The 101,983-nt window shown below is 38.8% G+C and overlaps 13 protein-coding genes and 1 non-coding gene across 18 annotated transcripts; 8 read left to right on the forward strand and 6 right to left on the reverse strand.

The window, feature by feature from the left end:
* The first annotated feature begins 268 nt into the window (after positions 1–268).
* LOC126790505 (alanine--tRNA ligase) lies at positions 269–7,099 on the forward strand. Its single transcript, XM_050516757.1, has 23 exons — positions 269–557; positions 773–1,011; positions 1,110–1,250; positions 1,405–1,551; positions 1,686–1,838; positions 1,970–2,099; positions 2,225–2,321; positions 2,457–2,577; positions 2,771–2,830; positions 3,164–3,214; positions 3,294–3,389; positions 3,518–3,619; positions 3,858–3,980; positions 4,328–4,471; positions 4,552–4,623; positions 4,732–4,807; positions 4,893–5,035; positions 5,123–5,231; positions 5,312–5,499; positions 5,796–5,885; positions 5,996–6,175; positions 6,439–6,612; positions 6,812–7,099. Exons 1-23 carry the CDS (start codon positions 278–280, stop codon positions 6,881–6,883), a joined length of 2,988 nt encoding a protein of 995 aa, XP_050372714.1. The 5' UTR covers positions 269–277; the 3' UTR covers positions 6,884–7,099.
* Positions 7,100–7,678: 579 nt separating this feature from the next.
* LOC126790345 (MAP3K epsilon protein kinase 1-like) lies at positions 7,679–17,771 on the forward strand. The gene is made up of 24 exons (XM_050516546.1): positions 7,679–7,907; positions 8,268–8,402; positions 8,731–8,751; positions 9,425–9,498; positions 9,582–9,672; positions 9,756–9,839; positions 9,926–10,027; positions 10,336–10,467; positions 10,676–10,747; positions 11,364–11,467; positions 11,815–11,926; positions 12,034–12,423; positions 12,614–12,949; positions 13,046–13,090; positions 13,292–13,471; positions 13,591–13,674; positions 13,977–14,068; positions 14,166–14,249; positions 14,359–15,191; positions 15,578–15,966; positions 16,051–16,185; positions 16,321–16,727; positions 16,977–17,091; positions 17,459–17,771. The coding sequence occupies exons 1-24, from the start codon at positions 7,848–7,850 to the stop codon at positions 17,633–17,635; spliced, it is 4,254 nt and encodes a 1,417-aa protein (XP_050372503.1). The 5' UTR covers positions 7,679–7,847; the 3' UTR covers positions 17,636–17,771.
* Positions 17,772–18,068: 297 nt separating this feature from the next.
* Positions 18,069–21,254, reverse strand: LOC126792676 (eukaryotic initiation factor 4A-3). The gene is made up of 8 exons (XM_050519131.1): positions 20,870–21,254; positions 20,535–20,775; positions 20,357–20,437; positions 20,127–20,234; positions 19,919–20,038; positions 19,425–19,592; positions 18,874–18,960; positions 18,069–18,474 (listed from the first exon to the last, which is right to left on the reverse strand). The coding sequence occupies exons 1-8, from the start codon at positions 21,187–21,189 to the stop codon at positions 18,361–18,363; spliced, it is 1,239 nt and encodes a 412-aa protein (XP_050375088.1). The 5' UTR covers positions 21,190–21,254; the 3' UTR covers positions 18,069–18,360.
* Positions 21,255–21,842: 588 nt separating this feature from the next.
* Positions 21,843–24,568, reverse strand: LOC126792521 (probable metal-nicotianamine transporter YSL7). The gene is made up of 4 exons (XM_050518928.1): positions 24,208–24,568; positions 23,523–23,784; positions 23,265–23,399; positions 21,843–23,181 (listed from the first exon to the last, which is right to left on the reverse strand). Exons 1-4 carry the CDS (start codon positions 24,566–24,568, stop codon positions 21,843–21,845), a joined length of 2,097 nt encoding a protein of 698 aa, XP_050374885.1.
* A 14,136-nt stretch (positions 24,569–38,704) lies between these two features.
* LOC126790347 (4-hydroxybenzoate polyprenyltransferase, mitochondrial-like) lies at positions 38,705–43,106 on the reverse strand. 2 transcript variants are annotated; one of them, XM_050516547.1, is made up of 9 exons: positions 43,080–43,106; positions 41,497–41,887; positions 40,980–41,115; positions 40,517–40,638; positions 40,211–40,280; positions 39,963–40,112; positions 39,605–39,740; positions 39,361–39,457; positions 38,705–39,155 (listed from the first exon to the last, which is right to left on the reverse strand). In XM_050516547.1, exons 2-9 carry the CDS (start codon positions 41,856–41,858, stop codon positions 39,086–39,088), a joined length of 1,143 nt encoding a protein of 380 aa, XP_050372504.1. In that variant the 5' UTR covers positions 41,859–41,887; positions 43,080–43,106; the 3' UTR covers positions 38,705–39,085. The 2 variants fall into 2 exon arrangements, with proteins under 2 accessions (XP_050372504.1, XP_050372505.1); XM_050516548.1 differs by lacking the exon at positions 43,080–43,106 and adding an exon at positions 42,951–43,073 and having other exon boundaries at positions 41,497–41,900.
* A 743-nt stretch (positions 43,107–43,849) lies between these two features.
* On the forward strand, positions 43,850–46,485 carry LOC126792323 (glutamine synthetase nodule isozyme-like). The gene is made up of 13 exons (XM_050518775.1): positions 43,850–43,937; positions 44,015–44,054; positions 44,155–44,258; positions 44,366–44,414; positions 44,508–44,614; positions 44,804–44,891; positions 45,060–45,188; positions 45,328–45,402; positions 45,511–45,564; positions 45,646–45,683; positions 45,954–46,113; positions 46,234–46,294; positions 46,391–46,485. The coding sequence occupies exons 1-13, from the start codon at positions 43,867–43,869 to the stop codon at positions 46,477–46,479; spliced, it is 1,065 nt and encodes a 354-aa protein (XP_050374732.1). The 5' UTR covers positions 43,850–43,866; the 3' UTR covers positions 46,480–46,485.
* A 3,654-nt stretch (positions 46,486–50,139) lies between these two features.
* Positions 50,140–53,984, forward strand: LOC126789977 (nucleolin 1-like). 3 transcript variants are annotated; one of them, XM_050516088.1, is made up of 18 exons: positions 50,140–50,288; positions 50,400–50,451; positions 50,531–50,709; positions 50,935–51,039; positions 51,122–51,208; positions 51,289–51,393; positions 51,510–51,608; positions 51,749–51,793; positions 51,879–52,001; positions 52,093–52,197; positions 52,324–52,374; positions 52,487–52,572; positions 52,649–52,766; positions 52,845–52,942; positions 53,040–53,130; positions 53,205–53,296; positions 53,384–53,691; positions 53,800–53,984. In XM_050516088.1, the coding sequence occupies exons 1-18, from the start codon at positions 50,256–50,258 to the stop codon at positions 53,829–53,831; spliced, it is 1,809 nt and encodes a 602-aa protein (XP_050372045.1). In that variant the 5' UTR covers positions 50,140–50,255; the 3' UTR covers positions 53,832–53,984. The 3 variants fall into 3 exon arrangements, with proteins under 3 accessions (XP_050372045.1, XP_050372046.1, XP_050372047.1); XM_050516089.1 differs by having other exon boundaries at positions 51,752–51,793; XM_050516090.1 differs by lacking the exon at positions 51,749–51,793.
* A 923-nt stretch (positions 53,985–54,907) lies between these two features.
* On the forward strand, positions 54,908–72,027 carry LOC126792626 (uncharacterized). The gene is made up of 13 exons (XM_050519059.1): positions 54,908–55,320; positions 55,627–56,353; positions 56,476–62,465; positions 62,871–64,381; positions 64,660–64,923; positions 65,230–65,450; positions 65,531–65,802; positions 65,912–68,936; positions 69,018–69,150; positions 69,283–69,806; positions 69,910–70,821; positions 71,149–71,331; positions 71,553–72,027. Exons 1-13 carry the CDS (start codon positions 54,977–54,979, stop codon positions 71,748–71,750), a joined length of 14,304 nt encoding a protein of 4,767 aa, XP_050375016.1. The 5' UTR covers positions 54,908–54,976; the 3' UTR covers positions 71,751–72,027.
* A 190-nt stretch (positions 72,028–72,217) lies between these two features.
* TRNAA-AGC (transfer RNA alanine (anticodon AGC)) lies at positions 72,218–72,290 on the reverse strand. The gene has a single exon. It is a non-coding gene; the product is annotated as a tRNA-Ala (tRNA).
* A 119-nt stretch (positions 72,291–72,409) lies between these two features.
* On the forward strand, positions 72,410–75,641 carry LOC126790929 (photosystem II stability/assembly factor HCF136, chloroplastic). Its single transcript, XM_050517306.1, has 9 exons — positions 72,410–72,778; positions 72,845–73,080; positions 73,172–73,302; positions 73,400–73,532; positions 73,996–74,118; positions 74,276–74,350; positions 74,702–74,817; positions 75,070–75,151; positions 75,320–75,641. Exons 1-8 carry the CDS (start codon positions 72,463–72,465, stop codon positions 75,134–75,136), a joined length of 1,197 nt encoding a protein of 398 aa, XP_050373263.1. The 5' UTR covers positions 72,410–72,462; the 3' UTR covers positions 75,137–75,151; positions 75,320–75,641.
* A 266-nt stretch (positions 75,642–75,907) lies between these two features.
* LOC126791125 (ATP-dependent Clp protease proteolytic subunit 2, mitochondrial) lies at positions 75,908–78,117 on the forward strand. The gene is made up of 2 exons (XM_050517531.1): positions 75,908–76,250; positions 77,578–78,117. The coding sequence occupies exons 1-2, from the start codon at positions 75,962–75,964 to the stop codon at positions 78,000–78,002; spliced, it is 714 nt and encodes a 237-aa protein (XP_050373488.1). The 5' UTR covers positions 75,908–75,961; the 3' UTR covers positions 78,003–78,117.
* Positions 78,118–78,524: 407 nt separating this feature from the next.
* On the forward strand, positions 78,525–89,321 carry LOC126792965 (ENHANCER OF AG-4 protein 2). Of its 2 annotated transcripts, XM_050519495.1 has the most exons (15): positions 78,525–78,911; positions 79,368–79,444; positions 80,314–82,305; positions 82,393–82,909; positions 83,126–83,234; positions 83,348–83,460; positions 83,535–83,722; positions 84,323–84,980; positions 85,057–85,516; positions 85,698–85,793; positions 85,891–85,990; positions 86,206–86,409; positions 87,781–87,880; positions 88,861–88,946; positions 89,059–89,321. In XM_050519495.1, exons 1-11 carry the CDS (start codon positions 78,801–78,803, stop codon positions 85,959–85,961), a joined length of 4,392 nt encoding a protein of 1,463 aa, XP_050375452.1. In that variant the 5' UTR covers positions 78,525–78,800; the 3' UTR covers positions 85,962–85,990; positions 86,206–86,409; positions 87,781–87,880; positions 88,861–88,946; positions 89,059–89,321. The 2 variants fall into 2 exon arrangements, with proteins under 2 accessions (XP_050375452.1, XP_050375453.1); XM_050519496.1 differs by lacking the exons at positions 88,861–88,946; positions 89,059–89,321 and having other exon boundaries at positions 87,781–88,127.
* A 322-nt stretch (positions 89,322–89,643) lies between these two features.
* Positions 89,644–92,353, reverse strand: LOC126792966 (uncharacterized). Its single transcript, XM_050519497.1, has 3 exons — positions 91,726–92,353; positions 91,460–91,590; positions 89,644–90,749 (listed from the first exon to the last, which is right to left on the reverse strand). Exons 1-3 carry the CDS (start codon positions 91,930–91,932, stop codon positions 90,026–90,028), a joined length of 1,062 nt encoding a protein of 353 aa, XP_050375454.1. The 5' UTR covers positions 91,933–92,353; the 3' UTR covers positions 89,644–90,025.
* Positions 92,354–94,836: 2,483 nt separating this feature from the next.
* On the reverse strand, positions 94,837–96,274 carry LOC126791418 (uncharacterized). The gene is made up of 2 exons (XM_050517870.1): positions 95,748–96,274; positions 94,837–95,631 (listed from the first exon to the last, which is right to left on the reverse strand). Exons 1-2 carry the CDS (start codon positions 96,156–96,158, stop codon positions 94,987–94,989), a joined length of 1,056 nt encoding a protein of 351 aa, XP_050373827.1. The 5' UTR covers positions 96,159–96,274; the 3' UTR covers positions 94,837–94,986.
* Positions 96,275–101,983: the final 5,709 nt, after the last annotated feature.

Raw genomic sequence — 101,983 nt, forward strand, 5'->3', positions numbered from 1 at the left:
CATATTACATCCTGATTGTCTCGGATTCGTAATTATTATTTCTATTCTAAGAAAATAAACGTGGCGATAAATTTATTTGGTTATATGGTTCGGTTTTCTTGTTGGACATGTTTGAGCGGGGAGTTTCAGTGAAGGCCCGTTTGGGATTTGAAAAAGTGAAATCAGTGGCCCAAAAGCATCTTCCCAAGTCCATTTGGTGGTAGAAGAGCTGCGAATAATAAGATTCTTCCTGGTAAACAACGCATAAAATATCGTGAAAGAGAGCGAGTGAATGTGAATGAGTGGATTCCTTGTGAAAGGAGTGATAGCGTTCAACTCTCTCAGACGTTACCCTTTCCGCTTGGCGCCGTCACACCTCTCTCGCCGTCTCTCCCTCTCCGTTAACCACTTGACCTCCGAGATGCCCGGCGTCGAACCCCAGCAGCGAATTGAGTGGCCCGCCCGGCGCGTGCGCGACACCTTCTTCAGCTACTTCACGGATGACAAGAAACACGACTTCTGGAAGTCCAGCCCCGTCGTCCCTCACAACGATCCCACTCTTCTCTTCGCTAATGCTGGTCCGATTTTCCCTTTCCTTTTTTCTATTGCTCTGTTTCATTTCTTCAATTCCGCTACCAAATATATCTGTTTTTGTTTTTTTTGTTTTAGGGTTTTGTTTAGGGCATTTGTTAGGGATTTGAGTGATTTTTTTTGAAGTAGAGGAGTAAGAGTTGCATTTGTTTAGTGGAGAATTGAAGTTGATATATATGGCTCTGATGATGATGATGAACAGGCATGAACCAGTTCAAGCCTATTTTTCTGGGGACGGCGGACCCCAACACCGGGCTAAGCAAGCTGACTAGAGCTTGCAACACGCAGAAATGTATTAGGGCAGGTGGGAAGCATAATGATCTCGAAGATGTAGGGAAAGACACCTACCATCATACCTTTTTCGAGATGCTTGGGAACTGGTCCTTCGGGGACTATTTTAAGGCTGAAGCCATTGAATGGGCCTGGAAGCTTCTCACTCAAGTAAGAAGATGTGACTGATGAATTTAAAGCGTTTTGGGTTATTGGTGACTGTGGCGATGCTGATGGTTTACTGTGATTGTTGGTATATTGATGTGCAGGTTTATAAGCTGCCAGAAGATCGATTTTATGCCACTTATTTTGGTGGTGATGAGAAGCTGGGTCTTGCTCCTGATACTGAAGCTAGAGATATATGGCTCAAGTTTCTTCCGCCTGGACGTGTGCTGCCTTTTGGCTGCAAGGTATCTTTCTTCAGTCTCACTTGGCAAACATTATCACTACAACATTTTTCTGGTCATTTATTTTATATATGATGATTTCCTAATCGGTTTAGGGTTGAAATGGCTCATCTCAGCGGTTTTATTGATGCTTTTATGGTTCTTTTTTTTTCTCTAGGATAACTTTTGGGAAATGGGTGATACTGGCCCTTGCGGCCCTTGCAGTGAGATTCATTATGATAGACTTGGTAATCGGGACGCTGCATCATTAGTCAACTATGATGACCCTACCTGCCTCGAGATCTGGAACATTGTCTTTATTCAGGTATGTTCGATAATGTGTAACGAAATCTGCTATGCATGATTAATGTTGAATTGGCATTTGATTGCGAGTTAATATATCATATACTACTAGTATCTAGGCATTGATTGCTTTTTTTATTGGTTGCTTTCATACAGTTCAATAGGGAAAGTGATGGCTCACTCAAACCATTGCCTGCTAAGCATGTTGACACTGGGATGGGATTCGAAAGATTGACTTCTGTACTTCAGAACAAGATGAGCAATTATGACACTGACGTGTTCATGCCAATATTTGATGCTATTCAGCAGGTAAGTTGACAATTCTGTTGCGGATCTTTCAGAGCAATATTGTTGGCCTATGACTCCAATTCATTCTATATCCAAACTCTTATTGTTTTCCATATCCATCATTCAGATTGCTACTGCTATATATTTTGTAGGCTACGGGGGCTCGCCCATATTCTGGGAAAGTTGGAGCGGACGATGTAGACAAAGTTGACATGGCATACAGGGTTGTTGCAGATCATATAAGAACTCTTTCATTTGCCATTGCTGATGGGTCCCGTCCAGGTACATACACTATACATGGTCACTTTTGCTACCTTAATTCTCTGTTCAGGTTGAGGTCAGGTAATAGTGAGAGATGTTTGAATTTCCTTACGGAGTCATTACACCCCGAGTTGTATTTCTGTTAGGCAATGATGGTCGTGAATATGTTCTGAGACGTATTCTTCGTCGAGCTGTTCGATATGGAAGAGAAGTTCTAAAAGCACAAGAAGGATTTTTCAACGGGTAAGATTGATATGTCATAAATGTCTATTGAACTGTAAAATAATTGCTATTTGGATGTTCTAGTCTCTTATTTTGTCGTTGGGGTTGAAATTTTAACCAGTATTTGTATGATATTTGTGGATGTTTTAATTCCAGGCTTGTACCAGTGTTGGCAACACTGATGGGTGATGTATTTCCTGAGCTAAAACAACATGAAGCTGCCATTAGGGAGATAATCAAAGAGGAGGAGGAAGCATTTGGCAAGACTCTACTGAAGGTACGTATCTGAACTTTAATATTATGTAAGACCTTAAGGAAAGAAAATTCTTCTTATGTGATTTGAAGTACAGTTGATTGGATGAACAAAGCATCAGATTGTAAACAAAAAAAGTAAAAAGAATGAAAATGTTTTTTTTTCATTGTCCTTGTATGTACTGTGGACTTAAAGTTGATGGGATAAATGTTGACAGGGAATAGAGAAGTTCAAAAAGGCTGCTCAAGATGTTCAAGGCAAAAAGTTTAGTGGGCAGGTTAGTACACTTTTGGTTTGTGTTCTATTTGTCTCATGCTCTATGAAGTCGTTGCTGTGAAATTGGTGGAAAAAGCTTTTTATGTCACTATCATGAGGTTGTTGAAGTTTCTGAAGTTCTAGTCTTCTATAGTGTTTATATTGTTCATAGTTGGAGTGTCAAAAATTTCCGTCCTTGAATTTGGTGTTGCTGAAGACTTCTCTTGTTGCTTGAATTTTTGGCTCTTGACATCTGATATCAAATATATATACAGTAATTGTTGTTGAGTAGAATAGGGACGATGCTCATGTTTGATGATTTTGACACCTCACTTTGTTTCCATTCTGGCTACAGGAAGCTTTTGTCTTGTGGGACACATTTGGGTTCCCTTTAGATTTGACTCAGGTACTTGGAAATTCATTGCTGTTCTGTTGGATGTTATCTATGATGCAAGACCTTGTTTGCTTATAATTTCTCCCTACAGTTGATGGCAGAGGAAAACGGTTTAGAAGTTGATGTTGAGGGTTTTAATGTCGCCATGGACGAGGCTCGAGAAAGATCAAGGAATGCTCAAAATAAGGTACCAGGAGTTTAACTTGTTTTTCCCCTCTTCTGTGTACGTCCACAATTTTCTATTTACTATGCGGCGTCCTGCCATTTTGAGTGGATGAACTCATGTTAAGTCTTGTTTCGTAAACTCTTTCTCAGGAAGAAGGTGGTGCCATTGTTATGAATGCTGATGCTACTGCTTCATTGCACAAGATTGGAGTTGCTGCAACAGATGACAGCTTTAAATATATTTGGTTTCAGGTTGGTCCACATATGTGACATTGGACTTCACTTTTGAGTATTTAAGATTGTTATTCAGTGTTGTTTCCTTTATCTCCAAAAGTAAGCCTCTATTGACGTTCAAAGAACAAGAAATGGTCCTTTGAAAAGAAAAATGGTATCTAAAATCTTATGAAGTCCATGCATAGCTCAAATTGTTGAAGGAGACTTAATCATATTTCTGCTGATTAATGCTGTGGGCTTTATTTTGCCAATCAAGGACCATGAAAGCGTGATTAAGGCAATTTACACTGGTTCAGAGTTCATGGATAATGTTGCAGCTGGCAGTTTAGTTGGTGTTGTTTTGGAGTCTACAAGTTTCTATGCTGAGCAAGGTGGACAGGTACTGCAAACTTTTGGTATATTATCCTGATGTTTTTGAAATCTTTGAAGTCCTTTGCTGTTTAACAGAACGGAGAAATTCCCAGACTATAACCTGATTTCTGCTACATCTATCGGCTGAATCTCAACCTTTAGAATGGAAGATTATATGTGTACTTGAGATCCAAATAGTGTCCTATCTACTTTAGCAGTCACATATTTTGCTATTGAGCCTTTGGTTCTTTACATAGCTGGCGGATCTGAATTATTGTAGAATGCCTAAAAAATATCATGCACTTGTGACATGTTATTCTCTATGTTATGTCTTCTGTGGGTCTGGACTAACATGCAATATTTTTCTGCATATAGATTTTTGATACTGGATCACTAAAAGGAGACTCTGGCTCATTTGAGGTCCGCAACGTTCAAATTTATGGTGGTTTTGTTGTCCACATTGGTTCCTTTTCTGGAGAGCATGGAAAACTCTCAGTCGGTGACAAAGTGGTTTGTAAGGTAATTCTATGTGATCTGGTTATAGTTGGCGTAACTATGTCTATGCCTCTTCTGTTTATAATTTGTATGCTCTTGTACAGGTTGACTATAAAAGGCGTACACTCATTGCGCCTAACCATACCTGCACACACATGTTGAACTTTGCTCTGAGGGTATGATCAAACACTAATAGCCAGATAACTGAGATTCTGTATTTTCTATTTGCCACATGTATTCAAGTATTTTCTTTGTGTAATTCTATAACAGTTGTATGAATGCAGGAAGTTCTTGGCACTCATGTTGACCAGAAGGGTTCCATTGTTCTTCCTGAAAAGTTGAGATTTGATTTTTCTCATGGTAAAGTATTCAGTTAGTCTATATGATCAAGTTGATCAAGTTTGGGTCTTTTGAGTTCTTATAAAATGCTATTGGAATTGAATAGGTAAGCCAGTGGATCCTGAACAGTTGAGAAGAATTGAATCAATTGTGAATGAACAAATAAAAGCGGAATTGGATGTGTCTGTTAAGGAGGTACCATTGGTTGAAGCTGAACACATCAACGGTTTAAGGGCTGTATTTGGCGAGGTATGCGGATGGATGTTGCCAAACCTAGTTTATCATCTTCTAAATTTAAATAGTTTTGTGATGTATTGTTTACGCTTTTTAATGTAGGTCTATCCCGACCCAGTAAGAGTTGTGGCTGTTGGGGGAAAAGTTGAGGATCTTCTGGCTGACCCTGAAAACAACAAATGGAAGTCAATATCAACAGAATTTTGTGGAGGTTAATGTCCTATCCTACTGTTGAGCTGCTCTTGGACCACTACTTTGTTTTCTACTGACTTTCATTCTTGATATTTCTAGGGACCCATTTAACCAACACACGTGAAGCTGAGGCCTTTGCTCTTTTATCTGAAGAGGGAACTGCCAAGGGAATCCGAAGGATAACTGCCGTCACAACTAATGCTGCTTTTGATGCAATTAAATTGGCAGATTCACTTGAGCAGGAAGTAATAGAAGCTTCCAAGCTTGAAGAGAGCTTGCTCGAGAAGGTTTTGCTTTATTTTTTCTTTCCTTTATTTATTTATATATTTTTAGCATCAGTATATCTGTCCATTTTGACTTGGGTATAGTTTTAACCTTATTTTCATTCCTGGCTCTGTTGCATTGTCCCTTTGAATATATTAGCTAGTATTTTCGCAAAGCATTTTTACATATATTTATGTGTAACTGTTCTTTACCATAAGACGTTACTCTTTTAGCACACCAAAAAAAAAATATCGTCTCATTTATAGCATGTTACACATTATTTGTCTGAGTTGCTAGTTTTGGTTTCTCCAATTAACAGAAGATAGCTTCCTTTAAATCTCGCCTAGACGCAGCACAAATTCCAGCGGCTAAGAAATCTGATATCAGAAATAAGATTGTGCAGCTTCAGGTAATTTTATTTTCTTCTGTTTGGTTGCTCTTATGTTTTCTTACTGTTTCTTTGCTCTTGTTGTACCTTTTATGAGTTTATCCTTACCCATTCTTCTTCCCACCCAACAGAACAAAGTTAGAAAGGCACAGAAGAAGATTGCAGAGCAAAATTTAAAGAAAGCTGTCAAAGTTGCAAGGGAGATGGCGGAAGTTGCTGCATCAGATGGGAAGACTTTCTGTGTATCCCATGTTGATGTTGGCTTAGATACGGCTGCAGTTCGTGAAGCAGTTTGTAAAATTGTAGAGAAGGTAATTGGCCTTATTCTACCTCTTTTATTCTCTTTGGCTTTGGTTTCTGTAATTTGTTACTTTCATCAAGCATAACAAAAGTCCATCACCATGAATTTGATTAAGTTGTATGTTAATAGGAAGTTGTTACATTTGGTCATATTTCTAAAACATCTTATGTGGTTCACTTGTCTTTAACTTAAAGAACAGCAAAGTAAATTAAGAATTGAGTTTTTTTTTTAATCTGAGAAATGAAACTGAAATTATGGTGGTATTTTGGACAGGGAATACCTGCGATGGTTTTTAGCACAGATGAAACTACAAATAAGGCTGTGGTATGTGCTGGAGTACCAGGAGACAAAGGCAATCAATTGGATGTGGCAGAATGGTTGAATGAAGCTATGGATCCTCTGAAAGGAAAGGGTGGTAAAGGAAAGGGTGGCCTTGCTACTGGCCAGGTTAGTGTCTCTTGACTTGGATTGTTTATAGGGTGAACGTAGGCTATTGTAAAAACAATGTCTACAGAAACAAGAAACGTGTATCGTCATATCAGGCTCCTATACATCATTGAATAAAAGTCTTACAGTTTTCCATTGAATTTCATTCTCCTGAAACATATCTTTGTTTATCTTCTGATATTTGATTTGTCAATCTCAGGGAACAGATGCATCTCATCTAAACGAGGCTATAGGCCTGGCAACCACTTTCGCGCAGATGAAATTGAGTTGAAGGACACCACTCCTGCCAAGGAAATGCTTTAATGATAGAAACAAACTTATTGACCTACTCTGGTCTATTTTATAGGGAATTAAGTTGCACCGATTGAATTTCAAACACTTACCAAAGGATTAATGTATTCTGTTACATGAAGAAGGGTTTTGTTACCTCTACCGGAAAATGAAAAAGATTTCATTGAAATTGCCTGATAAACCATGTTGTCTAGTCTTGAATTTGTTCATCATATTAATCTTACCCCACCAGTTTGAGGATTTGAATGCTTCAATTCCCATGCTACGTTAACAACACTCGTTCAATTTTTTACCTATACGGTGCCCATGTTTCTTGACGACCAAATCCTATCAAGATCTTACTGCCCATCAATAAAAAGTTAACCCATGAATTCGTATGTTTTTGGAACATAGTTAACTTCTTTTCCTTCATATACTCTCATGATTTCATTCACCAGGCAAAGGAGTATGTTTCCTAGTCCAAAAGGGCAAAAGGTGAAACTCAATTACCAGAAAAGCAAGTGAGGAATTGATGCCTTTTTTACCACTCTAGGGTTGGTGACTAGGACCTAAGGTTGCATGATGGCACATGTATTGATATGACTGACTTGCCCCTCAAGATTCCCAAAAATTGAAAACAAATCTGGGCTGATTCGTCATTTAAACCACTGTGAATCTTAATGACAGTAGTAAATATCCAACTGGGCCTGAGTTGGAGTGTTGATAGAGTCGGTTAATTCCTCACTTTATATTTATTTTATTATTATAAAAAGGCTCGTTAATTATCTTCATCTTCTTCATCACGTTGTCAATGTCACTTTAATTCTTTAATTTGATTTCTTTTCCCTTACAATACTCGCCGGAGCTCAGAAAACTCCGATAAAAATCCTAATTCCCTCTCCGAGCTGCTTCAAATGGACCGCTTCTGTTAGGGTTTCTGAGAGCTAAACCCGATTGCCGCAGCCATGTCTCGGCAGGCTGCGTCGCCTCACTTCCACAAATCCAAGACTCTCGATAACAAATACGTAAGAACCACATAGCTCAATTTCGCAATTCCTTGTCTCTATCATCTCTAGCTTCTGTTTTGCTTTGGCTGACGAAGTGTGGATGAATTTGAATTTTTTGAACTCTAAAAATGGAGTGAGCAAGTGAATTGTGTTTATATGATTTAGAACCTAAATCTCTTAGGCATTAAGACCTCAATTGTTGCCCTGAGTCTGTAGATTTTGAGCTCTGATGGATGAGGCTGTGGATTTAACTGAGCTTTAGGGATGAATGTTGTAGAATTCTGTGTTACTTTGTTGATTTACTTACCAGCATTGGTGAGAACATTTCGGTGTTTCGGCAGCAACTAATTTGACTTGTATTTATTTATTGGTGTGTAGATGCTTGGAGATGAGATTGGAAAGGGAGCATACGGTCGAGTGTACAAGGGTCTGGATTTGGAGAATGGAGACTTTGTTGCAATTAAACAGGTTTCGTTGGAGAATATCGCCCAGGAGGATCTCAACGTTATAATGGTTGGAACTGCTTTCTCTTTAGATGATTATCTTACAGTTAACTAATTGACGCAAATTCTTAGTCCAAGTTGGTTGCTTAAGTCAGTTTTAGGCTTTTAGCTTGGTTTTTCAGAAAGTATAAACATAAGATATGGTGATTTGAAAGTTATGTCAACCAATCTTAGGAACCATACATGATAATCAAAATTTTTGAGTCCCAAATTTGCTTTCTGTCATCCATTCCAATCTCAATTCTGTATGTATTTTTTTAATGTACATTACTTTAGTTCTGCTCACATGGTGCTTGTTTGTTTTGACTGCTTCTTGGTGGCACAATGCATTATATCAGCAAGAGATTGATTTACTCAAGGTAATATTATCTTTCATAAGATACTATTCAAAATGTTAGTCTCACACCTGTTTACTGTAAATTCTGGCTACCATACATGTCCGCACCTGTTGCACTTGAAGATTAGGGATTTAAATGTGGACTCTTCCAACAATTGTTTTGATTTTAACTTCCTTTCTATATTACGTTCTAACCTTTCATGGTCTGTAAAAGTTCAATCATCATGAAACCTAATTTATGGTATATATAGTTCCCTTCCAGAGCGGAGGTCCGCTCTGAAATTAAAGAGCGGAGTTCCCTATTTGGCCAATTTTTCGGTCACATTTCCACATCTCTACCATATAGATTTTAGAACCTAATGTGTAGATCACTTATGCAAAGTTTCACCCAATTTGATGATCGTTTGAGCTTTAGTAATCGTTATTTACACAAACGTTTCATGTTGAACAGTTTCTGTGTTCATTGATTTAGTACAATTTCGATACCTTAACGATCACCAGATCGATTGAAAATTTGTACAGATGATCTTGTCGTACATACTTACTAAACGGTGGAGATGTGTAACTATATATATTTAATTACTTACTGTTGATAAGCAGCAATTTGCTACCTACTAATAACTCATGCTGATAACACATGATGGAATGAGAACACTTTTATTTCATACTAAATAAAGTTCACATTTATCTTGCAGAATTTAAATCACAAAAACATTGTGAAATATCTTGGATCATTAAAGACAAAGACACATCTTCACATAGTCCTGGAGTAAGTCTGCTCATAATTATCTCCAAATATATCATCTAAAAAATCTTTGGAGAAAATTTAGCTCTTTATTTTTGTCATGGTAGATACGTGGAGAATGGGTCACTTGCAAACATCATTAAGCCAAATAAGTTTGGTCCTTTTCCAGAATCACTAGTAGCTGTGTACATTGCTCAGGTTCGCTAGTGTCCTTGCAGTTTGTTGGTGTTCTTTGATCTGTTGCATTTTTGGTTAATAGTTGGATAGCTGTAATGACACAGGTTTTGGAAGGGTTGGTGTATTTACATGAACAGGGTGTTATCCATCGGGATATTAAGGGTGCAAATATTTTGACAACCAAAGAGGTAATCTGACATAATTAGATGTGCACGGTGTGTTGTTTTGTAATAACTAGGTATATAACTTCTACTGCATGATTTATCCTGTTCAGGGCCTTGTGAAACTTGCTGATTTTGGTGTTGCTACAAAATTGACTGAAGCGGATGTGAATACACATTCAGTTGTTGGCACGCCGTATTGGATGGCCCCAGAGGTATTTCTTTGCTGCAAGAAAATAATGGTTTGTCCATGGGACATAAGATCAAATTCAGTATTAATTATGTCAAGTCAAAAAGAAGTCTGTTTCTGTCATGCTATTTGGTTTTACAGCACTGATTTTGCCAATACATAAGCTGTACTGCAACAGTTGCACCATCATTGATAAAAATACACGTCTCTGGAAACGTTGATAAGCCTGATACAACCTAAAAGTAATCAGGGAAAAAGATAGTTCCACTGATCATAGTTTTGATGGAGTCCTAAACCAGAGCTTCATTTTGACGAAATTCATTGGTGTTGTAGGTGATTGAAATGTCGGGGGTTTGTGCTGCTTCAGATATTTGGAGTGTCGGCTGCACTGTTATCGAACTTCTTACATGTGTACCTCCTTACTATGATTTACAGCCAATGCCAGCTCTATTCCGTATTGTTCAGGTGTACATAACTGTCTTTCTGTAGATATCATTTTGTTGTGTAGTGATCTCAGAATTGTGTCAGTTTATACAGAGAAGTTCTTTTATTTTTTTGCATCCTGCATAGCTTTTGTTGAGATCAAGAAAAGCCTAAATTCAAGCTGAACCGAGTTTGGACCATGACACATTTAGTATCTTTTTTGCTTAACAACTCCCTTCAATTATTTCAGGATGAACATCCTCCCATTCCTGACAGTCTATCTCCTGACATTACTGATTTTCTCTGTCAATGCTTTAAAAAGGTGAGGCAGTGCTATCCTTACCTATTCCATTAGTCTTTTCTCTGTAAGCTTAGATTATTGTTTTAACTGTTTGTTTGTATTATCGCCATTATGCCAAGTTATACTCCTTTCCTTTCTGTCATTTTCTTCAACTATGAAAATGAAATAGGAGAGGTGATAAACAGTGGAGATCTTTCTGTACAAGGTGCTAATTTTAGGTTATTTGCATGCATCATAAATCTCTAAAACGTCCACGAATATATGGTCTCTTTTTATGGAATTTAGATTTAGAATTGCATGTAATGTTGCTGACATCTGTCTTCTTAGGCATTATCTTTTGCATTGTATCGTGAAAAATCTTAGATAGTTTAATATAGATATGTGTTCTTCTCCAATCTCTCATTAGATACAAGACCAGAATTAAACAAATTTATTACATGTGTATGTTATATTGACGACTAGGTTTGATTGTTCTTATTTGGTCCCATTAAATCCAATGGAACTTAGTCATATCGCCGTGAATCAATCCTTTTTTCTTTTCATTTTTTTATTTCCATTATTAATATTCCTCAAGTACCCTTTCTTAAATTCTGAACTGGGTTGTAATCATCCATAGCATATTTCTTTCATATTTCAGGATGCGAGGCACCGACCCGACGCAAAAACTCTGCTATCTCATCCTTGGATACAAAACTGCAGGCGAGCATTGCAATCATCTATTCGTCATAGTGGAACATTAAGGTAGATGTCATCAAATTTGTCTGTGATTAGATTCATATATGTAATTTAACTTGTAAGAATTTGGCTTCCAAGTAAAATGCATATGCAAGGCAAGGCTGTTCAAACATCGAAGCTGGGTTATCCCATGATATTTCTCAGATGCCAAAAGTATACTGGTCTTAACTATTTAAGACAATACCTCAAAGTCACTTTAAGCAGGAAGTTTCAGATGCCATGATATGTGCTCCTTACACATTCATGCTTACTTGAATTTCTAGACGCAAGGGTGTTGAACAATTCCCTTTTGATGTAGTTTTGTTTGGTTCTAGTGTTGGTGAAGTTTTGTTAAAGAAACCACTTATATGCAGAGATGTACAGGAAGATGTTTCTACGGGTGCAGAACTCTCCAATGGAGATATTCAGAGATCTGGCGAAAGTCCTGCCGAAAAAACAGAAGAAGCAGCTTCTGCTATTACAGCCGTAAGAGTCTGATCTTTTCTCCTTAGAAAATTAAGTTTGTGGACGGAAAACGCTATACCCAAGCATTTTTTTCTTCATATTAGTGACTTGGGTTTTTTGAACTTCAGGACTCTAGGAAAGAGTTATCATTAACCGGGGTTTCTGATCTGAGAGAATCTGGTGAGGGTCCTTCAGATGTGAAATCTGTTGAGGAAATAGCGGATGCTTCAGAAAATGATCCGCCAGATCAGGCTCCCACCTTAGCTATACATGAAAAATCATCTTTACAAAACGGTTCTGGCATAATATCTTCTAATAAGGAAGTAGCTGCCTCTGAGCCATCTGAGCTTGATGATCGAGCGCGTACTTTCAACAATGTTGAACCACCGGTGAATGGTGAGGTTAAATCGCCTGAATTAATTTCAAATAAGGTAAGTGGTAAACATGGAAAAGGAAATTCTATTGGGTTTAGATCATTTGGCTTCGGAGCAAGAAATCAGGATGGTACTTTTGAAAAGGTTGGTTTTGATAATGTTGTTGATTTCAGCTAATGTTTTAACCCTAAATCTCAGCTAATGTATTTCTGTATATTTGTTTGGTTGCATGTTGAATATCAGTTTACTTTCTGCAGAGTCACTTTCATAGCTTGCTAGTAATTATTATTTGTGATGCCTAATGTCTTTTTCATGTGTTTATGTCATTTTGTAGGCTGCGAAGATTCCAGTAAGTTTTGGAGGGAATGAACTTAGTAAATTTAGTGATACTCCAGGCGATGCGTCCTTGGATGATCTATTTCATCCATTAGATAAGCATCCAGATGATAGGGCATTTGAAGCTTCAACGTCTTCGTCTATATCACATTTGAATCAAGGAAATACACCTGTGAATGACTCTGGGAAAAGTGACCTGGCTACAAAGTTGAGAGCTACAATTGCACAAAAGCAAATGGAGAGTGAAATGGGTCAGGCTAATGGCAGTGGTGGTAACCTGTTACAGCTGATGATGGGTGTTATCCAAGATGACGTGATTGATATTGGTGGTTTGGTATGTGATTGTGGTTTTTTTTTTTCGGGTGTTTTCAACCTGATAAGCACTCTTGTATAGAAGTTCCTGACAAGTGATGCAATTTTTTTTTTGAAGGTTTTTGATGAAAAGTTGCCAGGAGAAAACCTTTTCCCTCTACAGGTACTCATTTTCTTGCAGCTTTTTAGGTTGTTTGTCGGGATGTTATATTGTCAGTGTAAGTGTTGGGTTTCAGGTGCACTATTAATAGAGGTGGAGAAATGTTGTCAATGTTGTTGTGCGTGTCTGTAGAGGAGAGGTTATGGTGGCATTGCCTCATGTGTTTCTCTGTCATTGTTGACATCTCTGATTTTTGGTTGATAGGCTGTTGAGTTTAGCCGGTTAGTTGGATCACTGAAACTAGATGAATCAGAAGATGTTGTTGTCTCTGCCTGCCAGAAACTGATTGCTATATTCCATCAGCGCCCAGAGCAGAAAATTGTTTTTGTCACACAGCATGGTTTGCTTCCGTTAATGGAATTGCTTGAAGTTCCTAAGACTCGAGTATGTTAATTCTTTCAGCAGATGCTGTCATCTTTTTGAGAAACTTGACATGAATGTCAACTTACCAGTACCGTTATATCATTCAGGTATGTGAGTTTTTATGCTTCCTATTTTCGCAGGTTATATGCTCTGTGCTTCAGATCATAAACCAGATAATCAAAGACAATACTGATTTCCAGGAAAATGCTTGTCATGTTGGTCTGGTGAGTACTAGTGCATTCAATTTTTTGTCATTGTCATTATGTATTTGCATCTTTTCTGGGCTTTGATTAAGTGGTTGAGTTGGACTTGCAATCTAGATACATCTTCCTTTCCTTCATCAGATTATTCAGAGTTCGGAATATCGAATTAGCTCATTGTAGTAATAAATGAGGAGAAAAAGTCTCTGCATCCATACATTTATGTTTATTATAAGATAGATTGGTCCTTCCTTATGTATGAAATTAATGCTTTGATATTATTAATTGGTGATGTTACTTATGTTTATTGCCAAATTATATCACAGATCCCAGTAGTAATGAGCTTTGCGGTACCTAGTCATTCTCGAGAAATTCGTATGGAAGCAGCTTATTTCTTGCAGCAGCTTTGTCAGTCAAGGTTCAGTTCTTGACCTGTATTTTATAATTATTTATCTTTATTATTTTTCATCAGAAGATAATCTGAGGTTAACAGTGGGTGTTTCATCTTTTTGCAGCCCATTGACTTTGCAAATGTTCATAGCTTGCCGTGGAATACCTGTTCTGGTGGGCTTTCTAGAGGCTGATTATGCAAAATTCAGGTTTGTAGTCAAACAACAGCTTGATTGCGTCACTTTTGTTATATCTGTCAGTCTCTGTGTGTATGCATGTAATCTTTTGTTCAGTTTTACTTATATAGATTATGTCCAGGGAAATGGTTCATCTAGCTATTGATGGCATGTGGCAAGTCTTTAAGCTTCAGAAGTCAACCCCTAGGAATGATTTCTGCCGCATAGCTGCGAAAAATGGAATACTCTTGAGGCTTATTAACACTCTTTATAGCTTGAATGAGGCAACACGATTAGCTTCCATTTCTGGTGGGGGTGGAATTACTCTAGACGGTTCTGCTCAGCGCCCACGGTCTGGATCATTGGATCCTGGTCATCCCATTTTTACTAGTGATGGACCTCATGATCATAATGATCACTCTAAGTTTAGACATGGGGTAAATGATTTGCATTTGTCTACTGGAACAGTGGAACCTGCTCGTGCTTCAACTTCTAATTCTCAAAGGTCAGATGCCAATCAATCAGATCCACGGTATCTTCATCTAGATACTGATAGACCTCAATCTAGCAATGCAGTAGGAGATGCTTCGTTTCCTTCTAAATTGCAAGATACATCCACTGATAAAGTAGTCAATATTTCATCAAAGGAAACTTCAACTACCTCTCGAGGAGATCTTGACCCTAGGCAGCAGCGTGCTGCTATATCTCTTCATAGATCAGCCACTGACAGACATCCCAAAATGGAAGGTACATCAAATGGCTTATCAACAACAGCACCTACTCAACAGGAGCAAGTTCGGCCTCTTCTTAGCTTGTTAGATAAAGAGCCCCCTTCAAGACACTTTTCTGGTCAGCTCGAGTTTGTACGCCACCTCCCTGGGTTGGAGAGACATGAAAGTATACTGCCCCTTTTACATGCATCTAACGAGAAGAAAACAAATGGTGAATTAGATTTCCTTATGGCAGAGTTTGCAGGTAATAATTATCTTTACCTGATGAAATTTATAGTAATTCAAAAAGATAATATTCATGAAAATTTGAACATTCTGCAGGACTGTATATGTATTGTGTGTGTGTGGTCTACTCTTGATGATGTGAGCTATGTTTGGCGCATCTTTGCCTAGTTTCTGTTTACCTCTCATAACTCTGTGGATGTTGAATTCACCAAATTTCACGGTCGGTTTGAACTACTTTAAATAAAATGGAAGATTAATTTTCTCCTACTCCTGTCAGGCGTGTATGTACCAAAAGATTTAATTAATAAGTTGTTGTTTATGTACCAAAAGATATCATTAATATGTTTTACTTATTCATTTTTTATCTATTTCTATAGAGTATTTGATTCATCCGTTATTTCACAGATGTCTCTCAACGTGGTAAGGAGAAAGGGAATCTTGATTCTACTACTAGAATCCCCCCCAAAACAGTAAATAAGGAGACAGGACCACTAATTTCTGCCAAAGGAGCTGCTTCCACCTCTGGTATAGCATCTCAGACAGCATCAGGGGTATTGTCTGGTTCAGGTGTTCTAAATGCTAGACCAGGCAGTGCAACATCATCGGGTTTACTCTCGCACATGGTTTCAACATTGAATGCAGACGTTGCAAGGGAATACCTAGAAAAGGTGGCAGATCTTCTACTTGAATTTGCACGAGCAGATACTACAGTAAAATCATACATGTGTAGCCAAAGTTTGCTCAGCCGTCTTTTTCAGATGTTTAATAGGGTGGAGCCCCCAATTCTTCTAAAGGTATATTGGAAAACTTTCCACCAGTCTTACTCCCTATGGCTCGTAGTCTTTTGTTCTTGACAATATGGTGCTATCATTTTACAGATATTAAAGTGTGTCAACCATTTGTCAACTGATCCAAACTGCTTGGAGAACCTCCAGCGGGCAGATGCAATCAAATATTTGATTCCAAATCTTGAACTCAAAGAGGGGTCTCTTGTATCTCAGATACATCATGAGGTGGGGTTTCTTTCCTATGAACTTATGGTAATAGTGGATGTCATGACGGAAAGATGATTCTCTTGTTTCGGTTTGGTGTGTTAATTTATCAACTTAACTGAGAACTAATTGCATGCGTCCCGACTTCTTTTGAAGGTCCTTAATGCCTTGTTCAATCTCTGTAAGATTAACAAGAGGAGACAGGAACAGGCAGCTGAGAATGGAATAATTCCACACTTAATGCACTTCATCGAGTCTAATTCTCCTCTGAAACAATATGCGTTGCCTTTGCTCTGTGATATGGCTCATGCCTCACGTAATTCAAGAGAGCAGCTAAGGGCCCATGGCGGTTTAGATGTGTACTTGCGCCTTCTAGAGGATGAGCTTTGGTCTGTGACGGCATTGGATTCAATTGCTGTTTGCTTGGCTCATGACAATGACAACCGGAAAGTAGAACAAGCACTGTTGAAAAAGGATGCAGTTCAGAAGTTGGTGAAATTCTTCCAGTGCTGTCCAGAACAGTATTTTGTGCACATATTGGAGCCATTTTTGAAAATTATCACGTATGTGATTCCTTATATATGTGGCCTATTTACTTGTTTTTAATAGTCTCATTATTAATCGTCCTAGTCTGCTATACATTCAATTTTGATGATTATAATCGGTAGAACGTTTTTGATTGATTAATTAATTGTCAAGGCTAGGCCACAGACTTCACTCATGCTTAGTGGTTGCTTTGATATTATATTTCTTTGTTTTGTGAACTCCTCTCTTTTCCATCTGGAGATAACTCTTGTATGTTTTTTTTATAGGAAATCATCTCGAATCAATACAACATTAGCTGTTAATGGTTTGACCCCACTTCTTATCACAAGACTTGACCATCAGGATGCTATTGCTCGTCTAAATCTTCTTAAGCTGATAAAGGTGAGATCACCCTTTTTCTTCAATCTCTTCTTGTTTCATCCATGGTGCTGGAGAGGATAGAAAGAGAAAGAACTACAATCCCACTCACACTAGAAACTAAACAACTAACACCCAGATCATTGGATTTGGAACTAGATCAGAGGCTTAAAAGAAGACTTAGGAAATTGTTCTTAATATTGTAATTACAATTTGTATATAGTTTCCAACAGGTGCATTGTACATTTCTAATGTTGATTAGTGTTATGACAACTCGCCTGAATATGTTTGTTTGCTTGGGACATGTTAGGAATAAGAGTATTAAAAAGTGATATCAGAATCTATGCATTCTCCTTTTGCTTTTGTTATAATCACCAACTTGTTGTGGCAGGCTGTTTATGAGCACCATCCACGGCCAAAGCAATTGATTGTGGAGAATGATCTGCCTCAAAAGCTTCAGAATCTAATAGAGGAACGGAGAGATGGGCAACGCTCTGGAGGACAAGTATTGGTGAAACAAATGGCTACCTCCTTGCTAAAAGCACTTCATATTAACACCGTATTATAAATTCAGTGTGCATATATTTGGGTTGCTCGGAAAAGTGTATTTATGAAACGCTCCTCTAGTTTTGATTTTTTGAAAGCCAAACCACTGTAATTTTTTGCATCAGTGAATGCTGCTTCAATGGTCTTCACAAAACATACATGGTTTGTTTCCACGGATATTCATCCCATACTTGTAAACCGGATACTGTGCGAGCTGGTCGTACACTAATTGTTCTTTATTGGCAAAAAGACAAAAAATGATAGCTATATAATATCCCCGCGATACTCCAATGTATTTACCCAGGATTATGAAATGGGATTCCTCGTTTTTTTTTTTAGGCGTTCGGGGCTCTGACGAATGTTAAGGCCCTGATAATAGATGGGGTATTACTGGTCGACGGACCCATATGTTATTTTAACGTCCAAAAAATTAGATACAATGGTTAGACATGGGACACAGAAAACTGATGCGTTGCAAGATTTAAAAAATATTTGTTCGCTCTCACAAAACCTCAAGGCTTGAAATTAACATCAACAAAAGTAGGGTTCCATGACACAAGGTGCTTAAAAGTATCAGGATATCTGTCACGCTAACCTAACACACTGGCATTTTAAGCCAACATTAAAAGAAAATATGATTCCAACTTCTGCTAGTGTACAATCCATCACAAATATAGACGAGGTACCACATGTCAATCCACATTGAACCAATACTCACTCCACTTGCACACAAGTTGCCAGGAACTCTTATATCAAATCTGCCACATTCATTGGCATTTCATCAATCTGGGTGCTGTAATACTGTTCGATGTCTCTTAAAATCTTGATATCATCACTTTTGACAAAGTTTATTGCCACACCCTACAAACAACCAAAACCTCTATTAGAACTGACAAACATAAAAAGGCAAAGGGGCAGACAGCAGCAAAAACTCAGATCAGACTACAAGTTCTTCTGACAGCAAAAGGAGCATTTTTGAAGTTCGCAATATATGAAATTCCTCTAATATATATGGGTCAAATTCAAAGGAATTTCTTCCGAATATGTAGACCGGTACACAGTCCCAACCCAGTACATAAAATGCTCACCCCATCACAAGATCAAAATAACATTAAAGCAATCCAATCTTCCCATTTGCTTGAAGAAAACATTTAGTATAAATGCAATCATGACCAGATATGAAGAAAGAAGTTCACATATGGTCTAAATAACCATAATATCACACTGAAAGTAAAGAGAATAAAGGACTTTACACCATACCTTGCGTCCAAAACGACCAGAACGACCAATTCGATGAATGTACAGCTCTCGATTGTTGGGAAGATCATAATTAATAACCAAAGATACCTGAACACAGGAAAACCAATTAACATCATCAGAAAAAGAGAGAATCTCAAACCAAAAGAAAAAAGCATGCCAGAAAAAGGAATTCTTATAGTAAAGCCAAAAGAACTCATACCATAGTCTACATAATCATGTCTAAGAGAGCAAAACCTTAACATCAAAGCAGCCCCTAATGTTTACATTGACGAATGTTATCCTACGCTAGCGACATTCCATAGAACACAAATGATACACACCATAAAAAGCAGTACTATTGAAGGTTCATTAAAATGCAAGTTAATCCAAAATTATTATACAGAAGCTCCCAAAAATAATCGTATACCAAAGAGGATTGTATATATCTCTCTCCAACCCAACATGTCACCTCACAGATAGATGCTAACCAATTCCAATAGCTCAATATTCAACACTTATAACCAAGTACATTGTAGCTGAAGATAAAAACAATCTATAGGTAAAGAACTTGCCTGCTGAACATCAAGACCCCGAGCCCAGACATCTGTTGTGATCAAAACACGAGTAGTACCATTTCTGAACTCATTCATGATGGCATCTCGCTCCTTCTGAGGCATGTCTCCGTGCATTGCAGATACTGTAAAGTTATTAGATCGCATCTTTTCAGTCAGCCAGTCCACCTATCCCAGGATCCAAGGAACAGTTAATCAACCACATGAAACAATTACCAACAGTACTTGTTCCTCCATTCTATGTTCCGCATATCATATGTAAAAATTGGACAGGGAGAAATGGAAGTGTTTAATTTAATTTCTCACTTGAACAATCAACAATTCATGAGAAATGAATACTGAATACAGTAGATACTAGATAGTATCTTCTTCCGAAAAGTAAATATCTATAACTACTACACTACAGTTCTACACTACACTACAGTTCTTCCTACAATTCAAATCAGACTAAGATATTATGATAACAACTCAATAATAAGAGCATAGTAGTTTACCTTTCTCTTTGTGTTGCAGAAAATAACAGCTTGTGTAATGGTAAGAGTATCATAAAGGTCACATAAAGTATCAAACTTCCACTCTTCTCTTTCAACTGCAACGAAAAATTGCTTGATACCCTGTGATAAAAGATACATATTAAACATTAAATTACAGAATCCCATTCCATTAGAGACAGCAAAGAGAACAGAAAGAAGGATTGCATACCTCCAAAGTCAACTCATCACGTTTAACAAGGATCCTCACGGGGTCAGTCATAAACTTGCCAGTCATCTCCAAAATTTCATGGGGCAGTGTAGCGGAAATCAAGCAAACCTACATTATAACAACTGATTTTCAGACCAGCAATTTACTTCTGACATCTAACACGGCAATAATAAAGCTCAATGTGATTAGCCACAGTATGCCCGGAGGGATATAAAAATGCAGATTCAAACCTGGAGCTCCGGTGGAAGATATCTGTATACATCGTAAATCTGATCCTTGAAGCCTCTGCTCAACATTTCATCCGATTCATCCTGAAAAACCGACAGCCATAGCCAAGCAGAGGTCAATTAATAAAAACAAAAACAGAGAAACAGCAAATGCGAAAGAGCAATGAGAGGACTGACTGACAAGAATCAATAGCTTGATGGCTCGAGTGCGAAGTGTTCTCCTCTTGATCATATCACAGACTCTACCGGGAGTTCCAGACACCACATGAACTCCATACTCGAGCTTCCTGATATCCTCGCCGACGCTTTTGCCTCCAATGCAAGAATGAGCTTGGATATTTATGTAATTTCCAATTGCCAATATCACCTTCTCAGTCTGCGCCGCCAGCTCCCTCGTCGGAGACAGTATCAACGCCTGAACCCTAGTTTTCGCGATAAATTGAAATCAGCAAAACCCTAATTCAAATTCCAAATTCAAATTCCAAACTAGAGACGAGGTGAAAGGGGGAGACGTACTCTCGGGAGGAGGTGTCGACGATTTGGCAGACGGTGAGGGCAATCATGGAGGTCTTTCCGGTACCGGACTGGGCCTGGGCAATGACGTCACGGCCCTCAATGATGGGCCTGACGGCGCGTTGCTGGATGGCGGAGGGCTTCTCGAAGCCGTAGTTGTAGATACCGCGGAGGAGGTCGTCCTTGATCCCCATCTGATCGAAGCTCATGATTGGCTCTATGCCGTCCGATGTCAAGAACTCCAGCTTGTCCTCGTTGACCATTCCGCCTCCCCGCCTGGCACGGTTCTGTGGGACCACGCTCGTCGTCGCCGTGGCCGCCATCGAAGATCTTTCCGGTTAGGGTTTGCCTCTGCGTTTTTGCTGTGAATGAAAGCTCGCGTCTTTTGTTTCTGAGCGCGACGAAGGAGAAGGCGGTAGAGTCGGATAAAGGTTTTTACGCAGCTTTGTGGGCTTCTTACTATATTTGGGCCTCAATCTCATTGGCCCAATACATGATGAATGATTGCGTAGTTACGTGTTACCTCGTCACTAGCAATTATGCTTTGATATCTATTACTCATATGTATGCATATCATCAACTGTATTCATTTGAACTATGAACCATGAAATTGATAATTATTAACAATGATAAAGATCAAATGACAATCATATGTTTACTATGTGACAATTTCTAAAAGGAAATTTAATTATTCTAGAAATAATCACAAATAAATCTAACTATGCACTTATAATCAGTGGCGGACTTACATAGAAGCAAGCTCAGCTTCAGCCCGATAGGTTTCAAAAGCCCACATTAGAAAAAAAATAGCCCGGTAACTAAAAAGAGCAGACTCAGTGAGGCAGTGACCCACTTACCTAAAGAAAAGAAAAAATCTGTTCACCTAAGTTTTAAATCTTAGATCCGCCACTGTTTATAATGTACACACAATTACTTAAAAATGATACACAATATTAACTCAACTAAAAATGATAGATTAAGGACCGGACAAAAGCTTTTCGACTTTTGCATTAGCAGAAGCAGAAAGAAACTTCATACAGATCGGAGGTTTCACACCCGAGAGTGAAAGGATTGCAGCCGGAATGCCCCACATAGAGTCACCACAAATGAGTCCAGATGCGACCGCCGGTGCAAAGTCATCGGCCTTTTGTTTGTTCTTCCTTCGCCACAAGAAGAGAATCAAGCTCCCCACACACATGTCAATGGCGAAGTATGAACCAAGATAAAATGGGATGGCCATGCACATTGGGATTGGAATAAACTTGTACACATTGTACTTGGTCTCATAACGCTTTAGAAGCTCCGCAAGCAAATTAAGAGCAATGGCAGCTGCGAAAAAGGACGCTGCAAGTGTCACACAATTTTTGGGAAGTGAACTAACGCCTTCAACTCCTAGAAGAGCCATTCCACGGTACATTTGTGCGTACGGTGCAGGATATGGACCGCTTGGATCACCTAGTCGATAAGCTTTGTAGAAAAAAAACCAGAATACCAAAGGGGACATGACACAACCCATGGCCGTGCCAAGAACTTGACTGAAGAACATCGAGCGAGGAGAGGACAATGTAAGAAATCCAGTCTTGAAGTCTTGCATAAGATCAGAAGCTGTAGAGACAACGCTCATCATGACACCGCAGGCAGCAAGACCAGCAACAACTCCACCTTTGGCATAGCCAACCCAAGCACTGAAGATCATGATGGCGAACTTTCCATAGTTGGAGGCGAGGGACCAGTCAGTGAGACCAGTACCATAGGCATTACAGAATGCCAAAACTGGTGCAATCATATAAGCAGTTAAGATATGGTACCATTTCAACTGGGGGAAAATGCATAGAGGTACGACAATGATGGCTATAACGGCAAGAACAACATAACCACCGAAAGCAAGCCAGTTGGGAATTTGGTCTTTTAAGAAAAAGGCTATTCTTCTCTCCTCGTCATAGTTTGGATTCAAAACTTCTTCTCCAGCTTCAATACTCGAAGGATTTACCGACGGTGGGGGAGATGAATCGAAATCAATTTCTTTTGTTTTAGGTGTACAACATAAACTGCAGGAGGTCAGAATGAGCATGTAAACTACATGGTACAAACCATCACCCAGCATCATGGCTATAGCAATGAAAACCCTGTATCCTTGGATACCGTGGAGACTGCTCGCTGGGATATCAGTACTGTACCATACACCTTTCTGCTTCTCAATCAAGGGCCACATGATTCCCCATGAAAGTATTGCTCCAACAAGCAGAGAGATGTTCACAAGGTAAGGGCAAATCATTCCCACACCAACATACGTCGATGAGAAGTCAAAGTAAAACCTGCGGTTTGTAAAGAAAATAAGTTACCTCTCTGCATAATAAGCTTTGTTAGCATATCATTACATAAGTTTACGTGCACTAACCTCTGTGCATGAGCTTGGAGACCAAACGTTGGGAAGCTAGAAAATCCGCAGCCATCAGCGGCTGTGTAAAACCATTGGAAGAACGCCCACACGAAGCTAAAGCAGAAGCTTTTGAACAGGACAGCAACTTGTTTCCTGCAATGTTTTTTGGAAAGTTTTGATTAATTATTTACCAGCTAGCGAATTCGCAATGAAGTACTGCACGTACAGTTGATTCATCACTTATATATTTATAATTAGTTGCACTGTGCTACGTACTTTGCTAACTTGGCTCCTTTGGGAGTGTGGAAACTGTTAATGAGGTACGCAGTTGCAGTTCCACTTGGGTAGGTTAATCTGTACTTCATGATCATCACCTTTCTCAAGGGCATAATGGAAAACAAGCCCAGGAAGCTGACACAGAAAAGAAATCCCATCATCCATCCAATATGAGGGTCCTTTACGTTCAATGGGGTGTTTGTTTCATGTCCTTGAGAAGCTACAAATCCACTCATACCCAGTACGTAGCTTGCAGTTCCACCTGTACTCGATCACATCAATCCTAAGTAAGAAACTGATTTGTAAGATATATTATATTTGAACATATACATGAACTTCACAGACAACCTCTAATGTACTTGTGATCACGTCGATAAGATCTATCTCACAACAATACACAAACCAAAAGAGTAAAACTACGTATGATTCCGATTTCATTTTCGTGTAGTCTCCTGCAATTGTAAGTAGTACACAATCTCATGTGCATGTATACCTATAAGTCCTATACAATATTATATGTTTAAGTAATTGGTTTTTTTTTAAGGGTGGGTCAAGCTTCCGAACCCTAATTCAGAAACCCTAACTGAGTCATCACAGACCTGGAATTAGTATATACCATAGCGGCATAGTGGTAGAGAAGGTAATGGAATCAGAAATAGAAACGCGATTGTAATTGGTAACATACTGCTAAAGGCGATCCCGGATGACGCGACCACACATGTTTGGATGACACAATTTTCTTGACGAGTGAAAGGCTGCTTCAAGAGGCCGACCTTGGTGAGTATGGTGGTGTAAGCTTTCAACACCGCAAAACCCAACAACCCGGCGGCGACGTTGAGCGATGGTATGACACCAGTGGTAAGGTTAAGCTTGCAAACAATGAAGTTGAAAACGATGCTCAGGATAAAGCTAGTGACCATGGCCCTCACAGTGATTTGCTTCGTCCACGGCGGCACATGGCTGTTCCTGAAGGCCGCTTCCACCAAAACCTTGCCCTGCGGTTGATCAACCTGATCATCAAAATCATCGCTCTTCTTTCTCTCCATAGTTAGCTAGGTTAGGATATGGAGCTCAGAGAGAAATGGATGAGTACGACGGTGGAGTCAGGTAAGAAATACGCAGGAGATCTTTTGGGTGTGGTTGAGTGCGTATATTCGGGTTAATATATGCGGGAAGGCAAATTTGAATGGACGAGAGGATTTCAAGCGTTGCAGTTGCGAGCTGTCATGAAGAAGATATACATCTTCTAGATCTGACAGTGGGAAGAAGTCTGACATTTTACCTATGTTCTTTAGAAAGAAGTCGAGCGTCGGAAGAAGTCTGACCTTTTCGATTAACTTTAGTCTGTTAAGTGACATATATCGGTTTTGATTTTTGAACGTGGAGATAAAATTTCATAACAAATAGATACGAAAGGTATATCTAAGGATATTGGTAATGTAAGTCATATAGCATGAGTTGCGGGTGCGGGGTTAGATGTCAATAGTCAATCCATAATAAAAACATGTAATTTAAATAATTAATGATTCAACCACAAGGTACACGTCATACAATTAGTTTGAAGTTTGGGACGTAATATACACTAGATAAGAATAATCTAGCTCTCACTCATTAAGCTTGAAACAGATAAATCTATAGATGCAAGACGCCAGCCAGTTTAGCTAGCTAGAAAAATGGAATGGATGATGGAAGAAATTCAAAACAACGTACGGGCATGTTTAAGCAAATTAATCTTAATCAAATTGGCAATAAAGAATAATAGGATCGAGGCGTCAATGTCCTGATAACCGACCAGCAACCCAAATCATCTTATCGATCATCTTATGGGAGCATGGCGTCTACGTAAGTACAATTCAAAGCTCTGTTAGGGTAAAACCCCTAGTAAAAGAAGGAAGAAGAGAACATCTGAGAGAGCGGGGAAGGAAATCAAAATAACATAATTTTCATAAATAACCCGAAAGGGCTGTTCTGCAGCTACATAAGATGGATAACCACTCCGGCTACGTGGTGCTCTACTACTGGTTACTAACTTAAACATAATTAACTGTTAACAAACACTCTTAACAGCAAACTAGCTCGTGCCATGCACCTGACTCATCCTAGAACAACTGGGAAATCATAACATTTTCCTAACAATACTGCCCCCTAAGACAGTGAGCTTGTCCTCAAGCATAATTAAAATCTGGAAAACGAGAAATGATGTCTGAGGCTTCCTCCCATGTTGCTTTTTCTTCTGTTGAGCCGAGCCACTGTATCAGCCACTCAGTAATAGCAGCATGGTTCTTCTTACTCATCATGCGCGCTAGAATCTTGGCAGGGAACCATCTAGGGTTATGAGGATCCACATTTGGAGGCAAATGTGCTGCAGTGACCGCATGATTCCCAATCTTCTTCTTCAAAAGAGACACATGGAAGACTGGATGAATTCTAGCAGTAACGGGTAATTTCAGTTTGTAAGCAACACTTCCAATTTTTTCTTCAATTAAATATGGACCATAATACCTAGGAGAAAGCTTGTGGTACTTCCTCCTGGTCACACTCTGCTGCTTGTAGGGCTGTAATTTTAAGTATACCCAATCCCCAACTTGGAAAACCCTCTCTACATGCTTTCTGTCATACTGCAGCTTCATCCTTGATTGTGCCACTTCTAGGTTTCTCTTCAAAATAGCCAACAATTCATCTCTACTCTTGAGTTGCTAATCTACTCTTTCCACATTAGTTGAACCAGGTGTATAAGGTCTAATTGCAGGTGGTTCATAACCATACAGGGCTTGGAAGGGTGTCATCCCAATAGCTGAATGGTGAGCCGTATTGTACCAGTATTCAGCCCAAGGTAATGCTTCACTCCAAGTCTTGGGTTTCTCCCCCACAACACATCTCAGAAATTGTTCCAGTGTTCTATTAAGGTTCTCAGTTTGGTCATCAGTCTGAGGATGGTAGGATGTGCTCTTGTTCAATGTCGTCCCCTGCAACTTGAAGAAAGTTTCCCAAAATGCACTCAAAAATATTGGATCTCTATCAATAATTATGGACTCAGGCAACCCATGAAGTTTGAACACTCCATTAACAAAAAGATCCACAACTTGAGATGCAGTGTATGGGTGTGAGAGTAGTAAGAAATGTCCATACTTAGTTAAACGATCAACTACCACCATAATCACATTCTTACCGGCTGATGTGGGCAATCCCTCAATGAAATCCATGGAAATGTTAGACCAAGCCCTATGAGGTATGATGTTAGGCTGCAACAATCCTGGAGGATTAATCGATTCATAATGGTTTTGTTGGCAAACATGGCATTCGACCACAAATGTTTTCACATCATGATGTATCCCAGTCCACTTGAAAGACCTAGCAATCCTTTTATAAGTCCGATGCTTACCAGCGTGCCCTCCATTATAGCCATCATGGAACTCGGAGATAATCTTCTTCCTCCAATCTCCGGTTTTTGGAACAAAAATTCTGTCTTTGAACATCAGCTGCTGACCCTCCATTTTGTAGTGTGGTTTGAGACTTGCGTCAACGTGTAACTGCTCCATGTTTTCCTTTGCTTCCGGATCTACTGCACAAACATCTTGCAACTCTTTCAAGTAGGTATGAGTTGGACTGGATATGGCCATCAGTTGGTTCAGAGATACATACTTCTCAACCACGTCAGAATCAGCTCCTTGGAACTCCTCTCTTCTAGATAAAGCATCCGGACCTGCATTATTTTTGCCTGCCTTGTAATGAATTGTGTAATCATATCCTGCCAACTTAAGCAGCCATTTCTGTTGCATCGACGTTGTGATTTTCTGATCCAAAAAGTATTGTATGGTTCTGTGGTCTGTGAAGATCTTGAAATGATTTCCCAACAAATACGGTCTCCATTGTTGAACTGCATAAACCACAACGAGCATCTCTTTATCATAGACAGATAGAGCCATGTGCCTTGGGGCTAGGGCTTTGCTCAAGAAAGCTATGGGATGACCTTCTTGAGATAAAATAGCTCCAATTCCACTCCCTGAAGCATCACATTCAATAACAAATTGTTTGGTAAAATCAGGTAAAGCAAGAATAGGAGTAGTCATCAAAGCTTGCTTCAAGGCTTCAAATGCATCTTCAGAATCTTTAGACCATTGAAAAGCTCCTAGCTTCAACATATCAGTCAAGGGTTTGGCAATTATGCCAAAATTGCGGACATACTTTTTGTAATAACCTACTAGACCAAGAAATCCCTGCAATCCCTTAATGGTAGTTGGTTTTGCCCAGTTCTTGATAGTCTCAATTTTAGCCGGGTCAACAGCTACCCCTTGAGCACTCACAACATGACCCAAATAATCAACCTGATGACTTCTAAAAGTACATTTGCTCAACTTAACTTTCATCTCATTCTCCTTGAGCTTACTGAATACTTTCTCCAACAACTCCACATGAGTCTGCAATGTAACACTATAAACCAGAATATCATCAAAAAAGACCAATACACCCTGCCTTAAAAATTCTCTCAATAAATCATTGAGCACTGATTGAAATGTGGATGGTGCATTTGTCAAACCAAATGGCATAACAAGGAATTCATAGTGGCCACTGTGAGTTCTAAAAGCAGTCTTACTGACCTCCTGTGGTGCCATCCTAATCTGATGATATCCTGACCTGAGGTCAAGCTTAGTAAAAAGAGTAGCTCCGTGCACCTCATCCAATAACTCGTCAACCACAGGAATTGGGTACTTGTCTTTGACAGTAACAGTATTAAGGGCTCTATAATCAACACACATTCTCCAGGTACCATCTTTCTTCTTGACTAACAAAACCGGAGAAGAGAATGGGCTTTTGCTAGGTCTGATTAATCCACTGTCCAACAACTCCTGCACAATTTTCTCGATTTCAGCTTTCTGAAAATGGGGGTATCAATAAGGCCGGACACTCACTGGTGTAGTATTTGGTAGCAGCTCAATTGTATGATCATGAGTCCTCACAGGTGGTAAAGTTGTTGGTGTCTCAAATAACTCTGAGTACTTAGTGATCAGAGACTGAATTTGAGGTTGTGTGGCTTGTATAGGTGGTGCAGTAGTGGTGATGGCATTAACATGTACCATTATAGCTTCCTTTTCTTTTCTCATTAACCTTGTCATGGCCTTGCAACCAATCATTGTACCTTGAGATGTTGTTTCACCATGCAACTGATGCCAATTCCCACCAACACAGAACTTCATCTTCATGGTTTCAAAATTCCATATTATATATCCTAAAGACTTGAGCCAAGCAGTGCCAAGTACAATTTCACAACCAGACATAGGCAATATATAGTAATCACTTGAGAACTCGAATTCTTGCAACTTTAGCTGGAATCTAGCTTCTCCCTTAGTCTGTACTCGTGCTCCACTAGCTAGTGCCACATTTAGTGGAGCAAGATGTTGAACTGGTACTTTAGTGCCTCTTAGTAGATGAGGATGCACAAAATTGTGAGTAGCCCCGGAGTCAATTAGTATGTGCACCACTTTATTCTGAAATATTCCTTTGAGCTGCATTGTATCACTTGTAGCTCCATTCATCACCTACAACCTAATCAATGGTTCATCAATTTCTTCTACTGGAATAGGAGGTACTTCCATCTTCTGTTCATTACAAGCATTTTCCAATTCTTCTCCATCGCTGGGTATTATCTCTAGGCTCATCAGTTGTCCCCTCTTTCTACACTTGTGTCCTTTAGAATAAGGTCCCTTGCAGAAATAACATTGATGATAGAGTTTCCTTGACTCAAACTCAGCATCAGACAACCTAATTCGCATATTTGGAGGAGTAGAAGAACCTACATTCACTGGTTGGGCAGCTCTCTGAGTATTGGTTGGCTGAGCACTGTAGGGAGTACTTCTATGAGTGCTAGAACTCATAGCAGAATAATTTTTAAAGCCACTGTTTATTGTAGTTTTAGCATGACTCTTAATTTCATCACTGCCTGCCTCATAAACCCTAGCAAGTTCACATGCATCATAGAGTGTTTTGGGTTTCAGTGCCTCAACTTTGTATCTGAGATCCTCCTTCAGCCCTCCAATAAAGAAAGACACAAGTAGTTCAGGAGAAAAACCTGGAGCTCCCCTTGACAACTTGGTAAACTGATCCATGTAATCATCCATTGAACCAGTTTGATTCATTATAGCCAAAGCAGCTTGATATTGTGACCTGTTGTAACAACTGAATTCTCTCATAAGTAACTCAGTGAGCCCTTGCCAATTATTAGCAAACTCATGCCGAAACATATACCATCTATCTGCTGCCTTGTCACTCAAATGCATGCTAGCTATAGATAACTTCTTGTCTTCAGGAATGTGGTAAAACTCAAAATACTGATCAGCCTTGTTCAACCACTCCACAGGATCACCTCCACTAAATGTTTGAAATTCCAACCTCATTTGTTTCATACTAGGCAATGTAGGATCAGTCATTTGGAATTGGTGAGGATGATGACATTGGTATTGATAATAGTGGGGATGTGGATTATAGTAAAATTGCTGATTGCCATGGGGTGGAGGTTGACATTGATGGCCATATGTATTACAATTAGTGTCTGGGAATTGCTGCAATTTAGAACTGGGTTGATGTGTTTGGAATTGGGGTGTTGTTGTAGTGCAAGTAAAAACAGGGGTAGGTTTAGGAGTAGCTTGAGTAGGTGGTGCTGTTTGATTAGTTTCCATTTGAATGCTTGGAAAACTAAATGATTTCACCGATCCAAGACCTGCATAGTACCTAGAAAATGGGTTGTTATCACACCTAGACATACTTCCACCATAACCATGTAACCTTGCTTCATTACCCATACCTTCCAGGGGAGTACCCACCTTGTTAGTGAACAAATGAGACTCAATTTCAACCTGTGGACATATATGATTAACTGCACCCCCACAAAGATGATTAGCTGGTATACCCAAACTACCCAATTGAGGCTCAGATGACATAGTTCTAGTATATTTTTGAGCAGCACGAATCACAGTATGATCACCCACATCATAATCATAAGGTATTTCAATCAAAGCAGCTTTACCAACCCTAGAATTAGCAACATGCATAAGTTCATCATCAATTACAAGAGAACAAGATCTAGTGATGTTACCCTCCAATCGAGCTTTGATAGACGATGAAGCAGACCCAACGGAATGGGAAGGTGTTGGAAGAATGCCCAACTGTGATTGGGGTACATATCCGAATGGAATCGAGCCACTCAACGAGTTGTTGACCCCACTAGTATGAGGAGGAGATAAGGGATGATCGACGTCCCTCGCCGGAGGTAATACATGACGTTGTTGTTTCAATTCTGAGAAGAGCATCGACTGAAACTTGGCCAAAGAAGCCTCCAACGAAGATTGCAACGAACCTTGTAAGGAAGCCTGCAGAGATGATTTCATCTTATCCAAGCGAGTGATAGAGCGTTGGTTAAAACGTCTATAATAAACCCTGTAAAACATCATCGTTAGTATAGAATAAGCAGAGATCGTTCTTTCCGGGGAATTGAATGGAACTCTAAACTTTTAGTGTTAACAAATAATTGGGGGTTTGAGATTGATTATTAACTACTAAAATAAAGCCTAAATTACTATTTACATGATCGACTTCTCTTTAACAAACTTAAACCAAATTTACCATTACACCACATAATTACAAGTTCGAACCTATCATGCATTCTAATTCGACCAATTACGTACTTTTTAGACACCAATACAATTAGAGCCTTAGGGGATCATCTAATCATGCAAGATTTCAATTAACATTTAGATTGACTTAGGGCCTAATCTAAATTTGCATGCAATCAAATTCAATAACACTTAGAGTAGAAATAAAACAAGATTATATTTAAGCACCAAATCTTTGTTGGAGACATGTTTCATGTGTGGCGTCACCCACCATGGTTTCACATGCAAATTTCCAGAATTTTTACCATTTTTAATCAACACAAACCGAACCTACTTAGGGCATGATTCGATTTGTGTCAATATGGTTGATGAATCTAGCACTCAAACACAATCTTAGGGATTGCATCCAACAACTAAATTCATATGCACATATCTGAAAATTATCTAAAAGTATGAGAAAGATGATTAGAACACACAATAGAAATACAAACTCATTAATTATAAGAACATAGATTCGACATAGTCTCAAAAAAAATATCAAATATAATCTGAAAATTTTAAAACAAATACAAAACCAATATTTCCACATAAACAACAACTTACAATCTTCATAGACAAAGAATTGTATATTAACACAAATAGACGAAGCCATGGAGATGAGTTGTGAGAATCACACGTTGTAGGAACCTTGGAGGTGTGTCTTCAATGGTGAAACTCGGTGGAGATGATGATGGTTTTGGGGTGGACGGCTTGGCTAATTTGTGAGAGAAGTTTATGGTGGTGTTTTGATAGAGTTTTGGCTCTTGAATGCTAATGAGAAGTGATCATATTTGAGAGGTGAAGCCATGTATATATAGAGAAAAGATGGAGGGTTTGAAATTGCTTCTTTCTTCCTATAAACATGTCATGCTTTAATCCCTAAAACATGGAAAGTTTTATTCCCTAAAACATGCCATGCTTTAATCCATAAAACATGGAAAGTTTTATTCCCTAAAACATGGAAAGTTTTATTCCCTAAAACATGGAAAGTTTTATTCCCTAAAACATGTCATGATTTAATCCCTAAAACATGTCATGTTTTATTCCCTAAAACATGCCATGTTTTATGCCTTTAATGATCATCTTCTATTTAATTGTTGCATGACTTGGCTCCATCTTTTTTTTCTTTAATTATCTCTTCAATCCAATCTGAAAATAAGAAAATAAAATCATAAGTAAGATATAATTAGTTTCAAAACCTAACAAGGATTCTTAGTCAAACTAGGACTCTAAACCAATTATGCGTTTTAACTCATGTAAGCACAAAAATGCATCCAATACCGCTCAAGACTCTTACTACGACTCAATGACTCAATAGTACAATAATAAGGGCTAAGCAAAGTACAAATTGAGGTAAAAACATATTAAAAACGTCGCACAAAGTGCTCCTATCAGCGAGCGCTTGTTTCATCGCGATGAGCTTGCAGCTCGATTTCGAGATGAGCCAATTCACCCGAGACCTCTGGAGTATCCAGATCCCGGCGCGGTGGCGATGGTGGTTTAGACTGGCCCTTAAGCTTCACCATGATCGGCTAGGCTCTGATACCACTTATTAGGGTAAAACCCCTAGTAAAAGAAGGAAGAGGAGAACATCTGAGAGAGGGGGGAAGGAAATCAAAATAATATAATTTTCATAGATAACCCGAAATGGCTGTTCTACAGCTACATAAGATGGCTAACCACTCCGGATACGTGGCGCTCTACTACTGGTTACTAACTTAAACATAATTAACTATTAACAAACACTCTTAACAGCAAACTAGCTCGTGCCATGCACCTGACTCATCCTAGAACAACTGGGAAATCATAACATTTTCCTAACAAGCTCTATTGATCTGCTGGGAACTCGATCACTACTCCAATCGTCATGCCCGGAAATTTGAGACTATCGATCCGTTACATGCATTGTTAACTTATGATTAGAATTTAGAAGCTAATAAAGGACCACAATATGATTCGCTAGAAGCAAAGAGACTTATTCCCACGTACTCCGACTGACCTTAGGAAAGAAAGAAAACAAGAGGCTCAATTTAGACCACCAAAAAATATTGAGAACAATGAAATCTATAACAATGTTTCTCCATTCTTGCTTAATACACATGTAATAAAAACAAGTAGAACAATATAGATAATGCTCAACAGTCAGAATTGGAAGACTCAAATATTTAGTTATAATTATTATTGATGTGAAATATCTTAATTGATCTACAGTAAAGAAAGTAAATACATTAAATCATTGATTAAGAACTTGCCCGATCATTAAAAACAAACCCAAAAAAATAAAACAAAAATGACCCTCGCAAAGGATAGCTGCCACCTATCTTTTACCTCCATGGCTCTACGTACTTCTTCTCTCTGTCTCCAAGACATTCCAAAGGCATCCTTTTCTTCAATCTCGTGATCTGCATTGAGTTACTCGGTCGACCTTGTTGGGAAAATTGACAGAGATGTTGAAGACGTAAAGAGAAGACGACATACGTACTCAATAACTGATAAATTGGATCTCTTTTATCCTTTTCTATTTAAGCACTATCGCTTCACCCCATCCTGTAATGATTCATAGTATTATAAGCACTATTTACTTAATTGATAGAGATGTTGTAGATTAACTTGTCTCCTTTTAACACTCTTACTAATGGTAAAAGAAAATTTTGAGGATGCTTTACGGGCCGGATTTTGGATTGGGTCTAGGTTATTGATTATTACCATGGTACACTATTGGGGCTAAGGCTGAGATCGAAACTTCAAGTCCTTTTCCTAAATTGTAGGTTATTGCTTTCTTTATTTCCTACAAGATTTGTTTGAACTTTGGTTTGTTTTTCATTCGTAGTTTTATAGGTAATAATGAGTTTGTTTCTTCACTTTCTTGTAGTGGAACTTGCTCCTCGCTGACATAGATTTGGCTGGTGCCTAATAAAGTTATTCATTATTAAAAAAAAAAAACTAAGTGTTAGTAGGGCTAACAAATTATTTAATAGTAATAACAGAAAAAGTGCAATTTGGAATGAAACATTATAAGCATTTTCTTTTTACCGTGTGCCACTAATAAGCATCTTCTTTTTACTGCGCGCTAATAATAAGCATCAGTAAAAGTATCAGATTCTAATCTGTGCGCAACCTAAAAATGCTGTGATGTGATGATGAGAAGCTTTGTGAAGGTGATTCCAGAGTCTACTATGTTTTGTGCCAATGCAGCAAAGATGAGGTACCTGGGGATATTCTCCGCTCATCTCTTTACAAACAGTCTTGTTTTTCTTGTCCTCCCATAGAGAAACTCAGGAAATACAGGGTGATTTTATCAACTTTCATGATTAGTTTTCGACTACATGATAAACGCTTCATCTGCTATTGACACAGAAACACTGGTCGGAGTGGTCACCCTGACTAACTTTGCAGACAAGACTACTAGTGTTGTAGTTACTGGTAAACCAGGTGTTCGAGCTGGGAAAAAAGATATTTCTCAGAGAACAATCAGCAAGTTTCGGTATTGAACCCTAGACGGTTCTAACCTTCGTTCTCTGTTGTTTCCGGCGTGTCAGTACCTTTGAGTTAGGTACAACTCTTGTTTTGTTTGACGATAATTGCGCTCACGTACTGTCTTCGTCTTAAACGATTGCTCCGCAGTTACTGATAAACCGCTGAAGTTCGAATGACCTATACACAACCGGAGTTGCTAGGTACCTTTCACTCCACCTCCAGTAGATGACCGATCTTACTTTAGACCGCTTGGGGAAAAGCAAAGCTTATAATGCGTCGTTGATAGCAGGACTTTCTCACTGTAAGGAAATTGCTGACTAGTGCAGGCTTTTGTGTTTGCTAGAAGAAAGGCTAGCGATTCGATGGACTTGACTCTTATTGCCGAGGTTAATCGGACTTGTTTGCTACATGCAGCGCGAGGCGTACATCTGGGTAGCTCCGCTCCGATGGGAGACTTGGTTGTCGAAGTGAATCGGACTTTTACTCCGTGTAGAGATTTGACTATGCGGTTGCGCGATAGTTTGTTTGACGTTGCGTGTATTATTCTACACATTCGACCTCTTTATATAGAGAACACAAATTTTTTTTTTCTTGCGAATCAAGTCTTAAGAACCTCCTAGTTGATTTAGATTCACTTTCCTTATTCAACTCAGATTCTATACCGCGTTAGTCCCCTAAATCTATTCCAATACGGCAGGTAATCTTGCTCTGTGATATATTTTCCCTAAATAACCGGTCCACGAGCCTGAATAGTCTAGATAATACCAGAATATTATTTTAGGCCCAAACACTTAGAAATAGTCTGCGCTGGGTTCACGCTGACATTGCAAGGAACAAGGGACTCAAGGTTTCCTCCTTTGAAAGACTGTAAGCCCAGCCACTATCGAAGCCTCAGTCCAACGTTCATCACACAGTTAGACCTGAACCAAAAGTCAGACTCAGAGTACCAAACAAGAACTTTCTGAGATCCTTTTTTCGTTGCTTATGAATATCGGCGAGAATATTTCAAGTCTGAATTGCTGCATATTGCATGTCTGAACTTTCTTGGTCCTCCTATTTCCTCGTCTTCACTTTTATGCCTCTCTGTCATTAATCTTAATCTCCTCCATCTTCTTCTTTGATCTCTACCTATTCTTATCTAGCTACAATTTGCAAGCTAACCTAACACTAGGATACGAAGAAGACATGCCTCCGCCAGTAGCAGCAACAGGAATAGCATGTCTTCCTCTCCATGTTCCCTCCCCCACCTGTTCTGCTTGGATGGTTGTTGTAGACACATGAAATTTAATGAAGTAAATTATCTTCGTTAAATAATTAAATCGACCAAGAGCCCAACAAAATTGCACACGTGGCCAAAAGTCAACAAAGTTGGTGCAGATCTAAATAAAACTCGTGTCAGCACATAAACGGATGATCGTAATCAAAGCTACGTGATTCCGACTTAAATCGAAAATTGAATGTTATTAACGATTCGAAATGGTAATCGGACATTTAATTAAATTAATAAATTCTTTAACAACTATAATTAAATCAACTATTTTCTGTTTAATTTAGTTATGAAAATAACTAATTTTGAATTAATCGGAAAATACATATTGATTTAATTATACAATTAAAGAAATTTATTATTTTAAGTGTCATTAAAATATTCTATAAAATATAAACTTTGACACTATAAATAGCCCTTCAACATGAAGAGAGGAGGATTTGGAGACTAGAGAAGAAGAAGAAGAAATCACTTCAGCAAGATCACTCTCGACAAGTCCCGAAGTCTCTCAAATCCACGAAGAATCATCAAGCGGCCAAATCGCTCGTTCTTCATCAAATCCAAATCCAACCTCAAGTCCACAAAGAATCATCAAGCGGCTCAATCGCTCGTTCTTTATCAAATCCAAATCCAAATCCAACCTCAAGTCCACGAAGAATCATCAAGCGGCCAAATCGCTCGTTCTTCATCAAATCCAAATCCAACCTCAAGTCCACGAAGATCATAAAATCCACGAAGAATCATCAAGCGGCCAAATCGCTCGTTCTTCATCAAATCCAAATCCAACCTCAAGTCCACGAAGAATCATCAAGCGGCCAAATCGCTCGTTCTTCGTCAAATCCAAATCCAAATCAAACTCAAATTCTCAAGATCAAGTGCACGTCACCCTTGAGCCAAGTCATATACGGAGATAGAATCAGAGGAGTTCCTAAAAATTGTAACCCCGCGCTTGATATTCAATAAATTAGATTTATTTGTACACGTGTCTGCATTCTCTTATTGGTTTTCAGATTACCGTTCTACAGTTGTATCAAGAACAACTAGCCCAAAAACTTCTTCCTGGGGTAGTAAGACCATCAAGGTTACAAGATGGAGATGCAGGGCAAGAGCTTCTTCATCTAGCGGATCTGACATCACAGAATTTGATCTATACGATCTTATGGGCATCGATAGCTCTTCGGATCATTCTGAAATAAGAAGAGCATACCGGACACTCCAGAAGAAGTGTCACCCCGACATCGCTGGCGCAGCAGGCCACGACATGGCCATCATTCTCAATGAAGCATATGCTCTTCTCTCTGATCCTAATCAGCGCCACGCTTATGATAAGGTCCATATCATCACGTACAGTTGCTTAGCCATTACCTACTGCATGCTTGTAATCTTTCTGTATCTTTTAACCTATGATCAACTAATTACATATGCAGGAGCACTCAAAAATTGCAGAGCTCCAAGGTTACTCAGGGAAGCCTCTTTCCTCGTCGTGGTATGGTTCAGAGACCGGAGAACGAGCAGTTTTCGTGGATGAAGTCAAGTGTACAGGTTGCTTGAAATGTGCGTTATGTGCTGAAAAGACTTTTCCAATTGAATCTGTGTATGGAAGAGCCAGAGTTGTCGGACAGTGCTGAACACAAAATTCAACAGGCTATACAGGCTTGTCCTGTTGATTGCATCTCGTAAGTATCTCTTCATTGAATCCAAAAACCACATTAAGAAGCAGCAAGGCTTCACTTCAATCCCTTACACACACTTAAGACTACCTTCGTTTCTTTATTGATTGATCAATCAATGGATTATATGTAGATATGTGGAGAGGTCGAACTTAGCAGCCGTGGAATTTCTGATGTCGAAACAGCCGCGCGGCAATGTAAGAATTGGAATGGGGAATTCCGCAGGAAACAGTCTATGAAATTATGAATAATATCCTTTGCAATCCCATATAAGGTGAAGCAGGACATTCCAATTCAGAGAATTACTGTGAAAATGATGATCAGACCTTGAAAGGTTTACAAAACATAAATCAGGACAGTTTTAGAGGATGAACAAGCTATCCGAAATCGTCTCCATGCATGTAATTAACAAGCCCGGCATCTCTATCAGGATGTACGTACATGCACTAGGCTCTGGCACGTTGTCGCTTGATCTTGGAGTTCCTGATCGCTGACATAGTCTCGCTGTTGGTCCGCCGGAAAAATGTTTCTCAACTTCCAGTCGTACGCAGATGACCTTTTAGTCTTAGAGGTCGGCGATGCATAGGCATAGCAAAACTGCTCCCATATATGCGGCATCGATCAACTTGTTGAAAACTTGATATAAGTCACGTAGCTTCAACCTAGCTCGCAGAGGGAGTCGTCGTTCCACGTAATAGTGGACTTATATTCAATTATCTTCTCCTCCGTAGCCTCGAGGTCTCGTTGATTAATTAATTACGTCTAATTCTAAACAGAAGATCGAAGTGGAACTTATTGTGAGCCCACTTAATTTGGAAGCGAAACAAATGGGAGTCATCGTCTCCAGCATGATCCTCGATCGAACTTTCTCTTGAGTGATGTGAGGTTGTCGAACTATCCGAAAACTTGGAGGGCTAGCTATGCCTGCTAGTTAATTTGTCCGAGTAGCAGTAGCTGTTGAAAGTACTGATCCCGGTTCAAATCCAAATACAAACTAAACTGAGTCATGATGATCATCCATTGCTTGCGCAGCAGACTTTGATTCCACCAGTACATGCATTCTACCAGACATGTATTGCATTTTTCGTTCACAAAATGTGTTATATCAGAAGAGAGAAAAACCTTATAATCAACACGATCTTACAACAATATCCTCAACCACTAAACCAATGATATTACAACAATGGAAAACAGTACCACATTGATACATTTAGTTTCAAAATCCACAAGATAGGGTCTAGTACTCCACTTTGAATATACATTAGTTTTATGTCTCTCAGTTGTTCACAAGTTGACCGAAGATGATTTGTATGTCACCTTGCACTTCAAATTCTGATGATTAGCAATCGCTCTGCAACCTCGGTGGCGTAAAAATTCAACAAAATATCCTGAATTTTGGCCAAACCCTATTGACTGTCACAGTCCAAGCAATAGATGATGACATGCAGTTGGAGATACAAAAAAAGGACATGTGTTCTAAGTTTCTAACAGTAACCCTTGCCGCTATGATGAAAGTCTTCCCAGTAGGATTCCACTGCAAATAATTGCACCAAACCACTTGTTCGACACAAACCTATAACCAAGACAAGGGAGAATGATAAGCCACGGTTATAGTGTTAAATGATCTAACAAGTCAATAATTCTCCCCAATAATATTATCATTTCAGAGACAGAAAAACTGTTGCACAATACACTATCAGAAACCATCAAAAGTAAAACGCACACATCCCCACCTTTTAACTTAGCAAATTAAATTGATATCTAGTTACAATACATACTTTCTATTGCAATCAAGCCTGGATGAAAGGTCAACTGTCCATATCTGCCAAGCTAATTGTCCAGATGCAGCCGCCAAAAGTGCATAATATGGCCAGCCTGTTCCATGGATAACAGTTTCGGTGTGGGAGCAGAAAGAAGAAGGAAAAGTAGGTTGAAGTTCCAATAAAAGTAACTATAAAAAAACCTTCGATATATTAGAAATAAGAGGAAATAGAAATGAAACGAAAGACAAGATGGCACAACCAATTTCGGCATTATATCCACTAAGGGCAAGACTACTGATGCACAAGATTCCAAACTCAGCAATCCACTCCTTGGTTGAATCACCAAACCTCAAAGCGGTAGATTTGACACCAACCTTCAGATCATCTTCTTTATCCTGCAAACATTGAAATAAAAAACAACTCTTTTTGATTAGACTGCACTGGAAAGTTAGTTGCTCCTACACATATCTAACTACCAGAAAAATTATACTCATCTTCATAGGTATTTCCATATTCTGGAAACTTGTTCAGAAGCTAAAGCCATTTTATTTTTTTATATAATATAGAAGAGGGGAAAGAAAACAATAGTGCATATATTCATTACATATTTCTGGTACCTGATGTGCATATATCGTATCATATACAAGTGTCCAAAATACTCCGGATATGTACAATGGAAGTACTATAGCTGGATCAATGCTCCCTTTCACTGCAGCCCATCCTAACAAAGCTCCCCAGTTAAAAGTCAAACCTAGGAATGCTTGAGGCTGCCGAAAGTATCGTACCATTTATCAATCACTTGGTAAATTTTAAGAAAAGTAGTCCATTGTCTACTTCAGGTAAAACATAAAATCAAATTACTTACCCAGAATGTAAACCTTTTCATGAGTGGATAGGAGAAAACTAGCAACAAAGACGAAGCCCCCAGAACACAGCTGTCAATATGAATACAATATCCCACTCTTCATATGTTCGGACTCACTGGTGACTTATCCAGAATTAAGGACTCAAAGTGAGGAATTTGAAAAGTATGTAGAACAAATATCAAAAGCCCCAGGCATTGTTTTTAAGGAAATTTAGTACATGATTTTAGAGCTTTCATCCTCAACAGAAGCCGTAAATGCCTCTAACGGTATGAGAACCCAACAATGGCAACTCAAAGGGCACTAACCTATAATTATTCAGTTGGAGAAGAATCCCAAGACCCAAAAGCAATTGAAATCCAAGAAAACACAATCCTTCAAAAGGTGTCAAAAGACCACTCGCTACTGGCCGCGACTTTGTACGTTCCACCTAAATTACAGCTCTTTGATCAGGAAAATTTAGGAACTTGTATATGTCTACAGAAGCAAGGAAAAAAAAGTTTCAACTTTTAAACTCGGAAAATTTCCTCATCTTCAATTTCCATATCAATTATCAGCCATTTCATTTAATATTACCCAGGTGTTAAGCATTTTATTTTGAAAAAACAGAGCAACTCTCAGTTGATCCCTGCCATTCAAAACTCTAACATTTTCATATGCACACCACCATGTCTAAGCAGAAAATCGATAATGTACTTCAGCACAAGTGACCGGTCACCAGCATAAAAGGGTCATCAAACTCAACAGAAATGCATGGTCGATGATTATTACCATGGTGTCAATATCCCGATCAAGGAGATCATTTACCGTACATCCAGCACCCCTTAAAAGCAAAGCCCCACATCCAAATAGTGTCAACATCTTAAAATCAGGAATGTGTCCAGGACTCGCTGCCAATGTTATTGACCTGCACAAACAATCAAGCATGTATCTCACTTCATTAATTTCAATAATTAGTTCCTCACTTTTTTAGTTCAACCAAGCCAAATCGCTACCTTTGAACGAGTGATGTAGTAAAAAGTTGTCTTACTTTTCTATTCTAGTAAACCAAATCGCTATCACTCCAATCAAACAAACAATGCGGTAAAACAGAAAAGCTGCTAAGCCATATGATACTAAAATAGATTACTTATCACTTACTACAAACAAGTTCAAGCAATGCAGTAAAAAAAATAACTGCCTTAGTTTTACTCAACTAACCCAAATTGCTTTCACTCCACCAAACTAACTATGCAGTAAAAAAAACATCCTTTACAGTTCAACTATGTGAAATTGAAGCATTGCTTACCACATACAAGGCCAAGCAAGCAACCAGGTGCCTATGGGCTTGTCGAGGCGAGCCAGCTTAGCATAAGGGCGGGCCAGTTTGGGCAAATAAGCGTCGATCCAATAAGCTTTGGGTTTCTGGTAATCGCTGTCGTCCTTGTTAGAAGAAGTCGAGTTCGATAGGTGCTTTATGAGCCTGAGATCAGAATCGAGATATCTAGGAATCCAACGGTGCCTGAGATTGATTGGAATCAAAGGAGCTTCTGTATTAGGGTTTGGTTTGGTGATTGTGTGATAGGTAGAGACTGCAGAGATATGGGAGCGAGAGAGTGAAGGCATCGGAAGCCTACGCGAAGCACGAGACAGCACCCGAAACGGCGTCATTGCAATACTCTTGTCAAGCACTCAGAGACCTGGACAACCCAACTATTTTTCAAAACTAGGTTAGAGTGCCGCACTTTGCAGCGGCCTCAAATTTACTGAGAACAGGGTCTGTTCCAACTATTACATTAGATATAATTTTGAGATGGAGATGTATATATTGCTCCATTAGTCCTTCATGTGCTGCCAGATTTTACTGAGCACAGAAAAAAGCCACAGAGATGAACTGCATAAATTATTGAGAAAAAATAAAACCATAAAAAATCATGCAATAAAAATCAAGTACAAATTTTATTGATACTCGGTATGATTTATGTGTGCAATTAAAACAATAAGCAACCAAAATGACAAAAACCAATTAGCTCTCCACTTCCTGATGGACATGAACACAAAGAAAAGCCAACAAAAGCACCAAAACTGAGAATACTGTGTGACTATCAAACTGTAAATTTCAATTCAACCAAGTAATTATTAATTCTCATTGTATCAGAACTTTAAAGCTCCTATCTCTTGCCTAATTATTTTAAATATAGTGTACTAGAGAAGGACGACATGAATAGCTATATCATTCTTAAAAATGAGGTGACCAGTAATGATCTAACTGAAACTAGACTATCCAAGCATGCCCTAGCATAGGTAAAATCCAGGAGCCCAAGGCACAAATGAGACACAACATTGTGATGACTTTCAGTAATGTCAAGGGAAACCCTGTTGTTGGTGGTTAGTATTCTTCGATAAATGCATTACACGAACCGAAACCAAGTGATGAATCTCAAAAGAAAACTCTTTTCACAGTGAAAACATAAACAAACAAACTAAACACACTAATGGCTATTCTCTCATTCTAACACAAATGCAGCAAGAAGATTACACATTTAACAACTAACATCACCCACCACCAAGTTTAATCGATTTGTTTAATTTTTTTGGTCAGTTCAAATCGTTTTTCAGAGGTCAGTAACTTGGTATCATTCTTACGCAGATAAGTAACCCTTCATAATCTGAAGATGTAGAAATAACAGAAGAGAACAAGTAAAGCTTGAAACTTTCGATGGTAAAAAACATATATAACCAGATAAATTAAACAGTAATTACCTGAATCACAGTACCAGCGAATTTCAATACCCAAAAAACGAAACGAGATTCAAGTTAAACTTGAATTTCACTTTCATGAATTGAAGAATCAAAACAGAGATTCATACGAAAAGCTAAAACCCCAGATACCTGAGGCGATTGGGTGTTGCTGCAGAATGGTGAGATGACTCCAGAGGTTTAGGGCTTTTGAGCTATTTTGGGGAAACCAGAGAGACTCAAATGGGGCAAGGCCCATAAACGAGTCGGTGTACTTTCCTTGATTGGGGTTGGGCCGGCCCTCTTGGATTGCCCAATAATGGCCCGAGACGCTTTTCAACCTATTCTTCTTTACCATTGAAATAGTCTGAACCTAATCGTAGTGACTGGTATTGGCGGCTATTACGGCGTCAACCTTTTCAATTTTCAAGTCTTCACAATTCTGAGCTACCTTCAGGGCTCCTATATCGCTATCATAACGTTCTGTACGTACGTACATTTTTAAATTATTAAGTAAATAATATGTGATCTTTGTTCCACTTTGTATATGGCAATAAAATCGAAATATCGCTAATTCTGTTGAGCCATTTTTCATGCAACCACAAAAGGAAGTTATTGTATTACTGTACAGGGAAACATGTATAATTACCAGGATAAATTAGATAGAAGATTCACCTATGAGCTGTAGAATCAAATTAAAGAATTAAAATTAAAGAGAATATATGGCCCAGCCATATTTCCAGAGTATCTCGGGGATTCCGCTATGTTGATGACCTAGTTACAATGTATATCCTCGGGGCTTTCTCCTTTATCGGTGTATTTGTTTCCTTTCCAATTGGAGATTCGAACTTGCTATGTGTATATATATAGCCAATCATACTCCCCAAACAAAACTCAACTCTCTCATTTCCTCTCTGGTTTTCTTGCTATCACCTGCGATATGTCGTCTCTTATCTCTGATCTCATCAACCTCTCGGAATCCACCAAAAAAATCACTGCCGAATACGTATGGTACGTCGTAGCTGTATCAATCGTTGCCGACTTATTATTAGTCAATAATACGATTTGTAACTTGTTTCTGTTTACAGGATTGGTGGTTCTGGTTTGGACATGAGAAGCAAAGCAAGAGTACGTACGTAGGCTTTCGTTTTAGTGCATCATGTATCTAGCTATCACGTGCCGAGGTACTAGTATCCTCATTCTGGTTGTTTTTTGTTGTGATTTTCAGACTCTTCCCGGGCCGGTGACGGACCCGGCAAAGCTGCCAAAGTGGAACTACGACGGCTCGAGCACAAAGCAAGCTCCGGGAGAGGATAGTGAAGTGATTTTATAGTATGTATTTTACTCGATCATCGTGTTAGATTATGAATCACGCCATGCATCTTTAATCTGCATGATCCTCTATTTTTACTGATTTTGACCTTTAACTACTGGATCAGTCCCCGGGCTATTTTCAAGGACCCGTTCAGAAGAGGCGACAATATCCTGGTAAGTGGTGATCGACAACCACGTACTACGCCGTGATTGTTAATATTTTCCGGTGCGGTACCCGGTTAATGTTGTACTTCGTGGTTGAAATAGGTGATATGCGATGCCTATACACCGGCGGGAGAGCCGATCCCGACCAACAAAAGAGCACCAGCTGCTAAGATATTCAGTCACCCCGACGTTGCCGCCGAAGAGCCTTGGTACCCTCCATTTACCCTAAATACTATCTAGTATCATATATATATATATATAGGAGTACGTTGATGCTTTATGAAACATCGTCAAAAATATAATTACATAGTACAGGAATTTTGAAACTATATTACTTTGTTGTTCGCTTATAGTGCCCATATATTGATTTTAGTTTGGATGATCGATCTTTTATTTAGGTTTGGAATTGAGCAGGAGTACACTCTTCTTCAGAAGGACACAAATTGGCCCCTTGGGTGGCCCGTTGGTGGCTTTCCTGCTCCTCAGGTATGAGCTCTGGTGCTACATTAAGAATGGATTTTTTTCTTAATTAATTTTTGAGTTTAGGAGTTTGGATTGGCCTGGAAGGGAATTAATATTGGACAACTATATATGGCTCGGTTGAAGAAATTATATACATGATAGTGATTACACAGTTGGTATTTGTTCTTGTAGGGGCCTTACTACTGTGGTGCAGGAGCAGACAAGTCCTTTGGCCGTGATATAGTCGATGCTCATTATAAGGCCTGCCTCTATGCTGGAATTAATATCAGTGGCATCAATGCTGAGGTTATGCCAGGCCAGGTATATAATTCAAATGCGTATACTTACTCTTCATTTAATGGAGTATTGTGGAGCTAAGCTATAAGTCTTCAGACACTGTGATGTTCTTTGATCTAATCGTCTGAACAATTTATGCATTCTATTGCTGAATTTGGAACAGTGGGAATTTCAAGTTGGTCCTACAGTTGGTATTGCTGCTGGTGATCAAATATGGGCTGCTCGATACATCCTTGAGGTATCACAAAAATCACTAGCTAGCAGTAATATATATGTATCCACATTGACTTATGGTTCATGAAAGTTAATCATTTTGTTCATCTTATTTTTCCCTATTCTTAACCAGAGAATCACAGAAATGGCAGGAGTTGTTCTTTCTTTGGACCCTAAACCAATCCCGGTTTGTTCACATCCCTAATTAATGTTTATTCTTGTTGTTCAACTGTTACTATTTTTTACATGGTTTCCCTTTTGAAATCAGGGTGAGTGGAACGGTGCTGGTGCTCACTGTAACTACAGGTAGCTTCTTGCTAAAAGTTTATGTCAAAATTTGAATGCAACTTTGTGCTTATGATGGGAAAAATCTATTGTACGCAACTGTATGCTATGCATATAACAAATTTCTACTGAAATTTTTACTCCATACCCATCGTGCATTTCACGTGGTCCTTCATTTTGCCTACAAAATCCTGTTGTATGCTATACATGCATGTACAGCAGATGAACCCCTGATGATGCACTTATAATATTCTCGAACTCCATCTGACTCTTTGAACTTGTAACTATCAGTACCAAGTCAATGAGAAACGATGGCGGATATGAAGTGATCAAAAAGGCTATTGAAAAATTGAAATTGAAACACAAGGAGCACATTTCTGCTTATGGAGAAGGCAACGAGAGGAGACTGACTGGTCGTTGCGAGACTGCTGACATCCACACTTTTAGCTGGGTATATTATTGAACATTAATCTTAGGATTCTTAGCTAACTATATTTTCACGTCGGCGCGTGGAAGATCTTATTATTGGGTCATTGATCTAATGACAACTTGTATATTAACGAAATCACAGGGAGTTGCGAATAGGGGAGCCTCGGTCCGGGTAGGTCGGGATACAGAGAAAGAAGGCAAAGGTTCGAATATGTTTGTATTTTGACATATTAATTAGGATATATAGTCTTGATCCCTAATATATATGAATCCTGAGCATGGTATGTGTGAAAATGCAGGGTATTTTGAGGACAGAAGGCCGGCATCGAACATGGATCCCTATCTTGTTACTTCGATGATTGCCGAGACCACCATTCTTAACAAGTAGACAAGATCGATACGTTGCACTGGGTGCAGTTGGAAAGAAACTATACAACTCGGATTTCTTTCTTTCAGTCTGTGCACTTGTGCAATCCTTATTTTCTCTAGTTAGCTAGTGGTTGATGTTAGTCCATAAGTATGTAATAAGGGAAAGCAATTTAGGTTTTAGCCTGATCATGTTTGACATGATTATTATTCAACATGGGTGATGTTATTGACACATCCCAGATTACTAACAACATGGATCTTTACTCATTAGAAAAAAAAATCAAATTTTTATTACTTTATTTTGATCTCATTTACAACAACCTAAACTACCCATTTACTTTTGTTTCCAATTCCTTTTTCTTTTTCCCATTATCCCCATAGTCAATAGTCTTCTTCTTCTTCTTCGTCTTCCTCGTCTTTGTTTTGTTCAATCTTTCTTAGTGGTGGTTTTCATGCTTTTCTTCAGTGAGCGTCTGAAACCTATTTGGTTCTTCAGGGTCTCATAGACAAAAGACCAACATAATAGATTAATTAAGAACCTAGATTATATAAAACACTACAAATCCAACTCCCCAAGTTCCAAGGGTACAACTTTGAATTATCAAAACTGGAAACTTTGCATAATCAATAGTTTAATACATATTTGTGTTCATTTTTCTATTAAACTTGATGAAGAAAGTCTATGTATTGAGAGAGAGAGAGAGAGAGAGAGAGAGAGAGAGAGGAAGGGGGGTTGGTGATTCGATTCACACCATAGAAAGTTACGGTTGGTGTTGCGATTCTATTAGATAGGACTTGAAAAACCATATATAAACCAACAATTGCATCAGCTGCCATTGAGTTTGTATCTTGACTGAAAAAGATGAAACAAAATAGGGAAATAGAAGCTTACGTTGTGGCTTCAAAAAGAAAAAGAAGGTTGTACACTTTAACCATGTTTCTGATTCGAAGGGCCATAAAGAATCGAATAGTACAATTACATTAGTTTTCATCAACCCAAATTATTGATGTATACATATGTATGAATTAATGATGGTGCGTGAATAAAACCTGGCAGTCTAGGATTTGGGGATGATAAGAGAAAGGAAAGGGAAGGAAAAGAAAACAAATGTAAAAGGATAGTTTAGGTGATTTAGGGTGTGTCAATAACAGCACCCTTCAATATTGTTGCTTTTAATAATTTGCATTGTAATTACCGTCAATATATAATGTGCATTGTTGGGATAAACTACGTACTGACATGGGGTTGAGATGAGCTCATATGACCTAAAACCGATGGTCTTTTATGTGCTGATTTTGGTTTTGGTGTTTAGCATTAGCTGAGATGCATATATGCCAAAGCAATCAGATTTGGTCTTCAATATTATCTACTCGGTGCAACATTAATTTATCACTAAAACTGTCAATATATCGGGCTGAAGTGTTTAACGTTTTTTTTATCGGATCACAATAAATTATAATTTGCCATCCGTCATCTCCTACCACTAGTATCAATCGTATGTTTATGGAGTGTGCATGTATTGTTCTGAAACCGTTATTAATTTGTAAATACTGCTCTCTCAAATAAATCATTGTGGACAGTCTCAGTGTTAGTTATGTGTTTACACCACCCTATTCATCGATCAACGTACATATTTTGTTATAATAACGGATAATCATGACGATCATAGTTTGTCAATGTGGAGATGTTCGAATACAATTTATTACATCAATATTGTGTAGTACGTCATAAATAAAAATAAAATCATAAACGTACAGAAGTACCCAAAAAACATGTCGCGACAGTGTACGAAACAGTTTGTTCACAACTAGATCTTCGTCCACCATAGTCTATGGCTCATAGACAAGTGAACCAGACACCATGGAATCCGATACGTAAACATCACTAGCGTTAAGCTTATTGCGGCTACAAATAGGTCAACCATGCAAATGGTATTGTTTCACGTTCCCGTCCATGTAATTGAGGCATGAACAAAACTAAAATTTCAAGTTGAAGCTAAAAAAAGCGTGTTTTCGACAAGTGATGGTGTATAAGGTGAGATTATGTTCATTTGTATTAGGCTTGATATGTGTTAATTGATTAGTTCATAATAAAGCTATGTATGTCCAAGTAAAGTTTATTTGTCAACCGGTCAAGTTCTTATACTTAAAAAAAAAAAATATATATATATATATATATATATATGTATATATGACCGCCTCGAGCGAAAAAAGAAAAAGAGAAATGGGCCGACATATGAAGTCGGTAGAAACTCACCAACGGAACATAAGCATAAGACCCATGTCGGATGTTTTGTAGAAACCAAACCTAGAAATGTACACAAACAAATTGAAAGGGCCAAACTTTGGAAGTCGCTTTTTCTTCTTGAATTTATTTTAATTTGGAGGAAAAAAAAAAGATAGAATACTGCCCAACATTGGTGGCTTTAGGAAAACCTTAGGAGGCTTTCATCCTTCTTGAGCAGGTATGAAGAGGCCAAATTTGTTCTATAGAAATCTCCTCTTTAATTTTCCATTATTGTACACTAGGTTAATAAACAACTATCTTACCCATATTACATGCTAGGTCTAGATTCCAAAATTTTAATCATGTATTAATGAATATATATATATATATATATATGTATGAGCGGAGTGACTGTTATACTAAGGGATTTATCAGCTGCACAATGGTGTGTCGGTATTTTTTCTCTTGCTTTCATATTCCTATGATTGTGATCTATTATGTTCCAACAAGTGATTTATATTCAAGCGTAAGATTTGTGACTACAAATTCAAATCTCTTGAATTTCAACGCATAGAATTAATATAACCACCCAACAAAGCAGGATGGTTATCATGTTATAGGATATAATCGTATTCCCAACGTATTCACGTTGTCTTGGTGTGTTAGTTTTAACCTCAATACCTCACACCAATGTTGTCATTTACTTACTAGAGATGTTGACATTTACTCTAGCAAAAGTCTTTGAAATTGATATAGCTAGAGATTCGAAAGAGATCAACAAGTGACTTACGAGATAGTATTTCCGTTTCTTCAAATGGATTATCGAAGGATGGCGAATTGGTTGTGTTACCAAAATGATTATGGTTAAACACCTAACAAAGGGCTTTTGTGATTCCACTACTCACGATCGACCATGTGATTGTCGCAAGGTGTTAGATGTAGCTATTCTATTATAATTTGGCTTATAAATGATTAAAAGAGTTTGTCAAAATCTGCTTGAAGTTGGTTGTGTGATTACTATGGTGGTAACAGAACAGTCTTTATTATCAGTAAATCAAACTATTAGTCGCGTGCTTTGTGAATGATGGATTCAAAACTTTACTTCAAAAACACATTGTAAGTATGCACTTCAATCTGATATGTGTTATAAAAGAGCACCAACGTGTTACATATAACCTCAATCTTACTATGCGAAAATGTACGCCATGCACAAATTATATTTTGCGGCATTTAAGCGATATTTTGTTAGAACTGGTTGAGAACACAAGTATCTGTTGGGTCCATTGTGACCAGAAAAGCCCAAACTCTTGTAGGAGCGGGTCGGAAGATGGGCTTGGAGTGAACGGTGCAGATTCAAACAGCGTAAAACGCTCACACGCTCGCATCGCCCAAAACCCTAAAGCCTCTCACGAGTCTGGCTGCATGCGAAATTATATAAATAGGGGAGAGTCTCTCCACTCTCGTTCCCAATAATTCCCACCGCTCTTCTTAAACCCTACCTCCTCCCTTCCTTAGGGTTTTTCAGAGCAGCAGCCTCCACTTTTTCTTTTCCCCTCTAATCGTCTCTAATGGGCAAGTCAAGCAAGAAATCAGCCACCAAAGTATGATTCGTTCCCCAAACCACTAATCTCTTCTGTCGATGTTGGTTTCATGGCTTTGTTTTTCTAATTGATCTCTCTCTCTCTCTCTCTCTCTCTTTTCTCTTCTCTCAGGTGGAAGCAGCTCCTGCTGCTGTTGTTCCAGTCTCCAAGTCCGGCAAGAAAGGTATCCTGTCTTCTGTACTTGTAATTTTTACTGCTCTAGTTTCAGGGTTTATGCGTTTAACTCTCTGTTTCTATACCAGGGAAGAGGGAAGCCGAGAATGAAATTGGGAAGGCAGTGAGTGCGAAGAAGCAGAAGAGAGACGAGGCCGTAGCTCAGGCCATCCAAAAGACAAAGGTCGAAGCGAAGACGCCAAAGAAGAAGAAGGAGGAGACTAGTAGTAGTGAAGATGAGTCTGCCACTTCATCCGAGGATGAGAAGGTTTGAATACCTCATTCTTTTATTTTATTTTATTTTAGTTATTCATTATGTTTTGTTCATGTTGGTGTCTTTTGGGTTTAAGTTATTATTATTTTATATATATTCTGTATTTATATATATTGTCACCATGAGTAGTAAATGCGACATTTGCCGACGTTTGATATGTCATATGTGCTTGTAATACATGAGGAATTGTGAAGAACTAAAATATGTCTTTTTTTACAGCCTGCTCCCAAAGCCAAAACTGTAGCTCCTCCTAAAAAGCAGGCTATAGCCTCCAAGAAGGAAGATTCCAGCAGCTCTGAATCATCTGATTCTGACGAGGATGAAGTGAGAATTAAATACATTTATACTTGATTTGTCTGTTGTTGCTTTTACGGTTTATAATTTGGGTTCTGTTTTATGTCATTAGAAACAGGCTGCTAAAACTGCTAAAAATGGGACAGTTGCTAAGAAAACCGAGTCTTCTGACAGTTCAGATTCTTCAGATGAGGAGGAAGTGAGTCTAATATAGTTTCTCCTGTCTCGTGCTTATTGTCATTCTAGTTTTTAAGCATGTGGTTTATGTTGTGGTTGCAGGTTCCTAAATCCAAAGCCACGAAATTACCTCAAGTTGCAGCTAAGAATGGCAAGAAGAAAGAGGAATCCAGCTCCTCAGATTCTAGTGATGATGAGGATGATGCTGTTAGTTATTGTCTTCCAGTTTTATGGTTTTTTATTATGTGTTTTTGTTGAATATATGTTGGCCTGAATTATATAGGCAAGTCTTTTATAGGATAAGTTTTGTCTTGTTTCTCTAGGAAACTCCTGCTAAGGTAACTGCACCTGTGAAGAAGGTTGTTGCACCTCCTGCGAAGAAGGCTGATTCCAGCAGCTCTGAAGATGAATCGGATGATGAGGTGTGTAACCTCTTGTGATACTTGTATTTCAAAATTATATTTATATATTTTATATTGCTCTATGGGTTCTAGTAAATAGGTTAAGTTCTATAAGAAACTAGAATAGGAAAAAGCTTCTTAAAATGTATATTACCTGTTAGCAGGAAAACAGTGATGACTCATCTGATGATTCAGAGGAAGAAAAGGTTTGTTCTGGTTCCCCTTCAAAATAATACCGTTTCATCCCCTTTAGTTGCTGGTTACCTTACTAGTGTGTTTGTTTCTTTCTAGTCAAAGAATGCTAAACCTGCTGCTAAAAGTCCTCAACCATCCAAGGGTGATACTGAAAGTGAAAGTGAAAGTGACTCTGATGAAGATGATGATGAGCCACAAACTAACAAACCGAAGGCAGAGGTATGTCAATTTTATTGGATGTGCAACAGTTTCATTTTTTTCGTCATCTCCTTTCACTATAGTGTTTTCTTTGTGGTTGGTCTACTTGAAGGTCCCTGCTAAAGCTGCCCAAAAGGAAAGTAGTTCTGAAGAAGAAAGTGATGAGGACAGTTCAGATGACGAATCAGAGGAAGAGGCAAAGACCCCAAAGAAAAAGGTATACTTTGTTTCTATGTTACTCCACTGTGGTCTAATTTTTGTTGTACTTGCTATTTGGAGTTCCTTAGTTTTGCCATTTTATTTGTAATATCTATTTCATATAGTAATATTTCACTCTAAACAGGACTCAGATGTAGAGATGGTAGATGCCCAAGCTCCATCAGAAAAGAAAGCTGTAATTATCAGTTGCTCATTTTTTTAATTATCTGCATTCTCATGTATATTGATTATTTGTATATCCTGATATGTTGCTCCGACCCTTTTAATCCATTTTAATTATATTGCAGCCTAAAACTCCTGCTTCTGCCGATACATCGTCTTCTAAAACTTTGTTTGTTGGCAATCTATCATTCAACATTGAACAAAGTGATGTGTATGTACTCTTTATTTTAAAAAATTCAATTGATTTGGTTTTGGTGTCATTGATCTAACTCTTAACATTTATATAGGGAAGCTTTCTTCAAGGATGTTGGCCAAGTTGTTGATGTCCGTTTCTCCTCTGATCCAGATGGAAGGTTCAAAGGATTTGGACACGTAGAGTTTGCTACTGCAGAAGAAGCACGAAAGGTGGACCAGATTTCTTGATTTGCTTCTGTAAGATTTTTTGTTGTTCACATTACTGAAAACATATATTTATATTTGCAGGCTGTGGAACTTAATGGTTCAGATCTGTTGGGTCGTGCTGTAAAACTTGATATGGCCCGTGAAAGGCCTGAAAGGGGTACCTATACTCCTCACAGCGGGTAAATTTCCACTCTTAGGTCTTGATATGTGCTATTAATATATAATTTTATGTGCCCGCATTGCTTACACATTTTGCTTTGGTTAATTTCAATGTAGCAAAGAGAGCAACTCATATCAGAAGGGTGAACAGGGCCAGTCTCAGACAATATTCGTACGAGGATTCGATACAAGCCATGGGGAGGATGAGGTAATTGATGAATTAATTAATTTTACCTTTGTTTTGTTGTATTGCGTCCATTTTACTGAGCCTGGTAATTGCAGATCCGAAGTGCCCTGGAAGGCCATTTTGCTTCATGTGGAGCGATCACTCGGGTGTCCATCCCAAAAGATTATGAAACTGGCGGCCCCAAGGGGTTTGTGCCTTTTTGTTCATCTATTTCTGTACTGTTATATATCTATGTTTTCAATATGTTAATCATATTTATTTTCACCAATATCAGGATGGCTTACATGGACTTTTCAGATGCTGATGCTCTCAGCAAGGCCCTCGAGCTTGATCAAAGTGATCTTGGAAAAGGCTGTTATTTGACTGTCCAACCTGCCAAACCTAGAGGTGATTTTGGTGACAGGAATTCCAATCCTCGCTTTGGTGATAGAGATTCTCGTGGTGGCCGTCGTGGTGGCCGTTTCGATAGTGGTGGCCGTCGTGGTGGCCGTTTTGATAGTGGTGGCCGTCGCGGTGGTAGGGATTCTGGTGGTAGGCGTGGAGGCAGAGGCAGAGGCCCTAGCCTAGCTGCTCCTGGAACAGGTAGATAAGACTATTCTCTCATTTAGTGCTCTTCTAGTCTTTGTATGGTCATTCAGTGGTTCATAATGTAGGTTCCAGGTTCTCATTGTTCCGTTTGTATTACTGCAGGGAAAAAGACCACCTTCAATGACGAGGATTAGGCAGTTCCCTAGACGACAGATCTGGCATATTTTCTGCGTTTATTTATTTTTAGATGCGTATCTATCTTTTTCGTTGATGCTGAACATGACTTATTATGAGTGGAATTTTTTTGTACTTTGACAATTCAGCTATTATCAAATATTTTGTACCAACCAGCATCTCATCTAGATAGATTCTTGGATTTATGTTTCCGGGATCGGTAAGATCATTCAATTTCTCCCTAGAATACTAAACTTTTGAGTCGTATTTTGCATATCTGATGCGTTTCTTGTCCCAAGTTTAAGATGTCAAAGAGAGTTGTAGGCAGAATGGTGTTGCTAACACAAATAAACTTGAAGCTGTCCCAAGAACAACCGTGACATTATTGAAAAATTTGAAGATCTAACTCATTCTTGGAGATCAATATTGCTATCTGAAAAGTGAAAACTCATATTCAGCATGCTTAAGCACTTTGTATCTTTGGCTTCGAGACTGAGGTTGCCTCGTTGTCCAAAAAAGGGAGGACTTAGGTGGCCTCAGTTGTATTGTTTTTGGACGACTCAATCTATATATATTTACATGTATTGGTTCTATAAGAAGAGAATAGTTCAAACATAGCAAATGCACAATGCACATGCCTAAGGAGTAAGGAGAGAGGAATAAGGATTCGACTATATGTACAAGGAATAGAAGAGAATTGTTCAAACTTCAAACTTAGCAAACACACAATATACATGAAAATTCACCTGACTGTATTTAAAAGACGAAACCTAAAAATCGATTCGTTTAAGTGAATACATACAAATCCTGATTGATCTCATTTGTAAACCCAACAAATTACCCGTTGCATTCTTTGGTTTTTTTTTTCGAGGGGATTCTTTAGGCTCTTAAATAGGGAGGAAACTCATCAATTTTCATCTCCACCATATCAACTAGAATACACTGAGGGATTTTTATTTCATTTTTACAATAAGAAAAAAGGATTATTGACTTATTGGTTTCTAAAAGAAAAGAAAATAATTTCACTCCGTGTGGGATTCTGAGCTGCGAGAAATAGTAAATCCATGTAAATGATTAATCCCAAAATTTATTTGATCTTTGCTTCAGTCTCCGCTAACATTCCATATTCAAGAGCCGATGGTTTTATAACTTCACCTACAACATCATGGAGTCTCCGTCGCCGGAGTCGATATTTCTCGAAGACTTCGGTCAGAAAGTTGACCTCACCAGGCGGATCCGTGAGGTTTTACTCAACTATCCGGAGGGCACCACCGTACTCAAAGAGTTGATTCAGAACGCTGACGATGCCGGCGCCACCACCGTTCGTCTCTGCCTCGACCGCCGCCTCCACGGTTCCGGCTCCCTTCTGTCCCCGACATTGGCGCCCTGGCAGGGACCTTCTCTCTTGGCCTACAACGACGCCGTTTTCACCGAGGAGGATTTCGTCAGCATTTCGAGGATCGGAGGCAGCAGCAAGCACGGTCAAGCCTCCAAGACCGGCCGCTTCGGGTGAGATTGCTTTGTTTCTCTCTACTCCACTGCTTGATTTCTTTGCTTGAATTTGGTTTTGAATCGGCGCATTAGGGTTTAATTAGGTCAGGGATACTAGTATTGGCGGGAAATTGAGAATTGTGTACTGATTTTTTAGGGTTGGATTCAACTCACTGTACCATTTAACTGATTAGCACATTGTTTTTCTTTGGTCAAGTAAGGTTATGGATGACACATTAGGGTTTTGATTGTGTCCGGGATAGTACTCATAGTAGTATTGGCATGAAAATGAGAATGTGTGCTGATTTTTGTGTGATTTTGTAGGGTTGGATTCAACTCGGTGTACCATTTGACTGATTTGCCTTCGTTTGTGAGTGGCAAGTATGTGGTGTTATTTGATCCCCAAGGCATTTTCCTTCCAAATGTTTCAGCTTCAAATCCAGGGAAGAGAATCGATTATGTTTCTTCTTCAGCTATTTCTGTATATAGAGACCAATTCTATCCTTACTGTGCTTTTGGCTGCGACATGAAAACCTCGTTTTCTGGGACTCTATTCCGGTTCCCTCTGAGGAATGCCGAGCAGGCGGCAACCAGTAAGCTTTCCAGGCAAGAATATTCCGAAGATGACCTTTCGTCCTTGTTGCGTCAACTGTATGAGGAAGGGGTTTTTACTTTACTTTTCCTCAAAAGTGTCTTGTGTATTGAAATGTATGTTTGGGATGCCCAGGACTCTGAGCCGAGGAAACTTTATTCCTGCTCTGTCAGTTCTGCAAGGGATGATATTGTTCAGCATCGGCAGGCAGTGCTGAGATTTCCCAAGTCTGTAAATTCTACAGAGAGCCAGGTGGACTGCTATTCAGTGGACTTTGTAAGGAAGTCGTTGATAGGGACCCAACCGGAGACAAGAACAGATAGTTTTTTTCTTGTACAAGCACTGGCATCCACATCCAGTAGGATTGGCAAATTTGCAGCTACTGCTTCTAAGGAGTATGATATGCACTTGCTTCCGTGGGCATCAGTTGCTGCTTGCATCACAGAAAATATAGAACAGGTCAGTTGCCACTACACATTCGTCTATGCCTTTACGATTTGGTTGAGTTTCTGATTGTTATGCTGTTTCTTCTGTGTAACATCCAAATTGAACTGATACTAATAAAATGTGAATTTAAACAGCATGATGTTCTTAGGGTTGGTCAAGCATTCTGTTTTCTTCCGCTGCCCGTAAGAACTGGTTTAAGTGTACAAGTTAATGGCTACTTTGAGGTTTCATCGAATCGTCGTGGTATCTGGTATGGGGCTGATATGGACAGAAGTGGAAAAATTCGTTCTGTTTGGAACAGACTTCTTCTAGAAGAGGTCGTGGCGCCTGCATTTACACAACTTCTTCTGGGCGTACGTGGACTGCTAGAGTCCAGGAAGCTGTACTATTCCTTATGGCCAAGTGGTTCTTTTGAAGAGCCATGGAATATTCTTGTGGCGCATATATACAGAAACATCTCTGATGCTCCTGTGTTGTATTCGGAACTTGGAGGTGGAAAATGGGTTTCACCAGTTGAAGCTTTTCTGCATGATCAGGAAGTTACTAAGGGCAAGGAACTTGGTAAGGCCCTGATTGAGCTTGGAATGCCTATAGTGGGTTTGCCTAACAAATTATATGACATGCTGTTGGAATATGCTTCTACTTTTAGGCAGAAGGTGGTCACTCCTGATACAGTTCGCTGTTTCCTTAGGGAGTGCAGACTTCTTTCTACTCTGGGTAAACCTGACAAGCTTGTATTGTTGGAATATTGTCTTGAAGACTTGCTTGATTTTGACGTTGGAACACATGCTTATAATCTACCTTTGCTTCCATTGGCCAATGGTGAATTTGGGTTGTTGTCAGAAGCCTCAAAAGGAATTTCCTATTTCATTTGCAGTGATTTAGAATTAAGGCTGCTTCAAAAAATATATGATAGGATAGTTGATCGGGATATTCCCTTGAACATACTACAAAGACTCTGTGCTATTGCAAAGTCCTCCAAGGCAAACCTTGTTATGTTCAATGTTCAGTACTTTCTTCAGTTTTATCCAAGATTCGTACCTGCTGACTGGAAGTATAAAAGCAAAGTTCTTTGGGACCCAGAGTCTTGTCATAATCATCCTACTTCTTCATGGTTTGTGTTATTCTGGCAATATCTTCGGAACCAATGCGATCAGTTGTCTATTTTTGGTGATTGGCCCATTTTGCCCTCTACTTCTGGCCATCTGTATAGAGCCTCCAGAGAGTCCAAATTAATGAAGGCAGAAAAGCTTTCAGACAAGGTGCAAGGTGTACTCGTAAAAATTGGTTGCAAGATTTTGAACCCAAATTATGGAGTTGAACACTCAGATTTGTTTCATTACGTAAGTGATGGTAATGCCACTGGCCTGGTCGAATCTATATATAATGTTGTTTCTTTGAATTGTGGCAGCATAGCAACATGTTTCCATAGTCTGGAAGCGGAAGAGAGAGATGAACTTCGTTCTTTTCTTCTTGACCCAAAGTGGTACTTTGGAGACTGTTTGAATGAGTCTGCCATACAAAAATGCAAGAGGCTGCCTATCTATAAAGTCTATGGTGGAGGACCTTCTCAAACTTTCCAGTTCTCAGATCTTGAAAATCCACGAAAGTACTTGCCTCCGTTGGACATTCCTGAGAGCTTCCTTGGAGCTGATTTCCTTATTAGCTCAGATACTGAGATGCAGATTCTGTTAAGATACTATGGTATTGAAAGAATGGGGAAGGCACTCTTCTACAAGCAGCAGGTTTTGAATAGAGTTGGGGAGCTGCAACCTGAGGTACGGAACAACATTGTTCTATCCGTTCTACAAAACTTACCACAGTTGTGTATTGAGGACATGTCGTTTAGGGAATATTTGAGAAACTTGGAGTTCCTCCCGACCCTAAGTGGTGCTCTTAGATGTCCTACTGCATTATATGATCCTCGTAATGAAGAACTATATGCACTATTAGATGATTCTGAGAGTTTTCCCTACGGTCCATTCCAAGAGCCTGGTATTTTGGACATGCTGCAAGGTTTGGGCCTTAGAACATCTGTGACCCCTGAGACTGTCATACAAAGTGCTCAACAGGTGGAGCGATTGATGCATGAGGATCGCCAAAAGGCCCATCATAAAGGGAAGGTTCTTTTATCATATTTAGAAGTTAATGCAATGAAATGGATACCCAATCTGTTATATGGTGATCAAGGAACAGTGAACAGAATGTTCTCACGAGCTGCAACTGCATTCCGGCCCCGCAACATAATATCTGATCTTGAGAAGTTCTGGAATGATCTTCGTCTGGTCTCTTGGTGCCCAGTTTTAGTTTCTGCTCCATTTCTAGCTTTGCCGTGGCCTGTTGTGTCATCCACAGTTGCTCCTCCAAAGCTTGTGAGATTGCAAGCAGACATGTGGCTCGTTTCCGCTAGCATGCGAATACTAGATGGAGAGTGCTCATCTACAGCTCTATCGTCTAGCCTTGGGTGGTCATCTCCACCAGGTGGAAGTGTCATTGCCGCACAACTACTTGAGCTTGGGAAAAACAATGAGATTGTAAATGATCAGGTTCTTCGGCAGGAGTTAGCCATGGCAATGCCGAGGATATATTCAATATTGGCAGGTTTGCTTGGCTCTGATGAGATGGATATAGTCAAGGCTGTTCTTGAAGGCAGCCGATGGATTTGGGTGGGTGATGGATTCGCAACTGTAGATGAGGTCGTCCTTAATGGTCCCCTTCATCTGGCTCCTTATATTCGTGTTATACCCGTCGATCTAGCAGTTTTCAAGGATTTATTTTTGGAGCTTGGCATTCGAGAAATCCTGAAGCCTGCAGACTATGCTAATATTTTGTGCAGAATGGCTTTGAAGAAAGGTTCCTCTTCTCTTGATGCACATGAAATCCGAGCAGCCTTATTGGTTGTTCAGCATTTAGCGGAAGTTCAGATATACGACCAGAAAGTTAAAATCTATTTACCAGATGTATCGGGCAGATTATATCCTGCTGGTGACTTAGTTTATAATGATGCCCCCTGGTTGCTTGGCTCAGAGGATCATGATAGCCCTTTTGGTGGCTCATCTAATATGCCACTGAATGCAAGGAGAACAGTTCAAAAATTTGTGCATGGGAACATATCAATTGATGTTGCAGAGAAGCTTGGTGTCTGCTCTCTTCGTAGGATATTGCTGGCTGAGAGTGCCGATTCAATGAATTTGAGTTTATCTGGCGCTGCTGAAGCTTTTGGACAGCATGAAGCTCTGACAACTAGGCTTAAACACATACTTGAAATGTATGCAGATGGGCCTGGAATTCTTTTTGAGCTGGTTCAAAATGCAGAGGATGCTGGAGCCTCTGAGGTGAACTTTCTCCTGGACAAAACTCAATATGGGACTTCTTCAGTCCTCTCACCTGAAATGGCAGATTGGCAAGGCCCTGCATTGTACTGTTTCAATGACTCTGTCTTCAGTCCCCAAGATCTTTATGCAATCTCACGCATTGGCCAGGAGAGCAAGCTAGAAAAACCATTTGCTATAGGGAGATTTGGACTGGGTTTTAATTGTGTCTACCATTTTACAGACATCCCCACATTTGTTTCTGGCGAAAACATTGTTATGTTTGATCCTCATGCCTGTAATTTGCCTGGGATCTCTCCATCTCATCCTGGTTTAAGGATAAAGTTTTCTGGAAGAAAGATTATGGAACAATTTCCTGATCAATTTTCTCCTTTTTTACACTTCGGCTGTGACTTGCAGCATCCATTTCCTGGCACGCTTTTCCGGTTTCCACTTAGGAGTGCTAGTGCTGCTTCCCGAAGCCAAATTAAGAAGGAAGGATATGCATCTGAAGATGTCATGTCTCTATTTTCTTCCTTTTCAAAAGTTGTTTCTGAGACGTTGCTCTTTCTGCGTAACGTGAAAGTCATCTCTGTTTTTGTAAAGGAAGGAAGTGGACATGAAATGCAACTGTTACATCGTGTTAACAAGCATTGCAATAGTGAGCCTGAAATGGAAACCAATGCACAACAGGATGTGTTTAGTCTGTTTGATGGTAATCGGCACAATGGATTGGATAAAGAGCAATTCCTAAAGAAATTGCGAAAATCAGCAGAGAAAGAGTTGCCATACAAATGTCAGAAGGTTATAATTGCAGAAGAAAGCTCGTCTGGAAATGTATCACATAGCTGGATAACTTCCGAGTGTATTGGTGGTGGACTGGCAAAGAAGAATTTCCCAATTTTCAGTGACAAGTCTCATACTTATTTTCCCTGGGCATGTGTTGCTGCATATTTACACTCTTCCAAGGTTGGTTTGCGAACGAGTAATATTCCTGAGAGCAATGAGACCTGTGCTGTTACTTCCAATCTATTTCAAGGCCCTCAAGGCCCCTCTGAAGTTAGAAAAGATCTCGAGGGGCGTGCTTTCTGTTTTCTACCACTGCCAATCACAACTGGTCTTCCAGCACATGTCAATGCGTATTTCGAGTTATCATCAAATAGGAGGGACATCTGGTTTGGTAATGACATGGCTGGTGGTGGTAAAAAGCGCTCAGATTGGAATATGTACTTGCTTGAAGGAGTAGTTGCCCCTGCTTATGGGCATATGTTAGAGAAAATTGCACCTGAGATTGGTCCATGTGATTTGTTCTTTTCACTTTGGCCTAAAACAAGAGGAATGGAACCTTGGGCTGTAGTGGTGCGGGAACTTTATACTTTCATTGCAGATTGTGGCATTCGTGTATTATATACCAAAGCTCGAGGAGGGCAGTGGATCTCAACCAAACAAGCTATTTTTCCTGACTTTACTTTTGACAAAGTTGATGAGCTTATTGAAGCATTATCAGATGCTGGTCTACCTCTGGTCACTGTTTCCAGGCCAATTGTTGAGAGGTTTAAGGATGTGTGCCCTGCCTTGCATTTTTTGACACCACAGTTGTTGAAGACTTTGTTAATTCGAAGGAAACGTGAATTTAAGGATAGAAACACCATGATATTGGCCCTTGAATATTGTCTACTTGACTTGAAGATGCCTGTTCAGTCTGCTGATTTGTATGGTTTGCCTTTATTACCCCTAGCTGATGGTTCATTTTCCATAATTGACAAAAATGGAATTGGAGAAAGAATATATATTGCACGCGGGGTCGAGTATGATCTTCTCAAGGATTCAGTTCCACATCTACTTGTGGATTCCGCAATTCCTGAAGGAGTGTACGAGAAGCTATGTTTCATAGCTCAAAGTGATGCCTCCAATATTTCTTTTCTGTCATGTCATTTACTAGAAAAACTCTTCTTGAGGATACTTCCTGCAGAGTGGCACTATGCAAAACAGGTTACATGGACTCCTGGTCAGCAAGGCCAACCAAGTGTAGAATGGGTAAGAGTTCTCTGGAGTTATTTGAGGTCATCTTGTGATGACTTGTCACTTTTTTCGAAATGGCCAATTTTGCCTGTTGGTAACAATTGTCTCTTGCAACTAGTTGACAATTCAAGCATAATCAAGGATGATGGGTGGAGTGAGAACATGTCAGCTTTGATGCTGAAAATTGGATGCCTTTTTTTGAGGCACGATCTTGCCATAGAGCATCCCCAGTTGAAAAGATTTGTGCACTTGCCGACAGCAATTGGCTTATTGAATGCGTTTCTGGCAGTTGCAGGTAAGCCAGAAAACATTGAGGGGCTTTTCAACGACGCAACAGAAGGAGAGATGCATGAACTTCGGAGTTTCATTCTTCAGTCCAAATGGTTTATCGAAGAGAAAATGGAAGATAAGCATATTGACATCATGAAACACCTTCCTATATTTGAGTCATATAAGAGCAGAAAGTTTGTAAGTTTGACTAATCCTGTCAAATTGCTTAAACCTGGTGATATTCAGGAGGATTTTCTGAGTGATGACTTTGTACGTACGGAATCAGAGAAAGAAAAAATTATTTTGAGAAGATATTTAGAGATTAAAGAACCCTCCAGGATGGAGTTCTACAGAGATCATGTGCTTAACCATATGTCAAAATTCCTATCAGAGCAAGGTTCTCTTACAGCCATTCTCCATGGAGTGCAGGTTTTAGTTGAAGAGGATAATTCCTTGAAATCTGCAATTTCCGAAATACCTTTTGTTTTGGCAGCTGATGGATCTTGGCAGATGCCTTCCCGGTATAATTTCTCTTGGCCTCTATATTGGTGTTTAGTTTTTGTATTATGGAGTTGGGATGGTGTCTTATTGTCTGTTTGTTACATATAAAGTGATTAAAGTCACAAAAGTAGATAAGTGGGGAAGTTATATCTAGCATTCAATTTAGTATAGTTCTTGTCTGCTTGTAGTTTTACATTTGTTCTAACATTTTTTTTACTGCAAGCATTGTGCATATAAGCAACTTCAGTTAAACTCAAATTGCTTGCTATAATCATATTTATACTTGAGCCTTTATAACAATAACAAATGATGGATAAGGCCACTTGTTGATGCACTCTATATTTACCATCTTGTCATAAATTTATGATCATCCTTCTATCACTTCTCTGAAAGGATATAATGATGTTTAAATTTTTTTTTCACAGGCTCTATGATCCTAGAATCACTGCTTTAAGAAACGTGCTGCATGGAGAAGTTTTTTTCCCTTCTGACAAGTTTTCAGATGCGGAAACTCTGGACATATTGAATACACTTGGTCTCAGAAGAACTCTGGGCTATTCTGGGTTGATCGATTGTGCTAGATCAGTTTCATTGCTGCATTTTTCCAGGGATTCAGAGACAGTAAGTTATGGGAGAAAGTTACTTGTTTGTTTGGATGCTCTATCATACAGGCTCTCGACCGCAGAAGAGGGAAATGTGGATGAGTTGACAAATTCTGTTTTCCGAAATGACACTAGAACTGAGGATGGTGATGCTATGTACATTGAGTCTCCCAACAGCAATGAGAACGTAAATGTAGATGATCCAGACATAAATACTTTTGTTGACGAATTGATTGGTGAAAAACCAGAAGAGGACTTTTGGTCTGAAATGACGGCTATTGCTTGGTGTCCCGTATGTGTTGATCCACTTCTGAAAGGAATCCCTTGGTTGAAATCTAGTAACCAGGTAGCATCCCCAAGCAATGTGAGACCTAAATCCCAGATGTTTTTGGTTTCCTACTCGATGCATATATTAGATGGTGTATGCCGCTCGACATATCTACAAAAGAAGCTTGGCTGGATGGAACTGCCAAACATAAATGTTTTATCCATGCAGTTGATTGAGCTACCTAAGTTGTATTTCCAGTTTAAATCCCATTCAGCTGATATACAAGATGTCGATACTGCACTCAGTGAGGGAATTCCATCACTCTATTCAAAATTGCAAGATTATATTGGCACTGCTGAATTCTCGGAGCTAAAATCAGCATTACTTGATGTTTCCTGGGTTTGGATTGGGGATAACTTTGTAGCTCCGAATGCGCTTGCATTTGATTCGCCTGTGAAATTTACTCCGTACCTGTATGTTGTCCCGTCTGAATTATCAGAATTCAGAGATTTGCTTATAAAGTTAGGTGTACGAATTAGTTTTGATATTTGGGACTATTTTCATGTCTTGCAACGTTTGCAGAATGATGTGAAAGGATTCCCACTGTCAACAGATCAGTTAAATTTTGTGCATCGTGTCCTTGATGCTGTAGCGGACTGTTGCTCTGAGAAACCACCATTTGAAGCTTCTAAGACTCCAATCTTAATTCCAGATTTTTCTGGAGTTCTGATGGATGCTGGTGATCTTGTGTATAACGATGCACCATGGATTGAACACAGTACTCTTGTTGGGAAGCATTTTGTACATCCTACTATCAGCAATGATCTGGCGAATAGATTGGGGGTACAATCACTTCGCAGCCTCTCTTTAGTTGATGATGAATTGACGAAAGATATACCATGCATGGACTATGCTAAAATAAAAGACCTTTTGGCTTTGTATGGGGACAATGACTTGTTATTGTTCGACCTGCTTGAGTTGGCAGACTGTTGCAAAGCCACTAAGTTGCACCTAGTCTTTGACAAGAGAGAACATCCTCGCCAGTCTTTGCTGCAGCATAATATGGGTAAATCAATTTTCTTAAATTTTTATTCTTCTGAATACTGTATGTTATTGTATTCAAATGGGTAGACTGAAAGGGATATGTAATTCAATATAATTCTGCCCTTGTAACTTTTAATAATATTTTAACCTGAGTTCAGAAAATTTACTCTTGATTAAAAGAAAAGGTATTTTTTTATTTATCCAGAGAATAGCAGTGGATCTTGTTCTCTCTCTCCCTCACTCTGTGCTGCAGTTGCCATGTACTGGGCTTTATTCTAATTTATTGACAAATATGTGTAGGGGAATATCAAGGGCCTGCTCTATTAGCCATAATGGAAGGAACTAGCTTGAGTAGAGAGGAAGTAAGTAGTCTCCAATTTCTACCCCCATGGAGACTAAGGGGTGCTACTGTGAACTATGGTTTGGCTTTGCTTAGCTGCTATTTTGTCTGTGATCTCCTTTCTGTTGTTTCTGGTGGCTACTTTTATATGTTTGATCCCTCTGGTTCAGTCCTTGCTGCACCTTCAACTTGTACACCTGCGGCAAAAATGTTTTGTTTGGCAGGTAATAATTATTAGATCATTCATCCTCTTAAGTTGCTTATGTTGGGTGATACTCCCCAGTCGCCACATATTAGGTTTATCCGTGTCTGTTCTTTTTCGTATAACCTTTATGATCAAATCAATGTTCTTCCTCTGATCCAAAAAAAAAAAAAAATCAATGTTCTTCCTTGTTCATCAATTTTTTCCTCTTTTTTTCTTTTTGAACACATGTTTCGTTTTTTCCTAAATCAATGCCTTTTCTGCTGTATAGTTTTATCTTCTGCTGAGTAGATTTGAAGAATCAACTTCATCAATGCTTGATTTTCAGGTACAAATTTAACTGATCGGTTTCACGATCAATTTAATCCTATGCTGATTGGCCACGGAATGCCATGGCCATCATCTGATTCTACCATTATTCGCATGCCGCTATCATCTGAATGTTTGATGAATGAACTTGAGTTTGGATTGAGGAAAATAAAGCAGATTACTGAGAGATTTTTGGAGCATTCTTCTAGATCGCTTTTATTCCTGAAGTCTGTAATGAAGGTATTGCTTGTTCTCTGATTTTCTTGCGCATGTGGCTTTTTATACAGCCCTTCATATATAATAATATTACGGATGATCAGGTGTCAATCTCCACATGGGAGGAAGGAAGTGCACAGCCACGAGAAGACTATTCTGTTAGCATTGATTCATCATCTTCTATCATGAGGAATCCTTTTTCGGAAAAGAAATGGAGGAAGTTCCAAATATCTCGATTATTTAATAGCTCCAATGCTGCAACAAAATTGCAAGCAATAGATGTGAACTTGAAACAAGGAGAAGTAAGAGTTGTTGATCGATGGCTTGTTGCACTCAGCCTGGGATCTGGGCAAACAAGAAATATGGCTCTTGATAGGTCTGATAAACAAAAAGTTAGATATCACATACCTTTTTCTTGATCTCTCACTTCAGTCCTCATTTACGAATGTAAAAATATGTTTCATGCTCCACTTACTTCTTCACAGGCGATACCTGGCTTACAACTTGACACCTGTCGCTGGAGTTGCAGCACATATATCCCGAGATGGCTATCCTGTTGATGTCTGTCTCACAAGTTCTATTATGTCCCCTCTTCCTTTGTCTGGTGGTATAAATATACCTGTTACTGTTCTTGGATGCTTCCTGGTTTGTCACAATGGAGGTCGCTCTCTCTTTAATTATCAAGACAAGGAAGCTTCTTCCGCAGAGGCACGGGTGGATGCTGGAAATCTGTTAATGGAAGCTTGGAACAGAGAGCTGATGTCATGTGTTCGTGATTCCTACATCGAATTAATATTGGAAATCCAGAGGTTAAGAATAGATCCTTCTAGTTCCACAACGGAATCTAGTGCAGGTCTTGCAGTCAGCTTGTCTTTGAAGGGCTATGGAGATCAAATTTATTCCTTCTGGCCGAGGTCTAACAGGCCCAATTTGGCCAAACAACTGGGAGATGGCAGTATACCTTCTACTGTGCTTAAATCAGATTGGGAGTGTGTAATTGAGCAGGTGATAAGTCCCTTTTATGCTCGTATAGTTGATCTTCCTGTGTGGCAGCTTTACTCAGGAAATTTTGCCAAGGCTGAAGAGGGTATGTTTCTTTCACAACCTGGACATGGAGTGGGTGGAAACTTACTTCCGGCTACAGTTTGCAGCTTTGTAAAGGAGCACTATCCAGTGTTTTCAGTACCTTGGGAGTTGGTGACGGAAATCCGAGCCATGGGGATTACAGTTCGGGAAGTGAAACCCAAGATGGTTCGGAACCTGTTAAGAGTTTCTTCATCATCAATTGTTCTCCGGTCAGTTGATATGTTTGCAGATGTGCTTGAGTACTGCTTGTCTGATATTGAGATTGGTGATTCACTCAATTCAGCCGGAAATTCTCTGACTGTTGACCACAGTAAAACTAGAGGGGAAAGCCTAGTTGTTGGTGGAAGTTCTTCTTCGCAGTCAGTTACTAACTTGAATACTTATCCAGCATCTTCTACACAGAATGCTACCAGTTCCGGAGATGCAATTGAGATGGTGACAAGTTTGGGCAAGGCATTATTTGATTTTGGCCGGGGAGTCGTTGAGGATATTGGTAGGTCTGGGGGGCCCTTGGTTCAGAGAAACGTTGTTGCAGGTAGTTTTAACAACATCTATGGAAATGCAGATCTGAATCTTCTATCAGTAGCAGCTGAGCTCAAAGGTTTGCCATGTCCAACTGCAGCAAACCGTTTAACTAAGTTGGGATTCACTGAACTCTGGATAGGGAGTACAGAGCAGCAGGCATTGATGGTTTCCTTGGCTGAAAAGTTTGTTCACCCTAAAGTGTTGGATAGACCAATCCTTGCTGATATATTTTCAAATGGTGTGCTACAATCATTACTAAAGCTGCGAAGTTTCTCACTTCCTTTGCTGGCGAATCATATGAAGGTAGTTTTTCATGAGAACTGGGCGAGTTATGTAATGGGTTCAAATATGGTTCCTTGGTTTTCATGGGAGAATAATAAATCAAGTTCTGGTGGTGAAGGCGGTCCTTCCCCTGAATGGATACGACTCTTCTGGAAGAATTTTAATGGCTCCTCAGAAGATCTTCTGCTCTTTTCTGATTGGCCTCTAATTCCTGCTTTTCTTGGTCGGCCGGTCTTATGTCGTGTCAGGGAGCGTGACTTGGTCTTCATTCCACCACTTCTTAGTGATTCATCTTCGGAAGAAAATGCCTTAGAAGCTAGTGCAACTGGAAACAATCATATGCCTGAATCCGAATCAGTACAATCATACATTTCAGCTTTCGAAGTAGCTAAAAGCCAACACCCTTGGTTGTTATCACTTCTAAACCACTGCAACATACCTATATATGATATAGGTTTCTTACACTGTGCTGCTCCATGCAACTGCTTCCCTCCCCCTGACCAATCATTAGGGCAAGTTATTGCATCGAAGCTGGTAGCAGCTAAAAATGCTGGCTATTTCTCCGAAATCACTTCCCTTTCAGCTTCAAATTGTGATGCCCTTTTTGCACTTTTTGCTAATGATTTTTTGTCTAATGGCTCTAATTACAGAAGGGAAGAGCTTGAAGTTTTGCGTTCACTTCCTATCTATAAAACAGTTGTTGGTTCGTACACACGGTTGATCAGTGATGATCTGTGTATGATCTCCACAAACTCATTCCTTAAGCCCTATGATGAACGTTGTCTTTCCTATACCACTGATTCAGTTGAGTTTTCATTACTTAGAGCTCTTGGAGTCCTTGAATTGCATGATCAGCAGATTCTAATCAGGTTTGGGTTGCCTGGGTTCGAAGGTAAGCCTGAACCTGAAAAGGAAGATATATTGATATATCTTTACACAAATTGGCAAGACCTTCAAATGGATACCGTAGTAGTTGAAGCTTTAAAGGAGACTAAATTTGTAAGAAATGCTGATGAGTTTTGTACAGATCTGTATAGGCCCAAGGATTTGTTTGATCCTGGTGATGCTTTATTGACATCTGTCTTCTCTGGTGAGAGAAAAAAGTTTCCAGGAGAAAGGTTTTTTGCTGATCGGTGGCTTCGAATTTTAAGGAAAACTGGCCTGCGTATGGCAATAGAATCTGATGTCATACTTGAATGCGCCAGAAGAGTGGAATTTCTTGGAACTGAATGCATGAGATCCAGAGATTTGGATGATTTTGATGACCTAACCAACCCTCAGAGTGAAGTTTCTATGGAAGTTTGGACGTTAGCTGGATCTGTTGTTGAAGCGATTTTCTCGAACTTTGCTGTCCTCTACAGCAACAACTTCTGTGATCTCCTGGGAAAGATCAAATGCATACCTGCTGAATTTGGCTTTCCAAATGTTGCTGGAAAAAAAGGTGGCAAGAGAGTGCTCGCTTCGTATAGCGAAGCGATTCTGCTTAAGGATTGGCCTCTGGCTTGGAGCTGTGCTCCCATTCTTTCGGGACAAAATGTTGTTCCTCCCGATTACTCTTGGGCGTCCCTCCAGCTTAGGAGCCCTCCAGTTTTTCCCACAGTAATAAAGCACTTACAGGTAACTTCGGTAGTCCTTTTTAATTTTACACAAGATGATGATACTTTTTGCTAAAATCTTACGTAAAGAATTTTGCCCCAGATTATTGGGAGAAATGGTGGTGAAGACACACTTGCTCATTGGCCAACTGTGTCTGGTATGATGAGTGTTGATGAAGCTTCTTGTGAGGTGTTAAAGTACCTGGATAAGATTTGGAATTCTCTCTCAAGTTCAGGTAGAATCCTCATGTTATCTTTGTAAACTCCATTTTGGATTAGTGGACTAGCCGAGAGTTTCTACCACTATGGCTTCCTTTTGTGTAGTTTAAATACATGGATTTTTCATAATGTAATGTATTCTTGTACAGATATAATGGACTTGCAGAAAGTACCATTTATACCTGCTGCAAATGGTACACGCTTGGTGACTGCAAACCTGCTTTTCGCGCGTTTAACAATCAACTTATCCCCATTTGCATTTGAACTTCCTACTTCATACCTTCCCTTTTTGAAGATTTTAAAAGATTTGGGACTTCAAGATATGCTATCCATTGCCTCTGCTAGGGATCTTCTCATGAATCTTCAGAAAACCTGTGGATATCAACGTCTAAATCCAAATGAACTCCGTGCTGTGCTAGAAATTTTGTATTTTATCTGTGATGGGGCAACTGCTGATGGTATGTCCAATGGGCCCAATTGGGCATCAGCAGCAATAGTCCCTGATGAGAGCTGCAGACTAGTTCATGCGAACTCCTGTGTGTATATAGATTCCCATGGATCCCGATATGTAAAGTGCATTGATCCTTCCAGGTTAAGATTTATTCACCCTGATCTTCCAGAGAGGTTTTGTACTGTTCTGGGGGTCAAGAAGCTGTCTGATGTAGTCATAGAGGTAGCATGATCTTCTAAAACTTACTTTCTTTTAATATTTTCTAATTTGTTTTGGCCAAAATGCTTGTCTTTAATTTTCTGCAAAATTTGCTCCATGGATGTAGGAATTAGATCATGAGGAACAAGTGGAAACTTTGGATCATATTGGATCAGTTCCAATTGCAGCCATCCGAGAGAAACTGTTGAGCAGGTCACTTCAGAGTGCTGTATGGACAGTTGTAAACAGCATGGCTAGTTACACTCCTGCAATTAAGCATTTAACTCTGGTTACAATACAGAACTTAGTAGAATCTGTTGCTGAGAAGTTGCAGTTTGTTAAGTGCCTCCGTACTCGCTTTTTGCTCCTCCCACATTCTGTAGACATTACCCATGCTGCTAATGATTCCATCATCCCAGAGTGGGTTAATGGATCCATGCATCGGACACTCTACTTCATTAACCGGACTAATACCTGTATATTAGTTTCTGAACCACCACCGTATATTTCTGTTTTTGATGTTATTGCAATTGTTGTGAGTCTGGTCTTAGGGTCTCCTACTCCGTTACCTATTGGATCTTTATTCATCTGTCCTGGAGGCTCTGAAACTGCGATCATTGATCTTTTGAAACTCTGTTCTGACAAGCAAGAAATAGAAGCCACCAGTGGAAGCAATGGCTTGGTGGGTAAAGAACTATTACCCCAAGATGTTCATCAAGTACAAATTCATCCATTGAGGCCCTTTTATGCTGGAGAGATAGTGGCATGGCGGTCTCAGAATGGAGAAAAGCTCAAATATGGTAGAGTCCCAGAGGATGTCCGACCATCAGCTGGCCAAGCACTGTATAGATTCAAGGTGGAGACTTCACTGGGTCTGATGCAGCCTCTTCTATCTTCTCATGTCTTTTCGTTCAAAAGTGTAGCGATGGGAAGTGAGAGTTTACCAATGTCTATGGATGATGTGGATACAGTAGGTCATAGCAGAACTTGTATAGACATTCCAGAAACTTCTGGGAGCGGCAACTCAAGAGCTTCTCAGGTATGTTCCCCCTCTGATGCTGTCACTAACTCACCATAATAGGTTTTGTTGGCATGCTGTTCCCTTCTTTCTTTATTATTTTTTATTTTAATTTTATAAGTTAAGCTTTCTGTTATGGATGATCCTGCAATACTTGATTCTTCCAAATTCTTGGAAAACTGCCACTATTTTAAGAGCCATATCACCATATGTCCTACTTTTTTTAAGAATTACTTGCCGGGTAGATTGGAAGATACATCACATAAGTTTATTTTCCAACTCTCATCCACTGTCAAATTGGTTGGATTTTCTCAAGCATCGGACTCATAAAAGTTTATCTGTGGGCAGCCGCAAACTGGCAAAGACCTGCAGTATGGACGAGTATCACCAGCGGAACTGGTGCAGGCAGTACAAGAGATGCTCTCTGCTGCTGGGATTTATATGGATGTGGAGAAGCAGTCCCTACTGCAAAAAACATTAAGTCTGCAAGAACAATTAAAAGAATCGCAGACTTCACTTTTGCTTGAACAGGTTTGTGACAACCATGCTTCGTTTTGCATGTCTTTGCTTCTACTACGGCATGTTTGTTGGATAAACAGCATCTGTTATACAGATCCTATGAGAGTGGCACCACCTTCAGAGTAATAATATAAGACTCTGAATGCGGAGGCTTATCTGCCATTCATATTAGGGCTTTTGACGTTCTAGGAAATTTCCATGTTTACATATATAATTGTTGATTAAATTTGCAGGAAAAGGCTGATGCTGCAGCAAAAGAAGCTGATACAGCAAAAGCAGCATGGGTTTGTAGGGTGTGTTTGAGTGCTGAAGTTGACATAACAATAGTACCTTGTGGTCATGTACTTTGCCGAAGGTGCTCTTCTGCTGTTTCCAGGTGTCCATTTTGTCGGCTCCAGGTCTCAAAAACCGTCAGAATTTTTCGGCCTTAAGAACCTGGGTGGGTTATATACATAATTTTTATTTTGACGTTTCCAAAACGCACTCGCTTCTTAAATTCCATGCAGCCTAGGTTATGCTTCAGCCATCTGGTCAGATCTTCAGTTCACTTTTACTTTGTACATAAGAATTAATCTTTGTATAATAATCTATCGTTCAAAGAACCAGTAGTTGAAAATTGACCTGCTAATCCAGCCAAAAAGAACGAAACAATGACACAGTCTGCAGTTTGCCTCGATATTAAATTAAAATAAAACCATGACTTTGCAAGTGCTTCTTTCTTGGAACAATTAAATCCTATTTAATGATCCAATAACCAGTATCAGATTCTCCTCATTATAAACCATATTACCGATCAGCAATCTCATATTTGAATCAAAATTCATGCTACTGGTATTAAACAGTGCATTTGATTAAATAAATAATGAAAAGGGCAAAGAAAAGAAAAAGAAATATAAACTGGAGATGCGGGGTATCGATCCCCGTACCTCTCGCATGCTAAGCCAGCGCTCTACCATCTGAGCTACATCCCCGACCGTGTGCTGATTCCGTCATTTTGTTTGTACTATTATTTAATCTATAAAAAAGACACCCGCGCGCGGAAGCCGTTGATCATGGTCAGTCAGTTTTGGATAAGAGAGATAAGAGAGAGAGAGAGAGAGAGAGTGAGACTGAGGAGGAAGAAGAAGCAGCAGCAGCAGCAGAATGAAGATGGCGACTCTCCAACTCCTCTCTTCTGATTTCTCGAAACCAATGATTCTTCTCAAACCCTCTCTCTCCACTCCTCCGCGTCTCTCCCCTTCCTCTCTCATTCCCAGAGCCTCTTCCTTTCTCACTCGCCGCCACTTCGTCTCCGACACGGCGGCGCTCTCTCTCGCCCTATCCTCTCCTTTTCTCGTCCCCGCTCAGCCCGCCCTATCCGAAGAGCCCGCCCTCTCCGAGTGGGAGAAAGTCTCCCTCCCTATCGACCCCGGCGTCGTCCTCCTCGACATCGCTTTCGTCCCCGATGACCCCAAACACGGTACCCCTAACCTCTCTCTCTCTCTCTCTCTCTCTATTGATTACTTAATTCGAGTGAGTGTGTTAGGTTTTCTCTTGGGGACGAGGCAGACACTTTTGGAGACCAAGGACGGCGGACAGAGCTGGGCCCCGCGCTCAATTCCCTCCGCCGAAGATGAAGATTTCAACTACAGATTCAACGCCATAAGCTTCCAAGGAAAGGAGGGCTGGATTGTCGGAAAGCCTGCTATTCTGTTGCACACTTCTGATGCTGGCGACAGCTGGGAACGGATTCCTCTTAGCTCTCAGCTTCCCGGAGATATGGTAATTACCATAATGTCCATCCCCCCCCATTGTTTTTTCAGGAAATTGAAATGCTCGTTTAGCATTCACAAGTGTGTCTTCATTTGTGCAGGTGTATATAAAAGCAACTGGTGACAAGAGCGCCGAGATGGTGACTGATGAAGGTGCCATCTATGTGACCTCCAATAGGGGCTACAACTGGAAGGCTGCTGTTCAGGAGACTGTTTCCGCTACTCTCAATAGGTACATGCATATGTTGCTTGTATCAAAACAATCCGAGCATTCGGGGTTGTTAGTAATGATAATGCGAGATTCATGTATCTTGGTTGCTTTTTTGCAGAACAGTCTCTAGTGGCATTAGCGGTGCAAGTTACTACACAGGCACTTTTAATGCCGTCAATCGCTCCCCAGATGGAAGCTATGTTGCTGTCTCCAGTCGTGGTAACTTCTTTCTTACTTGGGAGCCTGGTCAGGTTAGTTTTCACCTCCTGGAAGCTATATAGCTCTTCTCCTGTTTAATTACCTTTTTTATCTTTATTTATATTCTACTCCTTTGGATATTTAGAGAAATCTATGTTGGGAGGCTCTTTTTTTTTTTTATCGTTAGTAATGGAATTAGTAAACCGTGGACAATATTACTAAGAATGTTGTGATGGAATTTGCTGCTATAGCTACACCAATCAGGTCTGAGTACACCAATCTTAGATAAAAAGAACAAAAGTAGTTGCCAATTAGTTGAGACTTGAAATAAAATCCTTAGTTGAGTTTAGTTTAATTTTTATCCACATGTTGTACCTGCAAACCATGAGGGCTCATTTGTAGCATTATTGCCGCTTGTGCTATGTTCATCTTTTTTTTTTTGTTCTTTTTCGTTTCGAGTCTTTTGGGATATTTAGTCATCTTAACTGTGCTCCACTGCCTTCTCTACATTTTCAGCCATACTGGCAGCCACATAACAGATCAGTTGCTAGAAGAATCCAGAATATGGGTTGGAGAGCTGATGGTGGTCTTTGGCTTCTTGTTCGTGGAGGGGGACTTTTTCTGAGCAAAGGTACAGGGGTAAGTGATGACTTATATGTGAATTTCATTATATCTTCTTTCCTCAAGTTTAGGAGTTATCAATGTAAACTTGTCACTACTCAGCACTTCACAACGTAACCTTGTCTCTCTTATGAAAGTTGAAGGCTCCAAGCTAAGTTATTGTTTACTATTTCAGATAACAGAGGAGTTTCAAGAAGTTCCAGTCCAAAGCAGGGGTTTTGGCATTCTTGATGTTGGGTACCGATCAAAGGTGTAGTTTGGAAAATTCTGACTATTAGATATAGTATCCCCCTCCCCCCACCCCTATCCCCAAAGACTAATGTGCTGAATTGTACAGTTTCACTGAATAGCCTAATGAAGGCTTCAGTGCGCTTGGCATTCTTGCACGTATGTACAAAACTGTAGGAAATAGTGGAAGCTTCAAAAGATTTCAAAGATTTTTTTTCTAAGAACAAACAGAAAAGCCCATTGTCACGGAGTTTCAGCTTCATGTGGTTTGACTTTGCAGATTTTGTTTCTGTCATAGTTCCCCCTTCTAGCGTCTAACAAATTTTGTTTGTTCTCAGTTGATGATTCTGTTGTGTCTGTTTGTATAATGCAGGATGAGGCTTGGGCTGCTGGCGGAAGCGGGATCTTATTGCGAACTACCAATGGTGGCAAGAGCTGGGTCCGTGACAAAGCAGCCGATAATATTGCTGCAAATCTGTACTCTGTGAAGTAAGTCTACCCTTCCAAAAGTTTATTCCATACTTGATATCTTGTAGTACAAACCTATTGCGGCAGCTCTTTTTAGCTCGTTCAGCATCATTTACCGCGTCAATATAAGCAAAGTTGCAACATACGAAAACTTGAATGGATAGCAATTCCTCTTTTATTTCATATAAGTTCATATTTGCAAGGAATCAAAACTGAGCAAGAGTTTGAAGGTTGTACATGTGATTTGCCGGTTAAAAACCTCTGTCACTGCAGGTTTATTGATGATAATCAAGGATTTGTGCTGGGGAATGATGGGGTGTTGCTGCGGTATCTTGGCTGAAATAACTTACACTCGGTAATGTATTTGTCTCCCTTTGGGGATAATCAAATGTCATTTTAGAAAATTTTGTTTAATTTTTGCCTCAACCTTTCAGTTCAAATTCCACTTTGCTCAAGTTGGTTTTGGATATCTTTGTCTTGCTGATAATTAATGAAAAAGTCATTGACATCTGAGTTTATGCAGGTTTATCAATAGTGCTTGCAAATTTTGTACTGCTGATATGCACATGTGATCTGGTATCAAAAAAGCTACGAAGAGGGGTCTGAACGTCATGCATTTGATATTGTAATTTTGCTGTAATTATTACATATGAAAATTACCAATTGTCAACAAATATGGTGTCCTGAAAACTAGAAGATGTTGCAGCAAGTATTGGCTGATTTGTTATAGATACTACTGAGTTAACTCAGAATTCGTTGTGGCTATCGAACTGTCAAATCCTAGAGTATATTTGAATGCAGCAGATGATTTAGCAGAGAAATGCCAGAGTGTATTTGATTTAGCAGATGATCTCCATTCTCTTTTTTTCTTTGAAAGACCACTTTCAGGTGGGCTCTAAATAGTAAATACATGTGAAATAAAAATCTGTGAGTTGCAAGTATGGTATGGTTAAAATCGGAAATTACCAGAATCAGGCACCATGAAAAGAGTACTTACTACTGCAAGGGGTTTGGGCTTTTAAGGCAAGCCCGAACGAAACAAAGTCTAGTACCCACCAACGTGGATCCACATCTCTCTATTATCTAATCTTCGTTCCCCGTGAATGTGAATTTTAAGAGACTGGAGTGAGGTTAAACCCTATCTATCCCCCTAATCTGGAAATCGATGATGAGAAGCCTAATCTCAGGCGCCAAGGTCTTCGCGCGATGGGGAACGACGGCGTCTTGTCGCAGCTACAGCCTGATCCCGATGGTGATAGAGCACTCGTCACGAGGTGAGCGAGCATACGACATCTTCTCTCGTCTCCTCAAGGAGCGCATAATCTGCATCAACGGTCCTATCAACGACGACACCGCCCATGTCGTCGTCGCGCAGCTTCTGTTTCTCGAGTCTGAGAACCCATCCAAGCCCATCAATATGTACCTCAATTCTCCTGGTGGCCACGTCACTGCAGGTCCATTCCCTTTTCTTAACTTTGATTTCGCGCCGATCCGGGTTTTAATACTCGGATTTCTCTAGGATACATTTTCCCTTTTATTTTGGAGCTTTAGCTTTATTTATTGGTGCATAACAAGTTGGAATGAATTTTCCTTCTGGTTACCATTTTCTTTATGATGAATTATGCACATTTTCTTTGATAAATAAGTATGAACACACTACTTGATGCTTGTAAGGTTAAATTGTGTATTTCCTACCTGAAATGGTAGCAATCATAGGCTTGGGACTTCTGGACACTATTTGTTTTAATAATCTGTAGGTATGGTTGAGATGAAAATTGTGAATCAATAGATTTGGTTTTGTCTCACCTGGGCGTCATTTGCGAATTTCATTGAATTTTATACGAATTTCATTTGATCTTAGGACGTCAAACAGTGTACCTGTTTTATAATTTCATGATATGGTAGTGCTGGTACATGATGGTACACATCCCAGTAAAAGATGCCATTAAAATGTCTATGTCAGGGTCAAGTGTGTTAGAAGTTTGTTACGTGGTTATGTTTTAAGTGACTAATGGCATATCTTGAAGCTTACTACGGTTTATATCAAAGTGAAGCACTATTTGTACTATAATATTATCTATTTCAAGTTTCTGGCTTGAGCATATGGAAACTGTTGCCAAACAATACACCGTGGATTTGAGCATGAAATTTTCTGGACTGAAAATATAGCAGTAGAGGGTTATTCCCCAGTTGTGTTGTTTGAGAGATCAAACCGTTTTTGGCTTTTAATGAAATTGTATGAGTTTCAGCAGAAGATACCTTATGAGGTACATGCAAAGTTATTTTCTCATGGATTTATGGAACTAGATGGTCAAAACCCAAATAAAGTTGTCACTGACTGGTAGAAAGAAACCAAAAATGATGGTGGTGAAAGTTATATGTAATAGTAAATTGTTAACGCTTATTTGTCATAATGGGTATATGGGTACTCTGTGTCTTCATATTGGTTCTGATTATAATATCTTTCACCATACTTCCATCAAATGACAGTCCTTCAACGCAAAAGAACTCTAGTTCCATTAGGATTTGTTAGTGTTGGATAAATTAGGATGAGAGTTTGAAGTACCTGTAACCTGTACCTATCAATTTAGTTCTCGTTTCTCTTCTTCCAAACCCTATTAAAAGATACATATGAGTGAAGTGCAGCATTGCATGAATGCATGACACAACCATATCGTGGTTGTGATGTCTAGTTTCCATATGAGTGAAGTACAGCATTGCATGAATGCATGACACAACCGTATCGTGGTTGTGATGTCTAGTTTCTTTTGGTGTACACAGGTCTTGCAATTTATGATACTATGCAATATATACGGTCACCAATCAATACAATCTGTTTGGGTCAGGCCGCATCAATGGCTTCGCTTCTCTTAGCTGCGGGTGCCAAGGGTGAGAGGCGGTCACTACCCAATGCGTCGATTATGGTTCATCAGCCTTCAGGTGGGTACAGCGGACAGGCAAAAGATATGACAATTCACACAAAGCAGATTGTCCGTGTGTGGGATTCACTAAATGCATTGTATTCAAAGCATACAGGGCAGTTGAAAGAGATTATCGAGAAGAATATGGATAGGGATAACTTCATGACCCCAGAAGAGGCAAAGGAATTTGGAATAATTGATGAAGTGATTGATGAAAGACCAATGACTCTGGTCACTGATGCTGTTGGCAAAGAAGGCAGAGAAAAGGATAAGAGTTCAAACTAGCTTGAGAGATTTAGGTTTCAGTGAGGAACATTAGCTCTTTTACAGATTGGTCTTTTTTTAACATGTCCTGATTCATATTCTTGATTTTAACATGATTTCGTTATTCTAAATCTTTCATTTCGGAATTACACGAGTTTCTGCTCTTTTGTAATGCTCATTCTGCTAATTTTTAGCTTGCATGCTCCCTTATAAAATAAAAAAGTGCAGTCTCTCGGTAATAAAATGCGTTTGGGTTCTCTTAGCAATTCTATGATTTTATGATTTCTTCTTTCTTTTATTTACTATCAGTGATTGTTAGTTTTTTAGTAAAAAAAAAAAAGTAAAGAGGAAGTATACCGGTGTACGTACCCTAGAGGACCTTGACTCCGACGAGAACCGGCGTCATTCTCCTTAGAAATTTAGAACAAAAAAAAGGACGGGGTGAAATTACTGATATGTCCCAGTCGGACTATTGGTGCCCAACTGCAACCCCAAAGCCCAAGCCCTCCCTTTTTCCTCTCTCTCTTTTTTTTTTCACAAAAATCTACAATCTCTCTCTCTCTCTCGCGCACTTCGACCGCCTCAATCTCTCTGTGTCATACACTCCTCTCCCTCTCTCTCTCTTCGATTCTGAATGCAGTCCTCTCTCTTCCGGTGACCTAGTTTGCTCCGGCGCCGGAACTTCCATCGGCCGTCAGCCGCCGCCTGAGATTTCAATTCCGTCGGGGGAATTCCCATACGGTGCTTGGTTGTGCGATTCGATTGAATTAGGGTTTTTCGTTTTGGTTTTTTTTTTTTTAAGATTGCGGCGGCCACGCCATGGCTCCGTCGCGTAGACGCGGAGCGAACAAGGCTAAGAACAAGGCGCAGCTGAGTGTCGGCGATCTTGTCCTCGCCAAGGTCAAGGGCTTCCCCTTTTGGCCTGCCAAGGTAGTTTGAATTTCTTATGCGGATTGCTTTTTTTGAGTTGCTTCTTCATACTTTGCCTTGTTAGAACGTAATCATAATTACCGGAATTGGTTTAGCTCTAATGAACTTGCATTAGTTTACTCAACATGGTCATGGCTTCATTTCGAATATTTTGTACTAAATGTTATTGAATGGGATACACATCCTGTTCGAGGTGAGAACCTTTAGGTTGGTTGTGTTTGCCTTTTTAATCAACTGCTAGGTTATTTGTTGCGTCAAAGTAATTTCTAGTTTAATCTATATTAGGTTATGAGATTTGCATACATGTATGTATCTGGAGCATGAACTTTCAGTAGTTTTATATGTCGTAGAGTGTTGGTTATTTGCTTAATAATTATACTTCTATTCAGTTTGTAGTTTGTGCTTCCCTTGTGATTTTTTTTTTTGAAGTAGATCTTCTGGGTTTCAAATTTTCAGATAAGCAAGCCTGAAGATTGGGAGAAAGCCCCTGATCCGAAGAAGCACTTTGTCCAATTTTTTGGAACGGAAGAGATGTAAGTTTATCTATGTTTTGTCATATGTGTTACATTCAGTTTCAAGTACAGAAGACATTATTATGTGATAAATTTAGAGCAGATAACACAGAATCTAGCATGGTGAGGCTTTACCCTTGATTGTTGTGAGTTACTATCTTCAATTGTAGTGTAAACTGGAGACTGTGTCGAGAGGGCCTTCTTGTTTTGAATATGGTATTTAGAGGCTAGTTTTTAATATGAACTGAATGTTAATCTCATAATTTGACTAGAATAGAGATGCTTAGTTCAACTAGAGTTATTAGGAAATGTATTCGTTGGTTAGTAGCTTAGCATTCATTGTGCACGTATGATGATATTCCTGTTTTGCAATTGGAATAGAATTGTTGGTTGTAGCTTACTTGAAATTTCTTTTAGGTTGGGGAGGTGCTTCCTTACTTTTCTGTTTTTATTGGGCCTGGTGTTTTTCACCCTGTTCTTTTCTGAAGAACAATGTCACAAAGTTGAAACTGGGGTATTGAGCTACTTGTTGTTCCTATATTTGGCTATGTGATTGCTGATGATCTAGAGTGGTATCGCTGGGTAGTGGTTACCAAAGGGTCTTTATTTGTTAAGTCTATGTATAATGTGGTTTATGGTTATAAAACTTATAATAATATGTCCTCTTCAGAAAAAGTGTGTTCTCTGGTACAAATATCAAGCAACATTTAAAGTTTATAGCACAATTGCTACTGATTGTGTGGCAAGCATTTGGATATTTAGTACTTTGAAATTTGTTGTTCCGTGCTTTGTTTTTTCTTTACTTTCACTTTGCTTTTTCAAAATCTGTCTCCGCTGTTTAGATTGACTGCTACTGATGCCCTGTTTGCTCGTTTTTACAAACTCCACAGAGCTTTTGTTGCACCTGTAGATATTCAGTCATTCACTACTAGTGAAGATAAAAGTAGACTATCAGCTCGTCTTCCAGGGAAACATAAGTATTTTCCTCAAGCTGTGAAGGAAATATCTGAAGCATTTGATGAGTTGCAGAAAAAGAACTCAAATGATTTGAGGGTTGATACTGATAGATCGGACCTTGGAAATGATGCCCCATCTGTTGATTGGGTAGAGGATAATGGGGTTAATGTTGAGATAAAAGATGATAAGGGTGCAGTTGGTTCTGATGGAAAACCAGTTAAGGAAGAAGGCACTGGTGATTTTGTCTCTAAGTTGGAGAGTTGTTCACTTATACGAGGTGAAATGGATACTGAAGGTGTAGACCCATCTACCTCTTGTGGAGAAAAGGAGAGTTCATCTCTTGTATCTTCTGTAGAGGAAAAGAATAAAATGTCCTCATTTGTTGACCTTAATGCTCCAAAGACATCTAACTCTCATTTGAAGAAAGAAGTCTCTGAACGTTATCATGAAAATGATGATATTCGCACCAAGAAATATAATGAGGGACAGAAGTCATCAGTAAATGGTCAGAAGATGACTAAGATGGGTAGTGGTTCAAAGAGGAGAACTGATGGTACGGTTGAAGCGCACAAGGACAGCCCTTTAAAGTCAGTGAAGGAAGACCATTCTGTTGGTTGTGTTGATCCCCTGCAATCTGGTGAGAGATTGAGAGATGGAACAACAGGCAAAACTGTCTCTGGTGGCAATAAAAGAAAATTATCCCCAGATTCGCTTAAACCTGAAACTGGAATTAGGGACGGGAAAAGGACAAAAGACCTGCTTAAAGCCAAAAAGTATGTCAAGAACCTAGAAGAGGCAAAAAACTCTGTGGATGGTCCTGAAGCACAGACCAGAGATAGGCTTTCTGGAAGAACAAAAAATGCTCATGATGGGCGTGGAAAGCCTGGTTTGGGATCAAATGATAATTCACGTCTGCCCAAAAAGGCGAAGCATGTAGATGCACGGGAAAATACTCGGCGGGTTTCATTCTCAAAAAGTCCTCCTAGTTCTGATGTTGCTGACCAGAAGATGGTTAAAAAGTTAGATTCAAAAGTGTCGACTTCACGTTTTAAATCCGAGAACAATCTGGTATCCAATTCCCAAAATGTCAATGCTTCTGGTGATGAAGCTGTTCTACCCTTAGCAAAGCGACGTCGTCGAGCGATGGAGGCTATGTCTGATTCTGACACTTTGCTTTCTGATGATATAATGGAAAAGGCTTCTGTTCAGAAGAATAATATAGCACGGACTAGTGATGTCAAAGTTTCAGCACCTCAGACACAGAGAAAGCGTAGGGCTGTATGCCTTTATGATGATGATGAAGAGGAAGAAAAACCTAAAACCCCTGTTCATGGAGGCTCTTCCCGAAATGTTAAAGCACCTTCGAATCTCTCAAATCCTATAAAGAGCATTGATGAAAAAATGGAGAGATCTGGTATTGCTCTACACAGAACTAAGCATGCTGCTGAGGCTCATGGCAGCCATACAAAGGAACCATCTTCCCAGCTAAAGAATGAGGCTCTGTCCCCTAGCAAATCTGTAGTAGATGACAAGAGGTCTCAAAAGCAAACTCAAACTGATGAAAAGAGGCTGGAAAAGGCAGTGCATGTCGACTTGAGTCCAGCAAAATATACACCTGACCAGCAGGTGTCCAAAGAGGTAAAACCAACCTTGAGTTCTCCTAAGAAGTCTCCTATGTTGGTTTCTGCTAATAAACCTGCAGTAGAACCGCAAAAAGCCAATAAAGCTCCAGTAAAAGGCTCTAGTTCTGCAACTCAGAAAAAGGCTCCAGTTCAGGCTGCATCTGGCAACAGTTCTAGAACAGTTTCTAATAGTTTGGGTTCTTCTCAAAAACATAAACCTACTGCACGGCCAATCTCCTGGATGAATGACTCCGCTAATTTACAGGAAAATACAACAGAGCACAATATGTTGCCCACAGAAAGGTATGTAATATATTTGATTTTCTGTTGTGTAAGTAAATAATGATTTCTTTTTTTTAAATTTAATTTTCGGGGTTTTCTTCATGACAGAATGGAAGTTGGTAAAGAAGATAAAAATGCGTTAATGGTTGATTCTAAGACACTGGAATCTTCTTCGTCTTTGAAGCATCTAATTGCAGCTGCACAAGCAAAAAGGAAACAAACGCAGTCACATAATTACATCTTTGAATTTTCCGGTTCTGCTTTTCTATCTAGCACAGACGGAACCTGTCTCAGTCCTTTGGCAGTTCAGGGTCTTTATCCCATGAGCAATAGTGCATTGCAGGCAGATATTTCCGGATCTATTCAGCCCACAGACATAGCTTCTCCATCTTCTCATGGTCGCCCTTCTGCATTACAAAGTCAACTAGACGCTGAGGACATTTCAGAAAGAAGAGTTAGTTCTGGACATCAGACGGCTGGAGGATCACTAAGTGGTGGTACTGAGGCAGCTGTTGCTCGTGATGCTTTCGAAGGGATGATAGAAACTTTGTCTAGGACCAAGGATAGTATTAGTCGTGCAACTCGCTGTGCCCTTGATTGTGCTAAGTATGGTATTGCTAATGAGGTAGGTTGAATGGAACCATTTGCTCCATGCTTCAACTCTAGTCAATAATTTTCAAGTGAGAAGAAACCTTTGGATCACATTTTGTGCAGTGTGTTATGTGTTCTCCAGTTAGATATTTGGTCATTAGTGTGTTTTAGTTTGCATTTCAATTTAACATTTCACTTAAGTTGCATCTGAGGCAAGATGATTAGTTGATTCTACCACCCGTTTGTGCAGGTTGTGGAACTGCTTATCCGAAAGCTGGAGAGTGAGCCTAGTTTTCATCGTAAGATTGACCTGTTTTTTCTCGTGGACTCCATCACTCAAATCTCACATACTCAAAAGGGTATTTGCAATTGAAAAAACTCTGTTCACCTCTAAAATTTCAATCTTAGCTCCAGAATATGCTACTTCCGTATGAGATATTTAACATTGGAAGTTATTTTTATATGTATTCAGGTATTGTGGGAGCTTCATATGTTCCAACTGTTCAAGCAGCATTGCCACGGCTTCTAGGTGCTGCTGCTCCACCTGGGTCTGGTGCGCGTGAGAATCGACGTCAATGTCATAAGGTAATGTTAATTTATTCATATGATGCCATGGGAGCAGTTATATCTACAAGGTACAAAACTTACCTTCTATACAGGTTTTACGTCTCTGGCTTGAGAGGAAAATTTTTCCACAAGGAGTTCTTCGTCGGTACATGGATGACATTGGAGTTTCAAATGATGATACAACTGCTGGTTTCTCCCTTAGACGTCCATCTCGATCAGAGCGTGCCATTGATGATCCAATCAGAGAAATGGAAGGAATGTTTGTGGATGAGTATGGCAGGTATTGGATATATATATATAGCTTTTTATTTCCTCTTAAAGACTACAATTATGTTTCACTCTAGTTTCTGTTGGTCTTAAAAAGAAAAGATCATGAGGCTTTACTGTTAGGGATCATAGGTTTATTAATAAGTTTCGACCGTTAGGGACATGAAACTAATTAGATGGATACCAAACAATATGGGGAGTAAAAAAATGCAACCAAAATTAACTGTGGTTATTCAACTTTCTAGGTAATATATTCTGTATCGAGGTTTTCTTAACATAAAGTTGTTTGGGTATTCAAGTACAGTTACATGCTTTCCAAATAATTGTTCTTCTAACATCAACAGTATATATTGAAATTTTAAGGAAGAGAAAGAAAATAAGTTTATACTCAACAGTCTGGATTAACTAGTGAAAGTTCAGTACATAAAAAATTGTGTTGCAACAATACATAATCCGTTTTAGGGATTGTGGACCATTTTTTTTTTCTTCTATCAACAATTTTTATCCCTTACTGGGCCCACTTGTATATAATCTAGAAACACGTTTCGTGACCGCATGTATGTGTCACTTCTGTTTTCACTTTTTTTTCTGATTCATTTTTGGTTTGTGTCAGCAATGCTACATTTCAGTTGCCTGGATTTCTATCTTCTCACGCATTTGAAGATGATGATGAGGAGGAAGAAGAAGAAATTCCAAGCTGTTCGTACAAGGATGCTAGTCATCCATCACCGGTAGAAACTAACCATGCCTCTGGGGAGTCAGAAACTTGTGCTGTTACTCCAAATGATAGGCGGCATTGCATCTTAGAGGATGTGGACGGTGAGCTGGAAATGGAAGATGTTTCTGGACACCCAAAGGATGAAAGAACGTTGTTCATGAATGGTTCTGTTGAAATGGATCCACCACAGCAAGGGCCAGAGAGGATCACGGAACCAGCTTCAAGTTCTTACACTGACTTTCCCCCACTTCCAGAGGGTTCCCCACCTTTGCCTCTTGATTCTCCCCCTCCACCTCCTCCGTTGCCTCCCTCACCACCTCCACCTCCACCACTACCCCCACTGTCTCCACCTCCACCGCCGCCGCCTCCCCCCTCACAGCCTCCGCTTCCAGTACCACTATCAGGTCCTCCACATATGTTGAATCCTCAGTCATCTAGACCAACCCAGCCTTCATTAGTTGTCCAACAGATGCTGCCCCCTCAAACATCAATGCATTCTTCACCACAGTTGGCATATCAACCTTCTGTACCTCATGAATACTGCAGCACTGGTGTAAGACTTCTGTTTATGTTTTCCTCTTTATCATTGGTATAATCTTGTGTTCCTAACATATCTGTCCTCTATACAGGGCAACCAACTTGTCCAAATGACTGGAAATGCTCCTCATGGGGGTGTTGTCGATTCTTCTGTGAAAACTGAAATGTTTCAACAGCAGCAAGCGTGCTTTGTCCCACCAGGAGTGTGTGGTCCTCGAGAACATTCTGGATTTAATTCAACTAGGCAAGTAGAGCATGGACACAGTGACATTTTCATAAATACACAAGTCTCTCAAGCAAACCAACAATTTCAACAAGGTAATGCGCCGTTTGGTCCTAGACCTTTACCTCCAGGACCCCCACAAAATCCATCGAGTCACTTCTCCTATGCAAAGCCTCCAATTCAGCAACATCCCCAGCATCCGTACCGAGCTCCATACCCTTTGCCGCCTGGTCCTGATAATCAGAGACGATTTGTCAGTGATGAACAGCGGGGTGTCTGGATAAATGGTGGAAGGCCTCCACATCCAGGACCACCATTTGGCCATGAAGGTATGCAGATCTGGCTCTGGTAAATAAGCTATTGATCAAGTAGTCACCTGCATAGTCTGGTGTGAAAATATAAAAGATATCAATTTCCATCTGTATTCTTATTAGAAAGATTTTGTTTTATACATCTTTGAATTAAGGATATGCTCTCATTAATTTAAATTAGTGCTTTTGGCTATGATAGCTTATTTTCGGCCACCAGTTGAGAGGCCCCCAGCAAATAATATGAGTTTTCAACGTCCTGCTCCTAATAATGTACCATCAGGAGCTCCTATATCAGGTGATTAGATATTCTTAACTCCAAAAGTTTTTATGCATTCTATTCGGAACTGTGCTTCCGAATAGTCACAAGTAACTTTCTACTGTATCTTATCCAGGTCATGGTGCTACTCAGATCTTGCCATGTAGGCCTGATACTCCTGCTGTTAATTGTTGGAGACCAGCATAATGTTCACTTTGCTCTGATTAAATATTCTTGTAAGTTTTGCATATATGATCTGTAGCCACTTTTGGTTAATTTCCTTAATAGTTAAATGTATACTGCCTCTACATTGATTAGTATGAACGTATTTCGTCAAGCAATAATGGAACATATAGTTTGTATAACACATTGGATATATTATGCTTTACTTGGACATATGATTCTCTGTTTGGATAATAAATAGGTTTTATTGTTTGAAAATTGTATTCAGCTTGAGGGTGGCGATTTATCAGTGAGACCACATCATGCTGCGCATCCAGTTCAAGTGATTTGGTGTACAAAACCTCAAGTACTTGAAGGCAGTGTTGAGAAATTGCGGAGGCTCTTGACGGGACTGTGTGTATATTGTAATTTTTCCTGACAAATGTATCCGAAGAACATTTGCTTCCAAGTATATGCGCATGTTTCTTTCTTGGTTAGTACACTTGTGTCTTAACTGATGTAATTACACCCAATATCAAATAGATAGAAATTAATCTATGCAATATTTTTTGTTAATACATAAGATGAGTAGTTTATGCGATGACTTGAATTCCATGAAAATTGATTTGCTGTGGATAGGTCAGTACTTGAACCCTGCTTGTCTGCTTCATTAAACTAACGTAATTTATCTTTTCTAGTAGTTTGTTTGGATTCGGTTTGTCTTCCGTTCCCAGTTTTTGATATGTTCTGATTTGTCCATGCTTTTAGTAAACTTAAAAGTCTATGACAATACAAAATAGAGCCTATCCCAATGTGGTTTTCATGTATTCTTTGACAAAGAAATTTCGGTAGGTGATGATGATAGTCAAATCCTGTATGTTCCTCAGTTCTGATGAGCAAATGATTGTGTTCTTGACAAAAGAGAATGACTAGTCTCAAGCTACTGCATCTGGAAAAACTCCCACTGTGTTACGTAGTGTCCCTGTTACTTTAACTTCAGAACATTGACCTCTATGCTTTTCTTGTATTATCTTGAGCTCGTGTTCTTTACTTGTATTGTTTCTAGTCTTCCTACAAAATTACATTTTGATCCCCTCACATACGCTGTTTGACAGATAAATAAATAACTTGGTAGTGAAGTGAGAGGGAATGAGCGGTAATGGTGAATTGTTGTGGTGAATTGAAGTACTTTCTTTTGTTTCTATATTGTAATTAGGTTGTTATTTTGATCTTTCTAAATTTTATTGTTTTTTCATTGGAGGTTTAGATGGAGTTTATCACTATAAATGGGACTAAACAGTATTCTTCCTAGGTTTTATGTACTTCTTTGCTTGTAGTCTTATTGCCGCTGCGTATGTCAAGAGGATTGTTATATACTTCCACTACTGTTGTGCTAGGTTTCAAGTTTTCAGTACTGATGATATATTGGCTAGGCATAGAAGAGGCTCTGGTTGTTTCCAGTGTTTTACTTCTTGACCAATTTATTAATTGGGTATCAATCTGGATAAATATAAATGGAAATTTGCTTGAATATCATTTCTTTATATATACCCCTTTGGTAGCAAGTAGCTGGATCTTAACGTTTTGAGGTAATATAACTGTCGAAGGAGTTTCTAATTTCAGATCTTTTTTATGTGTAGACTCCAGTAATGGATATGACAACTAGAACTGTTCTTGGTGTCCTTTTTCAATATTCACGATTGTTAACATAATAAACTTTGTTTGTCACTAAAACCTTTTTGTTTTAGTCGTCATTCTATAATGTTTCTTGATTATCGAGAGTTCCTCATTTTTCAGAGTATATAGCTGTAGCTCTACTCAGGTATTTAGTTTGGAATAACATCATGGCTACATAATGTCACAGGTTGCAGCCCAGGATTGAAGATATATAGCAGCCACTTTCATGGGGTCACTCAGAAATAGATTCCTACTTCGTGGCAGATACAGTGCTGTAAAGCATTCAGGTAATACACATTATGGATCATGTTAAGTGATTTATTGGCAGATTACAGTTAGATTAGCATTTTCCCTGCCATTGTAAATTCTTCGAGCTGCTTCATGACTGTTGTATCTCAGTTGGTAACATTGGTATCCTTTAGCATATAGGCTACCATTTTTGTTTTCCTAGACAGTCTCAGTTTATTACTCTGTTGGCTCACTGTATTACAATATACAGATTATCACAAAATAGAAGGCTAGTTCTTATATTGCTTTCCTTTTGTCTTTCTTTTGTTTTCCTTCGGCAGGCAGCTTATTTTATTTTTAATTCATTTTATTTTTGTTTTTATGAGAATCACCGTATCTTCACAAGTACTGCTTTATCTTATTGACTTCATTGCGTGAAATATGTACTAGTCAACTGTCGATAGGCGAGCATTTGTAATCTTTGTAAGATATGGGCACACAGTCTCAGTTCCTCCAATTTTTCGAGGGATTTAATGTTTTCTGCCGCTTTAAACATTGTGACTTTGGCTATCGGTCCTTACCCTATTGCCTATTGGATAAACCCTTTCTATCTATTGTGGAGAGTTTTTGGAGGAAACTGTGAAATTTGTCTACTCTGTCAACTTCCATCTCCGCCTTGCCTTAATATCTAGCATGAACTCCCTGTACAAGTTTTTACTGTTGCAGTATGTGTTTTTTTTTTGTCCAAACTGTGATATGAAATACCAGTGCACGCCACATTCCTGTATTTGAAAGTATGATACTTGCAGTAGAATTTCTAGTTGTAGGAGGCTTGTTGATCTTTTATTAGTAAAGTCAAAATTAGGTTGTAAAAATTATGGATTAAATTGAAGTCCATAAGCTTATTCCGTGTTCCAATTATCCCACTTGGAAAAATTTATTAAGGGCATGGCACACTGATTTTACTGTGATTCAGTTCTCAATATTTTTTCTTTTCTTGTTAGTGAGGTCTGATAACAGTCATTGTAAAACTCTGCAGAATAAAACAATAGAAATATTTCTAAAAGGAAAGGCAAAAGTCTCGGGGATCACACATGTTTTGCTCAAACCATGCAGATATCTATGGTACGATGAATTTGTATGGGAACCTGTTTTCATATGATTGAAGTAATATGGGGCCAATTCTCTGGTTTTTGGCTCTTTCTCATATCTCATAATTTTGACCCTATCCTCTTAGGTTTGGCGGGCATCAATCGCGAGCATTAAGAATATGAATGAAAGCCGGGTCATGACGCTCTGCCAGTTAAAAACGGAAATCTGTGTTGCTCTCTCCTTGGCCTTGGATTCAAACGAAGCTGTACTGCATGTTAGAGCACTGGCAAAGGAGCTGATCAAAGAATGAGATGGGAGACGTGAAGCAATAACATGTAACTGGGCAACCATATCACCCGATTGTCTATTGCAGAGGAAAACTCCCAACTCTTAACCTTTTCAAATCACGTACGCCTTTTCAAATCATATACACTTGCCGCTCCTAGTGTTCTCCGTCAAATTAGAGGATTCCCAGAATTCTTCACAAATTATCTTTTTGTTTTAATCGGCACAAGATGCATAAAAAAGAACAACAATCTCATTACAACGAGAGTTGTCTCCTTATTTTCATGTACAACAAAAACGAGAGTTCAGCATAATATGAAAGAAGGGATCTCAACATATTAGGTTCGGGACATGTACGGTGCATAATACCTATGACTATGTTTCAAGGTCAGCATAACAATTGTTTTGGCAAATGCTCCATTCCTCTCCATTAAAAAAATACAAGTACCCGGAAAGAATTGTTAGTATAAAATTAATACATATATGACACGAACCAAACTTCTGTAAACCTGAGAGCCACATCCTGTGTAAAATGGCCGGTATGTTCCAAATCCTTAGAATTTCTATCTAGTACTCTAATAGTGTTCAAACTGCAAATGTAACAGTTGGCTTCTCCGATAGTATCTACATGCCTAGGTGTTTGGACTGCTACAGAAGCACCAAACTCTATCCACCGGAGCCTCACTTATCTTTCAACTATCATTGATGTATCGGAATTCAAATATATTCCCGCCGTCTTGTTGTTCCTCAATAAGAACTGGTAATGGATGATGCCACAAATCATCGATCAAAATGATAATATGAATGACGAGAACTATGAAATGCAGTTAATCAAGCGCGGTTTTGTTTCGTCGACCAACCATAGGCTTAGGTAAGCCATCAAATATGGGTTTTGTAATGGCTGCAGTAGAAAACACTTGTAAATCTGGCTTCAAAGTCCATTTAGAAGTTGACCAGATTGATGCTGAACAGCTAGTATCATGATCCTGCAGATTTGATGTGCTTGATGACTTCCTCACTCCAGAGGCATCTGATGATAAAAAAGAATCACCAAGGCCTACTGGAACACCTGTTTCAACATCAGCTGTTCGATTGGCTGCTGATTTAGGTCTAAGGGCCAAGCACTTCCCTGTAATTGCTGTTGCTGAAAACCCACCACTGGCAGTGTTATCTTCCAAAACCATCTCAGGGGTGCAACGAAAGTCAGCTTCAGATTTCTGGCGCCGCCTAATCCTTTTTCCCAACTGATCAGAGTCGCCTTCTCTAGTTTCTGTACTAGGCATGGTATCAGAAAGTTCACGATTCTCATCCAATTTAACTAAGCTTTTTGACTTTCTATAATGACTGAAAGGTTGGTGCGAGGCTCCAAATAATGACTCGCCTTCTAAATTATGGGAGCCTTCCGTTTTGCATAGTGCCATTTCAAGAATCTCCCTTTTTAAAGAGTTCTGATTTCTTGCTTTCAGCCCATAATAACTTTGTAAAGAGTTCATTGCCTGGGAGGCTTTCCGAGAAGTAAATCTGGGGGACCTATCTGAACTACTCTGGCTCCTGAGAAAAGAAAGTCAGCACTGTAAGCCATAAGTGAACCAAACAGCACAGAATACCACAGAAATAGAGATGAGTAACATCCACTTCAAAGTGTTAATCCATTTAGTGACTCAAGCTTTAACGATAATATTGGTAAACTAAAACCACTAAAACAAAATGACCTTTGAAAGATGGCCTGTCTGCTTTGCTGGGAGGCATATTAATATAAGTAGCAAAAAGAAAAAATAGACGCTGGTTAAACCATATAATCACAAGTTTGCATCGCTGAGAGGATCAACTTTATGGCCAGTCTGCTGTCCCTTCGAAAAGGAAGCAACATCTGGATTTTGACATTAAAATGGCAAAGGAACTCATTGGACATTACAAGTAGTGAATGATGGAAGGATGCTCCCAAACCAGATATGCATTTCAAAAATCATCTCATTCCTGATCAATTGAGTCGGGACTCCCAAGAATTGGCGTGTTCCAGCTCGGTTGGATAATTTAATTCATGAATTGTGATTACGGATACGGTATCCGCCTAAACTTAAATCATGACATCTAGTTTTGGAACCCCAATTAATCAATCACAAAAGCAAAGAAAGAATTAAGCAGCATCTTGTATATTTTTCATTACTCCGTAAGGTAATCTGATGTTGGTACTTAATGGTAGAATGAAGAAAATAAAGGTATTTAACAAACCAATATAAACTAGGGAAGGAATTACGTACCCTGGGGTATTGGAACCATTAGATAAACAATGGGACGGTGGATGCCTCCCAGGTAGTGGAATGTGAAGAAATCTGAGGGCAAACATTTGATGATCTGTAACCAGGCCATTCATCTTTCTAATGTCTGCCACCTGCATTTTCAGTACATCCTTGAAACAATGAATTACACAAAGCATGCAATCACCATAAAACTCTAATTCAAATTCAACAAAGCATTCACATTCACACAGCATCCGTAAGACATTAATTCATATAGATTAAGGTACCTCGACCCCATATTTGATGGCGACCCCGGCGAGCGTGTCGAATTTGGTGACGGTGTGTTCAATATATCCGGCGCCGGCGGCACTCAAATTAGGAGGAGGAGAGGAAGGAGGGGAATGAGAATTGGAAGAGGAAGATTGGAAATGCGAATTAGGAAGACACATTGTGTAAGAAGAAGATGAAGATGAAGGAAACGAAGGAGAAGACATTGAATCAATGAAAGAGGGAGAAGGGAGACTGATGATGAAAATTCAATCTTTGTATTCAAGATTGAAGCTTTTTAGGGGATCTCGATCAAATCAAGTTCAGTTTGATCATCATAAATTAAGGAGAGATGAAACGAGAAAAGAACCAAACTGGGTTTTAGAATCTGATGATCATCTGTTTTGTCGTCTCTGTCTCTGTGTCTGTGTCTCTGGTGAATCCAAATAAATGGAAGATGAGAATTGGTGAGAGGAGAGAACGTTGAATGTATGAAGAAAGCAATCTATGTAATACGTTTCTTTTGGTTTGAATAATTATTTGCAGATGTTGCGGGGTTGGGAGAGATGAGATGACATGAGATGGAAGATGAGAATTGATGAGACGATGAAACGTCTCCCTTCTTTTTGTTGTTTTTGTCTGTGAAATTTCACCTTCAATTAAGGATGTCAGGGTCAGACTCACTATTTGTTTGCGACTTTAATTATTCTCTCTCTTATTTATATTTTGGTAATTACCCTAATTTTCTATGTAGGGCTGGGAGTGTAGGACCATCCTCCATTCCATTTCAGTTATAACTGGCCCATAGACCATAGTACTCTTGGCATTTTTTTTCATTTTTGTTTGGGATTTTCGCTTAATTCTACTATACTCTCTGGTTATTCCCTTTCTTGGATACTCATGTCAAGATATTTTTTCTTTTTTTTAATCCAAAACGAAAGCATGATATTGGTCATTAAAAAGAAGTGGCAATATGAACATATAACACCGCGGTCCACAATAAAATTGAAATATGCGAAACAACCTAAAAACTTTAAGTTATCTCTATGTTGCAAACCCAAAAAAATGAATCATCAAGATTAATATCAAAACACAACTATAAAAACAGAGTTTATCCAAGAGCACCGAAAAAACTTAACTCACAATGTCAAATTAGGATAATACGCCATAAGTCCGGAAGAGAGCTAGACTAACCTAAAAAACTAATAAGCGAAACACATCCAACTAGCTTGTAGAAAAAAACATAACCCTAGTCCAAAACCGACCCAACCTATCCCTAATTGATGAGGACGCCACTAATCAATTAACAACCAAATGGACCGGCGCCTATTTTAGGGTTTCTCTCATTTTATTAGATTTCTAAAATGATTTCTTTCCTAACAAACCTGTATGAATTTATAAATAATGATATCTTAAACTACAACAATTTTAAAAATTACGATTTGTAAATTATATAGTTTAATAATATTTATGTGGGGATGTGAAATGTATAATAGATTAAGAAAATTTAAAATCATATTTGAGGATTTCCTCACTTTCAATTAAGTTCTCATATCTTTCTCCTTACCAAAATTAATATATCTCAAGAATAAAATAAATTATTGAACCTTTCAAAAAAATTATCGAACAATGAACACACTCGAGCAAGCCCAAGGCCATATTTTCAGAAAGCTTTAATATTAAGCCCACATAATAACGTTACATTTTTAGCCCACATCGCTTCTTTTGATCCGGTAACAGAACTTAGGGTTAAATATTGTGAGTAAACAGTTTCATTTTATCGGATTCATGCAACATCATATTGATCACTTCGACTCGATCGAGCCGCCAAAGACTAATTGAAAATTGCGTACCTGGATTTGGATGAAGAGAGGTGTGTTATGCATGAACCAAAACCCTGAAACGCCTGATGTTTGCTAAACCCCTTGCAATTTTCTAATATTATATGACAGTATAATACGCATTCTAATATCATATATACAACCAAGCAATATCAATCATTAAACTATTGAATAGAACAGAACGATCCGAATAATTAAAAAATTACAGAAAACAAACGAGCAATCAATGCATGTGTGTAAGTATGTTTGACAAAAGAAAATGATCTAAAAATGATTGATGTGATGTTAATTAAGTTAGTCTTCATTAATTATGTAGGTATATGAAAGAAAACAAGCAGAAGTGGTGGTGGAAGATTATTTTCAACCGCTCTTATAAGATTCAAATAATGTCCAGAGGAGAAGTATCAAATTTTTACTCTAACAGCTTGTCTAAATCGTCATATATATAATAGAGAAAGTTGGAAGATAGAAAAATAAAATCTTTAGATTTATAGAATTTTCAAAATATGTATAATTTTGAAACAATATTTAAATTTTATTTCTTACAAAAAATTCATTCTCCATCCTAAAATATAACAAAAAACTGAATAATTTATCTCTCATTCTATCATCTTACTCGGTTGCACTCTCGAAATCCACAACAGCTTCGCCCCTCCCTATCCCACCATTACTTGACAAGTGAGTTTTAATATCTGAATTTTATTCATGAATCTTTTCATTCAACTAGCCTTAAATGTCCTATAAATGTGATGACCACCTTCTATTTACCCACTTTGTACTCACCATTCTAAACTCATGTCATGTGTCAAATTGCTCAATTATTACCTAAGTATGAGTTGAAAAAAGACACATAACATGAGTTTAGAATGATTGGCAAATGAATGATGGTTGACAAATTTACTTAAATGGATTGTATATGACCGCTATGGTTGGTTAACTTGTGTGTATATATATATATATATATCATTTAATTATACAAATTTACATTTAATTTTATAAAATATAATAAATGAGTTGTTGAGATTTTTTTTTTTAGAGATTTGATATTTTATTCTCTATAATAAGTAATTCTAAGAGGAATGGTTAGAGATACTCTAACTACTATATACATATTATTTGATATTTCACGGGGAAGGAGGGGTCGGTATTCATGTATAGCCATAGTCGATCGATGTTGATCCAAATGTGACATCTGCAACACCCATCTCACGTGAAATCTATAACTGCTGCTAATTAATCAAACAGATTAAAGCAGTCGATGCATCATCCAGCAGCTACTAAAACTTAATCGACCACCTAATACAGATCAAGATTAATTTCACAAAAAATATCCCAAATTAACAAGTTGTACGTATATGATAATTAAATATTCTTACACAAGCAAATCCAACCAAGGATCGATCGATGCACCAAAATAACAAAAAAGAAGGATTCACAGTATCATAGGATATGAGCATGACTGCGGTGGTTATTCCTTTCGAGGAATCCCTCCAAGACCACCCTCTTCTTGTACTCGTCGGAGCTGAAATCCAAGTGATCATCACGAGGATGAGGAAATGTATTGCCGGCGGTGGAGGATGACATTGTTGTTGTTGTGAAATTACCATTCTGAGTTAAGCGAGGGAGGAGGTAAAACCATGCGGCGGTGCAGAGAATGGCGCACAATCGGCCCCATAATACCATAATAATCAAAGTCACCATAATTATAGTCATACCCACCAGCGGGTCCAATCTCTTCGTCGTCATAGTCTTCTCATTTGACACCAACCACGTTTTTCGTGCCGACGATGGAATTGCTCCTCCTCGTCTTGTACGTTTTGGAGTAGTGACCAGCAGCGGTGTTGCCGCCGGAGAGATCACGGTGATGACTGTTTTGGGGGTGGACCCCGACGATAATTTTGACTTATTCTCCTGCTGAACCGGTGAACCTGGTTGGCTGCTGCCGGCAGCGGCTCCCCCAGCTGCTGCTGTTCTTATAGAGTCAACTTTCCGGCAAAAAGACAGCCGCTTCTTCAGACACGCGTAGTCCTTGGAAGCATCTGAACTCTGTGTCCTATTTTCGAGGTTGATCGTGTTGGAGGCTATCTGGAACACCAACAACAAACAACGTACAGCAGATAAATTAAATTACATAATTAAGGAAAATCTACAGTGAAAATCACAGACCTTCATGCATATGATTAATTGATCTACGTACGTACCTCTGGAGGTTCTTGTTTAGAATTAGGGGTCTTATCATAGACAATCAGACTCTGAATTGAGACACCTGGGTCCTCCACGATGTCGGTTACTGGTGGAACTTCAGTCTTGTTGTCAAACATAACATGCTTTGACTTCGGCTCCGGCCCGACCAACTTCGCCGACGGCCTGTGCGGGTTTGGTTCTGCTTGTTTCTCTGATACGGTGGAGATGTCGAGGGGAACCGTTTTGGTGGCGACCGCCTTCTTCAAGCGAAACCCTGACCAACATAACCAGCTGCGACGAATCTTGATCTTGTTGTTGTCGTTGTCATTGGATCGGAGGGTTTTGGTCTTAGAGTATCTGAAACAACCCAGAGAGGTGGTGGTTTTCGGTTTTAAAGGAGGGCTTGTTTTCTCAGGAACCTTGGCCATGGATTTTGAGAGGAAAATAAGGCCGGCATGGAAAATTGGAAATGGAGCTAGGAACTAGTCTTTCAAGACCAACTAGATGCCTGCTTCCTCCCGGACTTGGATTATATATAATGCACTGATTTGCCTACACAAGTATCATAGGTTAATATATATAACTACCAACTATATATAAATCTTACTGAATTTTCCATTCGATTATTGTAGATTGTTTAATAGTTTCATAGATTTGTGATGTAATAATGGGTTTGGTTATGGTTACGACTTGCGAATTTAGGAACATCCTGACTTGGACTTCGTAATTGGAAGTCGTTGCACGTTTTCACCACGTCCACGTTGTCATGATCATCGATTGATGATCCCTAATATTAATTTCAAGTCTCCGCTATATATATATATATAGCTGGTATTTGCCTATTGATGCCTTGCTTAACACTCTCCCTGGCTTTCAAGTTTCAACTAATCCTATTGATTTTTCAACTGGACGTACTCACGCACATATATTCGATCAAGTGTGTGATTTAAGTATATTGTTTAGAGAGTCTGCTATGCACTGTTTTCATCCTTATAAGAAACATCACGATATGTTTATTTTCTATATTCTTGGTATCTCACAATTGTATGCCAATGTTACCGGCTTCATCCCGTCCTTTACTTAAGAATTTCTTGGTTGAGAGTTTGCTATTTGCTAGAGATTTTTATATCTATGGTTTTACATGTGTGAGTGTACATATGCCGGATTGAGCTTTTGTTTATTCTCTTTGTTAGAGTTTATCAAACATATGATGTTAAGTTTTTTTGTCATCCTCCTTTGTTAAATAAATAATAATAATAATAAAAGACCATTCCAGTAATTAATGGTTGCTTTGATAATATATATCCCCCCTGGTGTTGTCATTGTTAATTTGGCATGCTCTTGTATTCTAAATTTCTAATCTTCAGTAGCTAGCTAGCTATGCATATCTTAACTTGGATCCGGCCGGCCTCCTGCTTATTGCACCGAAATTATAAATTTTTTTTAGCATTGGTACGTAACAACCTACAGATTGATTGCTGGTTCTTCAATTAATAGATGCATTATATATGAGAGGATCCTAATTGACACTTCTTCTTTTTTCCTTTTGACGCAGATCCTCTTCATGAGGAACTTTTGAATTGTGTGCTATACATAAGCACCTTATTGGTACAATATAATCTGTAAAAGAAGAACGAAAGTTACAATCTCAAATCTCACCCAGTCACCCAGTCATGACTCCAATCAATCTGGTATTCAATGACCAAAAAACCTACGCACAAGAACGTACTTACAATTTTGGACAGCAATAGTAGCAAAACTAAAACGTGAGCTCCATTCCTTACCCAAGCTGGAGTCCTGGAGGCTGCGCGCAGTGCATGGACTTGATACAAATTATTCCTCTAGGACAAAAAACAATAAAACGCGTCCTGCAGATGAAAAGTTCCTCAAGTAAGTTGATTATTTTGACAAGATCACATTCAAATTATATATATATATATATATATATATATATAGTCTCTATCCAGAGTGAAGCTTCACTCTAAAATTACAGAGTGAAGCTTCACTCTGAAATTACAGAGTGAAATTCCAATTTTGGCACACTTTTCGGTCAAATTTTTTCACTATAAGCGATTCAATATTTAGGTATGTTATTCAATATCATCTCTACAAAATTTCATCTAATTCGGACATCGTTAAGGTATTGAAATTAGATTAAATCAATGAATGAATTAAAACTGTCCAACGTGAACCGTTCGTGTAAATCTCAATTTTGAAAGCTCAAACCACTGTCAAATTGGATGAAACTCTGTAGAGATGATCTTGAATAACATACCTAAATATTGAATCGCTTATGTTGAAAAAATTTGACCGAAAAGTGTGCCAAAATTGGAACTTCACTCTGTAATTTCAGAATGAAGCTTCACTATGGATAGAGACTATATATATATATATATATATATATATATATATATATATATATATATATATATATATATATACTCCTATAGATGTTATCAAACAATCACTAAGGTAAGGTACGATTCCTAAATCTTTTTTCTCATTATGTTTATAGAGATTCGAATCTTTGGTTTGTGATTAAAAGTGACATTTCTTGATTTTTAGATCGACTGTATATAGTCTTATATTTTATATTATGCCACGAAGATAATGAACTAAAAATATAGTGTAAATGAGACAAATATTTGACCTGATATAATCACAACCTTTCGCAAATTTTAGCTTAAACTGCAAAATAGTTCATAATACACGATACTGGAAGAGAAGCATTTCAACCTTTCGCAAGGTCTCCTTAATGAGCATTTTACGGCTCATAAAGCAAAATTATAGATACACGATACCGGAAGAGAAGCATAAAAAAGATTTTCCAACTTACTTTATGAAAAATGGATAATGTAAACTACCATTTCAATATGGCATAAATGCCGATTTGCACCCCAAATTTGGCTGAAATTGTCAATTTGCACCCTGAACTTGCATTTGAGTCAATTTACCCCCTAAACTTGGTAAAAATTGCCGATTTACACCCCGAACTTGTATTTGAGTCAATTTACCTCCTAAACTTGGTAAAAATTGCCGATTTGCACCACATCCGTTAAATTGAACTGTTTTTATCCAATTTTGCGTCACATGTCATGCACATGAGGGGTAATGTTGTCATTTTATATTTATATTTTTCTTAAAACCAAATAAAAAAATCTTTAAAATGAGGATTATTTTGTTAATCAAATTATTTATTTACATCTTTTAGTCTACCTACTTAAACCTACTTTGAATTATATATTCAATATAGCCACCCATTCAAATATAGTGTGTTGTTTATAAATATATTTTCATATGTACACATTGTTGGAGGATGAACAAAACGAGAATAATAACGACGTAATAGAACATAACATAACTGTTTATTGATTGATAATGAGGCCAATATATATGCATTACATAACCACAATCCCGTAGGATTCAGAGTCCTAATCTATTACAGAGATGCGAATCTATCTCTAACAGGAAACCTAATAAAGCTAAGACACACACGATGGTAGAATAGTAATTCTCTTGGAACACACATTTATTTTTAATTTTCAATGTATTTATTTATTTATTTTTTTTCTAATATCTTTTAACATACCATATCACATAAAATAATAAATATATAAATCAATAACATGTTTCGAAAAAACAAACATTGTAGCAAGTGTTCCTCTTAAGTAATTTTATTAATTTATTTCATTATTCAATATAAATAAATATATAATGACAATATTACCCCTTAAATGCATGACATGTGACGCAAAATTGAATAGAAACAGTTAAATTTAACGGATGGGTGCAAATCGGTAATTTTTACCAAGCTTAGGAGGTAAATTGACTCAAATGCAAGTTCAGGGTGCAAATTGACAATTTTTCAGCCAAGTTTGGAGTGCAAATCGGCATTTATGCCTTTCAATATTTGATCTCTTAATATTATTACCGCATATAGTTATTTTAATTTTACTTTTTTATATTTACATTATTGCAGATGGGACAACTATAACAACAACATAATGACTGGTACTCCCCAACGTTGCATAATTTAGCAGGTAAGCCGAAAAGACATAGAGTGTGTGCTGGGTGTGTTGTCAACGGAGTCAAATTTTTTACGGTACATCAAGATTTCAGCCATAAAACCCAAACTATGGTGTCATGGTGGACGAGAATGAATTTCCTTACTATGGAGTGCTACTCGCTGTTGTTGAACTAATCTACGGGGATGGTATATAAGTTGTTCTATTCAAGTGCAAATGGTTCAATACTAACCCTAGTGTGCCGAGGAGTACAAAGATGGATTATGGTTTATTATCAGTAAATACAAACACAAGTTGATATGATAATGAGCCTTTTATTCTTGCTATACAGGCAAAACAGGTGTTCTATCTGGATGATCCAAAGGCTGGTGGAGGTTGGAAAGTGGTTAACATAATGTCACATAGAAATATATGGAGTGCAACTACAGTTAAAGGGGGTGCAGAAGATGATGAAGAGGACGTGGTTGTTGAACCATATCAAGAGCCTTCAAATTCCTGATACTGGGGCTATTCGCATAAACAATGCTTTCAACCCTAACGCACCAGATCAGTACATCAATATTGAAGATGAGGATTCTACTGAGGAGTCAGAAGAGGCAAATGATACAGAGGATGAAGATTATGTATGATGCATGATTGAATGACTTATGTTGTTTAAATTAATTTGACAAAATTAGTTGTGGTGTATTAAATATTTATTATTATTACTAATTATTAATGCAGTGGAACAAATCCATTAGAATCCACTACCAACATAAGATTAGGATTCCTCAAGAGCGTTAACAAAAGCCTAATCAAGCTCATGGGTTAAAATAAAATAAAATCTAAAACAAATAAAATCTGAAATAATTTCAGAAAAAAACTAAAAGCTGTTTTTGAGGGCCTAAACGACCTCGGATGCCTGAAAAATCACACACGTCGTTCCCTTTCTGAAAATGTATCATTCTTCCTATTCTAAACTCGTAGCACATACATGAACAATGCCTACCAGTGCCGAACAGTGTCCACATATTAGAATTTAATTATATATTTAGACTAATTATTATAGTTATATTAATTAATTATAGATATATTTCCATATTGGGGCATGTAATTCACATAGGCTAGTTAGTAAAGAAGAGGGAAGTGAAAAACACTTAGGCAATGAAGATTTGTCGTTTGAGCTCCAAAAATTTTAGCGGTGCGATCTTCCCCCTCCCCCCCCCCCCCCCCCCACATATTGAATGAAATTTCAAAAATTGGGCAAAAAATTTAAAAACTCAGGGAAATTATTCTTAGCCGACGAAACCTTGTCGCCTAAGTACTCTATATTAAAACCCCTAAATCAACTCACTCGAACACTTCGGCCCCCTAGTCTCTAAAACCATCTTCTCTTAAACCAATCCCTAAAGCCGTCCAAATCTAGTTTGCCCCCAATCCCATCTTTTCTGAAACCAATCTCTCTGAAATCAGATTCAGTTCCCCCACATCCATTAACCCAAGCTTCCAATCTTCCAAATTCAATAGTGCGAGCATTTGGTCTAGTGCGAATCCTTCTCCTTCCCGGTCTCCTTTCGATTTGTAACAGGTACAAACCTCTGATGCTTTTTTATGGGTTGGTGGCTTATTATCTCATTGAGTTAGTGGGATATTATCTCATTGAGGGTCAATGGATTCTTGATAAGCTTAGTGAGGTTAAGAGTATTGAAATCTTGAGGTTTGTTATAACTATATGTGCATTTGGTTTATTGTTAATGCGTTATTGTGTCTCGATAATTTGATTTTGTATTTGTAATTTACCTTGTTGACTTGTAAGCTTGTCTTCTTGGTAGAACGATCTATGTCATTTTTGTTTAGTTTTAAGTTTGATTGAAGTTTTAGATTATGTCAGTAGCAGTAGAGAGATACAGATCATTGTTTCTAATTCTTACACAAAAAGTAAAAGGTCTCTGTTAAGAATACTACAATACTAAGAATTTTTCAGCACATGATTTTCATTTACTGGTGATTTACTTATCAAAAATGGTTTCCCCTTGGTTGGGGTTTTTCTTGAACTATACATTATAACAGTACAATATATGATTGAAAGAAAGTGTTGCCTGAAGGCTGAAGCTGAAGGAAGCAAGAAATGAGCGACTGATTGAAATATTAATCAGGTTAAAGCCGGGTGTAGTTGATAATAGATTCTTGTATTCTCTTAGTTATGACTTGCTTGTCTTAGATAGGTTGAGAGTATTGACTTGCCTAAG

This window comes from Argentina anserina, chromosome 4, assembly GCF_933775445.1.
Source record: "Argentina anserina chromosome 4, drPotAnse1.1, whole genome shotgun sequence".
In the NCBI taxonomy this organism is placed as follows: domain Eukaryota; kingdom Viridiplantae; phylum Streptophyta; class Magnoliopsida; order Rosales; family Rosaceae; genus Argentina; species Argentina anserina.

What these genes read in the sequence shown, in the direction of transcription:
- LOC126790505 (XM_050516757.1), top strand. Translation starts at nt 278, where the DNA reads ATGAGTGGATTCCTTGTGAAAGGAGTGATAGCGTTCAACTCTCTCAGA. An exon ending in GCAAAAAGTTTAGTGGGCAG is followed by an intron (nt 2,831 to 3,163) that starts GTTAGTACACTT and finishes TTCTGGCTACAG; the next exon opens with GAAGCTTTTGTCTTGTGGGA. An exon ending in TTAAATATATTTGGTTTCAG is followed by an intron (nt 3,620 to 3,857) that starts GTTGGTCCACAT and finishes TTGCCAATCAAG; the next exon opens with GACCATGAAAGCGTGATTAA.
- LOC126790345 (XM_050516546.1), top strand. Translation starts at nt 7,848, where the DNA reads ATGTCTCGGCAGGCTGCGTCGCCTCACTTCCACAAATCCAAGACTCTC. An exon ending in AAGAGATTGATTTACTCAAG is followed by an intron (nt 8,752 to 9,424) that starts GTAATATTATCT and finishes TTTATCTTGCAG; the next exon opens with AATTTAAATCACAAAAACAT. An exon ending in CCTTATGGCAGAGTTTGCAG is followed by an intron (nt 15,192 to 15,577) that starts GTAATAATTATC and finishes GTTATTTCACAG; the next exon opens with ATGTCTCTCAACGTGGTAAG.
- LOC126792676 (XM_050519131.1), bottom strand. Translation starts at nt 21,189, where the DNA reads ATGGCGGCCACGGCGACGACGAGCGTGGTCCCACAGAACCGTGCCAGG. An exon ending in GTCGACACCTCCTCCCGAGA is followed by an intron (nt 20,776 to 20,869) that starts GTACGTCTCCCC and finishes CGCGAAAACTAG; the next exon opens with GGTTCAGGCGTTGATACTGT. An exon ending in GTGATGAGTTGACTTTGGAG is followed by an intron (nt 20,039 to 20,126) that starts GTATGCAATCCT and finishes CTTTTATCACAG; the next exon opens with GGTATCAAGCAATTTTTCGT.
- LOC126792521 (XM_050518928.1), bottom strand. Translation starts at nt 24,568, where the DNA reads ATGGAGAGAAAGAAGAGCGATGATTTTGATGATCAGGTTGATCAACCG. An exon ending in ATCCGGGATCGCCTTTAGCA is followed by an intron (nt 23,785 to 24,207) that starts GTATGTTACCAA and finishes GATCGAGTACAG; the next exon opens with GTGGAACTGCAAGCTACGTA. An exon ending in CTCCAAGCTCATGCACAGAG is followed by an intron (nt 23,182 to 23,264) that starts GTTAGTGCACGT and finishes TACAAACCGCAG; the next exon opens with GTTTTACTTTGACTTCTCAT.
- LOC126790347 (XM_050516547.1), bottom strand. Translation starts at nt 41,858, where the DNA reads ATGACGCCGTTTCGGGTGCTGTCTCGTGCTTCGCGTAGGCTTCCGATG. An exon ending in CTTGCTTGGCCTTGTATGTG is followed by an intron (nt 41,116 to 41,496) that starts GTAAGCAATGCT and finishes TTGTTTGTGCAG; the next exon opens with GTCAATAACATTGGCAGCGA. An exon ending in TGAAAAGGTTTACATTCTGG is followed by an intron (nt 40,113 to 40,210) that starts GTAAGTAATTTG and finishes TACTTTCGGCAG; the next exon opens with CCTCAAGCATTCCTAGGTTT.
- LOC126792323 (XM_050518775.1), top strand. Translation starts at nt 43,867, where the DNA reads ATGTCGTCTCTTATCTCTGATCTCATCAACCTCTCGGAATCCACCAAA. An exon ending in GTTGCCGCCGAAGAGCCTTG is followed by an intron (nt 44,615 to 44,803) that starts GTACCCTCCATT and finishes TCTTTTATTTAG; the next exon opens with GTTTGGAATTGAGCAGGAGT. An exon ending in TACAGAGAAAGAAGGCAAAG is followed by an intron (nt 46,295 to 46,390) that starts GTTCGAATATGT and finishes GTGAAAATGCAG; the next exon opens with GGTATTTTGAGGACAGAAGG.
- LOC126789977 (XM_050516088.1), top strand. Translation starts at nt 50,256, where the DNA reads ATGGGCAAGTCAAGCAAGAAATCAGCCACCAAA. An exon ending in CTCCAAGTCCGGCAAGAAAG is followed by an intron (nt 50,452 to 50,530) that starts GTATCCTGTCTT and finishes TTTCTATACCAG; the next exon opens with GGAAGAGGGAAGCCGAGAAT. An exon ending in CTAACAAACCGAAGGCAGAG is followed by an intron (nt 52,002 to 52,092) that starts GTATGTCAATTT and finishes GTCTACTTGAAG; the next exon opens with GTCCCTGCTAAAGCTGCCCA.
- LOC126792626 (XM_050519059.1), top strand. Translation starts at nt 54,977, where the DNA reads ATGGAGTCTCCGTCGCCGGAGTCGATATTTCTCGAAGACTTCGGTCAG. An exon ending in TCTTGGCAGATGCCTTCCCG is followed by an intron (nt 62,466 to 62,870) that starts GTATAATTTCTC and finishes TTTTTTTCACAG; the next exon opens with GCTCTATGATCCTAGAATCA. An exon ending in TGTCTGATGTAGTCATAGAG is followed by an intron (nt 69,807 to 69,909) that starts GTAGCATGATCT and finishes CCATGGATGTAG; the next exon opens with GAATTAGATCATGAGGAACA.
- LOC126790929 (XM_050517306.1), top strand. Translation starts at nt 72,463, where the DNA reads ATGAAGATGGCGACTCTCCAACTCCTCTCTTCTGATTTCTCGAAACCA. An exon ending in TTACTTGGGAGCCTGGTCAG is followed by an intron (nt 73,533 to 73,995) that starts GTTAGTTTTCAC and finishes CTACATTTTCAG; the next exon opens with CCATACTGGCAGCCACATAA. An exon ending in TTCTGAGCAAAGGTACAGGG is followed by an intron (nt 74,119 to 74,275) that starts GTAAGTGATGAC and finishes TTACTATTTCAG; the next exon opens with ATAACAGAGGAGTTTCAAGA.
- LOC126791125 (XM_050517531.1), top strand. Translation starts at nt 75,962, where the DNA reads ATGATGAGAAGCCTAATCTCAGGCGCCAAGGTCTTCGCGCGATGGGGA. An exon ending in TGGTGGCCACGTCACTGCAG is followed by an intron (nt 76,251 to 77,577) that starts GTCCATTCCCTT and finishes TGGTGTACACAG; the next exon opens with GTCTTGCAATTTATGATACT.
- LOC126792965 (XM_050519495.1), top strand. Translation starts at nt 78,801, where the DNA reads ATGGCTCCGTCGCGTAGACGCGGAGCGAACAAGGCTAAGAACAAGGCG. An exon ending in AATCTCACATACTCAAAAGG is followed by an intron (nt 83,235 to 83,347) that starts GTATTTGCAATT and finishes ATATGTATTCAG; the next exon opens with GTATTGTGGGAGCTTCATAT. An exon ending in TTTGTGGATGAGTATGGCAG is followed by an intron (nt 83,723 to 84,322) that starts GTATTGGATATA and finishes GGTTTGTGTCAG; the next exon opens with CAATGCTACATTTCAGTTGC.
- LOC126792966 (XM_050519497.1), bottom strand. Translation starts at nt 91,932, where the DNA reads ATGTCTTCTCCTTCGTTTCCTTCATCTTCATCTTCTTCTTACACAATG. An exon ending in CCATCAAATATGGGGTCGAG is followed by an intron (nt 91,591 to 91,725) that starts GTACCTTAATCT and finishes CTGAAAATGCAG; the next exon opens with GTGGCAGACATTAGAAAGAT. An exon ending in AATGGTTCCAATACCCCAGG is followed by an intron (nt 90,750 to 91,459) that starts GTACGTAATTCC and finishes TTCTTTTCTCAG; the next exon opens with GAGCCAGAGTAGTTCAGATA.
- LOC126791418 (XM_050517870.1), bottom strand. Translation starts at nt 96,158, where the DNA reads ATGGCCAAGGTTCCTGAGAAAACAAGCCCTCCTTTAAAACCGAAAACC. An exon ending in CTAAACAAGAACCTCCAGAG is followed by an intron (nt 95,632 to 95,747) that starts GTACGTACGTAG and finishes TTGGTGTTCCAG; the next exon opens with ATAGCCTCCAACACGATCAA.